General features: G+C 41.3%; 2 protein-coding genes and 1 long non-coding RNA gene across 13 annotated transcripts; 2 read left to right on the top strand and 1 right to left on the bottom strand.

The window, feature by feature from the left end:
• Positions 12,183-104,474, bottom strand: LIN28B (lin-28 homolog B). 10 transcript variants are annotated; one of them, XM_021391678.1, is made up of 7 exons: positions 104,347-104,474; positions 96,259-96,378; positions 96,055-96,103; positions 91,191-91,375; positions 50,749-50,933; positions 14,447-14,745; positions 12,183-14,107 (listed from the first exon to the last, which is right to left on the bottom strand). In XM_021391678.1, the coding sequence occupies exons 3-7, from the start codon at positions 96,086-96,088 to the stop codon at positions 13,968-13,970; spliced, it is 843 nt and encodes a 280-aa protein (XP_021247353.1). In that variant the 5' UTR covers positions 96,089-96,103; positions 96,259-96,378; positions 104,347-104,474; the 3' UTR covers positions 12,183-13,967. The 10 variants fall into 10 exon arrangements, with proteins under 10 accessions (XP_021247353.1, XP_021247349.1, XP_021247347.1 ...); XM_021391674.1 differs by having other exon boundaries at positions 91,191-91,378; XM_021391672.1 differs by lacking the exon at positions 96,259-96,378 and having other exon boundaries at positions 91,191-91,378.
• LOC110396208 lies at positions 14,753-18,869 on the top strand. Its single transcript, XR_002436838.1, has 3 exons — positions 14,753-16,082; positions 17,600-17,657; positions 17,758-18,869. It is a non-coding gene; the product is annotated as an uncharacterized LOC110396208 (long non-coding RNA).
• LOC110396207 (translation initiation factor IF-2-like) lies at positions 104,614-109,624 on the top strand. Of its 2 annotated transcripts, none has more exons than XM_021391683.1 (2): positions 104,614-105,172; positions 108,113-109,624. In XM_021391683.1, the coding sequence occupies exons 1-2, from the start codon at positions 104,614-104,616 to the stop codon at positions 108,142-108,144; spliced, it is 591 nt and encodes a 196-aa protein (XP_021247358.1). In that variant the 3' UTR covers positions 108,145-109,624. The 2 variants fall into 2 exon arrangements, with proteins under 2 accessions (XP_021247358.1, XP_021247359.1); XM_021391684.1 differs by having other exon boundaries at positions 104,614-105,070.

Here is a 135,419-nt window from a genome sequence, read left to right on the forward strand (position 1 = left end):
AAGGCGGCAGTTTCGCGAGCAGCGCTGGGCTCAGTACGGTTTGGTTTGGGCTTGATACAGATTGAGGGATCGCTTTGATGGAGTTTTGGGATGTGAAATCATAGTGACATGTTTTAGTGTTCCTGGAATAACAGCAACAGTTACTTTAGTTCTTGCTTCAGAAATGCGGTCACGGGAAGTACCTCCAAATAAAATGTTTTTCCATCTCTTGGTCCCAGCTGCTCTTGATTAAAGAGGAATGGGTTCTCAGTACTTAAGGGATTAATAAGAGAAGACCAACCATCTTAATTAATTAGTCCTGGCATTTAAACTTCCTGAGAGCATGATATGAGAGTCATTAGAGAGTACCGAGAGGAGATGTTATAGCAAAAGTTGCAGAATTGTTGGGCATCGATTGGCAAACTGTCTGCATGTTTCTTTTCAGCAGGAGAGCCATGCAGAGCCTTCTCGAAGGGGCAGAGGCAGATGGGCTCATGTTGGGCTGTTTAACGGCGCAAAATGCTTTTCAGTTGACAAAGTCATTATGACTACGGGTAAGATAAAGTATTTCCAGCAAGCTTAAACATTAGGTGAATTTTAGGTGCACAGGAACTTTCACTTAGCACTTAATGAACATAAAATATGTATGTTACAAATCTAAGTTACAGCCGTGCCATGACTGTGTTTGCTGAGAACACCTGTTTTGTTTTTCAGGAAGCTCTTTAAGGCTCATAAGCTGTAACTTGAGCAGAAATCAGAGCTTTGCAGAGGGGTGGATGTCAGTTGGGTTACGATCTCCCGTGCCTCCTTCAGCAATCGGGTGCCTCTGATGAATGCTGCCCGGCCGCTGCAATTTGCTGTGCTTGAATTCTTCCTTCGCTTTCTCCCTGGGGATTAATATCCGTTATGGCCACATCCTGCTTTCCTGTGCAAAGTGCTTTTGGGACAACAATTCCCCATTATCCTTTGTAGCAAAGAACAGATCAAAAGCAATACCTCTTGAAATACGTCCATGTGTGTGCTATTGCATCAATACTGCTTTGTTCACTGGTACTCAGTGCTGTGCTCTGTTCCAGAAAACGATGAAATTTAGTAATAGTATAGACACTGCATGAAAAAAATAGTGAGAAGTTTTATGAGTCTTTTACGCTCTTAAATGCTGAGGAAAGCACGCTCTCCTTCAATTTTTAATAAAATAATTTCCTAGATCACATCATCTGCTGGAATTTGGGTTTTTTTCATGGTTCAGTGTACATGGGCTTCTCTCCATATGATGTGCAGCAGACAAGCAGCAGGCAAAATGACAGCACTGAAAGGAAGAAGAAAAACTCACAGTATACAAGTGCTGTAACAGAATGAAAACCTGTTCCTGTTCTCATTCCGTTCATGTGGAGGTGACTTGAGATGACAGATGTGTCTGGATAGAAATAAAACACAGGCTGGTTGCATTTGCCCAGACTGGGAAGGTTCTTATAATGCAGAAGCTTGTGTAAAAGGGAAAGGGGTGAGAATCAGCTATAATTTGTGTCTCTAAACACAAAGCAATCCTCTTCCCTCCTCCTCCTCCCTCTCTATTAACTCGTTGCTACACACACAAGTTGGTATAGTTTGAGAGCATGGATTCCTTTTCCTAGAAGGCCGCTGGTTGCCAACCTGACCTGTGTACTTGGGGCTCAGATCCACCACATTGTGAAGAGACCACCAGGGCTGTCCAGCCCTTGAACTATTGTTACATTATGGTGCCCGGTGTGTATGAAATGTACCTTCATGGCTCTGGAGGCAAGTGCCCAGGAGGTTTCTTCCTTGATGCTGATGGTGAGGAGAAAGGTTCTGAGGAGAAATGGCTGGATCTAGCAGGTCAACGCCTCTGGTTGTGCGGCTGTCATCAAAAAGAAATTTGGCTTTTGCAACCATAGGACCCTCTTTGAGGTCCAAAGGCAGATGGGAGAAGATGGGAACCATCTAATCAAGCCAGTGAAAAGGATCTTTGCCAATGGGCTGGCCAGCCTTGGTGGCCCACAGTGAAGTGACAAAACGGTCACCCAGATGGCTGAGCAAAGGGTACTGGCTGATGTGCCCAGGAGAAACCTGCTCATCGGGCCAAGGGGGCTGATCCCCTTGTGTGTACACACACCAACAAAGACAGCGCCAGGAGAGCAGCGTGGTGGGGAAAGCCCTCCCACCTTTTTTGGGAAATCAGTGTGCCTGGATGCCTGTAACTAATACATGGTATTAGTACATAGCATCATGTACATGATGCTGCGGGGGATGGATGTAGGCCATTAAGAAGGACAGGACAGGACAGTGAGGAGAGGGTCTTGCCCTGTTGTGAGAGAGCATGTGGAGCTCTGGGTAGGGAGTGGCAATGAGCCAACTGAGGGCTCTAAGGGGATCTTGTTAAGCATGACTTAAGTGTCTGAAAAACACAGCACTATCATTCTATTCTCATTTTCCCTTCACATCTCCACCACCATTTTCCCTTCCTGGGGCACACAGCCATTGGGCCACACCAAGCACAGCTGGGAGCCAGATGAGAGCTGGACTAGGAGAGCAGGTTTTCTATCTCAGCATTAGGCCAGCAGCAGGGGCAAGCTCAAGTGGAGGTAGTTCACTTGTTAGGCTGGGTGTGAGGAGAGAGGGGTGAGCAGAGCTGGTAAGAGCAAGTCAGTGTGCGGATTTGCCTTCTTGGAGTTTTCTTCTTTGGCTTCCCTCTGTGCTTGGTAAATTCTCTGAAGTTGTGTTTGTGTGCAGCATGCCTATGGTGGTCTTGTCTGTGGGAGGTAGGTGTGCCTGAGTGTGGTGCACGTGGTCTGTGTAGCTTATATATCCGTGTAATCCTGTCCTTTTTAGATGTGTGGCTGGATTTACTACTGTATCCCAGCTGGTGTTCTACTTTTGCAAGTGCCAGGAGAAATTGTGACGATAAAATTTTGTCTAAAATTAAAAGCCTGGTTGCAAGGGGTGGAAAGTTGAGTTGCTCTTCTGGGAGCCCTACAAGGATCTGAAGCTCATACACAAACAGATGGGGTGTCTGGTGGGCTGTCTCTGTCCCACTCCCTTTCCTCTTTCCTTCTTTAACACAAATCTGGCAATAGGGACAGTTATCAAAGAAAGCTGTATCATGCTCATTTGATATGGTTTTGATATATCCATCCCTAGGCTGTATAATTAGCAACAGTAAGTCTGATCAGAGTCCCCGAAAAACTCACGCTGACATCAGCTAGTGTTATGCTGGAGGGATGGCTGTATAATGCATTACTGCTCCTTTTAACTTAGGGTGCATTGGACATAAAAACTTTCCCTTTTTTTTTCTTTTTTTTTTTCCATGCACAGAATATGTTGTACAATACCCTACAGAATGTGGAAGAAATAATACATATCTTTACCTGAATGCTGGAGGAAAAATGTACATTACTCAAACTCCTATTTGCTAAAAAGTGGAGTTTGCTAGGAATTGATTCCCCCCAGCGATGCACTTGTTTGTCTCAGACATCCTTTAATTGCAATGAACCTTTGCCTGCAGCAGTCTGAGAGCCCTGTTGTTTTGGCATGGTTGTTTTTTTATTTTATTTTTTTTCTCCTCTTTCTCTTCACAGAACAGACATATTTGGATAATGTCCTATAGGATTCATGGATATGTGGTTGGTTTTCTGGTTTTATTTTCTTATGTTCATCTAAAATGGTCAATAGGAGCTAATTACAGTTTGTCCATACATTTCTTATATCGTATTAATCTCAAATTGGTTTATTTTTCATATTAGAAGATGGGAATGCAGATGAACAGCAGTCACTGCTGAGGATAAAAGTTGACCAATTTTTGCAAATGCTGTCAATATTATGGAGGAAGCAAAAAAACCCCAAACAGTTAATTGGGAAAGCACTGATTTGGGAAAGGTTGTGGAAGTGTATGTAGACTTGAGGCGTGGTGATGAGCCAGGTGGGCACAGCGTGCCTGGTGGTGCCAGGCATGCTTCTCTCAATGAGGATGAGTAACTGCGGTGTAGTTATGATGGTGAACTTTATTGGGAAAGGGAGGAGCTACAAAAACAGAATCATGTCAATAATGGGTAGATCTGTACTTACCCCTGCAACAAGTTGGCTGTATGGCAGTTCCATAAAAGATGCACGTGGCTGCGGGTGTACCACAGGTGACAACACTGTTTAAGGCTGACATCTCTACTCATGATTCCAGTTCTCCTCTGAGAGATGCCTCCTCTGTCTCTGTGTTAGATGCAATTGAGCGCACTGAAGAAAGACGCAGGAAAATCAATGGTGCAGTCAGCGGCTGCATCGCACCCTGGCAGGAACGATGGCTGCGCTCTGGGCGTCTCGGAGCAGGCGGTCCGAGCATCGCTCTCCTCCTGCATCGCGTTCATCGCAGCGCTCAGTGCATTAGAAGTACTGAAAAGTGCTGACTGTGGCAGTAATGGAAATCCCCAACAGAGCTGAGCTGAAAAAGACGACGACGTAAACAGTACAGGAAATCTATGAAAGGCTTTTGAAGTGAGGGGGAAAATGATTTCTCTTTCCCAAAGAGGGAAATGTTTCTGGAGAATTTCCGCTGTCGTCTGGCACTCTCCAGCTCTAAACTAAACATCAGTTTTGAAAACCATCCCCCCTTAATTACTCCATTATACTCCTGTTTTCTTCACCAGCTCTGTTGACCCAGTACCATCTATATTAACACACTAATATTCAAGCCCAGCTGTGGCTTGTGCTATGGAGAGACAAAGACAGCATCTCCCAGGCTGTTACTAGAGGACCACTGGCATTGGCAGCAGCTGAGCACTGCCCTCTGGGACAGATGGAGGGGACCCCCTTTATCTTCACACCACCTACATTTTCTGAGGGCACCCCCGTTCTCACACTGGAGCTGAGCAGAGCAGGACTCGTGTTGGTGCTGCAGGTGCCCTCTTGGAGGAGAAATCACCAGTGCAATGGCTGCACGAGGCTCACCTCTTCCAGGCATCTCTGTTGCTGGACATGACCCCTGTCCTGAGCTTCCATGCAGGTGCACAAGTCCTCTCTGTTATGTTTCAAGAGAGAAGCTATCTGGAAGAGCAACACAAAAATATATGGGACCTGTAATATCAGGAGAATGTGAGAGGAAAATGCCATTTTTTTTTCTTTTATTTACTGCTGCTTTCCATCAGAAGTATGGCTGAGAGCACAGTAGGAAGAGGAAAAAGGTAGTACAGTGGTGTATAGGTATTGGTGTATAGGTAAATCATGGGAGTGACCACCGAGAGGTTACTCTGTGTGGATGGCAGCTGTGAATCTCACACGCTGCAGGAGCACAGCTCTGAGCAGCAGCCATGTCTGTGCTTTGGCACAGAGATAGGCAGTGTCATCTGGATAGCTGGGAGAGTTCCTAAGCCCTCTTCTTGGCATGGGTCTGTGCCATGGGGCATCTGAGCTTGTTTTGGACAGCAACAAGAATAGCGGCAGAGATGTTGCCCTGTGCAATGCCAGCTCCTCCTTCCTAGGGTGAATTCCCTGTGTAAGCAGCACGTGCCCGTGCAGGCTGCTGACCTGTGTTATGGGATGCTTGTAGCAGCAACCCTGCAGTTAGATTGCTGTTGGATGGGCTGTGCAGTGCGTGTGGGCATCCCTTGCTCAGAGGATCCTGCTGTCGCTGTGGGGAAGCTCACCTCTGAAAAAGGCACTTCTGCACTGGGTGGGAAGCAGATTTATGTAGAATAAATCCAACACAGCTTCATGGAATGCTGACTGAGATAAGTGCATGCCAAGGGCTGATGGTTTGACATTTTCTTCTTGCTTAGACCTTAAACAGTGAGTCAAGAAAATCTCCTTCAGGCAGATGGCTTCATGTTAGGTCTGTAGGCTGCCCCATCTCAGAAACAACCACGTCAGTGTTTTGCCTATTTAACCTTTTTTTATGAAGGGGGAAAAGAAAGATCCGAGTAAACTCCCATATAATATATGGTTATATATGACATATTATCACCCAGTATTTCTGAGCTCTTCAGTTATGTTCAAAATCATGCTTTTGTCCTCTGGGCTCATCTGTGCTATATGGTGACGCCTCCAGGAGCAGAAGTCTCCTGGAATTAATTAGAGAACTTGGGCACAGGTCTTAGAACTGGAGGACAACATATAACCCTACAGGCCCCAGATTCACAGATGCCATTTTCTTTTGGTCAGCCAATGTCTATTTGTGTATATGGGAAGTGTTTTTTTCTGATGGCTGCTGCAAGTTAACTTCAGTGGCACCAACTGACTCCGTTACCTTTCTGGAGGCATTGGAGATGTTTTGGGTTTTTCTAGGGTAGCAGCTTGGTGATCACGCTGACCCATGACCTGGTACGGGGCCTTGCTGAGAACCAGAGAATAGAGACAGGGATGGGATGGGATCATTACAGCAGGAGAACAAAGATGAACCTCTTTTGTCCTTTCATTTCAAACAGAGGAACTAATTCAGGCAACCCTTCTGACAAAAGCTCACAGTGACCCAAATCCTTTCCGCATTGACTTGATGGGGGCGAAACCAGGCTCAGACCAGTGCACTGGACCCATGTGGATAGGCCCAGAGGTGCTGGGCAAGGCAGGGTGCAGGCAGTGGGGCCCCAGTGACCTCAGGAGCCCCGCAGCCCTCAGGAGCTGCTGGCACCTCTGCAGCCACATGAAGCCAGCTGACAGAGGCTCCTGCGCTCCTCCTTCACTCTCCCCCAAGCCCTTCCTCTTCCACCCTGTCCCAATGCTCTCTAGCCTGTGCTCTGTGGTTGTTGCCTTCCAGGAAATGGGAGATTTTGGTTTTCTTTTGAATGAGCATGATATGTTCTCAGGTGACTCACTGGAGTGACAGGGTTTTCTGGTAACTGCACCTTGTGCTGCTCAGGATCTTTGTTGATCAGTGTGTTTTCTTCCATTCCCTCCCCTCTGTTCATTGTGTCTCCCTGCCTAGCTTTCTCAATGTAAAAAGAGGTAGGCAGGCTTTCTTCTATGAATTAGATTTAGGACCTAAATGAAGTACCAGAGATGACAGTGAGCTGCTCTCTTTAAACGAGTCTATACCAAGTGGCTGTAAGGCTCACAATATATAAGCCATACTGTTTTGTTTTCAGAGATGTCCTGAGCATAGCTAAGAGAGATGAAGGAGGCAGGTAGGCTGCAACCAGCGAACTGCTAGCAACAAGATTAAGTGCAGCTTCCAAGATCCTGGCATTGTGGAGACAGCTGGAAATCGGTCCTAACCCCTGCTCCTTGCAAAGTACCATTGCTACCTCTGATTTGAGGAATTTTGGGAGCTTGTGGATAAATCTGTCTGTCTAAGCCCCAGAGAAGTCAGGAGGAGATGCTGGTTGGCTACATTCTAAGGTGAGGGAGGCTCTTATGGGTACGATGCTCTGGTGACCATGGCAGAGCTTCATGCAGGAGATAATGGAACTGTTCTTCATGCCAGAGTGGGTTAGTCTGGTCTGAGTCCAGCTATGGGCACCCTCGTGTCCTTGTAGGCAGTGCATGGGGGGATGGCTGGGCCATGGTGGTCCCGGGGCTGGGTGCCACTCTCTCAAAGGTGTACAAATACAGCACAGAGGGGCCACGTGCCCTTCACTGAGACAGTGCATGTACTCATGGCATGGAACCAACACGTACACCAAAGGTGCAAAATAAAAACTGGCCATGTGAAATGCTCCTGGGAGCAGCTGCACTGTGTGCTCCAAGGAAGGAGTGATGTGAAAAGGAAACAGGCAGAATACATGCATGCGGAAAAGGAAAGCCTTTGAGCCATACTGTGACTAAGGGAAGGAGATTGTTCTTAAAGTCAGAGCTGGACATGCTATTGCAGCATCAAAGTTGAAGGACTCCAGAGGAAAAGAGTAGAAAGTTCTGAAAGTTATGGCAAAGATGGAGGCAACCTCTTATTAAAAAATGATACTGGATCTTAGCATTTAAGGGGAAAAAGTGTTTTGCATTTTCTCGGTGCACAAAGGGACTTTCTACTCTAAAGGGAAAAGACAACTAGCTGGAAGCTGAGGTTGGAGAAGTGGAAATTAGGTATTACCTGTTAACAGTAAAGTGATTGAAACAGGCGGTCAGACTGGGGCAGTGCTCTTCTCAAGAGTGTTCAGCCCTGATCTGAAGGCCCAACTGCCAGATATGCTTAAAACAGCCATGCAACCACAGCTCCAATTCAAGCTGAGTGCTGAAGTCCGGTGCAGGAGTAAGTGCCCTGAATTTAATGGTGTGACATGCAGCAGGGCAGACTACGCACATAGACTACTGATACTTCCTGGCCTTCAATTTTGGATCATCTAAGTAATTTAAAAAAGAAAAGAGGTTGTAAGCACCTAAAGCTGGATACAAAGGTCAGTACTTGTTATTTTTTTTTCATCCTGTCCAACTTATTTTGGTGAGTAAAATGGGAGTCATGCCACCAGTCCCCCATCACTGGTTTATGAACTGTGTGGCTGCTCCAGCCCCGCACATGGAGGCTAAGTGCTGTACAGCAAATAGTGCTTGGGGTGAAATACTCAACAGCCAGAAAGCAAAAGTTGACCAGCTGTGTGTTAGCTGAGCTTCAGCAACCTGAAAATCTGTGTGGGGCTCGACAGCAGCTACTGTGCAATTGTGCAATGGGTTGTTTTGTTTCAGGACTGAGGGTTGCAGAAAGCCTGGCAATGTCTCGGAAACAAATGTCCTAAGACCTACACAACAGGTAAGCAAGTGAAAAAGCTGCTTCTGTGTGTTTGGTGTTACTCTGTTGACTACTCAGGAAGCTTCAACCCAAGCGTTTCTTCTTGGTGGCATGAATTAAAAATGCTGCTAATGCCATCGGTCATTTCTCTGCAGGGCAGAGAATGGTGGGCCTGGCTTACAGCACTGCATTTAGGTACGTCTGATAATCTGTCTTTGCGTAAGGCACAAGACAAGATGGAACTATCAGGCTACAAGTTGAGGGGGAACATGTTCATAGCTTACTTGTCCAGATTTATGCAACTGGAAGAGTAGATGATGATAGAATGAGTAAATGGTAGTATTTGATACTAGTATGCTTGTACAAACAGGAAAAAAAACCAAAAACTTTTCTGCTTTGTATTTCATAGAGATTGTAATATTTTGCCGTCAATCACCTATATTGGCAGAGACTTGTACTGCTGCACAACAGCTACGCAGCCAGAGTTTTCAAGTCTTCCCATTTTTAATACAAAATGATGAGCTAATGCTATTGAATTCGCTAAGATGCTTTGTGTAATTTTGAGATGGCATTTCTAAGTAATGGCAGATGACAGCACTTCCATTTCTGAAAAAGAAACAACACGTAAAATTACTTCAATTAGCATAGAGTAGATATATGCGTGCATACAGATAACCAAAGAAGTAATAAAGATGGGATAAGACTTGAATACCAAAAGCTTTTCATCCTAGAGAATAACCCAGGCATCTGGTAACTTTTATGACCACTGTATTCTCACAGAGAGTAAGAACCCACAGCTATAATCTTGCGGTTTAATTTCAGTAGCTGAACGTGGTTTGGGGTGCAATTTCTGCAGTATTGCTACTGTGAGCCAGGTACGCAACAGTAATTTATTTCACCATTCCAGCACCCCTCCAAAAATCCCCCAAACAATACATATAGCAAATTATATTTCTGTAGGGTAATATCCTAAAATTAAGTGAATGTTGACTGCAGTGTTTTTTTAATCATGCTAATAAAGAAAGTCTCAAAGGCCTTGTGTAAATGCCAACGTTATATGTTTTATTTTTAACCAAGTAATTCTTTTAAACCTCACAATATCCATGACTGACAGGAAAAAAAAAAGACATTAGGCATGAAATGAGAATATAAAATACATGATATGTAGAAAGGCAATCAGTGCTTTAGTCCCTCAAGACAGTAAACAGGTGAAATGATCTTCAGAACTTCAACTCACTGTCTTTTTCTTAAAACATAGAACTCAAATGATTTTTCCTTTATTTCACCTTGTAAACAACATACAAGTCAAAATGGACAATGAGGTAATCTATACTACAGAAGATAATTTAAAAACACTAGATAACACACAGTATTAAAGACATATAGAAATCAGTGTTCACTTTGGTCTCTAGTATGGTTATTGTTATTATTACCACAAGCAACACATACTAGTTTAAGCCAGTCTGGTGATGGTTGTCAGCCAGTTGTTGCTTAACTTAGTAATCCAAGAGGTAGTCAAAACCATTATCCTTTGTAAAGCTGGTTGCTCTTACATTTGGTTCAGTGACAATGGTAGCAAATACCTTGGTACTCTTCAACATTCTTACAAAAACACTACCAAAGCTGCTAGTTTACAGCTCTGTTTTAGCATGAGAAAGAAGTGTGTGTTCATAGATCAACCTCTTGCTGTTAGTCGACGGTTGTAACGGGGTAACACACAACCAACGTATCTTAAAGAAGAGGCTGCTGATAAACTAAGCAAAATTAGATTGATGTACTTAACGAGGCTCTGCTTGTTTCTAAAACAATACTCAAATCTCATTAAGACTTCAAGAAAAAATCAGTGCACCTGCACATGTACACATCTTCCCAATTACTTTCATATCTAGCACAGGGGAATACATATATATTTTTATGATAAACATTTCTTACAGATAAATTAATTAAATTAAATTTAAGACTCAATGAGATTTCCCATGTTCTTTTATAATTCTTCTTACAAAGAACATTACAAGCTCTATAAACCCTTTTTATGGCGCTCTATTCACAGAATTACGTATGACTAAGCAGGAACTCCAGGATAACACTGGTGCAGAATAAAGCTGGGCTGAAAAAGGTGGCCTACAAAGGGAAAAAGTAGGAGTCAGATGTGTTCTTTGGCACTCCCTGAGAGCTAGCTAAAAGCAAAATACTGCAGATGGTACTATAATGCCAGACTTACCATCAGCTACAGCAAAAAGTTATTGACTCTTCCTCACAATGATATTCATGGCTTAATTTAGTAGTTTGTAAATAGATTCCATTAACTCTCCTCGAGGGAGAACATAAAGTATCTCACAATGTCCCTTATGGTTAAATCAAATTGAGTATTTTGGAGTGAGGGAGATTGGAGGGAAAGATTTCATTTCAGGTTTAATCTTATCTCCAGCATTGTTTGGAGAAATGTACATCTCTCTGAGCTGGTACCTGAGCTCTTTCTACTGAAATGAGTTTTATTGTGAGGCATTCTGGCAAGGACAGGCAGGTGAATAGGGGAAATCAAGGCTGAGCCAATGCTGCAGAATATTAATTACATCCTTAGATTTAAAGGAAGAATCCCAAATTCAAGTCTGTGCCTCTTCCTATGAAGTGTTTTTTGCTTACTTGGAGCAGCCTATGGAAGGAGCAAAATTAGATTTCTTTTTTTCCTACGGTAGCCCAGTGCTAAGTAGTTACCTGCCATAGCTTGCACTGCTACGTTTAACTCAAGCACGTATACTTTTGTCTGTTTGGGAGATATATTATTTTTTGTGAACAGTGTCCATCATCCTCTAGACAGAAAAATATAAATTTCTAAACAAATGTTTGGGAACTTCTCATTTCAAATGATTGCTTCATCTTCAACAAGTATTTGCTGTAATGTATTCAGTGGTGAATCATCAGTTACATATTCAGTACAGATAAAAAGTATGTACCATAGATCAACAGCCACCTTTAAGGCCAGAGCAGCACAAAGGTGTGTTTATGCAGTAAATATGAGGTAGCCTTTTGCTGTAAACAGAATAATAATTTTATTGTCACCTATGTAAACAAAGTGGGCTTAATGCTTTTGTGTTTTCTTCTTTCCTCTCCTCCCTCCACCCCCCCTATCCCGCCCCTTCTAGAAAAGCTGAGCACCATACCTAACTGCAACTCGAAGTCAGTGGGAGCTGTGGTTGCCCAGCTTCTCCGAAAATTCAGACCCTGTGAATGTAAAGACACGTATGCTCACATAAGCAACCAGTACAGAATGCCACTTTTTCATTTCACAGGAACTTATAATACAAAATGCTGAAATCTGATTATCAGAAATGTAGGTCTATGTCAACTCAGAGGTAGTTACTAACATCAGTACATAATACTTATAGAGAGATAAAAAGGGCTAAGTCTATTTGGTTTGTTCTGAGTAAGTAAGTCGGTAGACTATTCTGTAAAGTAAAAAAAAAACATTACATGGTATATTCCCTGAGCAAAGTTCTTTGTCCTGAGTATGTTAAGTAACAGTGCTAACTTTCTGCAATATTTTATCTTTGCAGCTCAGTCTGACTTTGGTACACACAGTGATTTCAAACAGCACCAATAAAAATCTGCACACTGAAAATATTTCCTCATCTCAGCTCTGAACTTCTTACATATAAACAGGGAATGACCAGTTCTCAAATCCACAATTGCCTATTTCTATAAGGAACTTTGGTTTAAACTTTCAAAGTGACCTAAGTTTTGCATCTTTGCTGTTTAACCTGGGTTTTTACACCGGCTAGAAGGTTAAGCAATGCCACTTTGATTTGTCTACATAATTTAAATAGGTTTACTATCCTCACGTAAGGCAAGGAAGTTCTCTATAGATATATCACATTCAATATCGTCAAAGGTAAGCTTTGCATTAGCATACTGAGAACTTCAGTATAACCCATTGATATTCTCCCAAACACGAGCAAGGAATTCACACAAAATAATTGTCTGGAAATGGTGCCCTTCGCCGAGGCTTTTGCTTACTGCCTTTTTACCGAAGCAGCAGCAGCAGCAACAGTACAAGTCTCACCCGGCAGGACAAATGGGAAGGGAACAGCCACGCAGTGAGCCTGCTGTAACCAGCGGCTGCGCCAGCTACCACATCTGGGACTTGGGCTCACTGCAGCCTCCCATGTGGGCTGTTTCTTCAGTTTGATTATCTTAGCTTAAACCTACCTGACTCTTGCAAGCTTTAACAGCCTGTGTTTATTGCCAATGCTAAGGATTATATACGTTTCTCTAATTAACTTACATCTGCAATGGGATTTGTCAAAGTATGTTATCGTACGTATGACGTGGTGATGCAGATGTTACAAATGGAAAGTGACTTGAAGTTCTGACAGGCTCCAACTCTATTAACCCCAGCAAGGGCTGCAGCCCAGGGAGTCTCACTCTGAGGCCACCAGTCTTCCTCCTCTGTAATGCAGAAGTGTGTGGTCCCAGCACACACAAGACCATGGCTGGTCAGCAGCAGTCTCCTGTTCACAAGAAGCAGGTGATGCCCACAGCTTCTGCCAGGTTGGCAGGTGCCTTCACTAAGGCTTGCATGCAGCAGGCACCTGTCCTTTAATGTACACGTGCCGTATCATCAGAAAGAGAGGCTGGCTGAGCAACTATGAGTACCTATCTACCTTTATTCTTAAGAAACTATTTATCCCAGGATCTTATCAGTTTTGCATTTTGTTTTCTTTAAAAACAAAAACAGACAACAACAACAAAAATCCCTACGCAATTCTCCCAACAGTAAATAAGGGGGAAGTCCCTTCAAATTGCGGGGCGCTACTTGGGACCAAGAGAAGTTGCTGCTGCTGCTGCTACTGCCACCAAGGTCCCCTAAATGTTCACAGAATACAAAAGGTTCTACAGGATGGTATCCCGATACCACTCAAAGAGGTTTGTTCTTCAACAACTTACATAGTCTCCCCTACACAACAGTCATCTAAATCACAGTTCCACCCATATTACTTTAGCAAAACATTCTGAGAAACCAGCACAGAAACTACACATTCATTGTCTTTTCCGGAGCATTAAACTCCTTACCAACAAAGGATGGTGGCAATGAGAGCCATGTTTAGTTGTGACACTGCCCTTCCAAGGCATGGGGGTGGAGGGGTGGGAAAGGGGAAAGTTATGCTTTGTGGAGATGACAAAGAAAGTAACTCAAATTGGTGGTTGGGGGATGTCTTAGTATCTTTAGTACCATATGGCAGCTTTAAAATATGAACATATCCTTTGGTTCACAAGAAAAGTAACAGTCTTTATCTTAGTTCTGCGTGCGGTTTTTCAGATTTGGTTTGTTTCATTTTGCGAGGTTTCTTGGGTTTTCTTGTTTGTTTTTTGAACGTGTTTGAAAACAGATTCTGGGAATGAGTTCAGGAACATTTATCGGTACTGCGTCTATTGCTTCACAGTAACATATTGTGGGAGCTGGAGAGTGTCCTGATGAAAAAAATACATACTCACAGATATGTACACAGACACGCACGTGCACACTCACACACACACATACAGAAGGTAAAATGCAATGCACCCTGCTCAAATGGATTCTGCTTGGAGTGATTTGTCTATTAAAGAAAAAAAAAATCACAGTTCCTCAACAGTAGTTAAAATTCCACATCAGCTACTGATTATGAAATTATTTCCCCTGTACTTGCATGAGGTAGACATCCCGAGAGGATAAAGAAAATGGAAAGTTATGGAAAATGCTTTAAGTTTTTTTCCTTTTCTGAACAGAAGGCCCCTTTCTGCTTGGTTCTTCGGGTGATGCAGACAACTTACTTGAAGAAGCTTCTTGTGGCGACCTGCCTGAACGCTCTGAGATCTCTGACCTTCCCTCCTGAGAATATGATGGAGATGAATAGCCATACGTTCCTCCCCCTTCTCTCAGGAAAGCAGAAGTGGAAGGCTGGGGTTCAGCTTCATGTCTTCCCTGAGAACTAGTGGGCTGTTGTGAAACAGTTTTGTGGGGGCAGTTAGCCACCATGTGCGTGATGCTCTGACAGTAATGGCACTTCTTTGGCTGTGGAGGTAGACTACATTCTTTCGCGTGGTGATCAAGTCCACCACAGTTGTAGCATCTAGAAATGAAAAGAGACATCTGGTTATAAAACGCAGCATCAAATTGTTAAGATTTTCTATGCATCATAAACTCAGGGTGCACCTTGCCTGCTAGTGAAGCAGCAGGAGCATCTGCACTGACATCCCACCACCACAGGCTGAGATATAATTGACTTTTGCTTTTTAAGTAACACACCTGGAATGCACCCCTTCGTCATGCTGGTAAAAAAAAAAACAACAAACCAAACACTTAGTGGGAAACAGATTCTGTTACCACTGTCATTATCGGTCAGTATCTTGCTATAAAAACCCTCGGTACTCCTTGAAAGTAAAGACCAGCCTTAAGTAGATCCTAACTTGTGGGACCTTTCTACTGGCTGACGGGGGCTAAATCTGTTGGCAAGTGCAAGCAGGGGCCTAATCACACTTTGATGAAAGCCTTTAGATGCCTTATTGCCCTTGGTGGTTAAGATGAGCCCCTGCAGCACGAGGACAACATTGCAAGGGTCCCGCTGTTGAAAGAGCCACTGCCACTGTACAACTACATTAGGAAACCCTTGCTGCACACTGAGGATTTCATGAATACAACGCCAAGACACTAAAATCCAGAATACGAAATCAAACAAACAAGCAAAAACCCCATGTCAGCCCATCCTGCTAGCTCTCCCCAAAAGAGAGATGCTGGGGTTCAGCCATAGCTCTGGCCCCACTAGAGGGCACCAAATATTCACGCATCCCAAGACGGCCGCTGCAGCAAACAGTTCGGCTTACCCAAGTATTTATAGCATTAAACTCCTGTGAGGTAGTACTTCACATGCCCAAGACAGACGTTTTGGAGTGGGGTAGAGAGAAGGGGCCAGAACCCAGCTCTTCACTCAGAGCAAGGTTTCAGTCCACGAGTTGCTGGGTCGTGGCCATAAAGAGAAACAAGCAGGGAGGAGACATTTGGCCTTCCCTAAGGAGCTGCCTTAGACTGTGCTGCGTCTCACAGGATGTGCAGCATTTTCTCTGATACTCTGTGCCCAAAAGCTTTTTGGACACATAAAAGACCATGTCCAAAACCTTGCCTCAGTTAAGGCACACCAAGGGGAGGGTGGGGGCCAAGCTTTTACGATGCTTATGTTTCAGAGGGTTGGTAATGGCTTTTATGGTTTCAATTCAAAGCAAAATAAATAGAACCCTAGCAAGAGTCATAAAACAGGGTTTGTTTGTTTTCTCTTGGAATTCCCAAACCACATTGCAAGTGGTGGTGACCTGGGGTGTCATCTTCAAAAGAACAGCTGCCAAAAGCGGACACACGGCAGAGCACCTCTTCCAAGCTGCAGGGGCAACACCAAGTCTTAAAAATGGCCCAAATGTAAACACTTCTATTAATCTTGTTATCAAAGGGAGTCATTGAGAAATCTCCAACAATTCCCTACTGAATACTCCTTCTTTATAACATGCACCAGGAATGTGAACCCTTGAGTTATATTAATATGACACTTGATACAGGGAAATAATTACCTGATGATCCTATGCTGGTCATGTTCACTACTGAACTTCTTTCTTTGGCTGTTTTTCTATGGCTTCCATTTCTTTGTATTACAAATACTTGCAACGAATGCACACGGACTAAATCTCTAAAAGGCTACAAAATGGCTGTTGAAGTTTGCAGATCCACTCTGAGAAAGAGTCCCAAGTGCCTCCCCCTTGATATTTCTTTTTCACTATCAGCAAGATGCTAACCATATCTTTATTTTAATAGACTAATGAAAAATTTTCGGTGAAATGGTTCCATTTCTTCACCTGCAGCGCACAGAATTATGTGATTTTCAGAGGAATTTGAAGGCTATGCCAGCACTAGTCTGCCTGTATATACTATGAAATAACCCATGAACAGATGAAGTATAAAGCTTCCTTTCAACCAAGAAGGAAACATGTACAAGCCTCACTGTCATTTAGTACAGATCTCCCTAGCAAAGGAATACTAAACATTGTAAAATAAGAACATCCTGGTTTAAAACAGAAACATCAAGCCTTTTTCTGCGTAATGTAAAAAGTTTTAAGTTAATAAATAATATTAATCTGAATGATTTTCTTCCAAATCATTGTAGGTATTTTTAAATTAATGGCCTCGCTTAACAGCAGCATTCAGTCTTAACAGGCATTCAACTATATTTCCCTGACAAGCTTACTAAACATCCCCTGGTTAAAATAATAAGACAGTAAAACTTGCAATTGGAAAAACACAAGAGCAGCAACAACAAAACCCCTTAAGTATTTTACTTTCTCTCCCTCCAGTAAGTGCACCTAGGGCTTCACAAACATGGTATTTATTATAATGCAGGTTATATTAAAGAATGGTGTTTATTAATATCTTGTGAATTTGTTTCTAGCACTGAACTAATTCCTAGATTTTTTATCTTAGTGTAATACAATATCATTTGGGAGTGTGCATTCAGGAAATGGTGCATTTTACCTTAATTAAGAAATATAGAATTTTATAGCTGCGAGTGCATTTGTGCTGGCTTCCTTCCCTAACATCACATTTACTTAGAATCATCAAAAAAAGTTTGAAAATAGGTTAAAGGGCTTCAGTAGCAGAGGAGGTGGTAGCCATGGACAAATCAATTTAATCAGTCACTATGGTATGCACTGTGTTATCCAATTCAGTGAACCATTTCACCTCCCCAATTGACCAAGAACTTGCTGTCAGGACCCCCGTTTCCACTCAAGAGGCCTCAGTCACCTTTTGCATATATTTTTTATCAGTACTACTTACTTGCAAAATATTGCATTTCTCTGCTTTTATTCAAATCTCTTGTAAAATGCCACTGTAAAATAAAATAATGTCAGCAGCCGCTGTAATTAAACTATGATTTGGCTTTTCAGGAATGCTTTTTGTGACTAACCAACCCAAGCATCTGGCTATACTGTCGCATTAGAATAGGTATGTGCCAGCCTGGGTGTGCCTGGACTTAAACAGGGGGGTGGTATTCATTCCCTTCTTTTAACTATGTATTCATTCCTTGTCAATCACTCCTACCAAGAGAAGAGATCACACCCCACGCTCAGAGCCTTCCCTCTCAAGGGATTTACACCCAAAGGAAATGCCCAGCCATCTCAGGAGCTCACAAATGACACCACATGGCAGCATCCACGCGCATTAAGGTATGGCATTAACCCTTTCGTCCAAAATGCTTCAGCTCTTTGCATGTCTCTGCTGTATAAACCAATGTTACAACATGATGAAAACTGGTAATGTTTGATATATGCACATAGATTTGTATATCCATAATGCTGTATCTGTAAATATATAGAGCAGCATGCAAGCTGGCTCCTGTTAAGAAAATCAGCACATTCTCTCTCACTCACTCAACTGTGTTTTCAGAAACTCTACATAAGCGCAACTCTAGTAAATACTTTTTCAGAAGCATAATGGAAATAATGTAAGTTAGACACTTACAACATAAAGCTTCCTGTGCTCATTACATCACGAGATGAATAAACCATAAAAAGCCCTTAGAAATGCCAGTATAGCAGGAGTTAATCCTTACGAAAATGCAACAGCGAGAAAGACTGCATCTTTCATCCTCTCTCATGATTTACTGCATAGCTTTCGGCTCAAAATAATGCCACAAAGTAAATAAAGAGATGGCAATTATACTGAAGGGGAATCCTTCCTTCACTACAGCACTGTCAGGAAGGGGGATCAGGTTTACGGTATAAAAAGGACGAACATTTTAATGGAGGAATACCTTGAGGAACTTAGCTAGCACTGAATTTCAGTATTCTCCAAAAATCAGTAGCATTACTTCCTACTAATGAAGAAAGAACACGTGGCAAGGTTAAAAATACTTCTAAATTCTCCTTCACTATGGACTTGTGATTACACAGAACTACAGATATTAGAAACAGATGAAACAAGAAGAAAGCGTACGGATTCCAACATAACCTACTGTGTTACCAAATTAATTACAAAAAGCTGATGTCCAAAAATTCATGACAAGTACTCCAAACCACAACCAAATGCAAGCACAAAATAAAATACTCCCTAGCTTTCAGCTATTTTGCCTTGTCCCAGTAGTCCCCTCAGAGTTAGGAAGCATTCTCTAAGCCCCTCACTTTTAGCATGACAACACAGCCCTCAAACAAGCACCTTTCTCACAACAACAGCTCAGCTGAGCTAAGCAATAAAGAGGGTAAAGCACAACCACTTTGTTCTTCATGCTCCTTCACAATATGATTTGGATGATAATCCAATACATACGACAAGAATAATTTGTGTGGCTCCACTCTATTATCTGTTGGGGGAAAAAGCGTTAGGGTTGCCCTAGTGACTATTTTTGGGGGTGGTGGTTTTCATATCTGACGGAACAAGCAGAGGGAAGAAAGGAGCAAGAGTGCAGGGTGTCTGAAATAATCCACCATGATATTTCTTACACCAGCTCCCCTTTCTGCTTTTCCTTTTGGAATGCTATAGGATAACAAAAATCTGCACTTTGGTGAACAATGCTTCATCCAGCAGTTCAGACGCTGAGAAAAACAGCTAGGCTGCATAACAACATATGCAAGCACGATGTTTTCACAGTGTGCTGAATGCCAGCAAAGCAGTTAAAGCAGATAGAATAATTACAAGGGAATGCTTAAAGCCATACCTAGCTAGATATGCTGTCTTTTTTCCACTGTTTTCACAACTACCTGAAGAAAGGACATTTCTTGCCAACAGCATCAACTGCAGATTGCTTTAAGCACCTCCATTTGCCATGAAGGGAGCTTCAGCTACAACTGATCTAACAGAAACACAAATCTCAGACAAAATGGAGGTGTTTTACTCCCCAACGGCTCCAGAGACTGGGTGGTGACAGGCAATGCAAGGGGACACTGCTGGGTCACAAACACCTCTGTGGGGCTGAGAGGGCTTCCCGAACAGCCTGGGAGCTGCTGATTGTGACTTTAATTCAAGATAAACACAGTCAGTGTGATGTACACAAGACGCCCTGGGCATCCATGCACTGCCTGCTCAGGCCCAGCGGGTAATTTCTGGAGCGCTTCTCCTCACATCCTTGTTTTTCAGTTCTTATGTTATTTTGTTCATTCAGTTGCAATTCTTAAGCTATTTTTGAATGCAGTGGGAATACAGGTAACTCTGAGAATGGTCTAATGAGGCATTAGTATTCAAAAACAGTATTCTGAATCACTCAAGGCCACATGAAATTATCTTGTCAAATGAAGTAGAGAATGGAGCATCTTGCTTCTCCATCAGAGTATTTATGGTGTGTCCAGCAAGCAGAGTGACGCTAAGGCAGAAAACTTCACCACCTCATTTTTTAATTCAAGAGAAAAGATTAACAATCATTTGAATCTCAAAAATGTAATTATTTTCTGTCAGGTGTACTGGAAAATTGTATGGTATCAATCCAGAACATGAAACACAGGGGCTACGTCTAGATTTGCCCTGATCCTGTGTCTACATGCTGTCCCATAAAAGGCTGTGCAGAGGTGACATGCTGGGAAGTTAACTGCAGGCTGCTGCTCTTCAGTACAATTCAGTCTGGAAATGCATTGTGCCTTTCTAGCTTTCTGAGATTAAAAGCCATCACCTTTTAAAACCAAGGTTATTCTTCAAAAGAAATAAAGATGAAATAAAATAAAAATGTTCATCTATTCCTCTGGCTAATCCTACAACACACGGTAATGTATCAGATAGAAGCCACTCAATTTCAATGAGGAAAACAAGATCCCTTTGTTATTTTTTTTAAGGTTGCCCTCTTTCATCTTGCAGCTAGCCCCAGTATGCTGACACAACCCCACCTTCTGCAAAGTTTCCAATAACATGGGGTAGAATATCGATGGTGCATACTCTCATTACAAATAAACAAAAATGCTCAATCGTAAACGCATCAGATCGAATAGTTTTCCATGGTTAGCTCTAAATCAATCTATTTCCCCCCCTGTATCCAGAAGCCATATCAATAGGTTGTGGTCTTTTGTCGTGTGGGCTTCCCATCCCCCTCACCCCCCTACAAAGACGCTCACAAAAACGCAGGGCATTTGTCTGAGAAACCAGGCCTTTTGGGGCACTGGTCAGCTTCACTGAGAGAGGAAAGAAATTTGTTTATAATCTGCTAATATAATTTTACTGGAAGACGTTTTTAATGCGTTTATTTTCCTTGAAAACCAAGAACAATGAAATGGAAGGTGTCTCACAAAGCACAAAGAACTACACAGACACCGGCTCTTAAAAAATAACCTCCACAATATCATTTCCTTTCTTTCTTGCTTTCCATGAAACCTTATCTGTGCTATCCACTCAGCCCTCTTCAGAGGCATGAAGGAAAACTATTTTTTGCATAAATCACATAAAAAATCCTTATGAAATGCATCCTCAAGGAAGAATGCTTTGGATGTTCTTTTCACTCCTTACAATAAAAAGATTTGCTTTACACTGAGAGTTCGGAACTCCAGAAATAACAACTTACAAAATGAGGTCTTTCTTTTTTCCTGCGTAACACCAGAGATGGTTTTGCTCCAAAAGTATCAATGTAGTGTGGAAAGAATGTGCGTATTTTAATGGCCCCAACCCATCCAGATAGAGCAGATATAAGATCAGCGACGGTTTAACGGTTTAAACAGTCATATATCATGCATGTTCAACATGAAATGCTATGCTGCGATTTCAAATAAGCCTACTGTTAATCTTTTTGCATTGTGAAACCACACACACAAATATTTAGAATATTCGAAAGCCTTCATTTTTGTGGGAATAAGAAAAAAAAAGGATTTAAAATCAAAACAGTTACCTATGCAGGACTTTAAAAAATAACAGATATTTTCCATAGTTGATGTTGGTGGAAAGGCTGCCATAAAGATTTACCACAGGTACCCTGCGGGGTGTGCCCACATTTGAGAAGTGTATTTGCCAGCATTACCCAGGGTGCAACACTGGGTAGACCCAGACTGGTTTGAAGCTGCTTCTCAGTGCCCCCAGTACAGAATCCTGGCTCAGTAACATAGGTAATGGTGCACAAAGCTGGCTCTGCTCTGCCTGGGTCAGCGAGGTGCTACTCCTGAGCTAAGCAGCATGCCTGCCCCGATCTGCCCCTGCACAGATCCAACCGCAGTGCATCCACACCCACACATCAGGTAAGTGCATAGATCTGATGAAAGGGCAGCACATTACTGGGAACTGATAGTAAAAAACCGCCATTTCTCTGTCATTCCTTATTCTGTCATTAAGATTAACAGCAAATACGAGTTTCCTAACCCATTCTCCTTTCAGTTTGAGGGTCATGTAACTTCAAGTATCCCTTATAAATCAGAATCATCAAATTTTCACAAATATCGGACAACAGGAGTAGGGACTGACTGAAATCCTAGCCTTGATGCAGATTCTCAAAAAAGCTGTCCTATCCTGAATCAGATGATTTGCATGAGCATAAGCTTCACAAGTGTAAAGGGCTGCAGAATATGACCAGCACCTCACATCTTCATTCTTCAGAAATAAAGGACAGTTCCTGTCACATTCGCTGTTATGAGGCCAATTCAGTTATCCCTATGGGGGTTCGTTCCAGACCTTGTGGAATTGATAGAATAAGTCATGTCACACAAAATACATGCAGGGCTTCCCTCTCCAGCTGTGTAACAAAAGGCCAACAAACACGGTGGCTGGTTTTCCTTGAAACTGTGCCTGCAAGTTCACATGTTCAATACCTGCAGGGAGAATTAGATTATTCAGATGCTTTGTAGACACATTTTAGTGGTAAGGGAAATCTGTATCACAATGATCTACTGACTAAGGAAGAAAGTAGTCAGTTCCCAAACTTTTCCAAACTTGCACCTTACATGCCTAAAACAGACAAGCTCCATATATTGACACTACTACAGACCAGTTGTGTTCAGCATTTACTGTAACATTTTAAAGATATTTACACCATCTTAAAAGATTTTAACTTGAAGCTTTTCACATCAAAATGCAGAAGCAACAGCAAGGCGTGAAAAGAGGATTTCAGCAGCAAACGGATTAAGCCTCAAATGTTAAAGCTTTTAATTCCCACCTGAGGCAGGTATTGAGAATGAAAAGTGAATTAATTCAGTGTTTTTCTATTCCAATCTATTTTACCACCATCTTGGTTGTTAATTCTCTCTACAATTATGTATATTAAAAAAAAATACATCACCAACAAAACACACATTTGTGCATGTAAAAACAACATTGTTAATTCAAAATGTTGAGTTTCGTTTTTCTTGAGATCCCTAGCCTCAGGATGGCAAATCTCATGCATGAGTTTGAGTTCAGTATTTCTTTCTCTGAAATCTGTTAATTCTGTGTACTGTTACAAATAATCAACCATAACTGAAAGCATTTTACAATACCTGGTAAACTATATCACTTTATCCCTTTTGGTCATGATTAGGCACGTTAAATGATATCACTTCAGTAAAATGTTAACAATGAGGTGAACAAACTTTTTAAAAAGACTGTGCCATCCAGAAACATCATCTTAATGGTCTTAATTCTGCTGTCAATCACACAAGTGTAAATGCAGAGCAATTTTGCTAACTTCAGTCAGCTTGTTCTTGGCTAACTTTAATAGTGTAACTGAGAAAAGAATTTCTCACTGTACATGAGTACTTAGAAGTCACACTGCAGCAGTGCAGGCTCTTCCTCTGCGTACTGCATGAGGAGGAAGCACCTGAGTTCCACCTGTGAATCTTTATTTGCTAGTTGATACAACACTTGAAAGTATAATGTAACAAAAAATTTAGAATAGCAAAGCCAAAGAACTATGGCCAAGGTAGAGAAGGGACCTGTTCGATTTGTACTCAGCCATTCCAGCTAAGAATGAACAAATTAACTGTTTCAAAAGAAAGGACATTTACAGGTCAAGCCTCAGTTTTCCTGCTACGACCAATGAAATCTGACTCGAGAGATTTATATAAAATAGAAACCCTAGACTTAAACAGAATGTTTGAAAATAAAGAACAATTCAGATAAGATCACCCTAGTTGTGATCAGTGCAAAGGGATGGCAGATTACTACTTGGACACCATGTGCACTGGCCAAAGAAAAACAGTAAGGAAGACAAGATGGATATGCTTGCCAAGCACAGCATAACCAGCTATCTGTAGTTCTGATCAGCAATTCATACCCGAGTCACAACTTCAGTTACAGAAGCCCTGAATTTACAATGTTGAAAGCAGTCACAAAGCAGAAGAGTGAGTAACGCCAGTACTGTGTCTGTGCCTTAACATTTCATCTATACCTTAAACCAAACAACTTTTTAGTTATCCAGCAGCATTCACTGTGCAAGGCAGGAAAAATGAAACGTTAAGGCTGGAAGCACGCAGAGGCAGAAAGGCCAACATATTTTTAATGCAAGCCCTGAAGTTGCTCGTGATCAATCTGACTTTTGGTTGCAGAACAATGAAGGCATATTAATATGTTTCTGAACTCATTTATGCAAAGTATGCACAGGCTGAGATATCAAATTTCTGTGGGGGGGATAGTTCACAGTTCTTCCATTTTGGAGTGCAAATCCTGACTTCTAGCAAAAGAGAGGATTACCCAGTTACGCTGTCAGCCTGTCTGCTCCCCCTCAATCCCGGGTTCTGAGGGCAAGTTAGAAGACATAGAAAGGTGACAAGGAACATACTGCAGTGGCTATGAATGGAATGTGCGACGTCAAATTTGTAAGAATCCACTGATTTTGTTAACCCTTATTGGAAACAGTGACTGAAACCCAGTTTCCTGTGGTTAAGTATCTTCCACAGGAAAAATTGTGAGTATCCTTTCACACGATCCAAATATACTGCAGCTGAACAGACCTATTTTTTGCCACTCTGGATAAATGTTTGTTGCTAGCTGGAGGAGGAGGCAAATCACCGGCAGACCAGGCTGGAGCAGGGCGGCGGCCCCCACTCAGCCTTCCCAGCTTCTGCCAGTCCTTCCTCAGCCACTCCTCAGCACACAGGTGCCACAACCCACCTCTCTGCAACAACTAATTAAATCAGGTGCCAATACTGGATATCTATATTTTTGGACCATCATAAAAATCCCAACAGCAGCCTTATGAGCTGCTGTATGCTCTACAACTGTACTCATCGGCCTGCATGGCCCAGGTTCTTCATCCCTGCCTGCCTCTCCTCAGTCCCAGTATCCCCGCATCTTGTGCTGGTGCTTCCTCCACACGGTACACTCCTCCTGGAGCTGGTACACAATCCCTGCTCTCCTGAGAGAGTGGAGAAGAGAAACCCTTGTCTCTTATCTCACAAGAAGGATCTATTAATCCTTCTTCAAAAAGCTCAAGAGCTACCATCTGCAGAGAACAACAGCCTCCTGGCAGAAAGGACCTTGCATGCAGACACACACAGTGTGAACACTTCTAGGTATGCGGTGATCCCCAGGGTGTCTTTTGTATAGGTTAAAATATGCCCACTAGTTTGGGTCATACAAACCAAGGCTCAGGAACCAACCTGATAATTTCGTGGAGTTCTGCTATCAGTTAGAGCACTGAGTTGCTGGTTGTCCTGTAGAAAGTCCATCTGATACAAGACACAGTATCTGGGCAGCACATAAATCAGTTTTTTGAGGCTCTAGACAGCACTCAAATGTTGCATCTAGGAACTCAATGCCTTCTGTGTGATCAAAAATTGTAAAACCTACACAGCTTTAGCCTTTTAAGACTAAGGGTCCAGATCTTTAAAAGTCTGATGTTTCCCACAATATTCCTGGATACTTCCAGGAACAATCCATTTAGTAAACCAGCCTCCCTCTTGAAAATCTGAAAGGTCAGAAAGCCATGCTCCTAAGTCATGATAGATGCCTTTGACTTTCCTCCTTACAAAACTTCTAAATATCCAACAAACCCAGAAATACTTGATTCCAACTAACTACAGACTGGAGGTAAACTGTGGCTCACACAGGGCTCTTGACCTCAAGCACAGTCCCCAAACTTCCTGCAGGGGAAGTCTTATCTTTCCTGGGCTTTGAAACTGGCGATGGAGACTTTAGTAAATGACGTCAGAGAGAGAAAATAAAGAAGGAACCTTTTGGGAACTAGACCTGAAAAAAAGATGCTGATAACAGACTTCCAAAGGATTAGGGGTCATGCATAATCAGATGTTTACAGGTATTCAAATGCCTAAAACTCACAGACCTCAGAGGCAATAAGGTTCCTCATAGCTTTGAGGATATGAGTGTGCCCCTCTGGATTACGCATGGTAAACTAAGAAAATAATTGTTGTACAACAGTGTAGCACCTTATGGTTGATCAGGTCACAAATCAATTGGAATTCACTGAACTAGAGCAAGAATCAAGCACATCCTGGATAATGCATGAAATACCTGATTTGGAAGTTGTCCTCCATGTTACAGCCCTTCTAGTGCTGTCTAACCACCAGGATGAAAAGCCATGAGCAAGCTGTGAAAAGCCAGTCCTCTTATGTCCACAACCCAAACGTTAAATGGAAAAGGGTTATTGAAATAAACTGAGCAAGTGCAGGAAAAACTCTTAACACATCTTTTTCAGTCTGTGTTGACAGGAAGCACTAGAGAAGAATCAGACGAGGAAGGCATACACTTCCTTCATGGTGTAAAAGCCTGAATCAGAATGCCTTCTACATACTACTTTGTGTAGCTTTCCTCCCAGTTCGTGCACAGCTTTACACAGTGCAGGTGCCACCACTGCTGTCTTGGCAGCAACAGCGACTGCTCCTGGGATGCCCTTCTGGTTTCACACTCTGTGCTGTGAAACAAGCCAGCAGCAGCAAGCCATGCCAGCAGGGTGCAGAGATCTTCCAGAGATCATGGTCGAGTTTGCAAGCCATCTAGCACTGTCAGCAGTTACCAGGAGTCCAACTCAACAGCTCTCCATTTCATTCATGGCTTTTCTTTGGTACTATGACATTAAATAGAAGACAAGCACAAAGTAAAGAGCCCTCTTCTCAAGAAGAATACTACCAAAGACAAATGATTTGCTTTCAGAAGTCCTTCAGGAGAATCTGTTGCAATAACTAAAACTGTTACCCCTTCTCCACAGCAAAAGTTTTCAGGTAATTCACCTACTTGTTTTTCAGTTTGTAGTATTTGTTTAGCTCGGTTCACCTCACACCTCCAGCTCCGAGGCAAAAAGCCATTGCACTGGCACAACCACGGGTGTGATAAACACAGGCAGGAGGTGGGAGGGAGCAGACCAGCAGTGAGATTCCCATCATCCCCTCGAGCACTGCTGCAAGAGAAACTGCAGCATGAAACTGCATCTGGCACCTGGGACTTCCTAGTGGTCACAGCACACACTCTGCAGAAATTGTCCAAAAATCAGCTACGATTATACTCTCCCAGCCATGTTCGTACTTCTTGATGTACCACCAGCTCTCTACAAAAATGTCATCTACTTCATGAATAAAGCTAACACAAAATAAAAGCCAAAATGTCACTATTATCTGATATCAACAGAAAAATACAAGGAACCACTCCAGGATATTAAATTATTTCAGATGTAATATCTTATAAATGGTCATTGTTTTTTCATTGGTCAACTATAGCATAACAGTATACACATATGAAGACAGTCTAAGGGTTCTATATTGTTTTAGGACAACTCAATGCAATTTGGATGAAAAAATGAATCAAGAATTAAATGTGAAGGGTACCTACCCACAGCAGTCATAACCTCTGTTTTTCCTACAGCACTAGGAAGATGCCTACCTTTGTATTCTCTTGTAAAGTACAAGACTGTGACTAAAATATATTTTCAGAACTGCAATACAAAAATGAGAGCAATGTATTCGTTTTTTCAACTGATAATTTATTAAATTTACCAGCGCTTGCAGTTACTATCAGCATTATTAAAACCTATTCAAGCGTAAAAAAATAAATTTTTTAAAAAGATCATTATTTGCCATATTTAATGCTACCAGCAAAGTATTTTGGTAGCTCTGAAAATTCAATGCTTTACAATAGAATACATTTCTATGTACCAATATCCCTTTTACCTTAAAAGTGGAATGTAACTTTCGGGTTGTTGTGCTAGAAATACGAGTTGCAACATTTCCTCTAATAATTTATGCAGCTAGCTAGTATTACGTTCTTAAAGTATCTTGATTAAATAAGACTCGACTGCAATTCCCATTTGTTGACTGAATACACATATTTATATATTTAGTGCCATAGTCAAAAGAACTGGCCTTCACTTTGAAAAGAGTACTTACAAATCATCTAAATAATATTGTTGTATCTTTCAAAGAGCATGAATGCCAAATACGTCTGCCAGACATGTGACAAGCCCCTTGCCATGTGCAGTCAGAACTGCACTCCCTCCAGTCCGGCTCCGAAGTTAAAGCATCTGAAGTGTAAATTGTGTGCGGCACAGACACAGCAGCCCACTTTACTTTAACCTTGTTAATGGCAAGCCAGATGGAACCTCTGAGGCCACCCATTGTTCAGGCTTGCATTTTTGTGTAATGCCATGGTGTAGGTCCATAGGGCCTCATGAATTCCCCTCCTCTGAATATATACTGTGCTGTTAAAGGCACTGAAAGGATCAAGCTCTGCTCCGAGAGCAGCTGGCTTTGTATTTTTTAATGGTTGTTAGCAGCAGCAGCAGGTCCATTCTACTCCCCCACTCTCCCCCTGCTCTCCTTAAAATCCTGATCTATCAGTCCTTGAGTAGAACCAAGTCCTCCGTCCTAATGAAGCATAACATGCATTACCTTGGGTTCACTTCCCTGTACACTCTTTGAAAATTCTCAGCTTCTTCCTTCCATGCAGCCTTAGATCCTGCTCAGCAGATCTTAATCACACCAGTAATCATCACTGACTTCATCAATAGTCATGATGTAATTTCTTTCCTACCCAATCCAGGCAAACTGCGCTTGCATAATTTTTGTTACTCATCATCCCCTTCTGAAAATTTGGTCAAATTTCCCTGTCTTGATCTCTTCGAGAGAAGAATGGAAATAAAGAGAGTTCTGAGTAAAGACAGCCCACAAAAGACTCCTCAGTCTGCGAAATAAGGGCAAAACTTGCAATTTTTACACGCAAAAATCTATTTGTACAGTGTCTGTGATGTAAAAGTCAACATTCTACAATGCCTGAGCCATGATTTAGGAACATATAGACATTTGCTAAGGAAAAATTGCAGTGTATGTAATGGCGGTAGTAAAAAAAAAAAAACCACAAGACTACACCTGGCCTTCTAGCAGGTTTCACTGGCACAGATGGAACCTGATCAGTGGAGGGGAGGGGGGAAGACTTTCTACCTGTTTACTGCAAGTATGGTACGTGCTGATGGGAATGGGATGAGAAAAGTGCAAAGTCCTTCCTCTCCAATGGGCTTGCCACCAAAAAAGCAAGCCGTACCACACAAACAGGAGACTGCAGCCAGGAGTGTCTGAATTAGAATCAAAGAATTACAGCACTAGAGTACCAGAGCTCAGGCAGTTTGTTTGCTTCTGGGAATGGACTTTGATATAGCAGCTCATGAAGACAATGCAGTCATGAGTGATATTAGAGGGATGCTGCAAACAATTATCTGTTGTCACAGAAACTGCACAGAGGCTTTTGCAGCATCAGAGTAGATCGAATTACTAAAAGGACTGAGAAGCCATGGTCAATACTATGGAGAAAATTCTATAACCTCTTTGAACTTACTTGCTTTTGCACTACGCTGGCAGTGTGAGGAAGGAAATCCCCTCACCAAATCCACAGGTCAGTACCTCATACGATGCAGCAGGCACATGACTCATGGATATCTGTTATACTCCTGCTGCTCCCAGCTGGTCTGTGTGCCTTTGGCGATAGCAGCCATGAGGCACCCGAAGCTCAGCAGTGCAAATGGAGCCTGCAGTAGCATTAACTGGAGCAGGCAATCTGTGACCTGATCATTTCTTTTCTTTTCTTTCCCCAGGCTGCTCTGGACATGGTCAGGAAGATCAGCTTCTCCTTTCCTACACGCACTTCCCCAAAAGCAGGAGAAATGCCAGCCAAATGCATTCTGGGGGTGCCTGTTATCTAACATAAAAGCTTTGGGGTAACCAAGGCTTGCAGCCAATGGAGGAGAAAATGAATTGGGGAACTCCAGGACAGACAAATCAGGGGGAAAGGCAAAATATAGTAACCCCTACCTTCTCCCCACAGGAAGAAGGCCAAACATAAATCCTGCCCCTTATCTCTTACATAACAGTGCAACTTAGGAAAGTAATTTTTGAATATTTCTTTACTAAGATTCTCCTTAAAGGCTGTGACATTTTGCCTAAATGTTACCAAGTGGCTCAGTGGGATGCAATGCACAAGGTACAGCAGTTTAATAATCATTATGTTGTTAAAAACACTTCTAATTCCAAATCGTAACTCACAGAGGAACAAGAGAGGTTCCAGGAGAAATAAAGCTGTTGGACTCAGCAAACTCATTTTTGCCCATTTCAGACTTCACATGGTAATAAAGCTTATCTTACCTGGTAATTTTCTGTTACATACTACAACAGATTATTTTTGAAGGCCAAACAGATTACCTTTAGCATACTTCCATTGACTGAGGAAAAAAAAAACCATCCAGCTGGCAAAATACAAGTGCTAGGTCAGGTAAAATAATAAAGCTAAGGTACAATTTGCAATCAGTAAACACTGCATTTCACCCACTTTTCCCAGTTTTTCTATTAATAGGATGCAAGGCTGCAGTACGTATTTTGAGATCGGACTGGCTAACTGTTGCTGCCTGCGGTTTTTATACCTTTCTTTCATGAGCTTTCTTGAGCCTTAAGTCAATATACCCAAGTGACTGCAGTTACAAACCCTGCGATGTTTGTCACCTCAGTATAGGAGGGAGATGGATACACCTCCCTTCCTTTCAGCATGTTAAGCTTCCTTGCTGCTTTGTTTCTTTCAGAGGCAGCAGTCTGTATTTCCATACTGCCTCTTACCCTCAGCTAGTATCACAAGTGTATAAGTTAGAAGAAATAGCTGCAATTTTTTTTTTCTTGTGAATTCTGGTAGCAAGAATAGTTGGTAATTCTGGTAGTATGAACAGCATAGTTCAGCTGGTATCTCTCTTCTGATAATGATGACAGCAAGAAAACCTTAAGATGTCTTGGATAAGGGGGACCATCAAAACTTCAGGACTTGAGACATCAATACTTGTTCCACTTTCCTGGTAACTGGGATAATTGAGAGATTAGCAATAAAACTGGTTTGCAATTTCAACTTAGCAAATTAACATTTAATGAAATACTTTCAGAGTTGTTCAGTAGTTATGAGTACATGTTGAAAATTCACTCGTTCCTAGTAAAGACTAGGAAAATAAGCATGTTTGGAAGCATTGGGGAATATTCACTATCCTTTTTTGGAAGCCTAGAAAACACAACATTTAGTGGGTTATACACCGGGCTTCACGAAGTATACGTTACTGATACTTCAGAACACTTTTCAGCATCACAGTACTACTAGCTTTAAGTCCTGATTCATATAATCCTACTGTTCCACTCAGTAAAAAATTTTCCTTTGAAGAAGGGTCACCAAGAAACCCGAAACATGAACTCCTCTCTGCATTACAAAGAAACACTCTATCATTGATGCTTAGAAAAAGTAGAGGATAAGAATACTGTTTCTGCTATGGTGTGTGAATTTAGTTTTAATCAGCTCTATCCTAAGACTGGTTACCATTTTATTGCGTTTAAACCTGAAACCATACCACACTGAAAACATTAGGATTGATGTGAAATACCAGAACACTACAACAGGAAATACTACTTTTAATATGCATCTCCTATTGTTTTCACATCATTCACAGCACTTCAAATTAATGCAACAGAGGCAGAAAAAAATAAACAGATTGCTTAGAGGAAGCTGGTGGGGAAGGAAGAGCTGAGATAACACGATACGCTGCACTCCTGAAAGCCTGCTGCTCGGATTTTGCAAGTTTTGAGGAGCAACAGCTGAAAGGAAGGAAGGGAGCTGAGAAGTAACCATCACACGTGCATCGCTCGTTCATATGCAACCTCCAAACTAGAAGTTAGCAGTGAATTTAACCTGGTCACTGCAGCACCGAAAGGCTCTCCTCCAGGCAGACAGGATGTCTGAAGCGCTCCTGGCCAGGTGCAGACTTCCCGGTAAATCTTATAAGCATAAACAATTTGCTTATGAGAGCCTCACTTCTCACCTCCCCACCTCATGCTGCAGTTTAATGGATAAGTTAACGGTGAGGTGGCATCAAAGCATCTAAAATAGGTAGGATTTGGGTTTCCCCACTCTATTTTCTTTCTCTGATCAGGAAAACCAAAAGGTGCAGCTCTGCTAACAACACAGCACTTTGTTCTTGCAGGGAACTGATGTGCAATGGGATGGATCTTTTATACATGTTTTGCTGGTGGTCATACACGGACACCCTGAACAGCACAAGCCTTGTCTGCAACAGCCCCCAGTGCCTGTTAGCACCTCCAGCCTTTCGGCTGGGCCAAACTCAGCTCCTTTTGGGGTTTTGCACTCCCAACACAATCCATCACCAGGATACCTGAGGGCACTTCTGTGCTGTGGGGAAGACTTCAAGCAGGAAGTACATGTTTCATGCCGAGCTGTTCACAGGTCTGCAGACAAATGAACCAGGTGCCGAGCTGCTGTTGCAAGGTGTCACCTGCTCCCTATCTCCCTGTTATTTGGGAGACCAGTGTTTCTTCAGCATATGCTGCACACTGGAGACAAATAAGTAGCAATAACTGATGAGTTTTGGGGAAATCTCTGGGGATAGCTTTGGCAAGCCTGGGTTCTACATTGTTTAAAATTAGCTTTGGATTCCCAGAGGATCTAAGCATGTGAAGAGGAAGAATCCCAAGACATGGCTGTGTAGTAATTGACACAGGCATGATATACAGAACTGGCTGGTGGAACGGTTATAATTTTGATCATAAAGCATAAATGATTTACAAGCACAGACAAAGGAAAAAGTAATCTCAGGATGCCCAAGGACTCCATTGACAATAACCTAAATGTACACTTTTAATGCACACTTTTAAGAGCTCCATCACGCATGAAGTTACTGACAAAAGAAATTTTAAGTAAATGTCCAATTCTGAAGTAATCTGTCTGACTTCCCCCTGAGAAAGGGCATGGCCTGGGGTCAGGGCCAGGGCTACCTCCACAGCTTGCCCATCTGCTGAGGGGCACACAGCCATCTAGCTGCAGGGGAATGTCAGCCTGGCCAGGCTGCAGGCCTGCAGCTCTTCCACGGAGGCTCTCTTTCACCGCAGACAGAGCCTGCAGCACAGGCAAAATTAAGTTATTGGCAGACTCTGCCAACAGGTCTCCAGGGCTGTATCTATTACAGCATCCTCAGGAGAGTCCTCCCAGCCATACTGCCAGGCAGTGCCAGCAGTCTCAGCCCTCACGTGCATTTGGCAGCGGCACCAGAGCAGCCCGCCTGGAAGGGCATAAAGGGAAAGTCACAGAGCGGTCCTTGGAGACACCCACATCCCACACAGCAGCAGCACACACACCACGCAGCCTCTGTCTTCCAACAGTCCATACACATCCGAGAGAACCAGCCCCTCACTCCCTGCATGCCAGCCTCGCCTCCACTACCTGCCACAAAGAGCAGATCACTGCCCACCCCTATTCTGCAAGCCTGTCAACCCCAACCCCACAAACAGCTTATCCAGTGATCTCATTTACTTCATTTCCAGTTCTTAACACCTCCCACTTTCACTTCTATCCTGATTCTGCTCCTCATCATCACACTGAGTTTTTATACTACTAATGTGTGTGACCCACTGCAGAGGTCACAGCTAGATTCTTCAAGGAAACAAGCATTTGTAAACAAACTCAAGCTATCCTTTAGTACAACACTGTTGTGGGGTTTTTTTTTGTTTTTTTTTTTGGAAACAGATTTAAATCTTTATACACAAATCAGTCCTTGTGGAATCTTTCTTAACTAAGTAAGAATCTGCTTTAAAAAAGAAAAACACAATTTCAAGTTAATTGAAAATGGATTTATATGCCACAAACTGCAGTCCTCTACAGTGTAACAAAATATGCAAGCTAAAGCAAATTTACCACCTGCTACCACTGAAAGGGAACATGGCGGTATCCCGTTCCCAACACGGCATCTCATTATAGCAGATGGATGTTTCCACTACAGTGATTACTGTGTGTACAGCATCATGAGTAATTCCAAGTACAAATAGCACCTTACGTTTCATAGACTTTTTCACGTACAGTATAAATTATAATCTGTAGTTCACAAAATGTTTGCAGGTTTGTGAAAACTCTCAATTGACCTTACACAGGCAAGATGCAATGTCATTACATCGCTACTTCTGCTGCTGCCTAGTATACGAGAGTAAGATAATACAGATACATTGGTATAGCTGCATTCTGCCTAACATCATATCACAGAATCATAGAATATCCTGCAATACAGAAATTATGCACAATAAAGCACTCTGGGATGCACCAACAGAGAGAATTGGGAGAACAGAGCACACCGTATGACACAGATTAGGGACTGCTGGCTGGTTAGAACATGTCCTACTAATGCAACACAAGCAGCACCTTTTGCAGCCAGCCATGCATGATCTTAGCTACAAGTGACTGCAATAAACTAAGCCAGGTTACGAAGCCGGGATTCACCATGTTCCACAGAATTGATTTATTACATGACTACCTGGTTCACCTGGTGAAAGTCTGGAGTAGAAGGGGAATATGGCTGTCAGCATAAGAAAAAAGCATTGATCTGTTGTGTCAGATTTACCTTGCAACTATAAAAACTACTTTTTTGAATTGATGAGGTCATCAGTGTGTACATCTCATACTGACCTGAACTGTTTAAGTAATCTTTCAGCTAGAGCAACCTTTTATAAATCTAATGTATGCGTGGATGCAAATACGAAAACAAGAGTATGCAACATATATATACAATATAAATGTACAAAATATTTTTTGTACATTTTTCATAATTGAAGCCAACCTTCTATAAAATGCATCTTAACTTTACATCAAAGACTATTATTATTCTGCCAAATTCAAATTTGATTAATTCATATTAATTCATATGTTACACAAGAATTAAGCAAGAAATGGGGATCACTAAGTAAAAAAGATGTAACAGTTTGTATATACCTGGATGTACTTGTAAAGATTTTATGGATAGCCATCATCTGAAGTATCTCACAGACATTCAAGTTCACCTGGTGGTTGGAGAACAATTACAACTACGCTCACAAAGAAAAGCAATATGACTCTTTGTTGGCTTTTCATTCAAATTAGAAGCTACAAAGAGAGGAGAAATACAAAAACCAACAGCCACTTCAACTAAGAAGACCACCGATAATTCAGATTTCTGAAACCCTCTGAACTTGACTGCATTATTACAAAAGGTATTTTCTGATGAGTTCTTATTTTGAAAAGAATGGGGGCAGTACAGGCTAAACCCTAGAAAGCAAAGCAGAAGAAACTGTCTCTTCATGGCAGTTCGTGGCAAGGAAATGACTCAGCTGAGGCAAATTATTTGGAGACATTGATTCCAAGAGCGCAGTGAGTCTGCAGGCAGAAATCTATTGGAGCAGCTGCACTGGCAGAAATTTCAACCTTCACAAGCACATAAGCCTGAAAATGTTATCTGCAGTAAGCTAGACAAAACTCGTCAGAATAAGCAGCAAATTTTTGTTGTGAAAAGAACATACAAGAAAACTGAGGAATGTTGTCTACCTATTTTTCACACAGAAAAAGCAAATGTGAAGCAAGGTTCCATCATGAAAAGTCAAATATAATTTCTAAGTCATACAAAAATTGTTTTGAATTCCCTTTCTCTCTAACTCAGCAAACTATCTACTCTGTCTTGCAAGCTACTGCCTACCAAACTTGGGGGGCAGCTCTTTGTACATGGAGGTAGAAATTAAGGGACGCAAAACCTCGGGCACCCCACTCTCCATTATAGGGATCTTAGTTATCTATAAATTACTTCTAAAGGGTGTCCAAAAGATAACTAAGAAAAGCAGGCTCATGGCCAGGATGTTTGAATCACTACTAGAGGATACACACTTCCAACAAAAATCCTTGAAAGTGGGTTTTCCAGATTAAAAAAAAATGTATATCTCACTGTACTTATTACACCTCACAAGTGAGTAACCAAAGTCATTCTCTATAACAGCGTTAGCTCAGCACCTGCCCATCCTGCCTACTTATTTAACCACAGAGAGGGCTGGCAAGTGTCACAAAATGGCTGATCGGAAGCAACCTCATTTTACCCTCAGAATTCAACCAGGGAGCAGACTCTGAGATTAAGCAGCCCTTAGGACTGTTCCTGCCCACCCAAACACTCCCTGTTTCCCCATGCCTCCCACATGCCATGCCTGTGGCTCTCCCAGGGCTGTGGGGCACAGTGGCTGTGGCAGCCTTCACAGCTGGTGCAGCTTCTCCAGCAGCCCAGTGAGATGGCAGGAAGGAAGCCAAAGGGTGGCAGCATCTGTGGGAATGGTCTGAGGTCTGCTGCAGCCCACTGCAGCTCCTCCTGCTTTCCCTTCTTTTTCCTCCGTGAAAGAGGGGAAAAAAATTAGGGTGATAATTTTTTCTCCATTCCCCTCAGGTGCGGTCAGAGCTAAAAAATGCGAAAGGAAGGTTTCAGCCTTCGTGTGAACTGTTTGGAAAGTTGTAAGCCTGAGAAGGTGTTTAAATCTCACGTATGTCCTATTATTTACCATCAAACGGACAATGACAATATGCGAAGATCAGAGACTGAGTTGCAGATTGAGGCTGTCTCCTCAGTTTAGCTGTATTTTATAGTGCTTTAATTTAATTAGCAGATGTAGCTATCGGAGTAGCGCCAGAATCCATACAGAATCTATTAGTCAGAACATAAGATCCATAGCCTTTTTTTCTGTTAGGTGGGACTGCAGAACAAAACACACAGCCCTTCTTTGCATGTGACACTGAAACCCCTTTCATATGCACTTCAAACAAGCAAGACAAAAATATGATTGTGTGTGTATATATATATACACATATAAGCCTGAACTCACCTAATTTTCACATGTGGAAAGTTGTCTTTTTCTAGATAATATCATCTTTGAAATCGATTGTACTAATGAAAGATTAAGTCCTCATTCTTTTAAAACAAACTAATGAATTTTGAACTATGACAGACAAGAACAAACAGACCATTTTCTTTCAAATCCATTTATAATCTGTGAAAGAACATTCCTTGGTGACAAGTTTGCATTGAAAAGGAATTCACATTTGAAAAGCTACAACAAAAAAGAGATGATAGCCAATGTTTTTATGCATCAGAGTCATAACTTTTTCTCATGTACAAACAGCACCTGTACTCTGCAATAAGCATGACGGGTCTTCAGCAGGCCACAAGGAAGATTCAGATTTCCAGCACTTACTACTGCTGCTTGTAAGAAATGCAGCTAATTAAGTACAGAGACTCTAGGAATCAGATCTTGAATTATTAAACCAAAAAAAGCTGGTCAAAGGCATTTACTATACAAAATACTTAGCACATTTATACTGAGCAGACATTACATTTCTCCAATAAAAAAATTCTTCAGTTAATCTCCTCAAATAATATAAATTGCTTGCGTCAACAAACATAGTACAATTAGCTTGTTACCCTTAAACTGAGTTTAAAATAAGCAAATTGTTTGATGACTTTGATGTTTTCCACCCAAAATGTGCTGGCTAATTTTTCCATTCCAGTTCCCATTCCAATCTTTTAACTGCCTTAATCTCCTGCCCTCAGATGTTGACCTTGTAAGAACAGAGGTCATAGGTTAGCACAGACAGACCTCAAAAGATCTGGACTATCAATTCATGCCTGAAAGATTTCTCTTCCACAAAAGAACCACTAAAAAAGCAAATTCCAAAATCCAGCTCCACAAACCATAAAAAATATAAACTTGTTGATATGTTACATTCACAACTATTCTAAAAAAACAAAAAAAAAAGAAAGACTAGATGTGATACAATATAAATTAATTTCTGTAGGATACAAAAATAAAAACAATGGCACCAACACAGAATAATGACCAAACTTCAAAGATAAAAACGAAAAGCTCTAGACAGGAGAGAATTGCGAGTCTGCATCTTTAAGCCATGGAAATCTACAAGGTATGTTGTAAATGTCTATAATCTTCACATTCTAAAGTAATATTTTTCCACAACAGGCATTTTAAAATATTTGTTTTCTTTTAAGAATGAAGGTAAAGTGTAACCAACTGAGAAAATTAAACAGCACCAGTTTATATAAATTTAATGATTATTGGCGAGACTGCTCCCTCATTTTCTTGTTGTAATCAGCTATACAACAGATTCCTTGCTGCTTGTTTGGACAATGGGAGTACAGCTCTCATTAAAAAAAAAACACCAAAAACATGCCAGACATTTCTTTTCTAAGCATAAATGAAATGTATAGATTGTAAGGGGAAACAATAACTTTGTAAGGTTCCAGTGAGTTAGAAATACGATAGCAAGAACAATTCATTTCTGAGCTCAAAGTAAAATCTGTAGTTTACACAATGTACACAAGACAAAAGTTCTAGAACTGAAGTGATTAATAATCTCAAATTTAATAAAATTCCACAGCACTATTTAACAAAAAGTAAATTAAAACATTTTGTGGATTCCTTCTTTACTTAGAAAAACGGAAGTGCTTAGCGCATTTTTAGCAATTATTAAGAGAAGAGGCAGGCACATATTCCCAGCAGCAATTACATGAGCTGATAACCGTGATTCTCCCAACATATACCAAAGTCCAAAATCAACAAGAAATCAAAGATTTTTGAAATACTCATTAGAAAGAAATAGTTTTTTCTACAAATAACTAAGGGGGAAAAAACGTAAATAAACCTTTCAAAAGGTAAATAAATAAGACTTTTCTTTATATATGAGTTATACACAATTTCTAACCCTATTGCCAACTACTACTGATGATTCCCTCCTATTAACAGAAGAAACAAAACCACCTCATTTTATGGAACAATTAATCTCATTGCACAGACGCACTGACACGCACACTATTCTCTTTGTTTTGTATTATTAGTTTAGCACAACAGAAAGGCAGAGGCATCGATTTTCAACACTAGCAAATCTGAAGCTGAATTTGAACCGTTCAGCTATTTCAATTTTCTATATTGATCAGAAGATATCCATTTATCATTGAGAAATCAAAGTGTTCTGGTTAAACTTTGATGCAAAAGCTGTTGCAACATTAATTGCAAACAAAGAAATAAGAGCAGTCTGTGGTTTGCTATTGTTTTCAGAGCTGTCTGAAGTAAATTAAATGTCCAGCATTTAAGCTGTCTAATGGCTAGAAGAGTAAAACTCCAAGTAACTTCTAGGCTAAAGAAAGCCATTCAGCACAAGACTGCTGCAATTTAAATGATTTTTATTTTACTTTCAACTATTCATTGTAAAAGATATAGTGCCAGGAGACTCAATACCTATAAGATTATAAATGAACGGAGATCAAAGACAAGAAATTGTTTAGCTCACTCCCATATTTCACAGTGACCCTTCACAATTCTTTCCTCCTTAACCATTCCCTGGGTCTGTTACTGAGCAAACCCAGCTCCATCTACTTCATCAATACTGCCAACCTTGGCTTGCTATTTCTTCAGCTCTGCTACAGCCACCTCTGTTCTTTTACGCACACGTGAAATCAGTCCCTTCATCCTTTTCCGACAGTGTCTCAGTAGGCTTTCAAAGATAAGCAACTAGCAACCTAGCTGTTAGTCAGAAGGGCACTCAGGCTAATTTCTACCCTTTACCTACAAATTCAGTGTTCAAAGAGCAAGAAATAATTTACATTGTAGTAACTGCCTGAACTATAGGACAGCGTGCTAGGTGTCCAGCATGGTCTTTTCTCACTTACTTCTTGGAAGTGAACATGGTAATTTTACACCACTTCTTTAGCCTATAAGCTTATTCAATGCCTGGACTCACACAGAAAATCACCTAAATTTTGAACACAATACAGCGGCATTGGTATTCTTTCAGTCTAATCACATGATGTTCAGCAACACTTAAGTGCCTGGTCCTGAATTTGGGTCATAACATCCTGATTCAGCAACACAAGCTCAGGAAACAGTGAAAAGTCTGCTGGAAAGCTGTTCAGCAGAAAAGGATCTGAGGTTCTGGTCAACAGTGGGCTGAAGACAAGTCAGCAGTGTGCCCAAGCGGCCAAGAAGGCCAACAGCATCCTGGATTGCATGTGAAACAGTGTCATCAGCGGGACTAGTGAAGCGACTGCCTCTCGAAAGCAGCACTGCTTAGACTGCACCTCAAATGCCAGGTCCAGTTTCAGGTCCTCCACTATGAGAAGGATATTGAGTTGCTCGAGCATGTGCAGAGAAGAGCAACAATGCCAGTGAAGGGACCAGAAAACAAGAGTTATAAACAGCAATGGAAGGAATTTTCTTCGGGGGTCTGTTTTGGGACCGGTGCTCTGTATCATCTGTAACAAGAACCTAGACAGTGGGATTGAGTGCACCCTTAGCAAGTTTGCAGATGACATCAATCTGAGTGACGCAGTTGATAGAAGGAAGGGATACTATCCAGAGAAACCTGGACAGGCTTGAAAAGTGGACCTACGTGACCATGAGGTTCAGTAAGGCCAAGTACAAGGTGCTGCACCTTGGTCACGGTTCTGACTTGAGTTCAGACTGGGAAAACTCACTGAAAGCAGCTCTGTGGAGAAGGACGTGGGGTTTCTGGTGGATGAAAAGGTGACACAAGCCAACAGCAAGCACCTGCAGTCCTGAAGGCCAACTGTATCCTGGGCTACATCAAAAGAAAGCTGGCCATTTTCATTTCAGATTGGCAAGAACAGATACGCTGGAATCACCTGAGTCATCAAAGGACTGTAAAGCAGGTGCTTCGCTCCCACCTCAGATTCAGCTCCTTAACATTAGCTGTTGACTTAGCACAGCAATCTTTCAAAAGGGAGGAAACTGATTCAGTTCTGATCTCTTTCCACTCCCTGAAAATTTCCCTATCAACTTTTCAGATGACAACTTGGAGGCTGGGAAAATCTGTTTCTCATATGACAGTCTTCAATGGTATCCTCCCCTCAGCCCAGAGTCTGAGTTTCTTCTCTCCTCCTCAAACTCTTCTCTTCCGTCTCATCCCTGACCTTCCTCAAGTCTGTCTTCATTTGCATGTCCCTATTCCTTCCTAATCTCTTCCCTATTCATTGACCTTGCAAAATCATCTTGTCCCAGTCACCCAGCTTGAAGGATCCTTCTGAGCTCCACTTTTTCTTCTCTGACAAGCTTCCTATAATCAGAAGAAGCAACTGCAAATTCACATTCTGTTCTGCTACTTCTGGATGGAGGACCTCACACTTTTTGCCTAAATAAAACTACCTTTCCTGGTGCAAACATGCCCTTAAAACTACGTGTTTTTTTCAGGACATAGCATATGTCTTATTGCCTGTTTGAGAAGAACTCCAGCACACTGTAGGCACACTCACAGAGCTGAGGGGGGCACAGAGGGAATAACTGCAATGTGACTGCACCACTCCAGGGATGACTACCTCTGTGACACATTCCTCTTACATAATGAACTGCTGAGCTTCTTGACAAAATAAGATATTGAAGTAAATGCACATTTATAAATGATTCATATTTAAGCAGGTTTGATCTTTAAGCGTCAAGGACAGAAACACGAAGCCACAGCTAATAAAAGAAACAGCTGCAGCAATTTGGAATTATATTACTGTATTATTGTATTAAAGGGTTCCAGAACTTTTATTTCTTTGGAAAAGCTTCAGATTCACCAACATAGGTAAATCAAAGGCAATGTTTTAGGAATGCTTCACTTAGCAGCTAGGCTGTAGTTATGTTTTGTCCAACTTTCAAGTTCCTGGCATTTTACTCACGATGGCATTTCTTTCTCCATCATCTGGAATCACTATTACAATCTTTGGTGTGGTTTATATATTTATTATGTGCCTTCAGTACATTTCCTAGGTGATGCTGGAGTGCAACACATCAAAAAAAGCACAGAAATGCAACTGTTTTTCTAAAATAAAATGGATTTGGGGCTCCATTTTTCTAGTGCAATACAGCAGATTGCATGCATCTTTTTTGAAGAACTGTTTGTCCTGCTGCAAGCAGTTCTGTTCTCAGTTGGCTGATAGTTACATACAGCAACACATGAGAAAAAAGCAGCATGATCTGTAGGTCAGGTCAACATCAGATTAGAAAGAAATCTCCACAACCAGGGAAATCTTTTAAAATAATGTCCTCTTCCCTATTCCTTTCAAAGCACAGGCTCAAGTACTTACTGAACTGGCCCCTGAAAATGTATACACACTTTTTCTTTATTCTTTTCTACTTGAAAGTAGTATATTAATATAGTAGTAAGGACCTAAACCGCAAGAAATTTGAATTAAGGAAGAAAACATCAGTTATATTAGCAAGATTTTTAGAAACTGAAATGATGCTTTGCACTTACTGAAACTAACATACAGTCCATAACGCAATCTCTGTTCGGTTACGCAAAATTCCCAAATGTACAACTCTTTGATTCTTTCTTGCTTCCAAATTCCTTGCGATATGGCGAATCATTACTACAGGACTAGAAAAGCAGTTGGTATCTGTTTTGTGAAGTCTTCATTTCTTTCCTCTTGAATTAATGGTATTATTCTCTGTGCAAAATGAGCTCTCATGAGATGACGAGGAAAAGAGCTTTTCAGTAGGGAAATCTTAACTGTCCTCTTATTGAAACAAACAGTAGTGCTTTTTTTTTTTTTAAAGTTGTTCAAAGTTTTGAAGTTGTTCAAAATATACACAGAATGTAAAACCAAAATATTTGTTTGTGCCATTAATTATATGAATTAACTCATCCTGCCTCAAAATCTCCTCAAAACAAAGAAACCTATCATCACTAAAGCACGTGCCTGTCCAACTAACATGAAAACAAGCAAGTGCTACCAGAAGAATTACACTCCTAAAAGGTGAACAGGGTATGGAATATCATCATAAGCTCCTCCAACTGCAACAGCATCTCAGCAGCTGATCATAATAGCAGCATATTAAATTGGAGCAGCTGAAAAGGTTACTCCCATTCTTCTGTAGGTTGCAGCTCCAGAGTTTCATTCACTAAGCAGCTTTTTGCAGCCTGGCATATTGAAAAAGCTTAGATGTCCACGATACTCTGAAGCAATTTGCTCCTCCAGACCCAAAGTGAATATTCCAGTTTGATCATCGGATTCAAGAGAACACCACAGCAAAGGCTTAAATGTATGCTGGTGTTTTACTGTAAATGGGAGACGGCTCATCCCTTGATGAAAGGTGGTGAAATACTCTGAAAACACAAGGCCCAAGAAGACATCCAATTAAAGAAAAACATTCTGCATTCTGAAAACAGTGTATATACTTAAGCAACCCATCTGCTGTGCAGGGATAGCTTTACTCTACACGAGGCTGTATAAAATTGACACCAACCTACTCGCTTCATCTGTTCCTTGTACTTCCTCGGAATTTTATCTACTTACTTTAGCAACAAATTTGTATTTATTACAAACATTACGGAAAATCTGGGGCCTATTTCTTCTCAACTGTGAACTCATACAGATATCACAGGCAACTTTATTCACACTCTACTCCGTTCTTACTGCAAGCTTCTAATGAAGAAAATTAGCCTTAGACACCACTTGGCAAAAAACGTTCAAACCTGCCACCAGGTTTCCAGCTCTTCCTTCAGCATAGAAATTTGCATTCACTTGAAACACATGAATAGCCCTACCAGAAGGAACGTATGACTGAAAGGAACTATATATTTTACTGTGTTTTGTTGATTCCTGTGCCTGACTGCAAAGCCCAATTCCTCCCTTCACCTGAGCAATTAGGCTGAAGCACAGCATGGCCATGGGAGTTTACGAGTAGCACGGGATCTGAAAAACAGCCCTTACTTTCAAGCTGCCTTCTGGTGAATTTGATAGTTAAAAACATGTGAAATAAAAAGCAGCCTTTTCAACGAATGAGGAAATGCCTGCATTGCCATGCAGCATTCTACAGCACTGTGCCTGGGTACCCCAAAATAACTAACTGGTCTTGGGTCTAGGGGCACTGCAGCTTGTTAGGGACCATACTAAGGTTGTGGGCACTTGGCTTTGTAAATTAAATAACGTTCTATAAACCTGAAATTTGGAATGTGATTTCCTAAGAGTCTTCTGAAAAACAGAAACATTTATTCTAATAATGCATGTATTATTCTGCACAACTATAACATTCCTTTGCCTAGCCCAACATTTCAATAATTGATCTTTCGGCTTTGTATCCTGGTTTGCAACTGCTAGAGTAACGGAAGTAGGCAGGAAGAGAAAGTCATCATCTTTTGAGGAAGCAACTCCCACTACTGCATACTAGACCTGGGGGTAGAAGCTATGTGAGCGAAGGCTTGTTTTCTTCTGAAAGGTAAGGGTTTCCTGCTTGTGCTCTTGCTCTGGGTCCTTGTTCTTCCATAGCTCCTACAGCTGGCACTTACAGAAGACTGAAGTTCATGTGTAACACACCAGTCTGAAGATAAAATCATGCCAAACAGCGTACTGTCCACAGATGCTGGGTGCTATACACTCTGGTTAGCGGCAGTTGTTTTGTATTCATGATCTTAAGCCATCTTCCTTTCACCTTTTGCTGAAGAAAATACCCAGTTTTGGAGATACGATTCTGTTCTCATCACATTGGACATGCTGCGTCCTGGAAGCATGCCTGTGTACTTGGTATGCAGCCAGTCTATGGCTGCTCAGCTCACTTAAACACAGATGGATGATTTAGAGATTTTAACAAGGGCTGTCTAATGAATATATGCAGTAACACTTCTCAGAGGCTTGTAACTTAGACTTGGATGGCTCTGCACAAAGACGAGGGAAGATTAACCCCCTGCCCTAGAGATCCATCTCCAAGCCAGCTTTCAAGCCTCCATTCCAAAACACCAAGTGACAGCTATTTTTAAGTTTCCTATTTTTAACTCTCTTAATTAAGCCCTCTGGTTTTACTCCACTCCTGTAAAAAAACAGGACTGCTGTTACATCTCCCAAAAAGTGGTTAGCCTACATACAGGAGAAAGCACAGAACTCCCCAAGTACATTTTTCCCTAATGATTATAGTCCAGCAAAGACTTAAGCATCTGAAAGTACGTGCAGTAGTGCAAAGTTCTCAGGTTTGGGGTTTTTTTTAATGTTTTTTGTTTGTTTGTTTTAAAGCTAGCAGCATCGTGCTGCTGAATTACTCTTGTAATTCGTATTCGTTCGGTGGCTTATTATGGCATAGCTAGAAAGTAAGAAAAATAAGATCATTTAGGAAAGGACATCTCACTTTGGTTTATCACCTAAGGTTTGGTTTATTACCTAAGGAAGTGCGAATTCTTAACTATCTAAGTTTCTGTACAAATAATCTCAAATTTTGCCTAAGGATCAAAAAATAAGTTGTGTACAGCTCTTCTCAGGTACCTAAGGCACCATCCAACCATCTTGTGCAGATTAGGTGTTGATAGTGAAGAGATGCCTGAACATCTAAATGTTAGAGATGGACAACCAAACTTTCTTATTTCCTACAGTCTCTTCCTAGGTACTTGCTCCTGTTGGAAACAGCGTACTAAGCCACAGGGACCTCACCTCACATGGCAGTTTTTATGTAAAAGAACAAAAACCACGGTGGTCTTCACAATCCCCACGTGCAACATAATCCCTGTGAAGCTCAGAAAAAGCAAACAGCTAACAAAACACACTACACTTGAAAAACAGCAAAAAGAAGAATGAAAACTGGAAAGAAAAATTCTTACTATTTAAAACTAATTGAAAGACAGTCAGGGAAAAGGAGGTGTTCACATTTTAAACTCTGACATGCCATCCTTGGGTACTGTCCTTTTGCAAGGCTGTATTTTGAAGAAATGTGCACGGAATTGCATGACTCCTCTGCCAGTTTCCTCTTTAGAAAAGGTCAGAAGTATACACACTGTCTACCTAGGACAGAAGCAGTAAAGTTCAGCCCTTTGACAGTTAGGTGCTGACACCATTTTGCGTTGAAGGGAAAAGCTGTGAGGTTTTCATCCATCCTCAGTGCAGCTGCTCTCTCTCACTTCCTTTGCCCTGTTTCACCCTGGTGCCCTTTGATGCTATGGCAGGGCCTGAAGTGGGTTCCCAGGGGACAGCTGCACGCTGGGGCTGGCAGAGGGGTGAGACCAGCAGGAGTGGAAGTGCCCCTTTCTGAAGGGCTCTACCCAGCCTCCTCGTCTCCACCATCTTTTAAGTATGGCTTTTACGAGTTTCTCCCATTTCCTACCAGCTCCATGTTCTCCTTCCTAGTTTGTACCATCCCAGTTATTCAACATCCATCACAAAAATCTGCTCAGCTTGAGCCATCAAAAGCTTGTCTACGAAAATTAAATTAGACACTTGAGGATGATTTAGCCAGTGAAGATGGAAATGGATATAATCTGAAATCTGAGATGACTGTATCTCATAACTTTTGTTTCCTACATCAGCACTCCTAGTTCTACTAACTTCAGCCCAGATGCTCTCAATAGTACACCCCAGGGCTGTCGTCTCCAAGAGCTGTTTGTGCAGAACGTAAGCTCTTAAAGATGCAGTATGTGATAAAGTCTTGTGATTTTCTTATTATAATCAAACTTTGGCTCATCTGCAGAATGCCTTCAGACTTCATTTTCTGACTCAGACACAAACTAATTTTAAGTGACAGTTCATCAGGGAAGTATTTTATTATTTGATACAGCCCCCTGCCTCAAGTGGCTGTATTTCAGCTGGCAATTTAGAAATATTCAGAAATTATGCTTTCTGTCATGCCTGAGAACTACTAAAGAATATAATTTAATACATCTTAACACAAAAAAAACACTTCTTTTTTAGTTCTCTCTCATCAGCAACTGTCCACATTGGAAAAGGTTTTTGAAGTGTTAAATCTGTGCAGCAGTGTTCATTACTACTTAACCAACTCAGTTACAGAAACATGGCTATCTCACTAGCCACAGCTCTAGAACAAAATTCAGTGTTACAGTCTTTTCAGAGGCAATACTTAATTCCCAGCAGACTTAACTCCCTTCTTCACGCTTTACTTGCAGGGTTGTTCTGTAAAACACGTCACTGGAATGTTTCACATCAAAATCAAAACCTCGCAACACACAATCTGCTACAGGTTTAAATCCAAACCACTTACTGATGCAGTTCATGTGGGCTAGAAGGCATCTCAGCCACAAGTATGGTGTTAGTGGAGGATAGCATAGGACTGAAATTTCATAAACTGCAATTAGGAAACGGAGCTATACCCTTACTTCTTCCTTGTCCTTTCCCTCTTGATTCACTGTTTCTGTTTTGGTGTAAATCTTCAAAACCAAACAATAAACAAAATTTGTTACCCTCCCCCTCTCCAAAATATTCCACTTGAACTAAGTGCCAATCCAATCAGATAGAACCCTACAAACTCTCTGCTGAAGGAGTATCAAACTTTGAGTTTCAATCAGAAATATTTATAGATACTGGATAATATTTTCAGGTCTTAAAGATAATCCTAGCTTCTAGTCCTGTGAGCATCACCCTTCTTCTCTGTTAATACTGTGCCAAAGACCCAGAGATAAAAATTATTTAAATATTTACCATACTAAAAAATATTTTTCCAGGTAAAAATATTAAAAAAAAAAGAAAAATAAAATTCAGAATGATAAAATGGTCCTTCACACAGTTTTGTTCTAGGTTACTTACAAACACTGAAGTGTTTTGGGGAAAAAAAGCCAAAACAAAACGTTAACTCTTCTTCCCCTGTTCCAAACCTTATCTTAAGATGGCTGGCTAAGTTTTGATTTCATTTGTTCTACTCTAAATCAAGATTTCATGGACTTGTCTACAAGTTATGGAGCAGATGATTAAGGCAGGAATTCAGAGTGCTTTATCTTTTTCACATCAGCTCCTGGTGGTCATTCTTGGAGAGCAGCACAAAGTACCTCCAAGTCAGACTGCTGTTGAAGCCAAGCAAAACACATGTTCAGCACGTGTACCTAGAAAGGATCTGCAGCCTGTTGTGCAGCCTGTTCAATCTCTGGGTGTCTTAGGTATTCAAGCCCCAAGAGCTGCCCCTTCACATTTACACTGTAGTAGGGCAGCTCTGAACCCAGCACCTGTCAGATGTAAATCCCAGCAGAGTATCATTCAGATGTCTCCGCCCTAGTCCAAATTACTCTTAATATTTTGAAAAAAAACCATATAAAACAAATGGATATTGCAAAACCTTAAAGTAAGGTCTGGGAACCTAAAGCCTGCCAGCTGCCTATGGCCACAGTTTCATTTCACACAGACCACAAAAGACTTTCCCTTCCCCATACTAGTACGTGTTAGCATGCAGGCTGAGAAACACGCCAAAGTGGCCTGTATAACTGTGAGCAATTACATACCTTTCCCTCACCTTGTTATCAACTTAATGTTATAAACTTCATGTGGCCAACAGTACTACTGAGAGGGAATTATAATCACAGCAATGTCCCCACAGCAACAACTCTGCAAATTATGGAGAGACCAAGTCTATTGGAGAAATACCACAAAATCAACAAACCAGCAACATCTGGTAACCTCAGCGTCACAGCTTTTTTTCCCCTCTCCCTTCACATTTTGCTTGCTTTTCCCTTTCTCTTTCCATCTTTGATATCTCTAACCATTTCTGCTTTTCTCTCCTTCTGCCCTGAATCCTGCCCACTAACCACTAACAGCTACTGGATCCACTTAAACAAGAGAAGTTCCAAAACATGCAGTGGGGCTGGCCCCTCATGCTATTACTCTGATAAGGTGGAAAAGAGACGAACACCAGAACATGGAATTAACTTTCATAAACGGAAGCAGTTTTCACAGCAGAACAGAAATCTTACAAGAAATTTTCCACTGTGCGTATTGGAGAAGCACTTTTTTTATTGGCTAGGTGTTTAAACAAAACTATCTTCCTTCAAGAAAGACACTGTTCATCATCAGAAGATAACATCAGTGCTACTTCAGAAAGTTCAAGTTTCTGGCTTTTTTGGAGTCTTACTCACTTGAAAGAAAGAATTTTGAAGGCACAGGTGGGTTTTTGCCTATGTTCACATACTCAATTCAATGTAAATCTGAACTTTTCCTTCTTTACAGTCAGGGGAACATCAACAATGTTTTCCAGGATATATCTGTCCAATTTTAACTATGCTTTAGATATGAAAACATGTCAGTGAAAGTACATTCTACAAGTATCACTTCCACTGACTATCCTGTGCACTAAAGATATTTACATTTGTTCAAATCCATCTCTCTTTAAATACATTATTTTTCCTGGTCTATTTATGACCTGTCAATTTAGATTTTGAGGTTTTTGAAGCAAGGATTGTCTTCCTTCACACACAGATGTGCAACAAACAGAACAACAGCATAATGACTGTGGCCTTTGTTGCCACATTACAAAACATCAACAACAATGATAACGCTATGAATATTGGAAGCCTACCTTAAAAAAAGTAAAGAAAAAAAAAGATTTGTCACAGCCACTGCATGCAACACAACACTGAGAGGTCAGGTACGGTGACCAATCAAATAGCAAGCTTTGTCCTGCTTACAAAGTCTCCCCTTGTTGTGGTTACTGACTCTGATCTGTTACAGCAGCAATAAATTTTGTTCATGGTCTTCAGATTTCACAAAGAAAGTGAAAAAGGAACAACTATCATGTTGACTCCAGTCCTTAATTAAAAAAAAAAAAAAGAGAACAAAAAAAAAGAAAGCGAGAACAAGATAATGAGAAAAAGAAGAAGAGAGCAAGAAAAAAAAAGAAAAGAGAAAAGGATAAGAAGTAAAAAGAGGAAGTCTTTTAAACAGAGGGTGAGGACAAACGGAGCTCATCTGTATCCACCAAAGGCTTCTGATCCCTATTTTCCAGAGGCTGGGCAATGCTTCCTTTCCAGATGACCATCTCTTTCCCAAGCTATTCTTAGTTCCAGAATTTGCAATGGAAGAGAGCCATTTCTCTGTCATGCTGTAAATCACATACTGCAGGGAAAACTTGACTGCTGGGATGCTCTGAACAGGCTATATGTTCACAAGCCATATTTTCCCCTTGATCTCAGTGATGACATACTGGGCTTGGCAACGTCATGAGGAAAAAGGAGATTCAGGTAAAGATGAGAGTCACATAAAATACAAGCTTGTTTGGGCAGAAAGGCTGTCCTTGGGAAATGAAGTGCAGGTAGCTTCATAGTGAAGAGGATTACAGAACTTTGTCAAGCCATCAGACGCAGAGAGTAAAGTAAAACAACAGAAGTCAAACTGCTGCAGTTGCACAGATGAGTGCATCTCTGGAGACTAAACATTAACTTATGTTAATGAATGTCAAGAATAATGAATTGAATAATTGAATATTGAATAATGTCAATAAACATTTAGATATAGCGTTGAGAGACATGGTTTAGTGGGGTTATTGGTGGTAGGTGGATGGTTGGACTAGGCGATCTTGTAGGTCTTTTCCAACGTAGTTAATTCTGTGATTCTATGATTCTATGATTATAAAATATTATTACAATACTACTTCAGACCATCAGCCATTATGACTTTCATAAACTTCAGATACCCTTTTCACTGAGTAGAAGTATAATCAACCAAATAACACACACCTCGCTAATATTACTTTCAACCCTTCTGTGTAAAACTACTGATGCACAATCTGAAATGTCACTGCACACAACAGTCTCTTTAGCACGGACAGTTCTCAACATGGCATTACTTCACCTGTATTCAGACCAACCTGTCTTCACTGTCCATCAGCAGTATTTTCAAAACAGTGTTACATTCCTTCGCAAACTTCCTCTAAAATTCAATAAAATCTTCTCAAGAAAAACCAATCAAGTGAGTGTTTTATGTAGTTGTACAGGTACAGCATAATAACCTTAATCAAATTACTATGCTACATATAAAAGCAAATTTACAGAGAAGAGCTTCCGTTCACAAATCAAGAAGTGCTGAAAACATAACTTCAAGAAAAACTTGCAAATCAAGAAAAAAAAAAAGGGTAAAATAACAAAGTAAGGTAGTTACCTATCTCCCTTTGGTTTTCTTTTTTGTACTGTCTTCCCTTTGGGTCGTCTTTCACTTCCTAAACAGGGGGTCCCACCAGGGCCTGTTACCCGTATTGATTCAAGGCCTTTGGAAGATTTCTTGTAAGTAAATTCCACTGGTTCTCCTTCTTTTAGGCTTCTAAATCCTTCCATGTAGAGCTTGCTCTGCAAATAGGAAAAACACTCTTGGTTACCACTGCCTTAAAAACAGTCTTTACGTTTATCATCAACAGGACAAATTATCCTGTCTACCATCCTAAAGTATATACAGGCTGAATAACAGCTTCCTCTGCTTGAGCTACCAGACAATACTACAAATTTTAGTCCTAGATGCACTGAAAACACTATTCAACACTGAACAAGTAATATTATTTTTTAGCACGAACAAAACTGAAATATTTTCCTCTTCAATGTTGAATGCTCTTGATCTAAGAAGGCAGAGAAGTGCTGCAACCTTAAAAGTTCTACGACAGCTGTAAATGAAAAATCTTTTAAAATGAAATGGAAAGCACAGATCTGTATTTTCATTCACAGAAATTATGAACACAAGAACAAGTGAAATAAATACTAGTATGTCTTCTGATATTACATAGTAGCAACAAAATCTCGGATGAACTGAAACCAACAGAAGCTCACCACCGATTTTAATGCAATGAAGATTTTAATCTCGATTCTTATAAATTACATACAATAGTTAATTTATAACCCAGGACCAAAGTGATGAATTTAACTCTTAAATAAAATGATTGTCAAGTTAAGTTAGACAATTTATTTTTGGGGGGAAAAAATACAACAGACATTGCTTGTACTAACCATTTATTTTAGAAGTTATACGTGAAATGAGTGAGATCAATTGGACTTAGAATATTTTACAAAATATCTGTCAATTTCCAAATGCATTCTTGTATTTTTTACACAAGAGTTACAAAACATGCTTTCTTCTTTCACTCATGAACGCTTCACAGCAAAGAAAGCAATTTATCAGTTGATTCTTATCAGCTCTCCAGCACTCACTTGGCTGTGTCATGCCATTAAAGAGCGAATCTTCACTGCAGGTACTGCCCCACTCAACTATACATCAGAAAGAGCCAAGCAACATTTGACTAAGTCACATCCACTGCCCCCAAGTCCAAATAGGGAATGCGCAGACATAATAGATTCACAGAATCATTAACGTTGGAAAAGACTTCTAAGATCATCTAGTCCAACTGTCTACCTACCACCAATATGTACTGGCTGCAGGATCGAGTCCAGAGAGTGGTGGTCAATGGCTCAATGCCTGTATAGAGATCAGTGCTGGGACCGACACTCTTTAGTATCTTCATCAGTGACATTGACAGTGGGGTTGAGCGCACCCTCAAGAAGTTTGCTGATGACACCAACCTCTGAGGTGCAGTCGATACACCAGAGGGACGGGATGCCATCCAGATGACCTGGATAGGTTTGAGCAGCGGGCCCAGGTGAACGTCATGAGATTCAACAAATCCAAATCCAAGATCTTACATCAGGGTTGAGGCAACCCTCACTACCAACACAAGCTGGGGGATGAAAGGATTGAGCGCAAACCTGTTGAAAAAGGCCTGGGGGTGCCAGTGGATGGGAAGCTCAACATGAGCCAGCAATGTGCCCTCGCAGCCCAGAAAACCAACCATATCCCGGGCTGCATCAAACAAAGCATGGCCAGCAGGTCAAGGGAGGTGATCCTGCCCCTCTACTTTGCACTGGTGTGGCCTCACCTGGAATACTGTGCCCAGGTGTGGAGTCCTCAGTACCTGTTGGAGTGCATCCAGACGCTGGCCACAAAAATGATCCAAGGGATGGAACACCTCTCTAACAAGGACAAGCTGAGAGAGCTGGGGCTGTTAAGCCTGGAGAAGAGAAGGCTCTGAAGTGACCTGATAGCGGCTTTTCAGTATCTAAAGGGACAGTACAGGGAAGAAGGGAACAGATTCCTTAGCAGGGTCTATGGAGATAGAAAGGGGAAATGGCTTCAAGCTTAAAGAATATACATTTAGGTTGGATATAAGGAAAAAGCCTTTTACAGTGAGGGTGGTGAGGCACTGCAACAGGTTGCCAAGTGATGCGGTTGCTGCCCTGTCCCTGGAGACTTACAAAGCAAGGCTAGATTCAGCCCTGGGCAACCTGACCTAGCTGAGCATATCCCTGTTCACTGCGGGGGAGTTGGACCAGATGACCTTTAAAGGTCCCTTCCAAATCTAAGGATTCTATGATTCTATGATAATAATGTCCACAGAACCATGTCCCTAAGAGCACATCTACATGTTTCTTGAACACCTCCAGGGATGGTAACTCCACTGTGCAGTCTGCTCCAGTGTTCCATCACTCTTTCTGAGAAGTTTTTCCCAATATCCAACTGGAAACTTCCCTGACACAACTGGAGACTGTTCTCTCTTGTCCTATTGCTGTTACGTGGGAGAAGAGGCTGACCCTCACCTCCCTGACATGCACTCCCTGTATCCACGTTACAGGTATAAAAGTCTGGAGCGCAATATTAAGACAGCTGAGATCAAGCTGTTTTACAAATGCTACCCTCTGGGGCCCACGTCACAAAGATTTGCTGGCAAAAGGTACTGAGAACAGAGGTCCAGGGCATGCACAGAAAGCTTAACCTCATGTCAGAGTTCCAGCTTTCTTTGTTGTGCCCCACGGCATTATCTATGGATTTGTGTCCGTGACAAGGGGACAGCAGGCCCACAAGCCCAGAGAAGAGAGAAAGGAGTAAAAGAAGTTTTGGTGGTTTAGGGGCTGGCCCGGCGCGGCAGCTAATGCGACAGGAGACCCGCAGATCCACGCCCTGAGGAAGACAAAGGGAAAAGGGAAAAGGCAGGGAACTCCTAGGCGGATCTAAAACAAAACAGCAGCACCAATCTGAGGAGGAACGTTAATTTACGAAATATTACATCGAAATTGAGGCCAACAAATCAAAACAGAGAGAGTTACAAGCTGAAATTCTTACTCCATAAGCTGCAGGAGGACCACGTGCTTCTCTGCCGCTTAGGAAGTGAGCTCCCTCTCCACCATGTGGCTTCTCCAGCCCCTCCAGAGGCAAAGACCCCTGTGCAGTGCAGCTCCTCCCCTCCCCCTCCGAGAACCAAGTACCCAAAAAAGGCAGTCTGCAGAAACCAGGAGATTAACTCTTTAACTGCCAGTGCTTAACGTGATGTTATGATGTGGAATACCGACAACAAAAAAATCACAAAACCATGACAGCCTCACTCCTCCATTAAGGCTTGTGTTCGAATTGTGCAAGCTGAACTTTATTTGGGGCTTGGAAGAAAGTTTGTGACTCAGAGCACTGCAAGAACATCCACTGAGGCACTAGAGACTGGTTTATCATCCTAAGAGACAGTATGGCAGCAAATCAGTCTGTTTGCACAAATACACAGTTGGTCTCTCAAGGAAATCACACTGAAAATCCTGTAACTCATAACAGGAGAGCGCAGCCCAAGAAACGTAGAATTGAAATGCATACATGACTGCATGTACACAGTGTCTGAATTTCTACTGCAATCAATGAAGATTGATTCAATATCTTTAGTGAATCTTAGAGCCGTCTTCCAGAGTGAGAATCAGCTGCGTAAGCACCAGCATTTGTGCCAGCTTAGGTACTGTGGGCTGTCTCAGAAGACAGTGGGTCACCTCTAATGGCTGTGTCACCACTGCCAGGCCCATGCAGTGGCTGGGACATTCTTACACACAAAATGGCACCATACACTCTTGTTTTGGCATCTAAATTCCATGTCTGGTGGCTGCTTTCCCCCTGTAGGTTGTACTGACAACGTATCTTCACAGACTTTTAACAGAGCACAAAAACAAAAGCTGAGTCCACACATAGGAGAAGAAAGAAGTGTTCTCTTCCCAAGGATAACTGAAGACAGGACAAGAAGCAACAGGCTTGAACTGTGCCAAGGGAAATTTAATCTGGATGTAAGGATAAGTCAATCAGTACAAGAAGAATTAAACAGAGAAGCCTGAGAAGTGGTCAAATTCCTTTTGCTGGAAACAGCTAAGACTCGGTTTTACAGGGCACTGAACAACTTAACCCAAGGTCCTGCTTTCTACAAAAGGCTGGACCAAACTACCGCAAGAGGTCCCTTCTAACCACACTCTTTGTGACTCAGACACACTGGAGCTCACTCATACACAGTAAAATGGAGAACAGCATTTCTGCAGCATTGCTAGACTGAATTAAAAATTAAAAGAAATATTCCCAATTATTTTGTAATGAAACCATGTCAAAGAACACACGCACCTTTGCTTCAAAGAGCTCAAGTACTGGACCAGCCAAGTCTACCCAGCAACAACCATTCATAATGCACCAAGAAATTTGTAACATTAGTCTGACAGAGGGATTCAGTTACTTCTATTTTTTCCAGCAGTGAAAAGTAAGCACCAACACAGCCCCACCGGTTAGAAAAAGGCTATTTTTGCTTACCCAGTTGCACAGCTCTAGTGCACGTGGCTCTTCCAAAAAATGTTTTAAGTGTCGTTAAGCATTAAGACAAATACTTGACAGGGAAGACAATAATTCTTATAAACCAATAAGCCATCCAGCGTTATTTCAGGCAAGCCCTCCATTCTGAAATGTCTGCACAGCGGTAAAGAAATCTGCCACAATGAAGAAATACCAAAATTCAGAACATTCAGAAGATGACACTACTGCTTGAAACAACTGATTTTGCCTGTGCCATTAATCCATCCGTAGGTTCACCCACACCTCTTTAACAGCCAGGAGGGAAATCTTGGTAAAAGGAAAGGGTAAGTATTTTGCTCCCAAATAACACCTATAGTTAAATGTTTCAAAATCAGACAATTATTAGAACACAGATGTGTACTTATCACTAAGGGAACCTCAGCAGATAAACATAAGCTTGGATTTTTCTCTAATACAGAATATGGCATGGATGTTACTGTCTTTTTGTTTAATTACAACTCAATGAAGATACAGTTAAGTCTACAGCAAGACTTTTTCCTTTGAAAGTCTCAGTTTATAAAATAAACACCAAGAGGCTGATATCTGATATGCACATAATGTTGTATCTTCTACCTTACTTCAAAAGAAAAAAGTACTTAAAACACAACCTAAGACAAGACATTATTAGTAGCCTAAAATGTTTCAATTTTTTCTCATTTCACTTCTAACAAGAGAATTTTCACTTCCAAATGAAGCATACTTAGAAGAGGGTTTTTCTAAGTATGTTTACCAGCTGAAGTTATGGTACAATTATCATGCTTTCATAAATCATGTATTAAGCAATTTTTGAATGCTTTTTTCCCAAGCAGTTCTTACAACAGGAAAGATTAAAAAAAAAAAAAAAAACACAGTCCAAATGACTTGCACAGCACCTTCCTTTAACACACCTCAACAGCTTATTGATGCTTATTGATGCTACAGATGGATTTGGTGTCTCTGACTTACTATGAACATGTGTACAACATTGTCAGCCTGCTCATAGTGAGATTCTCTGTGGATGCAGTAACAATTCAAAAAATGGCGTTTGGAAACCAGAAGAGAATAAATAAGTAAAAAATAAAAATAAAAGTCTAAAAGCCTTAGAGTCCTTCTCAACTCTGCCGAAGAGCTGGATAAAAAAATGTCTGTAAAGTTGATAATTTAACATGAGGAGTCCTAGCTCAGTATTTCCCTCTCATTACTTAAACAAATAAAACCCCCAGAATTAAAAGCAGCCAGAATTTCAAGTCAGTGAACCATTCCTAGAGCCCTGAATGGGGCGTATGGGCACACTGCCAACAAACAAAGGGAAACTTAGAAGTGCCATGCTTTTCCCTCTTTCTCTCTTTCAACTGTCACAGACTTTGCTGTTATTTTTACCAGAGTCAATACAGTGGTTTCAGGCAGTTTGGTGGTTTTTTTGACAGTGCCTTCTTTTTTTTTTTTTTTAAAAAGGGCATCCAATTATTTCTTGATATTTTAGCTCACAGTGTAACATCTTGCACATCTCCTTACTAGCAGCAGCTTGGCCCAGAAAGCTGTGAACTTCACAATAACTACAAAAAAAAAAAAAAAAAATTAGAATGAAAAATCCACAATCACAAGTTCTTGAAAAATATTACTTAGTGTGAAACAAATCTCAAAATAGAACACATATAAGTTGCAACACTCCCTCAGCTCTACAGAAGAAAGGAAGTTTGGAATTTAGGCTCATTACAGGGGTCTGATCTCCGATATTCAGCGTGCATTACTTTTATTAATACATCCAGGGGGTCAGGAGAACAGGTTCCCAGGATGTGCCTCCTCAGCACTTCTCTGCTGTTTCTGGCTGGGGCTGTAAACAACTGGGGCAAGCATTAAATTCTTGGGGGGAGGGAGTTATTCGGTGGCAATTCTGCTTAGATCATTTATTTTCCGTATCTCTCATTTCTGCCTCTTTTTATCTAGTGATTGATTGATTGCTCCGTACAATGACCAGATGCCACCAGTATGCTGGGTTTCACAAAGTAAGAAAATGGTTTTCCCTCTGAAATTACCTACAATTAAATCCAGATACGAGGAATAGCATCCTGAAGCCCAGCCAGGCTGAAGGACTGCTGCAAGAGTCCACCAAAGTTCATTTTAGGATGTTTGTAAAGATAATGTATTTTTGCAGACAGAATGCTAAAACAAACAAAAAATCCACTGTGTTAAACAATAGCCTCTCAAAGAGCAGCAAGTCGCTCTGCATTTACATGGAACCCAAAGGCCGGGCATCCATGCAACAATCTAACCTCCTGCCACTGTTCCCTCCCGCTCCCTGCTCCTGCTGACCTTAAAGGTCTTTTCCTGCTCCTAGAGGCTTATCTTGCACCAAATCTGGCACTTCTCAGTCCTCCCCATAAGCCAATTTAACCCACTAATCTGACAGGAAACAAACTCAGTTAAAAAAAAAAAAAGGGAAAAAAAAAGAAAAAGGTGAGGGGGAGGAGTAAGAGGAAGAGGAAATGGGGATAGATTTCTGTTTTTCCAGTGAGCTAAATCTGTTCACAGAATGGTTCAATGAGCTCCAGGGTGCACACAGTGGACACTGCAGCTACTGAAATTAGAACATACTACTCGGTATTGAATGTTAAAAAAAAAAAAAAAAACATCAACCAACAACAACAACAAAAAAAACACCACCTCAAAAAACTTCCATGTTACTAGTTACAGTACTTAATTTGCAGTTTGATTACAAAAATATTTCTAATTTTACTTTAAAAATAAAGCTATAAAGATCTTGCATTTCTCAAAGACTTGCACTTCAGGTGCGAGTCAGTGAAAAGCCACATATACAACACATAGACGACATTTACTAGGCAGGGTCTATGCAACTTTACAATAGAGAAAGAACTGGTACTGAGACAGGTACAGTGGTGCAGCTGGCACACCACAGTTTCACATCCTTATTTACTTGGAATTTGCTTCTGTCTTGCATTTCCACCTCAATTGCAGTCATTTTCATAACTTCATTCCCTTCATCATCCTACCACTGTGCCCATACTCTTCTTTACTGAGAAGTGTGCAAAAGTATTTATTTAGCTTTTGAACAAAAAGCTCTCACACTCAAAACCACTCCCTCTGTACAATGGATTAATTTCTTCTTTCTCCATTTACTTATACTTTACTAAATATACTTTTATTAGTTACATAATAACTTCATAAATACTAACTCAGCTTAACATTTTCGGTTCTTGTTCCACTGAGAAACGAACTTTCTTTGCTTATCTGTTCTTCCTTCCATTCACATTACCTTTTCACTACCAACAGCCATGCTAGGAGACAGTCCTCTGCTAGAAAGAGACAAGTGATTTCCCACAGTTCTCTTCATTTTTCATTACTTGGTATTCAAGTTGAACCTCTTCTCCATGTATGACACTTTGCTAATATTCTGCATAACTTTCAGTATTTGCGTTCAGGCCATGAATGCTATTTGACTGTATTTCTGCCGCCTCTGTATCTGGTTACACATTCAGCACCAGCTGTTCTAGTTTTGTATACTAATGAAAAGAATATGGATAATAAACATCTCATTTGCTTTTCCCTTATCTCACTTTGCTTTCTAGCCATAGTAAGTACAATTTTCTGTTACCATTTATCTATCCTTGGTCATGTAAGGCTTTTTGCTGTGCTTCATATGAATCAGGTCTCCACAGAGTCAAAAATCCACCAGCAAACCTCAACAGAAGCTGCTGTGTGAGAGTGCAGACACGGCAGGTAGGGAGAGAGCATTCCATGCTGCACGCTTTTTCTTTTGATTGCATCTCACCACTTTGTCACTTATATTGCCTCTGTGATATCTTGAAATCACACCAATAATCCTAGGAGGCTTTAATACCCTCCGAAGTCTACCATGGAGCAGCATCTTTTTTCCTGATGGTCTCCCAATGGTTGAACACATCCCACTGTCTTCACTGCTGCCTGGCCACACCACCTTAGGGAACCCTATGAACCTCCCCAGGTCAGGGCTGTTCCCCTCATTTCTTTGCCACTAACTCCACACCAACCTGAGCGTTGTCACTTCATGCAGCAGGAGCAGCCTTTTTTTCCCGTTACAGATACCCTGTAGGTACCCTGTAGATACCCTGCCATAGGGCAGTTTTGCAGAAACCCAGAGGGTTTTTCTACAACAGTCAGGAACAAATGAATATTATCACTCAGGCAGATTACCCTCTTAATTTTCATTAGAAGGAGGTTCTGGGCAGAGTATTTTTTAAGCCTCCTTTCTGTTAGAAACCCAAACCGCCCAGGCAGAGGTCTAGACAAGCAGTTATTGCAGCTCTTTTCTATTACCAGAAGAACAGATGTGCCACAAAAAGTCCTGGGCCTTTTCCTCCCGAGTAGGGGACTGCACCAAGACTCTTCAGAACAACAACAACAAAATCCAACATGTGGAACACCAGAAAATCCATGAGTGCCACTAAGTCTGGTTCTCTCATTTCTTCCACAGGGGATATAAATGGACTGAAATCTGCCTGGTGAATCTGATAGAGCTTTCTCCCTTTTGGCACCTCTCCATGAGCTTAATGGTGAGAGACAGCACACAATATGGCTATGATTCACTCATGTTAAAAATACACTAAATACAGTGTGAACACAGTTGTCCCCTAAAAGATCTAAAAAATCAGAAGATTTCAAAATGGAGTCCCATAAGTATAGTTGGAACTGCAAGAGCACAGGAAAGCACCATTTACAACCCACATACTTTGCTGCATTTTCCACGCACTGAGAATTTGCTCCAGTAGAAAGCACTAAGTCAATGGTATAGTTATTTCACCTAAAACTAAACCACAACTTCCTTCAGATTTACTGTACCTTTTTGGTGTCATTAACCATGTTTTCAGAAGCAACTGCAGCACCCTCATTTTCCATGCCTGCCCTACTCCTGTGCTTCTCTATTCATCTCCTAGCATCGCAGTGACAACCCCTATGCCATACGTAAAGCTATATAAAGCATTTCCTCGCCACCTCCTATCATCTCAAGAGACTACATATACTTAAAAAAATATTAGGCCCAGACTATGCTGCGCTAATTCAAGTGTAATGGGATCTCCCTACATGCACCTTTCCCTTTTCCTGCACAGAAGTGGCCTGGAAAAGAGCCATGTTTTCACACTGCAAACCCTTAACATCAATCTCTGGGAAGCTGTCCTTAACCTTTAAATTACATTTCAACCAGTGTTGAAAAATAATACTAGGAAAAAGCAAAGAGGTTTAAATGCCTTTTTGTGTCCTAGCTTTATGTGAGAAAATTGTGTTTCACAATTGGCAATTACAGTAGCCACAGGCTGAAATACAAAAACAAGCATTTTACACTAATGACTAAATACATTAGTACAGAGACAGTTCAACTCACTGTGTTCTCTTGGCAAAACATACCCCAGTTATACCATTTGTCTCTTTCTTTCTGAAGTGAGGTGTAACAGCTATCAACAACCAAGAAACAGCAGTTTGTGGGGAGATGGTAGAGGGGTCATGTAGGTAGGTTAAACTGGTTACAAGCCAAACATACCATGGACAGAATGGATCTTACTTGGGAACAGTAAGTTGGCTAGGACTGGAGAAGTGGGAAAGGATGGAGCTCAACAAGAGGAATGTGGCTGGATCCTGCTGGATGTCAGCAACTTGAAGTGATCAAGAAGCAGGGCACGAGGCAATGGAAGGACTGGGCCCTGTCAGAAGAGAAGGGTTGAAGCTTACAAGGAGTGAGCTGGGGCAACAGCCTGGCTGGAGATTCAAGCTCAAACATATCTGTGGATTGTCACTGGCCAACAGTTACAGAGGTTACTGGTTCTCAAAGCTGATGAACAAACTTGTCTCTCTTCCTACACTGTGAAAGCACAGGAGCAGCTCAGGCCCTAGAAGCAGAAGTCCATCTCTGCTACCACCTCCTTTTTTCCTTCTTCTTCCCCTATCCTGGCTGGTCCCAGCTATCTGTGGACTGGAGCCCAAAGAACCAACCTGTCACATCCTGTCTGTAAGAGAAGGGAAGGAGTGACCAAATTTGCAAAGATTCACTGGTCCTTTACATATCCTCACACCATTACTGCCAGGCCCTAACCTGAACAGTACAGCCTGAGAGTCTTGTGACACCAACCTTGTGGGTCCTCACCTCAGAAAACCCAGATCCTCACCAAGGAGGATGCTTTCTGAAAGCCTCCATCAGCTGCATTAGCGTAAAGCCCTTCCATGCTTCAACAACCTCTTCTAATTCTTCAGAAAGAAAAAAGCTGCCTAAAAGCAATTGCGAGAAGGGGAGCGAGGGCGTAAGTGAGCACAGATGATACTTCAGCCAACTGGGAGTAACTATGCCCTAAGCAATCCAGAGATAAAAATCCATTATCTTGTAAAAAGGAACCTCTCTCAAATTGTTCTCAAGTTTTGGGGCAAATATTGTTCTTCCTTTTATAGTACAGATGTCCTTGACACCTGCTGAGGACTCACACTGCACTGCACAAGGTCCTGCACAAATCACACAGCCATGGCTTATCAGCAGGAAATATGCAGATATTGTTAAATCATTCGGAGCTCAGAATCTACATTTGCTTTTTTAAAAATTCGATTAAGTTGTCAATATACAAGTGAAACAAGGGTAAAATACTGCTCAGAATATTTGTTCACTAAAAGTCAAACCCACCACCAAGACTTTATGCACACAGAAGTGACAAAACTGGCGGGGCTAGAATGTAAGTGCTCATAAAGCAGAGCGGTGATAAAAAGGTTGAATTGAACAAAACTGAAGTTTTGTTTAAAATTACTTTCACAACATAATCATGTACTATAACAGCACAATCAAACAGTGCTATTTACACTATATTATCAATTCCTGACTTAGGATTCAAGTTCTCTAGTACTTCTAAGGGTTTTTTTTTCCTTCAGTTGGTTTGTGTTATGGTTAGTCCTCCTTAGCCATTCTTGTATAGCAAACCATGCATTTACTGATTTTCAATTTTTTTAATTAAGTACTTACTACAGTATCCCATCTGTTTTGCCAGAACTATAAATACTTATCTGAAGGACCTAATTGATACCTGAATAAAACAGTTGTCTTAGAGGAATAATGAGCATCAGGTTATTTTATATTTCAAACCTTTATCACTTTCTTTAGCAAAGAGAGTGGAAGACTATCTAAATGCACCACAGTCAAGGTACTAGAGAGAAATGAAAACCAGCAATAAATGTCTAACAATCTGGACCTAACAGGAAATGAGGGGGTGATTTCAAGTTAAATTACTTTTAGAAACACATAGCAAAGGAAGGAGATAATATTGATGATCGGAAAATTAACTTGAACTTATTACTCTGGAGCATATTTATAACTTTACTGTGAAATAGTTCTCTAAATAGTTGCATTTTAAAAGCTGGTGGAAGTTGCTGGTTGCTGGAGGAAGACATTTTGTTACCAAAGCATAACCGGTTTGGTTTTTGTTTATTCTTAACAAAGAACACCTCTCAGGTTTCAATGAAGCACCTCTGAATTTGCTGTCATACAAATGGGAAAACTGCATTTAAGTTAAAACCTCTCCAAAGCAAATGAAAGACATTAAAGAGTGCTTTATTGAAGAAGACAAGATTTTAACTGTCAAGGATAGACTTTATTACCAGAGGTACTGTGGAAGTACTGAGAAACACCTAAAAATTTTGACTTTTAAAATAATATCACTATAGAGTTTTATTTTGTGAGGAAGTAATTGTGAAATTGGAACATCATGCGTATGCCGCATTAATCAACTAATAGTAACGCTGGCTTCTGCTCAGATTACATAATGCAAGACTGCTTAAATACTACTTAAGATTCCAATATTGAATCTGTCAATTTACACCCCAGCTGTATCATGCTAAGCCAACGAACATAAATGCTTCACAGAGCCTCCTGAAAGAGGGTCAGACCAGCAGCAACACAGTGATCCAGAGGAATTCCTTATGGACAACTCTTGCAATTTGTTAACACAACTCTCATAAATACTTATGGGGAAGAGGAGACCTAGAATCATTATCTTAACGTGGAATTTGTTTGCTTTTGTGAGTTTGTTATGCATCAAAGATGCATGGCCCTACGAAATGCAGACAGGTGTGATTAGTTCTGATGTAATTATATGGCAAATATTCCACAACAGAAATCTTTCCAAACACAAATTTATGGTCTACCTCCATCATTTGGTAGTATCTTTTCAATGTCATTACCTGAGCCACAGACCCTCCTCATTCTTCTTTACTGAAAGCCTGGTGTTTTGTGGGGTCCCAACTCCATGTGCAGCATACCCAGTTTTCTACTATCATCAGTGCAGATTCTGCTCCACTAACCATGTGCAAGCATCCTCTGTCCTAATCATCCCTTTTCAGGCCAAGGTATCACAAGACCAGGGATACTGCCTTTGCAGTAGTTACATTTTCTTAACTTCTAGTAAGTTTATTTCTACTGTACCTGTACACAACAACATTAAAAACAGATCTCTATTTAATGATACTATTCTTCTCAGTTCTGGCTGGAGACTTTTCCTTCTAAGAGTAACAGATTTTGCATGGGAAACAAAACATAACTATAAAAACTGAAGTCTTTTCACTATTTTCGACTTGTTCTTTTGCTGCATTAATGCAGTCTGATCTCACAGACTGCTCAGTGTCTGAATGCTGCCAAACCTCCCCCCTACCAACAACTCAGAACCCCCCAAAAAACTAACTTATGATAAAGGGAGAAAGAAATAATAGTACAGCTTCTACCATCTGTATTACTCCTTTATGGGTGCAATAAAAGTTGCCTGCTCCCTGAACTGTTTGCTTTTAATACTAGAAGTAAACAAATTCCAAGCTCCTTTTTTTTTTATTGGACTGTTTGAAAAAGAAAGCTCCACGGGCTAAAACCAGAGAGACATCCCATAGTAACCAAGACACAAGAAGCACAGCTGAACTGTAGGGTAAAACAAAAAATTCCATGTATTATTTCTTTATTTGGACTCTCAGTGACGGCTATGTAAGATCACAGAACAATTTGGACTGGAAGGGACCTTAAAGATCATTAAGTTCCAACCTCCTGCCATGGGCAGGGCTACAATCCACCAGATCAGGCTGCTCAGGACCCCATGCAATCTGGCCTTGAACACCTCTAGGGATGGGGCATACACAGCTTTCTCTGGGCAGCCTGCGCCAGTGCACATGAGTAAAGAATTTCCTCTTAACATCCAACTTAAATCTTCCCTCTTTCAGTTTAAAACCACTCCCCTTTTTACTATCACTATCAGACCATGAAGACAAAATCATACGTGGTTCAAAGCACAATGAGCAATGTTGGCAGATGATCATATAATTAGATACATATGAATTAAATTGTGATAAAGAAAAAGGGTTGGAGTCGCAACTGCAAATGCAACTTCAATTTCAGAGCCCTCTACAGTTATTCTTCTTGACTATACAAACTCAGCTTTTCCTTATCACAGTTTATATATACGTGTATGCGCATGTGCATGCACATGTAAATGCATACAATTTAAAGCTAGCTCCATAACCTGTCTCGATCAAATAGATTAATCAAACAGAGGCCAAATTAAATACCAGGCCACACAAGGTGCACATTAGGAAGTATAATAAAAGGTTAGCTAAAGATCTTGCTGACAGGAAAAATTACTTGCCAGTAACTGGAGTTCTGTGAACGTCTCTTGTACACGTTACGCTATCAGAGAACAGGTACACTGCAGTATTAAACCACTTTTAATAAACCACAAGGCTTTTTTCAATCCAAGTGCTACCTACGCTGGGTGCGTGTGCCCAGCACCTTCAACGTTTCCAGGGCCAGAGGCCTCTCTGTTGTAGGTTAGCGTCTTAGGACAGATGTGCAGCATGCCCAGGGACAGGGAGAGAAAGGCAGAGCATGCAGCTGTGCACGTGGTCTTGTGCTCATAGACCTGCTGTTATGGACACCACCAGCTCCAAACACTTGCCCACTCTCCTGTGCAGAGTCCTAGGGCAGCTTTCACCCCATCAAAAGAACTTTGGTTAAAAAAAAAAAGAAAATAAATGGTTAAAGGCTTAAAATGCACTCTCACCAGCAGTTTCCACAGACAGCCTACCTGGAGAGGAAGCTAACAGAAGCAGAAGAGGCACGGGAGAAAGAAGGCTGTTCAGCAATTACTTAAACTGCGGTTACGTGAACTCTAGCAATACGTTCATCTGGACAGGTCAGCATCCATTTATGCAGTTTCTGACTTTCAGTTCTAGCAACAAACGGCTGTGTAGATGCAGTGAAGTAAAACTTATCCGGAAAAAATGAAAAAAGCTATGCATGGGAATGACTCAGCTTTCACTAAGCGGGGTTTTGGAAGATAGTAGATGAAACTGTTACATGAAGCAACCTGAAAACCTCCAGTAGGAATATGGTAAATGCTCAGAGTCAACACACAGGGACGATCTGTTACCACTGTCATATGCACAACCAAAAATACCACGACACTTCCCAAAATTATTTTTAACAGCCGAGTAGTACCAAGTAGACTGTTATGCACTCAAGTGACAGTCCCACCTGCAAAGCTGTTCATGTTGCCCTTTAATTAGACCTCTGAAAGCACTGCAACACAGAGAAAATAGATGTAAGTACTTATGATGAGAACAGAGTAGACACAGTTTTTTATTTCCGCATTCACTTTTTAAACTGAGATTTTGCTTGCTCAGTCAAGGATTGTCTCCACACGACTCAGAACTGACTGTCACGGATGTGAAAGGGGATGAGTGGCATCTACCAGTTGCTATCTAGGCTCCAAACAATAAAACGGAGGAAATACAGACTTGGATTGCACATCCTCCTCTTGCCAAGAGAGGAGGCCTGAGAGCCCTGCTTGCACAATGATGCATGCGGATAAGCTGGGGAGCAGATCTGCTTCAGACAGGAGGGAACACAAACAATAGAGAATCTTGCTTTCTCTCAGAATACGCATCCAGGATTAAAGGCATAAACAGATGAGCACTTCACTGACCAAAGGACAAAGAAGGTATTGATACCAAGCTAGCTTAAGATCTCCTCTGGAAAAAAAAAGTTCCATCCATTCTGGGTAGCATGAAAAATACGTCTCTAATTAGACAGACATAGTCTAAGAAAATGTTCTGTGGTGGAGTCCTTGCATTTCTGTTCACAAATGTAACCCAATAAATCTATCTGATATTCTGAACGATTGAAAAATACACTAGTAATGGCTGTATCCATGAAGAAGTGCACTAATTCCAGAAACCAATCACAGTAATGCAGCATGGAGAAGATAACCACACTTTCACACCTCCCCTTTCAGTGTTGGAGAACACCATGATTATGGAGGTGCAGATATGAGACTACATGAGCTGCTCATCATTCACGAACAGCTGGCTGGTCGTGCAGCAGCACTACAGCTGGACCATGGCCACACCACGGCTCTTAAGAAAAAATTAACAAAACAGCTTTTCTCTTTATAGCTGCATAGTACTGCATCTCCCAGACCACTTAGAAACGACCATTAAGTCATGTGGACAGTTGTTAAGAAAAGAAGGAAAACATAAGCCCACATTCACGGCTAGTCACTTGTGAAGTTTCTGCAGCTTGTATACCATGTGGGACTTCTTATGGCTGGCTTTGTTTTGTGGACACAGGAATATTTCATCTAAGAAATACCTTCAGATTCATCAGGTGCATAGATGTCTATTGCATAGACTGGTGAGATATTTTTGAGATAACAAATTTTAAGAAAAGTTAGTATGAAAATAGAAAGTTAGGATTTTTAAAGTTAATGCAAATTAGCTTGATTAACGACTCTGATTTTTCCATACAATCGAGTCCCTGAAGCTAACAATGAGAAACTTATAAGAGTTTTCAGAGAAGAGCTCCTGACAGACAGTTAGGACAGCAGAATGCACAGAGAAGAGACACCATGGCCACAGACACAGGGCTGCAGGATGCATGACTCTCCACACACTCCAGACCCCATGCTTCCCTCTCCTTTAAGTCACTGAAACTAGAACAGCTGAATAGGCAAGAATGAGAATGACTAAAGCATTCATGTTTTCAGTTCAAGTGTGGATTCAGAAGAGTTAAACAATAAATTACCAAACAGATACCCATGCATTGCCAAGTGGTGTTATTTTCAGCCTTAATTAATGTAATCTAAACTGACTGAAAAGCTTGCTTAGACAGTAAAAACGAGGACTGATTTGTGTTGTTAGAACTGTACTGTAGTATTTGTTAAAGTCTATCCTTAGTCAAAAATCTCCAGACACCTGGTTTTAACCAGAACTGGAAGATGCAGCTCCGTGAACATTGCCTGTGCTGGCAAAGCTACTTCAGAGTTCACAGCTTCCCCTCCGATTTGCTACCTCCTTCTTCCATGTATTTATGCTGATTTAGATTTGTGGGATGCTGCTGTTCCTTAGTAGTTTTTAAAAACTAACAACCCCTCTGCACTATTTCTGAGAGGGTAGAGGTGGAAAACGAGTGTCTGAAAACATTCCTTGATTTTGCTATCAATGAAAACATGTACTGCAAATGAACTCACACTTACATCACAGATCTCTCTCTTTTTCTCTCTCTCTCTCACTTATCCAATATTTGGGGTTCTACTGCTGCTCCTTGACTGATGCCACAGGGAATGAAGGTCTATCACACTCAGAGTCAAATCCAGGAGCAGTCATTTGCTCACTAGTGAAAGGGGCATGGCACCAACTACGCTCTCCAGTACTTCTCCAAACCTCTGCTGAGCCAAAAGGAGATTCATTCACCATGTCTCAGAGTTGATAATATTCCTACTAGAGAGATGGCCATCAGTGATGATCCTCTGAGATCTGAAAAACTCCTACTTACCGCAATATTAAAAACCTGGCACATATATGAACATTTGCTACATCTGTTTCATTTACTTCTTCTGCCTCAAATGGTAATACTGCACAGTTCTTGATATAGCGTGCCCCCAAGTCTTGAAAACCTTTTGACCCAATTGTATTCTAATTATCAGGTATATTTTTAGCTTCCTTAACGTGCTTCAACTTCAGAGCTTGACTAAAATTTCTAATAAAGAAATTGAAATATGATTAATAATGCGCTTATAGCATATACTAGTTACCTTTTATACTGTAACAAGTTCTATTCACAATTGCTTGTAATACTTAGTTGCTATTGGCTTTTGCTCCATTGTGAGAAGGTTCCCACAGAAGTTCTTGGGTTAAATACGACATTTCAGTTTTTAAAAATAGAAGAAAAATATTAAAAAACTAACTGTTCATGAATCAAGAACACTTGGCTTTTATACAGTAGCTTGAATCTATAATATCTTACTAAATTTCTAGTATTACATATGGACAATGACAGGGATATGGATATCTCTTTGCAGATATATACAGGGAACCTAGGTTCAGAAACTATTTCTACACTGACAATAAAAGTAAAATATCAGAATTATTCACATGAACTCATTAGAGTCATTTTTAATTTAAATAATTATGTTTTCAGGAAAAGGGAGTCACTCCATTTTGCTCCTCCCAGCTCCAGATGCAATTCCTTCCTCCACCTTGTGTACCCAACTCTGGCATTCATCTGAGTCATCATCAGTTTAAGTAGCTACACCACACAAAACTAATTCTATGGACAATTCTTTTAAACAGGTTTAGCTTGCCTGCCTGACTCATGAGAGAGCCTGGGACAGTGCAAAAAGAGCAGACTGCTTCTTTGGCTGCAGCTTGCCTGAATAGGCTGAACTCTAATGTCACATCATAACTTGATAGTACCAGTCACCTGAACCTTTAAAGAACAGACGAAGTTTAATAAATAATGATAATTTTGAGATGTTCTTCTTTGCGGGCTGTTTCACTAAAACAGGCATACACTATATTAAGAATTCAAAGGGAAAGAGTTGTACAGTTCACAGAAAATCTGGAATTTCTAAAAATCTTTCTGTTGGTAACTCTGAAGTATAGACTTCTCTAAACAAGAGATTTTCAAAGTGAAAAATACACTTCACTGGAGAATAAATGTTTGTATTAATATACCAAATCTATATAATTCATATCTGATACAGTGCCCTAACTTCATCACTCATTAGCAGATGAATCAATGAAGGTGCTCATTCTTCTCTGCCCCTTTCTCCTATCGCCTTCACATTGCCCTAGATGTACCCACTGCCTTAACTTAACATCATGGATTAGCAAATGCTAGCGTATTGAATTAGAGATGGTAACTACCATTAGGATAAGTCTGGGTAAAGAGCTGAACTTCTTAGTAACTGGAAACAAATATAAAGCAGGAATGAAAAATATTTCTGAGAAAAACAACAAGATTACTGAGCACTGAACCACAGGTCTTAAAAATTATTGCCATGAGATTTCACCCTCCCCCCCCTCCACACAACAATTAAGTGAGAAGGTAATCTCTAATCAGTATCCAGACTCAGCCTACAGGCAGAGCAGTGCTGCACACACAGTGTACTGACTTCTCCCACTCTGCAAAATGTGTATTATCTACAGCTCACCCAGGATTTTGAGAACAAACACAAAGAAATGAAAAATCACCATCCTGGGTAAGTTCCACTTGGACCGTGGGTATGGCTCAAGTTAAGCATGTTTTTCACTCACTATATTATAAAGGAAATCTCCAACCTCCTGCAGGTATCAGAAAACTTGAGGATCAAATATGAACTCACATTTTAGACTGTAACTGTGGGCTCATCTTCACTACTGTTAAATCAATTGTACTTAACTCAATTACAAAGAGGTAATTACATTAACATGAGTCAGTGCATCCACACATGGTATTTGCATGTGTACTTAGCGAACTGCTGTTACCTCCCACATTGCGTAAGTACTTCACTCAATCATACCAAGCAATATGCAACTCAGGACAGTTTCACCTGCGGTTCAAGCCAACACAAAACGACACGGCTGACAAAAAATAGCACGGCACTACCTTCCCAAGTGCCTCAATCCCGCTTGCATAGAGTAAATCTATTGCAAAGCTGTCCTTAAACAAGTACAAACTAAACCCTGCATGGGTTTACCTACCCACTCTAGGGCTCCATATCGTTTATAATTTACTACTGCCTAATCCTTTTGGAAGGGAAACAAGAATATCCACAGGCTATCTTTGCAATCTTCTATTCTTAAACAGAAAGGTAAGGAATAAATGAATTAAATAAAAATACCCTTATTCTGAGCTCCTGACTATATCAGCTGACAGTCACATAAGCACCCAGCGAGGGTCATTCCCTGGCTCTGAAGCAAAGTGGCACAGCATCATCCAGCATCTGTCTGGTGACATTCCATCCTTCCCTATCTCTCCCCACCAGGCAGCTTGGCTGTGCTCAGTCACCCGCTATTCTGCCAGATGTGCCTGATATAGTAGATAGGAAAACCTGGTAAGGAATACCATGCTGCTTTTCACACAGCACGCTGCTGTGTGCTCCTGCTTTCTTTATGCAAGATCAGTTTTAATGCCTGCAGAGTACCACTGGTTTGGTAAATAAGGGAGACCTTCTGCTAGAGCTCAGCCAGCTTCTTGCAGCAGCTATGTTCAGATCATCCATGCCTTAATTTAAGCAAGAACTTGTGCCCAGTTGTGCCCCAGTGTCTGTGAGCTCAGCTTATCAACTGTCTTGCCCCTGGATCTTAACAGAAATATATGCATAACTGTTTTAATATAATCCACAAGCAGTTACCAAGAAACTGAATCCACAGTCAGACTCATAAAAAGCAGACCCACAGATACAGAAAATAGCAAACTAATGCAATACATTTATTTCCTATTAAAAGCTTATTTATAAGTCATTGCAACACAGTCTTCAAGAGATTGATTCTAGGAACAGATACCATGCCTGCTTCACAAAACTTGCGAATGCATCCCCGCATTGTACCAGAAAACTCATGACTGATAAAGATGGAAATTCAATGCTAACTTCACAATACATTCCCTGGCATTCAGGTAGCTGACATGGTTAACAAATGGTGGTTCTAAAACCCTATCAAAGGGAAGATGAAAGTCAGACAAAAGATGAATATTACTTCAGAGACTCAAGGACAAGAGGAATGCACATTTCTCCTGTTTGGCTGAAGAATCTCTCTCAAAAACACCTTGAAACAGCTTGCTCATCTTCTCAGATGGCAAGGTGTAAATACACTTTGTCACAAAAAGAATGAGTAGAAGATACTTTAAGTGAATGCACTCCTCTACAGAATACTGAGCCCAGATTACTAATGCCAAGAAATAGGTTAAGTATGACTGTAGAAGATTTTTAAATGCCATTATTACAAAAAGCTAAATTAACTTCTAATTGTGGATGAAAAAGTGAGTTTAGGTACAGGTCAGAAAGGGACAAGTAAGACACTTGTCCTCAGGAACAAATAAAATAAAAGGCATTTATTTGGAAGGACTGATTAATATCTAAATTTGTGTCATGTTTTTCAAGAGTTTACCTTAGTTGTTGGAAAGCTGTAGGAAACTCAGGAAATTGGAAATGAAATAATCATTCAATTTAGAGCCTGGTTAACTTTTCAGACAGATTGCTTTTAATCATTATTTTATTCTGGATTGCGATAACAAACCACAACAGATGTTAAAAAAAAAAAAAAACCAAAAACTACTTAGTGACCTTTTACAAACAGCCTTGCTATCGTTCAGAACTAAAACTTTGACAATCCGCACAAAACCTCAAGCCCTAGCTTAAAAGTACCGTTTCATTTTAAGGATAAGTACGAGACCCTCACTTTCCTGCTACCTTGGCAGCCTCTCTCCTGACTGTGCACTTGCTCTTTAATTCAACGGTGGTGTTCTCTGATCTTTCCAGTGTCCTATGTGGCTGCAAGCTCACACAGTGGGGTCAAGAGAGAGCACAACCAGAAAACTCGTGAAAAACAAAAACAAAATGGAGGAGGGGCACCTTCAGAAGATGAAGGAAAGCCTGCAGAAATGCCTACAGCACAGCATGCATTTTGCTCAGCTCTGAGGTAGGGTTTCCTTATCACTCTGGAGAATTTTAAAAAAGGCGCTGAGGAAAAAAAGCCTTCCTTGATAAACCTCACAGTTTCCAGGGGTGATTATGAAATAAGCATAATGAAATTGGGAATTTATTGGAAAATGCTGACCCACAATTGCTAAGCTGATGGAGACAAAACAGTTTACGAAGTTTCTTTGTAAAATTAGAGATTTACATATTTTTTGCTGAGAAAAGGTAGATATTGAATTGCTTGGAACAATAAGGCAATGTCTGTGCTATACAAATACCTTTCAAATGGCAATTAAATTTACATTTTATAGTCAGTATTATTTGTAGCGTTGCTTTCACAACTACTACTTCTATTAAAAATGTATTAAAAATTTCTATTAAAAACTTAAAAACAGCTGTTCTTTCTTTCATTATTTTTTCAATTGTTTGCATCGCATCCTCCCCCAGCAAATGAAAACAGGAAAAACAGCATCCAAATACAAAATACAATACAAACAACATACAAATAAAGATAAATGGTATTTTGCTCACTTAACTCAGTCTTTGCTTGAATAATGTGCCAAGTAATTCAATTTGCTATAACAGACTCAACACTGACATCCCCCTCCCTCTTATCTGTGTACTAGAAACAGTCATACCTCTCTTGGTTAGTCCAACGTTAAGGTGACTGTTTACAATTGTGATCCACTTAGAGTGGGTACTTAACATCAGCGCACAATACACACAAATTATTGTTTGCAAGAGAAAATTCCAAGTGACTTAATCAACCAATATCCTATGCCATAACCAAATGTTACTGAAAAGTTTAACAATTTCTTCTTAATTATATGCTGTAGCTGAATATATTTTCTTTTTTAATGGCTTATGCCAATTTTTCCTTCTAAAATAAATACCGAGATCCACCCACAGGAAGAGCAGCTACACTCTCAACCCATATATAATTTTATACATGAAAGGCCATTTTATGAGGAAGGCTCCGATTAAATGCTATTAACACAGAGTTTCACTACAGGATCCACTCAGCAGCAGCGATCCATCTGTGCATGACAAGCATTTCCCAACATTGCAGGCAATCCTTTTTCTCAATTAAAACCAGCCACACTTTGCAGTTTCCCCAGTGGTGTAAGCAGTGGAGCTGCCGAATTTCTTATTTCCTCCACTGCCAGAGGCTGCACATTCCCTGCCAGGCTCAGAAGGTGCTTTGCTGCCAGAGAGGCAGTGGCTGCCCCTGCTGACTGAGTGGCATGGCACATACAACACTCAGAAATAACAGCTCCTTTAACATACATATATTGCTTTTTATTAACTACAATAACCTTCTGACTTCGTTTTAAATAAGCAGCAACTGGATCTACAAATTTTAAGTGCATCTGCTACACCTGACCACATTATACATATGCAGCCCCCATCAATAATTCACCAGTATCTCATGGGCAGAAGCCAGTCCTACTTGCTCTCACAGTTTAAGAGTCCACCCTGCAACTTGCTGCACAAGGTACTCCTGCACACAACTCAATTCAGCACCCTGACCATCAGCTAAGTGCAGTGCAGTGAAAGTGACATAACTTTGTAGGTATGGCACAGAGAAACAGTGCTCTGCAGCACTGCACAAATACCATTACTGACAAAGATGTACCTGTGCCTAAAAAGTATTACTTTAAAAGCACTTCAGTTCATACAGGTCATTTCAGAGCTTGGACATTAGGAAGGAAGCTGATGATAGCTTGTTTGACATGGTGCTAGTTGTTTAAAAGGACAATTTAAAGTATGTGGACTATTTAAGGGAATTTACCTTGAGCTTGGCTCTAATATTATGCAAACAACGTAAGCTGTCAAAGGAGACAGTTCAGTTGTATCTGCTAGTTATATGAGAGCAGGCATTCGCAAGTTAGATGCTGCCAACAGCAAAAGGAAACTCAATCAGAAATACTTCTATTAGAAAAAAATTATAGAAATAGACATTCCAACTGTTTGCAGGACTCGACTGCGAGCGCCCCTAAGGAACCACCAGAAGGCAGAGGTTCTGCAAGATTCCTCCACGGGCAGCCTTGCTTAGCCCCTGGTCTTCTCCCAGGACTTTAATTCCTCCAACTCTTCCAGTAGGTCGCTAAGGGAACTCTTTTGACCAAAACATGATTCAGAAAAATTGGAATTTTTACCTAGTTTAGTGACTTTAACCACTCAGACAAAACCAAGTTCAGCTAAACAAGACCTCCTGTATAATTCTGGCTTGAAAGCGGCACTCTGCCACTGCCCTGAAAACAAGTGGAACAGTAGTATTTAGCATTTTTTCAAGCTGCATGCATCCTCAAGTTAGCTCAAGTCTTTGTATAACAAAAGGAAAATCCTCAGAGCTTGCTGATACAAATTAAATTTAAACATGCAGAATGAATGACTCTTTTTCAGGTCAAACAGCAATGGGTTGTGATTCCTCCTGCAGCTGAATAGGGCACTGGAATTGACACAAGAGTGTGAACATGTGGAAGAGGAAGGGGTGGGATTGCTTCTTCTGCCGTTAAGTCTATAGTGAGGTGGCTTAAGGCAATAATGAAACTGCATGATTAAAAACGCACATGGGTTTTGTCCAGAGGGAGAAATAAATGCATAAATAATCAAACAAAACAAAAATCAAACCAAAACCTAAACAACCAATCAAAAACCAGAAACTCCCCAAAACCACAACAAACCAATCCCAAATGAAACAAAAACAAACAAAGCAATCAAACAAAATAACCGTAAAACAATATTATATCTTCAGCCAATATTTTTTTCCTCAAAATTAATAGAGAGGCTTAATTTATTTACAAATAGTCTTGCAGAATAATTCTGGGGCTCACAAAAGTGGGAATGAACAAAAAATATCTGATGTGCATCAACCAAAACGTCATGAAGGCACAAGCAAATTTTGTAAAATTTGTATTTTGTAAAACAAGCCTACATTTAACTGAAAACCTACACCATATGCGAATTAATCAAAACTACAGAAAACCTGAGGTAAAGTTATCTGTATCTAAAACATGAAATACCTGTGCTTGATAAACTTACACGAAGCATGTCACCTATCTGAATCCAACAATACAAGTAAAGCAGCCTTTAATCCCTCCACTAGTGTATTTGGAAACAACCAAAAGGAGCCTAGAGATCTGTCAGCACAAACCCCCTTGGTAAAATGTGTATCTAAAAAAACTGTTTGCAAGTAAAAATGTTATCAGAAGGAACAGATGAGATTACAGAGAGCTGACCGGGGAGGAAGCAGCAAATGACACAATTTTATTCTAATCAATGAAATCACATCAAAATCATTCCACAGGAGACTCTATCCAAGAGCAGTGAATCATTGCACACTACTCAAAGCCTGAAAGTACATTTTTAAAATTTTCAAACTTAAAATAAAAACAATTTTTCTATTATACTAATGTACGATAAACTACAATTGGAGGAATTGAAAAACAGTTTTACACAACTCATGAACACAGATGGAAAAAACTGCACCCTGAGACCCACACTAATGAAGACTGCTTCATTATAGTTTCTTTGCAGAACTGTTGATGGTGAATGTACTCATTTTAAATGTGGTACGTGAAATCTAGATATGTATACATGCACTTTACTTTTAAAAATAAAAAAAATACTAGATTAACAATTCCTCAATAAAAAAAAAAATTGAGCAGTCAAATTACAGTCCTTGTACAGGTCAAAAAAAAATCCCATTGAGTCCACGTGAAATTTTGCCCAAGGCCAGACTGAAGCAGACCATTTTTTAAGGGGTTAAGTTATAAAAGTTGCATTTAAGGCTCTAATCTTGAAGCCTTTATTTACACGAACAGTTCTTCTTTCAAAGAACAAGCGTTTGCAAGATTGGAATCCTACAATCATTAATCTTTCTGAATGACTTTGTAGCATGAGGGACTGTGTTCTCCTTCAAAACAAACAAAAGCAGATAATTCTGCTGGATATTTTGCAAAGCCCTCCTTTGTGCTGTCATGTTACAACATTCTGGAGCTAAATTAAAGAGAAATTTTAAGCCGTGAGGTGAAAGAGCTTAAAAGTTATAACAAAATAAACTGGTTCTTGGTAAAAATCTATGTTTTAAAATTGAGTATTTGTCTAAGAATATCTGTAATTCCAACACAAGTTGTTTGCTACCACATTCGGTTCGACCATGAAGAGGGGAAAATCCACCTATTTGCTGCAAAAATCACTAAAATTTCAAACTGTTTTCGTTACCCACATTTAACTCTGTGTGGAGCATGCTCCTTTTCCCCTGAACATCCACAGAGCAGCCAACGAATGTAGCCCTTCTCTGGTTTCATACGCTCGTGAAAAGGAGCTTGTGCTGGCGTCTTCAAAGTACGTTTCAATATGAATGGGGAAGGGAGGGGGGGTGAAAAAAAAAGAGGAAAAAAAAGGACGGCACCATCCCCCCGCCCGTAACCGCGCTTATCACTGCTCGCCGGCGGGGCTAGGTGGGTGGCTTGGCCTCCCCGGCACTAGGCAGCGACTAGGCGGCAGGGGAAGCCGGGTTTCTTTCTGCCTTTTTATCTTTTTCCCCCCAAAGCCCGGCACAGCCCCGCGGTGCCGCCTGGGGAGGACGCGGGGCTCAGCGACGCGGAGCCGCGGGAACGCAGCGACGCGAGAACGCGCCTCGAGCCGAGCGGCCGCCACGGCGAGCACGCGACCCGGCGAGCGCGGAGCCGCGGGAACGCAGCATCGCCTCTCCCCCGCCCGCCCCACTTCGGTTCACCTTCGCCCCCCACCCCCCGTGACTGACGAAGGGAAATCACGTGACGATAGCTGTGAAAGAAAAAGAAGTGTTTTCTTCCCCTTCTGCCGGGGAAGGGGGCAGGGAGAACAAAACTTCGCATTAGGTGCCCAAGACCCGCATGCCAAAAAGCGGCCCCGGGCCGGGGTTAGGCCTAACGAGGGCCCGTGTCAGAGCCAGAGTCGCAAGGCGCTCCTGCCGCCGCCATCTTGGTGGGCAGCCCCCGGGCCTGGGCACGGGCACGGCCCCAGCTGCGGGGAGAAGGGACGGGACCCCTGCTGGGACTGCCCCAACCCCAGCTCATGCCTTCCACAGACTCTACCGTGGTGGCAAGCGCCAGCACGAGCAGCAGCAACCCTCAGGAAGTAAGTGGAGGTAGTCATGAAGGCGCTGCTATTTATTGGCCATGTCTTCAGGTGGCATTGTCAGTAGATGAATTTGCTCAGCGGCTGGCTGTAAGCTGGCCTTGCAGAAGGGAAAAGGTGCTTCTCCCCCGTGGCAGCAGGCAGACAGCACAGGTTTTAGGGCGAAGATAAGAATGAGCAGCATTAAATCCATTAATTCCAGCGGTATGGCCCCGTGGACACATCAGGCTGTAGCTGCTGTACCTGACACCTCGCCATTTAGATTCTCAAAGATATTAAACCGCACTTCCAGTTCTGCGCTATGTGCTAATTTACTTTTAAGAAACAATTTAGGCTGTGTTAAGAGGCCAATAAAAAGAAAATCTTGCAATCTTTTCCATCAATCAGCAGCGCCATTAGCTGCAGGCAGAGGAGCAGTTACAAATGGCCCGAGGAGCGCACGGCAGTGAGCAGCCTGACCCCGGCTGGAGCAGGAGGGCTGCAACCTGAGCCAGGAGGGCGCGAATTCCTGCCCCGTGCCCCCCCCCCTCCCCCCCCCGTGCCGCTCGGGGCGGTCGTTAAGGAGGCTCTGGCCCGCGGCCCTGAGAGGAACCAATATGCGGGGTGCCGGGCCACAGAGCCGGAATGTGCCTCGCTTCTAGTGCCCGTTTGGTTATTCTAGCTGAATTCCTTCAGCTGGACGTTAACATCGGTAATGGAGTCGTATTGCTCGTTAAAAGCAAGAACACAGCAGTCTTCCTGCCTGTTTTAGCCACTGGCATGAAAAAGAGCAGATTTGGATCACCTCTGTCTTCCCATCAACTGATGGATTAATCTACATTTTATAAAGGTGCAGTTGACAACAACAGAATTTTCAGTCGTTTTTCTCCTTGTGTTTGGTAGCGGTCTTCAGGTCACAGCGATGATCTCAGGCCGAAAAAAGAAAAAAAAAACACACATTTTTGCAGCGCCTCCATTCATGCGTATTTTAAACAAACAGAGGTGCTAACAGCCTTTATCCTGCAGCCCCTTCGCTACAGAGCAGCCCCACACAAACCACTTCCATGCTGTCAGAGGCAACCTGCACTACTTGGATATTACCAACTGAGCCCATGACAAATAAAACATCGATAACAGGAAAAATACAGAATTCCTTGCAGGACCAAAGGCTTTCTTTCATCCATCTACACCAACAGCAGCGCAGCAGTCAATAGCCGACTGGCAAATCTTGACAGCAAGCAGAAATACTGAGACTCAGAATCTGTATTTTTGGCCCCTTCTGGATCCTCATTATGCGGATTTGGAATGCACTGATCCAGAAGGGGACTGACAAATCTAAAGACCGCTGTGACAATAAGCATTGGTCTCTGCCACTCCTTTATGCAGCACAACCCAAACTGACCTACATTGTTAAAAATACTTCTTGAAATAGCCACTAATGCTGTAAAAGACAAATGTATTCATAGAAGCCTTGTTTTTAAGGAGTCTTGTATTAATTCATAATGAGTATCTTTATTTTGCACATCCATTCATTTTTCTAATTTCTTAAAGGTTGAATGTAGCTCTGTGACAGTAATGTTTTAATAACACTGTTACCATAAAGCTCTTTATAAAATTGTTCAAATGATGGAAACTGAACATTTCAAAATCTGACTAGCTCTTTTTCCACAAAATATTTTGTCTAATGAATGTTTTTTTACAATAACATAAGCTGTATTTTCCAACTTTTTTTTAAAGGAAGCGAAGATTACTATATTTCATATACATTTAGCATGTATATTTGTTTGAAAACTGAATTCCATGCAGATTAAATAAAAGAAAATAATTTGCTTTTTCTTTACTTCATCTTACGCTGTGTGACAATTATATGCAAGTGTGCACACAGGAACAATGTGTGAGTAAGACATAGGTAAAAATTCAAATAAATCAGATTAATTGCAAATTAAATACCAACCCATTTAACAGTTTAAAAAAAAAAAGGTGGAACAATGACAAACTTTCTACAAGTTAACTTCTGTGGAAAAAGATACAGATCTGTATAGTTTTTCATTCTCTTACATATTATTAGTTAAATAAATATCTTCAAGTTAATCCTGTTTCAGACCTGAAATGCCAGGAATTTCAACTTGTCCACAAAATTGCGAAGTTACACTTAAAATAACCAAGACCGTGGTGAAAATGAAGAAAGGAAGCCAGTGGAATATTTTCAGTCATGTAAGGTGTAAATAAAAGTCGTCACATTTCTCTTAATTTGCATTACAGCTTAATGTGCTCCGTGCAATTTAGATGAGTATTCATTAACATGCTAAGTTCATAAAAATCTAGTTACTGCAAATGACTGTATTATTCAAATATACTGTATTATATATGCTGTTATAAAACTACCTTTGAGATAATTTTAAAGGTTGTGAAGCACTAGCAAACATAGTAAAAACAACTATCTTGAATGACGGTATACACAGAAAACAACCACAACCAACTTCACTAACTGTCAGGAAAGAAAAAAATCCTTGACAAAAACTGCTCTTATGGTAACTTCTTGACCATTTTGTCACTGATTTCACCAGGCTCAACACTTAATATTAGTAACAACTGGACCTTGAAATATTGCAAAAGTATCCTGTACTTTTAAAATGCAAGTCAAGTAGGAGATGGGAGGACAAAGCAGAAACTAAGCAAAGGTTTACTAGTTCTTAACAATTTACCATGTTGATTATATTCATCGCCCTAAAATCAGAAATATTACAACACAACTAAACTATTTCATGCAAATTGCCTCAATACTTCTCAAGGGACTATAATACACCATAGGTGCATTTCATGACACCTACTGTAGTCAAAGCTGTTTCAACTCCCTTGTTTTCTAACAAGGTTCATACTATTAATAAAGGATCAATATTAAATTACAGATAAATTGAAAACAAATTATAACTAAGCAAAGTATCACTTTACAGACAGCAATACTGATAGAAACAATTACTGACTCATGTATAAAAACTATTAATACATAGATCACAGAAAATTTTGAATATTGAGTACACTATCAGTGAACACTAAAAATATTTTTTGAAGGACAGTGCTTCAACTGTAGCCATTTTAACAGTCGAACCTTGGTCCATTTACAATTGTCCCAAGTTAAATAATAATTCTACCTCAGATGACCATTTTTCTGTGTGAAGAAAGCTAACAATAAATCCACGTAAGCATGGAGTGGGCTATCAGTTTCCAATAAGACTTCAATAGTTTTCAGTTAAAAAGAAACTACTATAACAAAAGAATAAGATGATTAACATAAAAAATAGAACAAAAACCAAAAAACAAGTAATTGCTTAATAAAGATTAATGTAAAAATTCTTTGAGGAAAAAGAATCCACTAGCTACATTATTATATTGCTCAAAGTATGCTGCTGTCTTGCAAAAATGTTATAGTCGTTGAATGCAAGACATCAAATAGAAAACACATTTTTATTTTGTACAAAGTTCTTTGCTAAATTCTAATGAAAATAAATAGGAATAGATCAAATTTAATGAAACCTTTTCAACCTGAGTGCTTTTAAATAAATTAAAACATTTTCAAATTTGATAGATCATCATATTTAGATTTAGCTTTTTTTTTTTTTTTTAATAAACTTCTTGAGAAAAGGTGGCATTGCCACCAGGGGAATCCGATAGTCTTCTTTCTTGATGCAGATAGTGGTCTACAGCCCAGGAGAATTACTTGCTTATGCAAATACAAGGGAAGGTGTAGTATTTACCTCTGAATTAAATGTTAGCAGAAACAGAAATTAACACAAGATAAAAAAAAATCTCCAAAATTGGATGACAGATTTTTATCTTCTTAAGTATCTTAAGTACTATATTTGTCTGAAAATCTTGTATTCAAGTTTCAACTTGACAGCGTACCTTTTAAAATCTTTTGCTCTTTACCACCTACAGTCCAATCCCACAGTTATTTCTGCATGCATAGTGCTGATAAAGTAAACAGTGACATGCAGAGTTCAAAAATAAGCAAACTCTTAATTTCTGTTTTTTTTTTCCCCACCTATTTGCCTTTAACCCAGATCACCTTACAATTAATGTTTGCCTTTTTCTTAAATCACTAATTCCTCAAGCCAGTTAAAAACAAGCAAACAAATTATTTTACTTTTTGTTTCTAGGTTGCATTAGTTTCTTAACCAGAAGCACATACAATGAGCAGGTTGCCCTACTCAGAGTCCTGTTAGTTAAAATTAACGTGCATGCTACAGGCACTGAATTTCTCGTATATAAGAAGTATATAAGAAACCATGAGTTCACAGTCCCCACCTTGTAGGGTTAACTTCCACCCTACATTTCCTATCCATTAAACAGTTCTGTAACAAAACACCCTAAGTGAAATCATTAAGCAAAAATGATTCTGAATCACGTAAAACATCTATTAAAAATGTGACATGTTTTCTTTAAATAACACAGAAGCAACAAGGCAGACAAACAAAATACATTTGGCATAGCCAAATGAGAATTTAATTACTGCAGCGAAGAGCTATTAAACACTGTGGTGAAATGGAAACTTTTTGACTAAATGCATTTACAAATATTTGAGAGCTACACTATGCTCCCAAATCTGTAAACTGCCCACTCTCACCTCTTAGAGAGGGGGATTCAGCTACTTCCCTGTCAGTCAGTGCCCACCCTTATGCCTAGGCAGGAGCTCTGCATGTTTGAAGTGGGGCTGGAGAAATGCATTGAGGGTTCCCATCCTTCTTGTGAACAGGTGCTGTAGTTACAAAGTTTTTCAGAAGTTTTTCCAGCACCTCCTGCATCCTATTAGCCCTGCAAGAAATCGTAAGACCAGAGCGTCTGATTTCTGGGTGGCCTCAAATTTCTCTGTTTTACTGAATAGTTGTTCAAGATTCCAAGGTGCTTTTGCTGAATGAGTGAACTTAATTCCCCTTCAACAGAACTTGTGAGTACACATAGTAAGGGCTCTTTTTAAAACTGGAGCATTTCACATATTTCTTCAACCACACTTTCCTCCTGTGATGGAAAGGCTTGGGACGGAGCAATTTTTCAATAAATTTTTTAAAAAGATGATCAGCCCAAGAACTTTGCATTGAAATAGCCTGACAGAGCTGTGGTCAATTTAGCTATGCAAGACATTAAATATTATACACTCACATTACCAAAAATAGCTAATTGTGAAAATTATGTACAAGTTACATAACTGTCAAGTTCATGTACATGCATCACATTAAGCTGTATAATTTAACTTTTAATTAAGCAGAACTGAACCAGGCCCTACTTTGCATTTTAGGCACTGCAATGGGAACAAATCAGATCACAATATGGCCCTCAAGTTTTGGAGCATAAAAAGCATACTTATGCACATTTAACAAAACAAAACAAAACCAACCACCAAAGGACGTGAATGAAATACTCCCAGTAAGAACATTCATATAATATACTTAAAATCCACTCCTAATGCTGCACAGTTTATTGAACAAGTCTCACAGGTCAGTGGGACCATTTCACGTGAGACGACTGAGTAGAATTTGGCCCATCAGCACTACAATTTCCCCAAGAAAAGAAGGGATGTAAAAATTCAGTTATATTAAGGATGAGTTTCTGTCTACTGTTTAAATCATTCTTGAACTTGCATTCACCTGATGTATTAACTACAATATATGTACGTATATTTTATATCTGAGACAGCCAGTAGTGAGCAGGAATGTGAGTGATTCTTTGATCTTACTCCACTTCAGTTAACAAATGGCTAATTCTCAGAATGTGCAATCTGTGTGTCTTAGATCAGGTAATTTAACAGTGCAAAGCAGCAATCTCTCAAATACTGGGAGTAGTCAGTGGTCTATTCAAAGCCTAAGGAAGTCAGGTTGGGTCTTTCAGGTACATTCTAGATTAAGAAAATTATCTATTTATTCTAATAAAACGAATCTAATATTGAGAAACTACTACACATGGTCAGCAGAAGCTTTTTCAAATCTCCTATTTCTACCAAGATAGCATTATTACAAAAAGCTCATAAAAAACAACTGAGATTTTGGTTACTAACTTGAAAAACGCAGTTATAAAATGAAATAAAGTATCTTTAAAAATTATAGCACAGGTGCACTATAAAGGGATTTTGAAGACGGCTGTACTTTTAAAACAACCATGTTCACGTTTATTATAGTCTACCTACAGAACACAAGGACTATCCTTTTTACCCTCAGTTTCAACTCAGCATTTATTTTGGTAAGTGACTTTATCACTTTCTTTCATTATGGTTCTATAACACAAATATCAAAATAGCCTCAAGTGGCACTATAATAAAAACAATCTAGGAAAAAAAAAATCCCTCAACACTGCATACCTGTAAATTACTATGACTAATTGGATGAGAACAGATGATTTTTGAGAGGAAAGCTGCTACTGGCTATATGCGTAAGAAGCGCACACTTATGAGTGTAATTATTACAACAGTGTTTTCACTATTACAGAATGTACAATGCTGTATTTGATGGAAAATTACTCATGAATTCGTCTACAAAACCTTGCACTTCAAATATTGGCTACACATGTAGTCACTCAGATATAACAGGTGAAAATACTTGCCTATGATGCTAGCCAGCCCAAAACACACCTCCCACCGCCCCTCCTTCCTGAAATGTAATTCTAGTACTAATCTTTGGAGTAAGAAGTGTGATTTTCTTGAATACTGTACTGATATTAGAGCAAAGCTATACTTCACACTCTCAGAGATATAACTTTTCAAACTACTGATATCTTTAATTTTCAAAGTTACACACAGGATAACTAATTAGGAAGCTATGAATTCCTTGACAGTCTGAAAAACATAACAAATTTCACTACAGCTCTTTTCTGCTAAAAAGATATACACAAATTATTATGAACATGCCCTATATTCTTACTTCTGTTTCATAGAAGAAACGCACGTTATTGTCATGATCTGAAAACTCCCCACTTTTTAAAAATAATGCTGTTTAAAACCACATTCAATACATCTCAATGTCAAAGCTTTAAGTGTAAATAGTAAAAAACAAAAGCAAACAAAAATCTGCAAAAAATGCAACTGATCTGAAGTACAACCCAAAGATGATTCTTGAAATATTCCACTTCCAAAGACAGCTCAGAAACTCGTACCCATTCCAGTACCCACAAGTGCCCATTTTCTTGAGAAGTCACAAAGACTTTTATTGTCACTCCATCCAGTGCTGAAGGTCATACCAATTCTGCTATTTTGTACCAGAGGACATTGCAGTTTCATTCACTTTTCTGCAACAGTAGCTTCAAACTCTTTAATTCTATATTTTCACCTTAACTTCATAACTGCTTGTTTGCATCCTGGCCGCCCATCCGCAGTGCCAGCACTGCCTACACTTAACTATGGGAATCATGGGGTTTCTCGGATATGAAAACTGATGAAAATCAGATGTGAAAAACATTTCCCCAACCAGTTCACCGTACAGCTTCACAAACACTTATGCTAGCCCAACAGGGAGAGTGCTATAAAAGCTCCTGAAGCTTATTTAAGCAGCAGCGCCGCCAAATGTAAAACCGTGGCTGTAGGACCCCTGCCAAGAAGGGTGGCTGTAGGAGTTTCAACCTCCACCTGTTCACCACACTGCTACTGCAAAGACAATTCAGCTGCTTGCAGAGCAGCTGCTGACCTGCTGCATGTTACAGCTTTGCATGTTGAGAAAAATCAAAATCAGTGCCAGTTTCCCTTAATACAGCAGACTGTAAAACTTGCAGCAGTTTCCACAGCTGCTCTGCAAGCAGCTGAGCCATCTCTGGGGTGGGGATCTGGAATTCACTCTAGCCATCTCCCAAGAAGTTAACCCTCACTTTAAGTCAGGACCATCCGGAATAATCAGAAAAATTCTGGACACAGATTTCTCCAACGAAATACACTCAAGCAATCAGAAGCACTTCCCAGGCCACCATGGAGAGGCGATGACTGATACAAAAGCAATTTAAGGATTCATTATTTTTTACCAGTGATAACCAGCAAGTAAAAGCTTCTTGTCCACAGGAGATAACTGTCCCTTGATAAGAGCTGATCATAATAACTTTATATCAGCCATGATAGCTTTCAGCTGATTTAAAAAGAAGTAGAAACACCCTTAAATATAGGGAATGAAAAACTTCAATAGTATATCCTTTTTTAAGAAACATCGTAAATGGTCTTTATTCCCCAGTTCCTAGGTTCCTAACGTCTTACTTAAACTAAATCTTTATATTCACTTTTATACACCTCTGGGAAACTTCACAGGCCTAATTTTGCTTCCACAGATGTAACCAAGGAAAGATTACAGCCTTTACTGGAATGGGTTACCTAAGGACAACAAGGTAAACACCATTTAGATGGAAGCATATATTGTAAAGCGTGCAAAACAAAGATCAGAATGGGTCTAGATGTACTTAATACCTCAGTAATCCAGTTGCAAACTAGGACAAGCAAAAATAACATTCTTCCCAATTTGACAACTCCATTTCCTTTTAGCTTAGGTTCATGTATCTGCTTTGGTATCTTCTGTTTGTCCCTGAGACAAAATATCCTCTTCCTCCCAGCACCACAACCCCTGTGCACAATTTCCTCAGTCTTGAAGAAAAGGATTGCATGGTCTGGAAGGGTTTGTTTGTCAAAAAGGGAAATTTCTCTTAAGACAAAATAGTTCCACTGCAGGCCGCTGTCTTTAGAGCATTTGTGATTTTTCCTTGTGAACACATAATGTTTAAACTTGTTCAGCAAAATCTGATCTGGCCGCAAACCATTTAGATTTAATGGGACTTTTCACTTAAGTACTATATATGTCTCTAGATAGAAATGCACCGTAACGTTGGTTTTAGATGTAAATAGATGAAATCTGGAAGGTATTTTCACAGATGGCAATTCCATAACTTCAGTACCGAAAGTTTCCTCAGTCAACTGTCTTAAATCTTCAAGCTCTTAGTGAAGTATTTTGCCATCTGTCCATGCATCCATAGACAGGACTTGAAACATAGGACTTGGACTAATTAGCAGTCAAATTTTAAAATAAATAAATCCCCAAAAATGCTGCACTGCAGCGCACCACGAATACACAGTCCCCATAAATTAACTTTCTCTGTATGCTTCACCACAGTCGCTGAGGTGCCAAAGCCTGGCTCTAGCTCCCAGCATTGTAGCTTCTACGTGCGGTGGGTCTGCTGAACACACACGTCTTCAGCGCGGGTCTCATCTCTGCCAGATCCCTGATACACATGCTCACTGCAGACACTTTACTCCGCATTCACTTCCTTCCTCAGCTTCCCTCTCTAAATCCTGCTAGTCACTTTTGTTTTGATTAGAACTGGGCTTGCCTGGACCCTAGTAGAAGTCAAGGGAGACAAGTTTGGAACAAAAGACTCTGCATGGAGACCTCCGTACTTCAAAGAGGGCACTGCTGTGTCAAATTTAACAACAAGCAGCGAGGTAATATTGATCCCTTTTGCTTGCCCAGAACTTCCAGATATCCTGAACAATTAAGTAGCTTTTGCAGGCTCCTACCACGATAATGCAGTAATGGAAAATATATGCTGGATAAATGAAATCATTCTTGTGAAAGCACAAAATCATGTGTCATTGGATTAGAAAAAGTCAGCGTTAAACATATTATGCCATGTTCAACCTTATCTTAGAAAAAATAGTTAAACTGTGGCTAAAACATTAGGACTTTAAAGACAAGGCATCTGATTCATCATCAGAAAGAATGTTTGGCCAAATTAAAGGAAAAGAGTTTTAAGGTGCTGCTTGTGTGTCTGATTTCCCATTTAATCTTAGTTGAACAGGCTCAGTAATTCTCCCTCTTTCGTTACAGGTATTTGCAGGAGTAACAAACAAGAACAAAACTTATATTGTACAAACTATAGTGCAGTTCAGAATACTGTAAGACGCACTGCAAGGAAAAAAAGGCTGGCTCCTATTGTTATCAGATCGTACTGGGCCAAACGCCCGTAAACCGCTGACATCTTGTAATAACAGTAACTTGCAGCAACCATAAGAAAGTTCAGATGAAAGTGAGAAATTTCAAACCAGCCACGTTTCTTTTAATGAGAAAACAAAATACACTGACTCTCACACACTGCTCCTCCCTTCCTTCCTCTCCCCATCTCATAAAAGAGGATCCCAAAGAAGGATCACGTTTAAGGTCCCAGTTGAGAACTCCTAGATCAAATTCTGAACGCGGAAAGAATTCGGACTATACAGTCAGGTCCAAGGAAACATGTTCTAAACTCATCAACCCACCCCATCCTGAAAAAAACATATTTCTCAGAACATGAAATTATAACCCTTGAAATTCACAAACATATTTAATTCCATCTATTTACATTCAGCACCTTACTCTTTAGTATCATCTTTAACATACGTGCTTCATGCTTGAAGAAAAATACACTTTTCTAACATAATCCATACAGAATGTGCACAAAAAACATCCACGCCATTTACACTCTGCTGCCAGAATCCAAGTAAGTTATATTTACTGAAGTTGCTTGTACAATTTTGAGCATGCAATTAAACATGTTTCTTCTATCAAAGCTCAAACCCTTCTCAGTTCTTAGGAAGACTTTTTCCACGTGCATTACAAAAGGTTTTCACTCACTTCTCCTGTCCAGTCTGTTTCACCCCTTGACAAAGAGATCTTCTAAAATTTAGCAAGAGCTGTTCACACATGACTATGTGCAGAATCCCCATCATAAAAGAGAAGTGAGCTACATTATTCATTCCATGCTAACCTATTAAAAGTCCAAAATGACAATACTGAACAAAAGTCAGTGAGGTGAACATTCTTCGTTTTTTTTAAAGAAACAGTGGAGTAGGCACATTGCTGCACTTGATGTGGCTTGTCTCAAAAATTAACTACTTGTAATTTTTATATGATATCGAAGGACCTTAATGCATGACAAAGCTATAAACCATCAGAATATAGCTATTTAAAAAAAGAGAGGGAGGAGGGGGGAGCAGGAGAGTAAATGTTTGTAGACATGCCTTATATACATTGCACAAACGCACAGACGCCCATATATAATCACTGACATGTTTCTGCCCGAAATAATGCATCTAACTCCAGGTACCTCATTACCAGAAGGGTAACAACCACCTAAAGGTAGTTTGGAGAAAATCAATCACAATGATTAGTGCTGTAGGAAGGACTTAAAAGGTAGAGTTAAATACTCAGTACTGCAGCTGTTCTATGAACAGAATTTTCACTGAGTGAAAAAGAAGAGGGGGTTTCAACACAAGCCTTGTCTGCTAAAAATAGTTATCAATATAATTGTGTAATTAGTGAAGCACTGACGCTACAAAAACATGACTGCAATCTGCACACAACTCCAAGAAGAAAGAAAAATCATTCACTGCAAGCTCACGAAAACTGGGTATAATGAGCTTAAACTATTACAAGAATTTTGACTCAACATCCAAGTAGCTTTTGCTCACAGCAAGATCTCATAAACTATACGTAACCTTACCAAGAAAAGGTAAAGATAAAGCAATGAAAACATTGCTGCAGGTTTCAAGCTAGCTTTAACCTGACTTGTAGCAAGGTAAAGGCTTCTTTCCTCTGATTCTGTACAATTATTTTAGTAGCTAAAAGCATTGCAGAATGGGTGAACGCACACAGAACAATGTGCATGCTTAAATGATGAACTGTTTTCAAAGCAGTTTCTAACAGCAATATTTTGTTTCGACAGATTAATAAACTCATGTCTTTGCCCTGAAAGGAACAGTTCACATGAGCAAATTTTTCAAATGAATGAAGCTAATAAGAATAGGGTCCAATCAAGCAGCCCAGTTTGTTGTAAAAGCTGCACTGTAAAATAACTTCACTGATTTTTCAGAGACATTTTTATGCTCTGGCTGCTACTGGCACCATTGGTCAGGCAGCAGCTGACACAGAGCAGTCTGTACACCAATACCAATTATCTAAAACGTATTCTGCATTGAAGTATATGCTGCTTCTCTGCATCTCTTTAACTACAAAGAAAGCTACTTCTAACTGATGCAAGGAAGATAACGTAAATGTGAAGTTTATGCACATTGCAGGTTTTCACAGAAAGAAAAAAAGTGAGGGACATATCTTTGTTCAGAGAGCGATCCCTTGCAGAATATTAATAAATTCCCTAAGGCATATCTCTAAGGAACACTCAAAAGGACTGAGGCACACAGCCTATGTGCAGTGAAAGAAGCCATTTTTCATTGCATTTTGCACTACAGCCTAAGAATATCGATAAACTGCAGGTTACTGAAGTGTCAACAAATACTTTTAATATATCTTGCCAGTAGAAAACTGCATCCTTTCAGGGAGAGGACACAATAGAACGGAGAACTCCACATTTACCACACTTTTTTTTTTTTTTTTAATTTTCCATGGCTACTGTACATTATAAGACAGCACACCATGCCTAGCATTACTTGAATGCATCATGTTATCATGCAGTTCAACTCTTCCGTATTCCCACAGTTATAAGAATATCACTGTTTCCAAGTGTATCTTGTTATTAATATTGCTGCTGTTCAATAACATACAGTAAGACAAAATTAAATGAAAGTTTTTTTTAATTATTTTTTATCAGTGAAGTAAATTTACAGAATTGTAAAGACCGATGTTGTGACTTAGAAATGTAGAAAGAAGGGAAGATGGTGGGGCGAAGCAGGAAGAAGAATGCTCTTATTTAAGTATATTGTTAATTCAGTTTAAACAACAACAATAAAGAAAGCAGTAGCAAAGCCAGAGGGCACCTATGTACCAGTACAAAGTCAAAAGTGTGATAATGTAATAAATTCACTATTTAATTCCACACTTGGCCCATAATTCCAAGTGCAAACAGCTGATACTGGTGTCCAAGCCCGTAAGCACGGGGTATGCATAACACAGTGAGATCAGAAATCACCCCAACACCACGAGGAACACAACAACACGCCACAGCAGCGCTGCCTGCAAATTCGAGTCACCCTTAAACATATTCCTTGAGAAAGCCTGATGAAAGTCAGCACAAACGGCCACCAAACGGAATAGACAAATGGAATCGCTGTGCCCTCATGAACCAACCCTCCCTCCTTCAATGCAAACGTCATAGAAAATGGACAACCATGCCAAGAGTTAAGGTGTCCTTCTGCATCCCCGGCATGGCCCAAGCTAACCCTGAATGGCTCCCGTGCCCATCAGATGCGGGTTCCAAGCAGTGGATGCTAACACAAGGCCCAGAGAGGTCTGCAGGCACCTTCTCCACAAACCACTGAACCTGGGAAAAGCTCCCCTGGGGTCACAGCTTTGTGGACAGCCTCCATCTGAAGGCACCCTGCCACAAGTGCCCACGCTCACACCGGTGTGCTGAGAAACAAACCAGTAGGAACAGGCCTCTTCCCCACAGCCCTACAGAGAGCTTTTGACCTCGCTTTGTCACCACTGCAGTCTTTTTTTGTTCTGGGAGGGAATATTTAAAACTCAGCCAAAGCAACTGCACGTTCCAGTGTACCACCACTGGGACACTCTCAGGCCTGAATTACTGCAAAGCAACACTGTAACGACATCTTAATTTCACTGACTGATCTCAACAGTGCTTTTAAAAAGCAATTGGAGGTTTACAATAAAAGTGTTTCAAAACGCATTCAAATGTTACCTAAACGAAAAGAGTATTTACTTCTCCTTTTTGGAGCTTGCTCTTAAGCATTTCCAAGGAAAAGCATCTCCAGCTGCAGAGCACAAGCCAACAATCGCATTTATCCCAGCAGCATGCTTGTCCATCGAACTGCTAACTGCAGATGCTCCTAAATACCGAGGGAGCCACGTTACTTCCCTCCGTGTGAGCTCACAGCCCTGCTGCGCCCAACCGAAGAAGGGGAAGGACAGAATAGGGTCTTACTTGGTGCACAAAGACATCAACCGGGGACTCCAAGGGGCTTCCCTCTCGGCTGCTCATGGAGATGAACCCGAAGCCCATCCTCACATTGAACCATTTGCAGTGGCCGGCTCCGTGCCAAAGCGGGGATTCCTCCTCCTCCTCGTGCTCCGGCAGCCGCCCGGGCTCCTCGCCGCCTTTACTCGCCCCTGCTGAGGGAGAGGGGGCAGGGGAGGAGAGAAGGAGGAAGATGTAAAGAGGAGTTAAATTCTGGGAACATCCTTAGGCCACCATGTAAAGAAGTTACTACGGAAGAAAAAAGGAAAAAAGAAATAAAGGCGAACGAAACGCAATGAGGGCGAACTGCGGCAGGAGCCCGTTGGCTGCTAAGGAAGCAGGCAGCCTGCTCCCGAAACGCGTCCAGAACTCCACCGAAGGCCTCGGCTCGGCCCCTCTCCCACCACCGCTCCATCTGCGGCCCCATCCCGGCCCGCGGACGTTACTTGGGTATTGCTGCTTTAAGACCGATCCCATTTCCCGAGCGCGGCTCTCGGCCCAATCAGTCCCTCCTGGCGCGGCGCGGGCGGACGGGGGGGGCTGTACCGCCGGCTACGGCACGTGCGGCGCGGCCACCGCTGCTCCCCAGCGTGCGCCCATCGCTCCTCCGAACGCGCTCCGGGCGGCGGCCGGGACAGGTGTAGGGGCGCGCTCTCATCCCGCCGCCGGGACGGGGCCCGGGCGGACGAAGCCGGCGGACAATGGCCCCCGGGAGCCGCTCGGGGCTGAATGGGAGGGGGCGGTCCGCGGCGGTCCGGAACAATGAGACCGCGGCAGCCCCCGTGCGCGGGCCGCTAAGAGGGGAATGCGGGGCGGGGGGGTAGGGAGGGCGCGGGGAGCGAGCGAGCGAACGAAACCGGCGTAAAACAATAGAAAAAGAAAATTAACCTTCGGCCATGTTGCCCCACGGGCCCTCTGCTCCAAACTCGTGAGATGAAAACTTTCCCTTTGGATCGAAGTGCTCTTCTGCTTTAACCCAACATCCTGCGTCTGCACGAGCCCCAATTTCGCTCGCATGGTCCAACGTGCTTTCCCCCTTTTGCCTTTTCCCTTTCTCTGGCGCTCGGTCTCTGGCCCCCCGCGCACACGTGACTTTGCCAATTACATGCTTTCTCGCTACTAATTTCGCATCGGGTCCTGAAGGGGTTGGGAGAAGCGGCGGCAGCCAATCGCCTTCGCTACAAGCCTGACACACCGAAATAATTTATGAATGAACACGGCGTTTCCAACGCGGCTTTTTTTTCATTCTTTTTTTTTCGGCAGCTCACCCGCGCGGCGCCGTGCGGGAACCCGCGGTGACACACGCGCACGCGGACGGAGCGCACACACGCGGGGGCGGCGGGGCGGGCGGCACCTGAGGAGCGCCGGGCTCGGCCCTTCGGAGCGCTCCTCGAGGGGGATGGGGGAGGCACTGGGCTTCACAGGTTTCTCCGCCATCTCTTTCCGGGGGAGGGGATGTGATTAATGACTTCCTAAATAGGAGCCCGGTTTTCAGGGCTGGTGGGAGAGTGAACCTCGGGCGGCGGCGATTGTTCCCCAGGAGCGCTGTGGGGAGGGGGAGAAAGAGAAGGAGGGGGAACGGCAAAGGATCTGCCGGAGAGGAAGGCGGAAAAAAAAAAAAAAAAAAAAAAAAGCCCGAGAAGGAAGACAAAGAGACAACAGACAGCGCGGACCGGGCGCTGCTGTGCTAAATTCCCGCTGCCGGCGGGTACGCGCGGCCCCGTGCCCCGCGCAGGTGGGCGCGCACCGTGCGCTGCCCGCGGCCGGGCGGCATCTGCAGCGCCCCGAGAGAACGCGCTGCGCCGCGCCGGGCCGTTCCCCATCGCTCTCCTCCGTAGTGAAGGTACAAATGGAGGTACGAACTGAGATTTTGCCTTCTCTCACCGCCTACCCGCGTGTCACCACGTCACGCGCCCTTGCCCCGCCGCCCACCCCTTGGGCTCCGTTCCTCTGCCGTTACCCTCCCGCACCCCGAGGTGCCCCCGCCGGGCCGGGAGCGGTGCGCGGGCTCCAGCCCTGGAATTCCTCCGCAGTCCCCGGCCAGACATTTCCCATAGGTTATTTCGGCGGTCGGCTTCCTGCGCCGAGCTGCTCCCCTCTGCTCGCAGCCTCCTCCCTCCGCGCAACAGCGATTATTTTACCATATTAAATCACGGTAATCTTATACGGTTGGATCTTATGGCCGTAACAATTTCTTATATATAATAAATACAGGAGATGTTAATGCGCGTGAAACCCCAGACATGGAGGAGAAATTCAGGTCACCTGCGGGAAAAAAGCTTACAACGCTGGCTGTTAGTGTCCGAGAGCGCTCTCAGAGCAGTGGAATGACCCGGAATACGAGCTCCCTCTGCCCCTCCTTCGAAAAACACTCCGTACGCGTGGCAATAAAGATCCCTCGGAGGGGAGCGCGTGGGATGAACAGGCACAAACGCTGCCCAAGCCCAACAAATGGCTCCCAAAGTCCCTGGTCGGTACCTTTCATTTAAAATAAAATTAATTGTGCGACGTTTTTCGATTAATAAATTAAAAAACGAGGGATCGGTAACTGCAAATATATTTGATGTGATGTATTTATGCTGCAAAATAAATGCCGGTTTGTGAAATCGGGCGGTGTGTGCGCAAGAGCCTTTCCTGCGATTTTCAGGCCTCCAGTATTAGTGGAATTAAGGTCGGGGTCACCGGACCGGGCGGCGGTGTCAGATGTTATCGGCTCACTCATTTCCTGCGGGGACATCGGCCTTTCAAGTACTGAGGGAGAGAGCTGTGGCAGCCGGAGGCGGCGGGGGAGAGAGGGAGAAAACAGAAAGAGGAGGAAAAAAAGGAAAGAATGAAGAAAGAACAACGGAGCACAGCCCAGTGACGCCCTTACAGAACCCATTCGCTGAGAATCAGCCGTCATTTTTCCCGCTGGAGGGGGCGGGCAGCCCAGGGAATAAACGGGAACAAGCCTACAGAACGGGTCAGGGAGAAGTGAGCTGGCTGGCAGTAGCCCGCAGGCAGAGAGGTGTTTCTGTCCTTACGTTTCGCTACAAAGATGCTAATTTGCGTAAAGACAGCTACAGGAAGCGGATCGTTGTCTGTACAAATGCACTGAGAGCCCACTTGAAACTACATAACCACCGGCGATAGTTTGTCTTATCACATTCCTAAAACTTTTAAAGTCCTAACTACGATTTCTTCTCTCCCTTTAAAAAAAAAGACACCTCCCCACCCCCTCAAAAAAAAACAAACGACGTCGACAAAGACGGCAACAACGACACAAACCCGGCAGCACTCCGGGTGCCTCTGAACCAACCCCGGTGTTACACGTGAAGCGGAGCCACGGCCACAGCCGCCGCGCCGGCCCTCCCCGAGCGGGGGAAGCCCCTCCCCGCGGGGGTCGGCGGGGGCCGCCCTCCTGCCCCGCGCCGGGGTGCGCCCCCTGCCCAGCCGAGCCGGGGAAGGGCGGCCGGGCGGCAACGCCTCGAGGACAGAGCCTCAGAGGGCGAGGACCCCGGGCCCGGAAGATCCATTAAAGGCGATCAAAGGCGGCGAGCTGCCCGCCGGGCCGGCTCCAGGTAGCCCCGCGGACCGGCTCCCTCCCCGCCCGCCCTCAGGAACCCTGCTGGCGGGGCCGCGGGACCCGAGGCGATGGCGGGGGAGCTCCCGAGGCAGCGGCTCTTCCCGCCAAAACCGCCTCACCTACGCGCCCGAAGCCGCCCCCTTCTTTCCGCCGCGCGACAGACGCCGCGCAGCGCTCGGCCCGAGGGCAGGCTCTGTGCTGCTCGCCGCGCCCCGCCGTCGGCAGCGGCCCTGCGCCTCTGGGGCCCGCTTCCCGGCGCCCGCCGCCCCCGGAGGACGCCTGAGGTGCCGGCTGTGCCCCGCCGCCCCCCCCTCACGCGCCGCTTTCCATCCTCCATTCGACGCCCCCAGAAAACGCGGCTCCCTTGAGAGGCGGGAAGGTGGTGGCGTGCTGCCCTGCCCAAAAGCGGGGCTCTGCCCTGCTCCCCGCCCACCCAAGGCAACGCGTTTAACGAACGGCGCCCGAAAAACTTTTCTAACCACGAAACGAATTAAATGAGCTCCGCTGCGCTCCGGCTGCGGCTGTCCCGAGGCGCGGGGCGCGGAGGCAGCGCTCACAAGCGCCATGCAAGCAGCGGTGTGCTAACCGTGCCGCCGCACCAACGCCCTCCGGGAGCTGCCCCGGAGGGGGCGTCCGGGGCGTCCGCCGACGCCGAGCACACAGCCCTCAACGCCGGAGCGCCGTTCCTGCGCGGTCCCCGCCTGCCTCGGCGCGCACACAGGTGGGAGCAGATCCCCGCCGGCCCAAAGGAACTCAGCCGTGCTGCGAGCGCACAGCCACCACCCTTCAGCGGTGCTGCTCGTCTCCGCGGGAACTCCGCACCTCCCGCTCCGCGCATGCTCCGCCGCGGGCGGGCGCCCGGGGGAGGGCCCGTGGGGGCGGGCGGAGGCAGGGTCCCAACGCCACGGCACTTCGAAGGCGCCATGGAAATAGCTTGCCGAGTTGGGATCTTAGCGACTGAGGTGTGTGGGGCCTCTAGGAAACGCACCTTCGTGGTAGCTCAAGAGCATCTGGGCTCCTAGAGTTTACAGTAGATACCCAAAGGTGTGTTACTGCAAATTAACTTTCTCTATAGAATGGTGTTTACTTTTCTTATTCAAAGTACATTGAGCAAGAACTCTGAAGCTTGTGGATGAAAGCAATGATTCTTCCAGAAAAGTAAACAAATTGGGATGCAGTCACTGGGGCAGTGGGAAAGAAGCACTATAGCACTGTTGTTTCACAGATACAAAGTGAGCCACGTAAGATGCTATAGAAAGGACTGACCTGAGCCTGAGGAGACCTTCTTGAATGACCTCATCGTCTTCTGAGGAACCTAGAATCAGAGAGCTGGAGTCAGTGTTGTGTACATTGTACCGAGTTCCATATTTAATTACCTCTTCTCCAGTTTAACGGCTCATTAAAAGGCCATAAAATGCCGGTACTTGGCTCTGTGAAGTGACCTGTAACCATCCAGACTGTGAGACTTACCTAGCTCATCAGAAACACCAGGAGATAACCAAGACATAGCATGAACACCAGCCGAGTCTCTCTTTTTTAAGCATCCTTAAAAGCATCCTCCCTTTTACTGCGCTCAAGAAAGCTGTGCATCTGATGGCAACAAAGGGAAGAGACACAGATTTGCAGGACAGAGGAAGCTGTTCTTTTCCTTTATCAATATTTAAAGGCAGTAGGTAACTTAAGAGCTCGTGACTCTTGTCTTCCCTATGTGTAAATTGTACGAATTAAGCGCTCAGTCACACATGATACATGATATTAAAAAGTGATAAAGAAGATATCGTTTGGTATCTTTCCTTGTCAAAATTGTAACTCAGTGCCAATTTACGAGAAAAATATTTTCCATTAAATCAGTTAGAGAATTACACTGTAACGTGTAACAAAGCTACATTCTACATCTCAAACAGAATAAACTCAATTATTCATAAAAATACAGATGTTTAGCTTTGCCAAAACTCTATGGAAAGTGCACTTTTGACCCAGCTGAGCAAGGCCTGGCTAAGTTTGTACAATAAAATACCACGCAGAAACCAAGTATCACAGACAGTGGGAAGTACGGAGGAAAAGACCTCAGTTTTGGGTAATCTCCCGAGTCAGGCTATCCAGTTTGTACAATACAAGAAAGATGAATAGGCAGGAGCATGCACAAACTCACCTGCTACAAGCCTGTCCACTTGTCACCCTCTCCTACCTTTTGGTTAATCTACTTTAACTAAAAAGCGACCAAAGCACGTATCTTCCTATTTACATGTAGGACTGATTCTCTTCTCTTCTAGAGAAATCTAAGATTTGTCTTTTTCCCCACAGAAGAGAGTGGCCTGACTGTTCCCTGTTTTCCCTGGGGGAGGGGAGGGGGGGCTGAGAATATTCCACTAGGAGTGAGCAAAGCCAGAAGATGAATTATCAAAGACAAATGAGAGTCAAATTTCTCTAGCTTCCTCTTCCCCTATGGCCAGTTATTCTGTGTCCCTTACAATGCTGGGAACTGGAAAATGGTGTGGCACTGTCTTTCCTTTCTGTGCAATAACAGTAGAAAACAAATTCAGCTCCTCCCCCTTTGTAATAACTGAGTTTTCCACAAGAATTGTGTGGACTTGTGCTTTGCATTGAGCCTAACCCTGCTTTTACACCTTCAAGTATTGAAGTCCAATCTCTGTGTTTGCTCCTTTGTTCTGCCAACCTGTGGCTACGTGGCTTTTGTGTCTTTCGGATTTACTTGCATTATTTATGCGACATAATGAAATATGCAAGCATAGAGTAAAGGATCTGTTCTTGGCTTTGACATAAAGTCTGCCTCAGTTTATGACGGGATTAAAAATAAAGCACAGTTCTTAAAAATTGTGGCAGAAAACAGCAGAAACACAAGTTATTCTTGTTTCCAGTATCACCATTCCAAAGCTTTTGTAAGCACTGCATATTTTAAAATACTACATAAACATACCACATTATTAAGTAGAAGGAAGGGGATGCAATTTTATATACTTATATATAAAGTAGCTGTTTTAACTAACTTTCCAATACGATGCACAGAACTTGCCACCAGGGATGTAAATGTAGAAAAGCCTGAGCATTCTAGGAACTCATTTAATCCAGACAGCCTAAGTGAAAAACTGACCAGCATGTATTTCGGTACATCCCACTGCAATCTACAAGCAGTCAGTCACTGACTTAAATGGAAGCAGGCTGGGCTCTGAAATGAGTGATGACCAACTCTCCTACACCTCCTTATGCTGTACAAAAGAAGAAAATACTTAGGCTTGTTAGTTCTGAAATTATTTTGGCAACTTTGAAAGCAATCCTAGCTATGCACTCACAGGGTGCAGGATACAGGGGCAATAGGCACAACAAACAGTGCAGTGCACATCATGTGGAATGACTGCAGGATAGGAAATACAATAAAAAGAGTTAAAGATGTACTAATAGACAACAACAGCAATCCACCTCTCTTTACAACTAGCACATTTTATAATTCAACTTACTTAGCAGCTTATATAGTTTATTTTTTGACAACTTATTGATCAGTGGGAGATAACACTAAGTTTATATATTATTTTGTTTAAAAAAGTCTCTTTGCTAAGCAGTGTTTTGATTTTCACATCATAAACCCATTAGCTTGGAGAAGTTTTCTGCCTAAGAGATTCAGAAATGTGATTTCCTCAGATGGAAGTAAAGTTGACATATATAGTTAACCCATTAAATAAGCTACATAGTTTTCTCCAAAAATAAGTCAAAAATAAAATTTCAGAGGCTAACCCTGCTTCTTTCACAGGCAGTGGTAGTGAGGGGACCGATTTCTTCCACGGAGTAAAGCCACAAGTATTTTTTTCCCAGGAATGGCTACTGTTAGTACTACCTAGAGTGTAGGAAGAGGAGAAAACTCACCAAAGCTTCATGCTTTAACAAATGAGGAACAGGGGAAAACAAGCCAGTGTTAAAGGAGCTCTTTAGTAGTACTAAAGAGTAGTAGTAGTACTACTCTTCATCAGTAGTGAAGGCTTAAATGGATGAATGCTACAAAATACATCCAAAATTTAAAACCTCTATATTCAGAACCCAAAGACAGGAGGAGCATACAACACCTGTTTTTATTTTTTATTGTTTTAAATTTTTATTTTGGTCAAATTCTATTAAGTTAGAAAACACATTTCATAATCCATAAACGTTGTTGTCTATGTTTTTAACCAATCGAAAAATAACTGACTGTTAACTTTTGCTTACAGTTGTTGACTGCTGGCTGAAGCACTATGCAGACAGTACTTCGGTTTCAGAAATCATCAGTGAGTATTGCCTTCCACTCTGAATTAACTTCTTTTAAGAATATTCACAAGTATTCTTTAATGCACAAGTCTAAATGATGGATATGTTCCTGAGGTGTTCTCATTGTTTTAACTCTTCTTCTGTTTTCGTTTCGTTATGTAAAATGGTTAGAATTAAATGCGTAACAAAATACTCCTGAAGATGGACACTCAGGTGTCGATATCCATAAGCAATTACAGGAGTAAAAAAATTGTGTAAGTTCTCACAATTTAATTGAGTGTAGGCAAAAATGTATTTTCTTCCACACTTCTTAAAATATTAGCAAGAGAGTATACATTGAGCGCATGTGAGAATTTCCAGCATTGATGCCGAAACACTTCAAAACTGCTGATTCAAAAAGATTAATTACACAATAGCAAATAAAAACCCCGTTTTTATTCATTGGGTCCTCTTTTGTAACTGATCCTATGTAGGATAGTAACAGTTTGAATAGGATGCAAGTTTCCCTTTAAAATGAAATACTATTGTTACATTAATATGGACAGTATTTTTGCATTAAAATATTTAGGATTCGTTTAAATTAGAGCTTTAATAATATCTACTAAAGAAACATGATGAACAATAATATTTTTGATTTAAAAATAGGAATTAGATAACCACAGTTCTTTAGAGTATTTCGTTTATACGATCCGTAATTTTATACAATCTGCATTTGGCTATACAAAGGTTAAGCAACCAAACAGTAATTACTGAATAAAAAACAATGTAAAACAAGTATGTTACAACTCATGTTTTATAAGATTCAAGGACAACATTTTCAAAATAGACAATTAAAAAAAAAATGCAATCAACACCTCTCCTACTGCTGCTTTTCCTGCTTCGCTTTTGTTTGCAGCGTTTTGTTCCCCACTTACAGTTACCACAGGTATTTCGAAATGGCCACAAATTGATTTGCTACAGGTTCTGTGTGTTCCTAAGCAAATAAAATCAAGAGAAAGAAGCTTCCTTCTGATGGTATTCATTTGCTTTCAGATTGATTTTTTAATTATTATTATTTTTAAACTAATTCCTCTCACAGAAAAAAAAATCCAACAACTTTAAAAGACACGATTCTAAAACCATTGGTAGATCAGCATATTTTTCAGATTTTGTAGTTATTTCTGTGTGTGAGAAACTACATTAATTTGTAAGTTCACAAGCGGAGAATAAAATTTCTCTGCAAACAAAACAATATAAATAAAGCCCTGAAGAGAGACATTTCAAAGGCCAAAGTAAGAAAGATGTGTACACCTACTAAGGTAACAAGGCAAATTAAATACTTGAGTTTTTAGTTAAAGGAAAACTTTTTTTCCCCATTCTCCAAGGTTACACCAAATTGAATGCGTATCATTCCTGTTTGGTGTAAAAACATCATAGTTTTAATACAGAATACACTTTTTCTCCATGCAAAACCATTTTTTAACCAGGTTTAGAAGTGTTCTCTAAATAAACTGCATAATTTACAATTTTCATTTAGGTTACAAAAGTACTCTCACCAATTAAGACTAACAACGTCCCATTGAAAGCAATTGCACTAGAACAAGTTTTATTAAAAAAAAGATTCTACAGACTTTTGTTTGGTTTTGTATAATAACTTTACATAGTTTGCTCAAACCTCCTCTCTGAGCTTCTTTACATTATGCTAATAATTGTTTTTTATGGAATTTACACTTAATCTATGGCATATCCTTTCCCTTGCACATATTTCTATTTTTACATGCCGTTACTCTACAAAACAGGGTTTTTTTTCTTGGATCGCTGAGTTAATACTTGAGAAGGTTTACAGTTTTAAATAGAGACTATTTTTTTTCTGTCATTTGTACTTTAAAAGACAATGAGCAAATACTGCTCTGAATACTGAGATTCAGCAAGGAATGAAACAGTCAAACCAAAGGTTATAACAGTAAACCAGTAGCTCACTATTTTAAGCACCAATATTAATTTTTCACAGAAGCTTGGACTGCAGAGGGGGTATACTGCCTTCTTCTGATTTTAATGGGAAGGAACACCAGCTCTACACATCAGGTGACTCACCCTTTAACACCACGCAAATACAGAAACGCAGTGGTCGTTATTTATAAACTGTAGTGCAGCTAGCTCATTAATTCAAACCAGAAAAAAACTACACAGGGATGTTAGTGGCATATAACTAAAAAGTCATGATCTCTTCAAAAATCAGTGCACACATCTAAGTAGGTGCAGGAGACACAGCCTCAAGAAGAAAATAAAAAGGGTATGATGGGATACAAAAATAGCAGGGAAGATACAAACTTTAATTTGTGGGCTGCTGTTGCAATACTGCATGTGGTGTAAACACATATAAAATGTTACCCACACGATATTTATTAAATATGTTCAGAATATTTTAGGAAATATGATTTAAAGTATATGTGGTGTTATTAATAAAAATATTGAAACAATACCTTCAAATAGAACTCAGTCTTAATTAGTGAAAGAATACAATGTGGCACGTAGCAAAATGACAAGCACATACATACACACTAGTTAAATGAACAGTTTCCAGGTCTACGTAATTATTGCCCACTGACATGGAAAATGCTGCAGAGTGCGAGCTGGACTTCTGGGAGGTGCTTTGCTAGAAATCATTAGGAGAGGCACCAATGCCAAAATGCAAGTACCTGCAGTTTAACTGCATTGAAATCATAGCACATATCACCGAGATAAACTTTTTTTCACTAAGATTATTGGAAGTGGCTACTTCCTGTTCTCAGTTTTCATGTATAAATTGTAAATACAGACAATTAAATGTTAAACATTTAAAGCCATTTATTAATGTGGTCAAACCTGTATCTGCATCATTAGCAGTAGCACATATGCAATATTAAACCACATTAAGGAAAGGAGGGAATTGTGCAAAACCACCTCGAGTTCTCTGTTAAAATTGACTAGTTAATATCACAGTCCCAGCTTTTCTGTATAATTAAGCTTTTGTTCAACCATGAAAAAACCAGAAACTGATTGCTTGAAAATGAGCTGCATGACCTTTGTCCTGGTTTGTCACCTTTGACCTTTAATTCGAAGACCCTGCATATCAATTGGATCTATTTTTAGAAACCGAATGCTAAGAAAGTGGCATACTTTTTAAATTTCTGTCCTCCCATATGCAATCTCTCGAGTTGTTTTCCTTTTTTTTTTTTTTTTTTAAAACACCTATGCATCAAGCCAGAGTGGCGTATTTGTTTTTTTATCACACAGCTGCATTGGAAACACCCAGCATGCAATGACAGCGAATGAACACTTGTCTGTGTGCTGAAAAAAAAAACAACGGAAAACCTTCCTTTTTTTTTTTTGTTAATGCCTTAGACATGCCTAAGCACATTAAAGGGAACTAAAAAAAAACAAATACTGTGGGTTGCACACCTTTCTAAATGTGATGTGCCTTTTTACACCAAGAAAGGGAAGCCCCTCATGTTTGTGTGCACTGCTGCTGACCGACACCTATCTGCCCGAGCCCTCCCTGCGCTGCCAGCAGCTATTTCGCTCCCATCACTACGTGCTGGTTTGCTATCAGCTTTCAGAACACCCTCTCATAAACCAAACGGGTGGTTATAGATAGCGAACAGCAAGCTCCTGCCTGGTGGCCAGCTTCAGCTCCACTTCCATTTTGTGTAGGTAACGTTACACTTTGCAAGTTGTCCACAGAAAAATCTCTCCTGCCGGAAGGAATCCTTTTCTGAACGAGAAAGCGCTGCACTGGCTCCGCGATCGATCTCACCGCCAGCTCTCCACGCCGCAGCGACACGGCGCGCTCCATCAGGGCTGCCGGCGGAGCGCTCCGTGCCGCGGCCCTGGCGCGGGGCGCACAGCCGCCCTCCCGCAGCGCACGGCTCCCACGGCGCCGCGGGCCGGGCCGGGCCGGGCGGCGTTCAGCACTGCGGCCAGCGACAGCCGGCAGCTCGCAGCGCGGGCACCGAGCGCCGCCCGCCCGCCCGCCGCGCCGGGGCCGTGCGAGACGCCGCGGTGCTAACAAAACGCAGCTCTCGTAGCAGCGGCTGGGGCTCGGCGGCTCGCGTGCCCGGTGACCGGCTGCATCCGCGCGGGGGCTGGACAGTGAGAGCTTGGGCCTAGGACGGAGGGGGCCCGGGTTCTTTCTTCATGCATTTACCACTATTTCGCCTTTTCTTAAGGCATAACAGAAAACACGTTTTCAAATTTAAAAGGAAAAAAAAAAAGCGCAGCTCTGCTGAAACCGGGATGGAGGCACGTGCCCTTTGCATTATGTGCTATCAATAGGACCGCTCTCTGCCATAGTGACACAGGCACAATCTCTACTGCAGCTGCATCTCTGGTGCGGCATCAACACCAGCCCCAGCCACTGCTCTTGCCGCTACCAGCAGCATTTGTTTCACTACAGCAAAGGCAACCGGGCTTCCTGCTTTATTAATTATTAAGGCAATAATTTAATTCACTATTGATTATTACTGCTTTGTACCGAGGGGACAGCCCACTGTCACTCCTGGAAGTGCCGTGGCTTAGCTGCACATCTTATCAATTGTTTTCCAAACAAGCTTCGCAGCTCTGCCTGCTCCCAAGTTTTGAAGTATGTTTTAAAAATAAGTGACCACTGTAGCTCTGTAAAGCAGCGCTTACAGGTGTGAATCCAACATCCAATACTGCACTTTTATTTGGTATTACATCTGAATGCTGCTGAAATTATACACAATACCATTTAAATTATCTACAACCAAACTTAACTATAATTATTTTCCTAACAACCAACGCTATGCTCACGACAGGATGCCTTTCTGTTCTTGTGAGCATTCATAGTGCTTGCATGCAAGAGGTGAAATGCCAAAGCAGGCTACGGGGTGGGGAAACCCAACCCCAACATATGGCCTATAGGGAAAGGGAAGCGGAGTGTGTGTGCGAGGGAGCAGCGTGCGATCTGTACAGAGATGGGCACAGAGCGCTGCCGTGCCCTCCCCACTGCTGAAAGAGCATTGGACGCCATGTGCTCACACCTACTCACAAGCTAAGGAAGGGACGTCATGAATGTACCAAGTCTCTGGGCAATACGTTCACCAGATTACAATGGGTAATTCCCTCACGTTGGAGCAGAAAGAGATTTAACACGCACCTGGAGTTCTCAGATTCGTTCTGAACATGCCCGTGTCATAACTCCTAATACCTTGGACAAAACACCTACACGTGCTGCTGCTGAGATGGGCGCTTATTTTTTCAACTAGCCCACTAACCTACTGTTTACCCGACGCTGCGTCATTTATCACAGCCCAAGCGCTGTACCTGAACACGGCTGCACGCCGAAACGCGAACAGACGCGGCAAGTTAACGCCGACCCACCCCGGGGCCGGGCTGGGCACCAACGTGCCTTCCCAGCTGCAGCCGCCCCGCCCCGCCCCCGCCCCTGCCCTGAAAGAACCAGGCGGCCCGGCACCACTCCGTGCTTTATTTGCTCACAGCGGGACCGTTACCCGCCGAGCCCGCCCTTCCCGCGGCTCCCCCCGCATCCCCGACCCCGTGCCGCCCGCGGAGCCGTGGGAGCCATTCAAGATGGCGGCCCCTCCGCCGCCCGCACTCACAGCCCCGCACCGCGCGCACGCCGCTCCCCTCCCGGCCTCCCCCCGCATCCCGCGGCAGGGCCGCCCCCTGGCGTCGTGCAGCCGCAGCGCCCCGCCGGGCCCGGCCGCCCCCCACGCGAGGCGCCGTCCATCAGCGCTCGCCGTTCCCAATTCGCGGCGGGCGGCGCCGCCACACCCCGCCCCGCCCGGGACGGAGCCGCCGCGCAGGTGCCGGCTCCTCTCCGGGCTGCAGCGGCCCGAGGGTGAAGGGAAAAAAAGGTGTGAACCCGGAAGTACACCCGCCCCGCCGGCGGCCGCACGGCACCGCGCGCTCCGAGGCGCAACTTTTCCTCCGGCCGCGGCGGAGTCGCCCACCGCCCTCTCCCCGCGCGGGTGCCGCGGCTGCGGGAGGACGAGAGCCGGCGGACACGCAGCTCCGCGAAGGAGAGGTGAAGGAGCTCGCTTACCTCCCGCGCGCCATGGTGGCCGGGCTGAGCGGGGCTGTCGTACCGCGGAGGGGAGGCGAGCGCCAGGCACGGACACACCGACGGGTACCGGGGGGCTTCTCTTTCTCGACCGCCGGGAGGACGCGGCGGAGGACGAGAGGCGCGCCGCGGGGGTGGCAGGGAGCGGCTGGCAGGGCGGGCAGGCGGCGGGCAGACGCGGCGCCAACGCTGCCTCACGCCGCAGCCGCCGCCGCACACCTGCCCGCTGCCCGCCGCCCTCCTCCGGGCGGGCGCCCGGCGGCTGCGCGCGGGGGCGCTCGAGGGCAGTGCGAGCCGCGGGCGGGGCGGGGCGGCCTCTTCCGCGCCTCTCAGAGCCGCCTGAGGCTGCGGCCCGGCCCTGAGGCAGGGAGTGCTCTGGGTCTCCTTTCCCTAGGGTTCTGTTCTTAGGCGCTGGGCTGCCTTCATTGGCCGTAATTTCCCATTGTTGGATTTTCCTTTGTAGGTTTCATTTTTGAGGCTCCAGGAGGACTTTTTCAGCACAATTAAGGGTCCCATCGTAGCCCAGTCAACATGCACAGCTTTTAATTTCCTTTTCACAAAGAAAGCATCGCACAGTGTGCAGTCTTAGCTGGTGTAAAAGACACCATGGACCCTCTCAATATTCTGCCCTACTTGGCTGAAAAATGTCATGGGCATAGGAATGTTTTGAAGACTTGAGAGAGGATCTTGTATAGGAGCTACTGTGTGCCACAGCTCTGGTTATATTTGTTTAGGTTGGATATTAGGAACCATTTCTTCTCAGAAAGAGTGGTGAGGCACTGGAACAGGCTGCCCAGGGAGGTGGGGGAGTCACCGTTCCTGGAGGTGTTCAAGAAATGTGTGGATGAGGCACTGGGGATGTGGTTATTGGACATGGTGGGGGTGGGTTGGTGGTTGGACTAGGTGATCTTAGAAGTCTTTTCCAACCTGAATTATTCCATGATTCTGTGGTTTAGACGTAGCCTCTACAAAACTATTTTTATTCATGTTTCATAGGTGAGATTGAAGTAGCCATGTTTTGCTAGTGCTCTTAAAACTTGACTATATTACCTCAAATGTAGTGTGCACTCACTGTATTTGTGACTGTATGTGTACAGAAATGTATAAAGAAATCAAGCCTAACACAGAGCTGTTTTACTCTAATGCAGCTCTAACAATATTTTGCTAGTGTTTTGAGGATGCATGATCTTTTCAGGAAGAAAAAATAAGACCAAACAAACAACAAAAAACAAAAAGCCACTAAGCAACCAAAAAAAAAAAAAAAAAAGGAAAAAAGCCCACCAAAAAACTCTGTGGTCAGAGCTTAAATTTCTTTTTATTTTTTTCCTTTATCTCTTACAAACGATAAAAAGTGCATTCCTGGCCTCTGTATTTTAGCTGAGACATTTTTTCAGTTAAAGAAGCTTGCCTACCTCCTTCACTACTATGCCTTCAGCAAGGTTGAATCTTACAGCACGTTTGTATCAAACAAGTTACAGATGTAAACAGCACTGAACTCTTTCAAGAAATAACTGAGCTGCAAACAGTTTGAAAGACTGTGAAAATGAATGCTTCCCTACTACAGTCAGCTTCTCAACTTATGGTCAGTGTGCTTGCTCATAGGTTTTCCCCTGAGAAGTGAGTGAAAAATTTGCTTCTTCCAATGCAGATTAAACAGATGTATCAATTGTCATGAAGTACAAGTTTTTTTTTTTTTTTTAAGACTTTCTGTCAATGGCCAGCCACCACTGAGGAAAAAAAAGCACTGAAGGTATTTTGGAAAAAAAAAAAAGTAGTGCTTGAAAAAGCACTTTTAATTTTTCATAGTATGTATTCCACTCAAAGCACCTCAAATTATGTAGGCTATTTGTGTTGGGCTGCTATACAAAATATTTTCTGGAATAGTCCATGGAAATGTACATTGAATGTGTCATTTTCCTGGTGAGATTTACTAAAGCCTTTTGACTTCAGTAAATAATAATAATAAAAAGCCCCAACACTCAATAAATTGTGCAGTTTTCCATTTTTTAATTGTCTCCCTCTGTGGGAATTGTTGAACGTTTCAAAAGAAGGAACTGATATGGGGAGGAAGTTTCTGAGGTTCCAAGTAACACCTTTCTTGGCACCTTCTGGAAACTGGTCCAAACCCAGAGATGTTAGACAGAGAAGGGCTGCTCCTGTTCCATTCGCAATGCTGCTCAGAGCAGAGTGTGTGTGTACTCACATTATCCGGAAGAGAGTATTTAGCTTTCTCAGCTTTGCGTCCAGTTTCCCAGCTTTCCACATTTATCCATCTTTGTGTTGTTTTGGTCAAACTGTATTTTCTGTTCTGACAATATCATCTCCAAATTTCCAGCCCCTCCCTTAGTCGTGCTTTTTGCCGGCTTAGTCGGAGTCTGAGACTGTTCATAGTTTAACCTACAATATTTTATGAAATGTTATTTCTTATAGATGGGAGTGTCTTTGTCAGGTAATACTCAAATTGCCCCAAACTTTCCAATTATAAGACAGTTTTTCTATTGCAAAACTGTTATCTTCAACAAAATAGCTCTTTTGTATGAGATTTTCCATGCCTTCCATTGTAGGCTCTTTACATTGATCCCCAGTCATTTACAGGAGGAAGGTAAGTTTTGTCCAGCTAAGAAACTGCTTTCTTCAATCTAGTAGTCCCATCTTTCTGAGCAGGCACTCTGGTACAGAGGCAGGAAAATGCCTTCTGCTCTCTGTATGGCTGCTCTGTCCCAAGCTGGCTGAGCTGTACCTAACCGCAGTATGTACATGCTGAAGGACTTTCTGAACAGCTACAATCTACAAGGATTTGGCTGTAACATAGAATACCCAAATCACTTTCAGCGCTCAGTTCTGAAGTGAATGTGCCCAGTTCTCATGCTCCCCCTCCTCATGCTCCAGTCGGAGCTACAGAATCTCAGAGAAAGCTTTTCATGAGTGTTTTTAGCTGCCACTTTTCCCAGGCATGTTCCTGTGCTGAAACTGCGAACGAGAAATTTCTCTGCTTTGTCTTTTTAGTGACCCTTGCTGCTAACACCCTGGAAGCATGAAGGAAGAAGCTGTCTGAGTCAAATGGACAAAAAGACAAATGCCAGGCCAGGATGAGGAAAAAAGTATATAAAGAGAAAGGGTCTTGCGAGATCAGGACTGTACAAGGGACAAAAAACCAAGTCTAGAAATCAGAGACTTGCTGACCAAGAACATTTTGCCTCATATCTGCATGGTTTATTTGCCAGCATAGTGTAACACAGTCACAGTACACAGAGTATGAGTTAAAGAAGTTATTGTTGGCTGGAAGAGCTGTTATCTGTGTCTGTGGCAAGCAGCAGCACTGCTTCTGTTAGGTTGTGAGGGACTGGGGAAGTGCATGGGGGACATAGACTACAAAACCATGAGCGAAGCATGGGAAATTAGTGGGAGATCAGGATACACGGAAGGAAGAGGAAAAGAAGAGCCATGCTGCACTCTCTGCCATAGCTAGCAATGACTATATGCAATTACAGAGCTCTCTTTTTTTTTTTTTTTTCTGGTTTTAGTCATTAGTCTCCTTCTTTGGCCTTTGGGACTGTTCTAATTTTTTAATGACCCAATGAAAATGTTAGTAACAGAGAAGTTTTCTATTTTTCCTCTGTCTTCCTCCTGCTTTATTTGCTTTTCCCAATGGGGCTAAAAAAAAGAAAGTTATTCTTTTAAAAATTAGTTTGGAAAAGCTGTGCCAAAATATGCTGTTCTGCTTTATTTTATAGCCTAATGAAAGTCAAGTAGCATTTTATAAAGCTTTAAATTTTAATATAATATCCTCAAGAGCATTCCATTTGCAAATCTGGGGAGATATCTGAGCACATGAACATTCAACACGATAATCAGAGAAAAGCATTTTATCACAAATGCCTTTTTGTGCATTTACTTAGCCAACTCAATTGCATTTCAGTCAAGCCTTCATTACCAGCCCACTGAGAGTAATCTGCCAAATCTCTACTGTTGACTTCTTTAGACTTTTCTAACCCTTTTCTAAACCTCTAATGTTTACCACCTTAACAAGACTATATTTAATTCCAAACCAGAAGCTATTTTGACTTTTTTGAATGTGTGATCATTTCTGTCCTTGCTCAGTGGCTCAGCTGTGCCAGTTGGAATGAAGGCTGAGATTATGCTCAGTATTTAGGTTGGTGCAGAAACTGAGTTGTGGAAACTGACTATCCAAGGTATCAAATGATGATTAGGAAGATCAGTATTTAGCTTTTCATCTAACTCATCAAAAGCAGTAACAATAGAGAAAAGCCCCTCCTGGCACAGGATGAGGATTTTGCAGGAAAGCTGAACTGGCACGTAAGATGTTCAGACTTAAAGAATTATTTCAAAAGGGCCACAGTCATGCTGAAATAGTTTTTTTTTAGGAATTCACTGATATATAGTTGGCAAATCATTAACATTTTAATGCTTTTTAAATCAGTATGCATAGCCTTTAAAAATAACAGTTATAAGAAAATGTTAATGTTAGCAATAAATTTTATTTTATTATGATCAAAACTGGTCTGTGAGTTCTATTGCTTTACACTGTGTGCAGTTTTCATCAACTCAAACTGTCTGGCTCCTTATAGCAACTTGATTTAAGGAAGTTGAACTAGTTTCCTTGGGGAACTGAAGGCTCAAAAAATTGAATTGTTAGCTGATAGGAAAAAAAATTACAGAATGTTTTTCAAAGTGGTGAAGAAAGGAAATGATTACTTGGAGTTGGGGGCGTAGAGTGAGAAAGTGCCTGCTTCGTGAGTCTGTGGGTGGTAAGCCACAGTTAATTTATACATATACTTTGTTTTTTCATCTACCATTACTCCAGTCCCAGGAGCTAATTACAGTCGTTCAGGTCAGCATGTCTTCATTCTATTGAATATTGAAAAAATAGGTAGAGAAATTAACAAGACTTAGAAGGAGCTTCTCTGCATCTACGCTATACCAGAATAATATGCAACTAGAACAATAATTTTCAAGCACTCATTTTCTGTGTCACTTTTATTGTTAAACATGAATTTAAGAGTGAAACCTTAATTGATAAGCAAGTCCTAACGTGCTCAAAAACACAGTCTCAAAAATAAGATTCTTTTCACACCTGGCTTACCATTGCCACTTCAATGTAAGTAAATCAGAATTTACTTGCGGACTAATTGCAGAAGCATGCTGTGGTGCTAAAGGTTGAATTGATTGAAACCTAAGCTCATTGAAATAGGGAATGTCTTCAAGCAGGAGAGTATCTCTTCATATTTTCCATACCCTTGTAATTGAAAACAACAAAGGAAATAGAAGCAAAGTGTTTTAGTAGATTTTGAAGGATCTTTTCTGACTTTCTTCACAAGTCATTGTAATCTAAGTTCCATTGGTACTTGCTATCAGAACTAAGGTGGAAAACAGTGCAGAGTTCAAGTGAAAATGTGAGGGGGGAAGGAGGCATGACATGGAACTCTTAGCAACTCCTCCTTACCTGATTTTTTAGATATGCGAAAACCTTACAGGTAACAGCCAGAGATAAAAATCATGGAATGAAAAAAGAGGTGCTTCTTGGCCACAGCTGAGCTAGGAGGCAGAGGATCGGCTTGTTGTGGGAACAGGAAGATTTCGAGATTTTTTCCAACATACATAAAAAAAGCATGTCTGAGTCTCAAAATAAGTGAGCAAATCAGGTAGTTAAAGAATGGTGAGAGCAACAAAGATTCTCTGTGCAATCAGGGATGAAGTGTTGCTGATGAAAAGGATGGCAGGGAAACTGGAGCATCCAAAATCTGACAATTTCAGAACGACCAAGTGTGAGTACTGGCCATGCTTGGCTGCTTAATGAGGCAATTGAAGAGGAGACTTCATGCCAGAGCCAGGTGGAGATAGGGGAAGAAAATACATAGGGCTGATGCTCAGCAGCTGGAAAGCTGGGCGATGAACTGTGAATATATAAAACATCCAACCGTCTGGCATTTTATCTCTCAGGAACAGAGCAGTGGCATCATGTGACGGATAATCCAAAGTTATTAGGCTTCATCATATAGGCTACTAAAGTGCAAAGCTAAATCCATAGCTAGAAAAAACTCCACTGCGGCAATGGAAGTATCAAAGAAATTATTCTAGACCTCAGTACTGTGTTTAAGTAGTCAAGCATGTAATCTTCTAGCTTTAAGCACAGTCCTTTTCCCCAAAGTGGTTTACTTGTACCGTACATCATACATTTAAGGAGTTGAAAGCTACTCTTTTTTTGTTTTTCTTCAACTCTTGTGCTCCAGTTTTCATGTGATAGAGTATCTTTTCCCTAATCCTAGCCCTATTTTAATTTATCAAAACACATGGACCTGAGTTTCCCATTTCTGTTTTATTATCAAGAGATAAAAAATTGTAGTGATACAGATCAGTGGAGAGAAGACTTTTCCGTCCTTGCACACGTGATTGAGTGTTCATACTGGAAAATACCACCCAATAAATAAGTGTGAAAGAATCTAATTGCATCTGAATTATTTTGGTAAGAGCATATTCTTAGCTCCACTCATATATCATTTTCATGTTATTTATTAGTAGTGCCCACTTGTGACTATAATTATAGTTGTAGGTGACCCAGTATTAACAGAAGAACGATAATTTCCTGTGACCTAGATTTCTGCATTGGGAACAATAACATACCAGCACCGCCTAATGGAATCAGCCTCAATTACCATGACCTTTGGTTTACTCAACCTTTTGCTTCCATTGTTAATTATACATGCATTATGGTTAGTGTAGAGGAGATCATTTGTTCATTATTAAAAATCAAGCTTGCTTTCTTTTGAAGAAAGGTGAAAATACAGAGAAACCATAAAACAAAAATCCTAAAATGAAGAGTTGAAACATTAATGAGAGAGATTAAAACTGCAATCTGTACAGCTTGAAATGGTAAAGAGATATAATGCAAGTATGATTAAGACAATTAATTCTTAGACAAAGGAGAAGATATTTGCTGTTATACATAGTGTTTGTACTTGCTTCAAGGTGGTGTTTTTGTTTTTGTTTTTTTTTGCATAATCAAGTGTAACATCAATAAAAGATTACAAATTGGCAATCCTTTGAAAGATAAACAAGTTTACAGTACTGCAACATGGAAAGTTGCTGCAAGACATCATCATCTTTTGTTCCTGACCTGGAGGATCTGTTTTCAGAAATAAGAGTTCAGTTTGGAAGAGGCTGTGTTCTAGATGACATTACACTGGTCTCAGGGAGATCTTGGTTGGTTTGAACAGGGAGATCTTGCAGGTGTGAACTCCTTTCGTATGGACAACATCTCATGCCATGGTTTGAGCCATTCATTGAGCTGGAGGGGCCACTGGAAAAGCATTCTGCATCAAGCTGATTCTGGTGCAAATATTTGCCAGAAATAATAAAATTTTATGTAAGTGAATTTTTCTGTATTTCAGTCTGTGCTCATTGCTTCTTCTCCTGTTATAGAATCCTGTTATAGAATCATGGAACCATTTATTTTGGGAATGATCCTCATTATCATCAAGTTCAGCCATCACCCTAACACTACCAAGTCCACCAGTGAACCCTAGACCATGTCCCTAAGCAGCACATCCACTCATCTCTTAAATACCTCGAGGGATGGTGACTCCATCACTTCCTTGGGCAGCCCATTTCAACACCTGACCACCCTTTCCACGAGTAAATTCTTTCCAGTATCCAATCTAAACCTTCCCTGGCACAACATGAGGCCATTTCTTTATGCTTTGTCACTGGATATCAACAAGAAGTGCCTTCTCCAATCTAAATGGCTCTGGCTGTCTCAGCCTCTTCCTATATGACAGATGCTGCAATCCGTTAATGATCTTAGTGGCTCTTTGCTGGACCAGCTCAACTTATTATATAGATATACAGGACATCAAACATATGACTTTACAGTCATATGACAGTCACCTGGTATAAGTGCATACTTCAAATATTTGAGATTGCTGAGCACCTTGCAGTATCCTTCAGTCCTTCTTATCCTTACAAATATATTGCTGACCCACACTGCTTTTTAACCTGCTGTTTGTAGGGGTAACCAGGGTACTGTTTTTCCATCTTCTCTTCAAACATTCACTGTTTCTAGAATGATCTAAAAATTAATGCCAATATTTCTTTTTCCTGGTCTCTACCAAGTTCATTGGAACCTGCAGGATTTTATCAAAGATTCAGTTTTACTTTTGAAACAAGAATTACCAGGAAAAAAACTGTATTTCCTGGAATCAATTATATGAGATAGAACACGATTAGCTCCCCTGTGCAGAAAAAGACCCTATAAAACATATTTATAGCTTGTAAAAATCTAAAAGATGTGCTAGCTTTGCTATAGGTTCCTCAAGGAGTGACCTGGGTTTCTGTATTCTTTCTATAAGACAAACACCCAAAAGAGCCTGCAGAAAGACTAAAAACTATCTTAGAGAAACGAGAGTCATCATAAAGATGAATTTCAGTTATTAAAGTGTTATAAGAGCATTTTCTATGCTCTTATACAAAACAAGGAGGAGTGGCTGATAGACAGATGTGTACTGCCATTCAGAGGGACCTGGACAGGCAGGATGAAAAATGAGCTGAGAGGGATCCCATAAGTTCCACTGAGGGAAGTGTTAAGGCCTGCACCCGGGGAGGAATAGCACAGTGGACCAGCACGTGCTGTTGGAAGTACTGTTCTGGGCTTTCCAGTGCAAGAGAGATGCTGGACTGTGTCTGGCAGAGGGCCACAGAGATGATTAAGGAATTGGAGCCTCTGCCATGTGTGGAGAGGCTGAGACAGCTGTGGCAGTTCAGCCTGGGGAAGAGAAGGCTCAGGGATCTCATGCAGTAGAGAAGGCAGAGCCAGCTCTTCTCAGTGGTGCTTGGTGAAAAGACAAGAAGCAATAGATATGAATTGAAATACAGGAAATTCCATTTAAACATACTTTTAAGATGATTATATAAAAGCTTGAGCAGAGGGGTTGTGATACCTCCACTCTTGGAGACCATCAAAATTTGACTGACGTAGCCCTAAACACTGTACTGTAAGTGACCTTGTTTTGAGCAGAGGAGTTGGGCTAGGTAATCTCCAGAGATCCCTTCCCACCTCAAGGATTCTGTGATTCTATGATCTATGAAATAAGGCGAGCCACGTACAAGATCACAGTAGTTATGGTAATAATGCTAACCTAAAAGAAAGAGAAGATGTTGAAAGATATTTCTTTGACTCTGAAAAGATCCATGGATTTAACATCAATTTGGAAAAACCTAGTAAGGCAGTGTAGTAGAAGTAAGACTGTTCTGTAATAAACGTGGAGTGTAACAAACAGTAAATGTAGGGGTCCTGCAGAGGATGGACAGCAGAAGAATATATGTTGCAAAAGCAGAAATATATGATTTTCACTGCAAGGTAATACTTTAATAATAACAAAATAATAATGTAAACGCTTAACTCATATGGTGCCTGTATTCCGTAAGTCTCCAGGCACTTTCACAGCATAAAAAAAGAAACAAACATAAATACACAACTGGGCGAGAAGAGGCTTGATGCAGATTGCAGACCAAGAAAAGAAGAAATTGTCTGCTAAATTCAGACCATGGCTTTAAACTGGATACTCAGATTAGTTTTCTGGGAGCTGAGTTCTCCGTCTTTCAATTAAAGGATTAGAAGAAAACAGTAAACTTTTTTTATTTTCGAAACAGTGCAGAGCAGACAGCAGACTCAAAAATGTCATAAAATTTGAGCAAATCTGCTTACATACAACAGTAACATATCATATACTGCAGTATGTAGATCTAATTATATCACCAGGAATTGTTCATGGTGTGATACTAAGAAAACGTTATCTCAGGACTAACAGGCTACTTGTCTTCTCATGGCTGAGAACCTTCCTCAGCGCCTTGGCCAGCTGGAACAGGGTAGCCAGTTCTATATTGTTGTCTACGACAACGTACTAAGGCTTCCCTTCCGTCCGCACCTCCGCGTGCAGGGGCATACGGGACACATACACGGTATGTAGCGCCGAAATGCCCATTTTAATGCTGCGCAACAAGGCTACTTATACCCGTACATGCGACCGCCCCATATACCCGTGACCTCCCCCGCTCCTCCCAGGTGCTCGCAGGCACCACCCACCGTGACTCCCCGATTCCTTCCTTGGTGCTCGCAGGCACCACCCACCGTGACTCCCCGATTCCTTCCTTGGTGCTTGCAGGCACCACCCATCCCATTTAATCCCGCATATATTATTGACACAACTGGAAATAATCCTCATGCACTAACTCCTGAGCTGTACCCTAGAACTGCTGAGAAAGAGCTAATTGCTGCAGTGTTCATGTAGATGAGCGAAATCCTGTCTTCAGACCCATTTTCTGGCACCATCCAGTTTACTGCTATACATGTATCCATATGCTCCTCATCACACTATCTATTGTTGTTGCTGATGGTTATATGACTGAGCTGACCGAATGGATGACCATCAAATGCCTTATTTTTAGTCATTAGACTATTTTTTCTTATAAAGCAAAGCCTTAGAAAGTTAAGGAAATTAAATTTGATTACACTGTTTTAGGGATTATTTAGGATGCTAGCAAAGCTGAAATAACTGAACAGATAAAGATTTGTCAGAGACCGCGGAGATGTGAATAAATCTGAATAAAATATCAGCTGAAAATACTGCTGTAAGAAAACATCTGAGCACTTCATGTATAGATTTTTACTTTTAAGAAAATGTTCTGTTTTGCATTTAAGCAAGGGGAACTGCAGATCTGACCTGATAAAATAAGCACAAGTTACTGCAGCTTTCATCACCTTTTAGACAAAAAAGAAAAAAGTTGTGTATTTATGTTTATACATTTTCCTTTTGTTGTAACTTCTACATCACTGATTTACTAAGTCATCGTATGCTAACTCTTTGGGTTCTCTATAGAGATATTGTAATATTAGATAATAACGGATTTGAGGTAAAACCTCCAACAACATGACACACATTTAGAAAAAGTTGTAAATCCTACAATCCATTAAACACAAATTTACCAAACATGAGATCTCCTATGTGAACAGGAGTAAACACTGTGTAAATCAGACAGTGTGTGTCTACTCCAGCAAAAAAAAAAATTTAGCATTAAAAGCTGACCACTTTTGAAGGAAAATATCCATTTTAAAACAGGAAAATATTCCAAAATTATAGATTATTGTAATGTAATAAAAATACTAAATTAAGTAAACAAATTCAGTACACTAAGCAAATGTTCATTTGGAGTGCTTCTTGAGAGTAGTTCAAGAGTCCTTGAATGACTGTATAACCTTTTGATGGCTCAAGAAGTTCTTTTTTATTTATTGATTACTGCTTTAGGATGATAATCAGATAAGATCAGTGTTCTCCTAATTGTACATACTCTACTATGTAGCATTGCTACTTGTCATTCAGCATCCTTCCAGTGAGTTACTTTTGGTACTTACAGAAATATTACCCTTACTCTAGAGATGCAGAGATGATGACATAAAGAATAAATTGTTCGGCATCACTAAGTGAATCAGTGACAATATTACATTTAGAGCAAGGAGTTTTGGGAATCTCTTTTGCCTATTAAAATTTCTCTCTCCCTGGAGAGTCTGACTCCCTCTCCATTGTATTTTTATAGCACAAGAATAAAAACATCCATTAATGAAAGATTTTTTCACAAAGTTTGCTAGCCTCAACTCCCACTGCCCCTCTGAACAAATAACTGCCAGTCCCAGGAAGAGTCAAGAAAGCCCAGAGAATAGTCTCCCTCAGCATGCAGCTTTCTAAACATAGTTGACAAACACTGGGATTCATATACTCTCATTTGAGGACCAGCTGTGTATTCCATTTAACAGCTAATAGTGGAATCATGAGAGGAAAATTAAACGGAAACCAAAGCACAACGAGGAGTTTTCTGTAACTCCTTAACAGATATAGATACAGAACACTTCCTACCCTTCATTATAGCCCTTCCTATGTCTGTATATCCAGCTCTTCTTATAAATTCCTCCACCATTCAACTATAAACTGAAACTTAATAAGGGGAGACAAGTCTCATACAGCTCTGCAGAGCCATCCTATTGTGCTGTGCCAGACCTGGGAACATCTAAATAGCAGATATGCCAACACAGCTGGAAGTCTGTAGGGAAAAAAAGGACTCTTCCCCCCTCCACCCCCCCTTCTCTTTGTTTAACTAATCAGTCTGTAACTATGAAGGGAGAAATAGCAAAAACAGGGAAAGGAGAAGATAAAGAGTTGATCCCTTCATTATCTCTAGGGTCAAAAAAAAAAAAAAAAGGAGTCTCTTTAAAGCAGAAGAAATTTTCAACTGAACCTGCCCTCTTGCACATGGAGTCATCCTTCAAGATTTCTTCATGAAATCTGGACTGTAGATATGCAAGTTTTCTGCAAGTTTTGTTTACTTAAGGGGACCTAGAACTTAAAATGTGAGTGGAGGAGGCAAGGAATAGCTGCATTAGATTATGTGTAAACGTACTGCTTTTTTTTTCTTATTTGCTTGCTTTCTCCCTGACATCAGTATCACAACCTTTTGTGTAATGGTTCATACAAATATAGAAGAAAAAGACTTATTAAAGAGTTTACAATCTTAATATAAAAAAGAAGATTGCCAGGAAGATATCAAGAGACAATGAGACAAAAGATACCAGAGCACACCAGTAATCTACTGGTTAGATTGTCGTATTTTCTTCAGGCATTCTGCAAGAACCATAAGGGACCTATCTGAAAAAAGGTAATGAAATGGCTTTGCAGCAGCAAAGGCAGTTGCAGAGAGCTCCTACTAAGTGTCAGGAGCAACATGAGAATAATCACAAAGGGCTGAATGTTTTTCTAAATTAAACAAATGGCCAGTGTAGAGACTGATCTGAGAGAGGAGCTTACATCTTAATAACATTTGGGTTCATCATCACAAACTGGGTTCAGGGGGAGCACTGTGTGGAATGGCACTGGAGATCTGAGAGCGCTGCCCTTTCCAGAGCCAGCAGTCCTGTCACCTGTGCTGTCCTGCATGAGTGCTTCTGCTCAATCTGTGTTGATGCAGAAGAAAGCAGACTGGGCGCAGATCAGACTTTTTGAAATTAAGCTGCTCTTCCATTCTTCTCTCCCACTCCACAGCACTCCTGACATCCTCCAAAATGGGTGTAAAGCTAATTGTCTCTTCCCTCTGGGGGCTTCATCCAACAGAGCTACTGTTGTCTCAGCCTTACAGTATGTTTGCCCCAAGACTCGGCAAGGGAACTGAAGAACCTTTCTTCTACTTTGAAGAAACCAATCTTCTATCCCTTTTCTACTTGTGTTTTTTGTTAAATGAAATTTAACACTTTTTCTACTGATTTCCACCTTATCACCAAATGAGCCCATTCTTTGAAATACTGGCAGGTCACCATACATGAATTCTGAACCAGTTCATCTATCAAATGTGCCTTACATTACAAATTATGTCCTAACCCTTAAACACCACAGCTCATCTTGGATAATTCAGAGCTCTGGTGGAAGTAAGGGAGAACTAGAGACAAAACCTCTCAAAGAGATACAAAGATAGAACAAGCCTCCAGAGAAGAGGATAGTCTGTAATAGGAAATGTTCCCAACCCTTCTCTTTTAAAGAAATCTTTTCATTATTTTTGACACTGATCATTGCTAACTTCAACTTTTTTTTTTTCTCCAAAGAGAGCACTGAAGAATTTTTTGTACTACTGTTGCCTGATAACTTTTTTATCTATCATTAAAATACTATAGGAATTAAGTTTTCTGCCAAATTCTTCACTTCAACAGGAGAGGAATTGGTGAGCAAAAATATGTTTCATAGCTGCCAGATTACTTTCTTGCCCCTTCTAATTGGTCAAGATGACCTTTAAAGGTCCCTTCCAATTCAAACGGTTTTATGATTCTATGATTCTGTAGTCTCAGATTTTTGCATACTCTAGAAGCTGATCATCAGCTCTCATCAACAAACAAAAAACCTCTCCTCAGGATTTCCTGAATTTACGTGGAGGTTGGAGATTTGGTGAATCTGACTGACATATATATATATTTAATTTGATGTGGAAAGTCACTTTCAAGATCACATCAGCAAAACTCAGTTTTCTACTGACATCTTTCCCTGCATTATACCAGGGTCTATGCTTGAGAAGGTGCCCAGTAAGACTTCATTAATGGACCCAGCTGAAAAGTAACCCATAGAAATAAAATGGAAAACAAAAAAAATATATTAACCTGTATTATTGTGTCAGCATTATAACCTGTCAGTTATCTAAACTTACTTGGGAAATTGTTGAGAAATATATAACTTAAATATCAAGTTTAGGATGAGTTTTCTTAAATTGCATTGCTCACAGTACTTGCGGACAGGTAATTTGGGACATAAATATTTTTCTATTATTCTCATTTAAAATATTGAGATAAAAGTGAGCTCAAAAAATGGATAAATGCAGTACTCATTTCCAGTGTGATTTTCTAGAAACCTGTTATATTTAGAAAGCAGAATTTCATAGGTCTACATTTACGATGCTTTTTTTTTTCCCTTTAGCCTGGAGATTACTTCTTCTGTTAAGGTATTTTCCACTAATGTACTAATACTCATTATAACAACTCTAGCATACATCCCAGGCTATGTAACTCTGTAACAACACAGATTTGTTCAAAAGTAAGTTGATGAAATGAAGCCTAGCTGATTGACTAGCTAGTATAGACCTTTACATTACCACAAGGTCTTATTATCTAGAGCTTCAAAAACCTAAAAATTATAATGTACTGAAGGGAAAATATTTAAAAATACTGATCTGAACAAGCTCATTGACCAAGCTGTTAGGTGGTTACAGAGGAAAAAAACCCAAACCCCTACTCTGTACTTCTTCAGTTTTAGGTAGTGTAGTGCTTTTCTTGTCAGACTCAGTAACATACACTCTGCCAGGGTTTGAAGGAAGAAAGAAAAAATATGAAAAAACAAAAATATATGTATGATGAGCAGATGGAAAAAAAATAGGATAAACCTGTTCTTATTGCTCAACTTATAAGTCTGTTATGAAGGTATATATGGATAGTTATTAAATTAAACAGTTTGTGCAACTCTGCCTAGAACTTCCTGTGTTGGTGTTCATTTTTCTGTAACTCACTGTCTCTAATTTCACAGTCTAATTTAGCAGAAATAAGGTCCAGAGCTACATAAAGTCAAGCCTTTTCAGTGTTGTTACTGAAGTGATTCATCAGTTTATTTGGTTTGACTTTAGAACTATTAATTCCTAAAACGCAGCTGTAAGTAGGGACTTTCTTAGAATATCCTTTCTTCCTGTGAAACACTAATCTCCAAAGTCAAAACTCACCTTACACAGCTGCTGAAGCTATTTTTGTATATCCAAAGTTAATCCAGCTCTGAGCTACCGTAATGATGATACATCCCTTTAACAGGTATGGAAGCTTTACTCCCTTCTTTTATAACAGTCTCTAGCATGTATGCATATGTTGCATACCTTGGATAAGTGGCAGAGCAATATCTGATGGGATGCTACCATTCTTGCTCAAAGTTATCTAGTAGTTTAAAAAAAAAAGCTCTGGTTTTCTTTTAGATAAGGCCAATGTGAATTTTCATTCATGTTTAAGCTCTAGTTAATGAACATTAATTAACCAAGATGATTATATTATAGACTGGAAAGATGCATTTTTGATTAACCATGCCTAAGGAACAAATGTTTGAGTCATGGGACAAGTATGTAAATAGTGCTTACACTGTAATTTGTAATTGCATTAATTAAAACAAATTAAAATGTACTGAAAGATTATGAAACAGCAAGTGGAAAGTCATTATATAATAAACAATGCAAGTAATGGGGTGGCAGTAATTAACAACGTTATCTCTGTTGGAAAATAGAAAATAAGAATGATCTTACCGATAGAATGTAAAGTCTATCCAGCTGAATAACCTGATCTCAAGCAATAGCCAGGATGACTCATGACAGCATATAAAAGCATATAGTGATGTTGTCCCCAGTATCTTCTCCTGGTCTTCTTGTCCACTGGCATTTTAGAGCAAGACTTGTATTCATGACTTTATGTTTAACTGTCTTGGATGAATTTTTTTCCAGGAACTTCTCTAGCTGCTTTTTGAACCCAGATATACTCTGGACTACCACAATGTTCTATGACATTTAGTTCCTATTTCCTATCTTCTGTATGAAATAATCCTTCCTTTTGTTCCTATTCAGCTTGCTGCCTGGAAATTTCACTTGGTGCCCATCACTGCCTTGTGTACACCTTTCCTCTGCTCTTCCTGACTTTACAGAACTCTGCCTTCCTCCTCACCTCCGGCTTCGTCTTTGACTAGCTAGAAAGTCCTCATATGGTAGCAAGTAAAATAAAACACATTGCCCTCAGATTTCACCAGTAGTGAGTGGGTAAGGAGCTGATGTGCCATAGGCACAGCCCTTTTCCCTGGAGTGTGAGGCATGGCTGGAGCAAACAAGAATCCCGCTGCATGAGCAGAGCCTAAGTGTGGGCTCTGGGTCCCATGAAACAAGCCTGTGGATTCTTGCGAAACCCACTAAAGCACCTCTCCACGCACGCAGAGGTGTCCTGCAGCTCCTGTGCCCTGCTTGCCAACCTCATGCAGATGCCTAAGGTGAGTGCAGCTACATGAGGTGGTGGTCCATAGGCACCTACTAGCTCCTGCTGTGCTAAGCTGTTAATTATCAAACCAGTAATTGCCTTGTGTTGACAAAACAGCTGGTGTTGGTCCTTGCTTCCGAACGAGGATGGCTGCATGCAAGCTCCCTGCTGGGAGTGGCCCCTGGCCTTGGCTAATTCCTGAGCTGAGACTGAGAGTTGCACAGGAGGAGCCTCCCGAGAACTGCTTTGGTGACACAACCATGCAGGCCCTGTGGTTCCAGTGCCCAGCCCCAGTTGGTCTTATTTACTGGTGTGGACAACCTCACAGGCATGCCAGCATGCTGAGAGGGCACAGCCCCCTGGGGCTTGTCCTGCTCTGCTCTGCGCTGGTGTGGCCTCACATCAAATGCTGTTTGTAGCTTTGAGTGCCACAAGAGAAGGCCTCATGGCGGCTGCAGCTCCTCACAGGGACCAGAGGGGCAGCTCTGAGCTCTGCTCTCTGGTGACAGCGATAGGGCCCAAGGGAACGGCCTGGAGCTGTGTCAGGAGAGGGGCAAGTGGGGGTTAGGAAGAGGTTCTTTGCCAGAGGGTGGTGGGCATGGAACAGGCTGCCCAGGGCAGTGGGCACGGCCCCGAGCTGCTGGAGTTCAAGCAGTGTTTGAACAACGCACTCAGACATAGGGCTTGATTTTGAGTGGTGCTGTGTGGAGCCAGGAGTTGGGCTTGGTGATTCCTGTGGGTCCCTTCCAGATTGGGATATTCTGTGATGCTTTGGTTCTCTGCTTTGCTTCCTCATGGATGTGCTCTGTGTTTCAAGCAGGAGAAAATTATTCAGAATTTAGATGGTTCCAGGTGTTTTTTTCTAGAGCTTACCTAGAGAAATAACAGCATGGGAATAATGCTTAGGACTGATGTAATGAAAGATAGGCTCTATTTATATAGAGTATGTATTTAAAGAAGATGATTAATGTTCATGAACAATTAGGTATTTATAAGGTAATCCAGGAATCAAGATCAGGTGATGGCAGAGGGGAGGAGAGGATTTTCTCTGATTTAAGATTAGGAATAATCAGGATTAGATACGTCCAACCATTGCAGTACATGAGTCCTGCAGAATTAGCATATCCAGAAATATTTAACATAGACATCCATATAGAAAACTGGCCTGGTATAGGGAACAGATATCTCCTAATTCTCTTTTCACATAAAGGCATAGTTTGTATGTAAATAGACAGACATTAATCTGTGGCCGGGTGCCCTTACAGTGAAGAATATTCTGCTCATTCATTATGACAATCTTGCTATACATAGAAAACTGACAAAAAATATTATTCAACTTCTGTTCCAGTTACATTAAGGGAACTTTTTTTATGGACAGAAACAATAGCGTAACATCTTTCTTTTGTGTCTATATGACTGCACGTACCTTTGTAAATGAATATCTTTTCGGAATAATTTTATTGCTTTATTAATTATTTAGGTGTGGTACAAAAATCAAAGTTTTAGAATAAAATAACTTTTGTCTGCTTTTATAAACAGTCAGAAATCAGGTCATTGCAGGAACCGAAAAAGTCTCAGTGATGTGTCACAGATCTGTCATATTCCCTATTTTTCTGTGTCAATACACAGTGGACTGTGAGTGTGTGATCTGGTGTGCCATGTTTTGGCTGTGACAGCTGTGAAACTTGCATGGGGGAACATGGGAGGAGAGCCGAAGCCAGGCACAGCCTGTGGGTCCCGGGGGTGCTGGGCTGCCACAGCATATTTCCCATGGCAGTTCAGCAGGTTCCTGACCTCCAGATAGCACATTACATACACTTCACTCCTGTGCAGCATGCATGTCCCTGCAATGGCTGCTGCTGACTGCTGCGTTCCTGCCCTACATCTAGGATGAGCTTCTCTTATTGTAGCTTCATGTTCTGTGAGTTAATTTTTTTTATACATCCTTTGTCTTCAGTAGATCTGGCCTATAAGTATGTTTCCACCCCCCCCCCCCCCAAGTATAGACCATTCATCTCAATGGGATTTTTCCTAGGTAGCCCCAAAGATCCCAGGGAAAAGGGTAACAGCCTAAAATAATAGCTCAGAGTGATGCAAAACATTCTGCTTCTTGTCCTACACACTCCTTCCTCCCTTCCCACGACCCACAGCCCCTCCTTGCTTTGAGGAAGTTCATGAGGTGGTGATATAAGCACGAGTGACAAGACTGGGTAGTCCATACAGCTGTTTTTCCCAACCATACATTTTTTTTTTCTGGATGATTAACTCCTAATTTACAAGGTTGTTTTTGATCATAAAGTTAAATTCTGTGGCGTATTCCTCATAACAAACCTCTCCGAATAACAATAGATGTTATAAGAAATAAAAGCATCATAATAAGAAATAATAAAGCTGTCATTTATTATTATTATTGCTTATGTTGTACTGCTCAGGGTTTATTAGATATTTAGAAAGTAACAGAGAATAAGTGAACTTTCCTCTCCATCCTAGGTGTGTCAAATCATCCTTTAAACATGACATTCACCTGACCTACCCTTTCCCATGGTCCCACACCATAGGACCACACGTGTTCAGGACATCCCCAAGCTGATTCACACCCTTCTTCTGGCTCGAGGATTCCATGCACTGGATGCAAGGCCCCTTGGCCTGCTGCACATGACCAGGAGGATGAGGAGGCCCTGAGCTGAGGAGTATTGCATCCTGCAGGACGTGCTGGGAGATCCCTGGCTGCAGCCCTGTGTCTCTGCATGGCCCCCGTCCCACAGTCTGCTGCTTCAAGGAGGGAGTAAGCCACAGGAATGTGTCCAGATTCAGGAACAGAACAGCAGGTGACAAAGATGGCAAGGAGTCTGAAAATTTCAGAAGCTGAATATGGACTACATGAAGTACAGGAGAACAACACCAAAAAAAAGAATTCTGGAAAGAAAGCATTTCACAACTGTTGGAAGGCTGAAGTCAGGATCATTCCAGGAATCCTCTCCTTCTATGGTCTCATCATGAGATGTTAAAAAGTGCACATACCTTCAAGTATATATCCTCCTGGGTCCCTGGCTAGCTCTTTAGAGCACACTAATGAGCCACATCCTGACCTCTGGGAAGTACACTAGTGTATTGAGGAAAACAAGTCTGCAACAGAAAACTATAAGTGCACATGTCTTACTGGCCTTGGATTTCCTTTCTTTCTGCCTGTAAGTGCATGTTCTGAAGGCCTGAGGTGATACAGGAAGCGACACAGAGGAGAAGGATGAGGGCAGTGGTTGCGGGAAGGCAAGTTTTAAAGGAAAAATAAAGTGGTTGAGTAGGAAGGTAAAGAATGTGATGGGTGAGCTGAGGAATGCAGGGCAGGAAATGGGCTGGGAATTAGTGTCCTAACAATGGGGGAAGGTATACCCTATCCATCATCATCACTGTCAATGGTTAAAACTGATGTTGTGAGAAACATCGATCTATAACTTTGTCTTAAAATGTTGAAGATAAAAAATCACATACTGAGAACAGGGGGACAAGTGAATACCACAGAAGCTGACTAAGCATCAGGCAAAGAAAGAAAATGCTTCTTAGTGGAACACAGTAACTCTATTAGCTGTCTTCAGTGAAACTTGAGCTGGGATTGTACTGACTGATGTAAAGGTACCCATGAAACCAAGGGCTCAAGGAGTTTATGGTATGAGAACTGGGTTAGCTATAGCAATCAATTTTGCGATGTGAACATGCTCCTTAAAGGGCAAATTCTAATAGAATACAATTAAAAATGTAGAAAAATATAAATACGATGAGCTGACTGGTCTGATAATTTGATTTTTGTACATTGGAAGCATTGGGTTTTCTGCAGAGTGTATCTATGTCAGATCTATTTTTAGATAGGTTCTGCTATTTCATTGTCTTGCTGACATTTTGTATTTCTTCACTGGTACCAATTACAAAATAATTGATGAGTACAAAATCGATGTGTGCTAACTCCTGAGTCTATGGTTGTATATCCCTGGTGACAGCAGCAGCAGTCAATACGTCTAGCTGCTTCTCAGAGAAAAAGCAGACAGAAAGGAAGTGATTTTGTAACAGAAAGGAGACAGTTTCCAGACAAACTACAAGATAGAAGCTGAGAGAAATGAGAAACAGTATCTTTTCATCCTTTACCTTTATGATTTTGCTATTTGCAAGGAATTAGTATAAGGAAAGGATATTATTATAGAAAGTGATGTATCAGAACATTTTCCAGTAAGTGGTGGGTGGATCAGGAAGAGGCATGAATACCCCCAGAACATTTTCCGTGTTTGTCTGTCCCCAGTGTGTGGGCAGTATCAGGAAGTTGCAGGGTGCCGGATCTGCTCTCCACCACCTCTTTACCCTCGGAAAGCCTGGAACCAAGGCCACCTTGTCTAACTGTGTTTTACAGTGCTTGCTCTTCTAGGTGAGTATAAGCAAATAATAAGAATATAAGAATAATAAGAATATAAAGGGAGACTGACAGCCATCAAACAAAGTGTCATGAAACTCTAAGACATGGCAGGGGAATTAAATTTTAAGGCCAAACTAACTCTAGTAAAAGAGTCAGCAATGGAGGTAAGGAAGGGACAGGGCTTAAATTCCTGGTAAGCCTTGGGGTGCCTTAGGGTGTTTCAGCTGAGCTCTCAAGTTGATGTGTAATGGTTTTAATTGTGTCCCGGGCAACCTACCTATGGTGGCTGAGGGGCGGTGCTGCAGCTGGGCTCTGTATCTCGCAGCGAAGGAACCAAAAGCAGACCTGGATCAAAGCATTTTGTGGTATTTTTTCTCTTTTTTTTTTCAAAGTATGGGTGAGATCGCGCTGGGAAATTTGCCCACTGCAGACCCTGGGTATCACTTGAACTTTTTACGCACAATTGAAAGACTGCATGGGCTGCAGAAAGGAGGAGCTGGGCAGAGGCACAGAAGCAGCCAGCAGCTCTGCTGTCAGGAAAGAGCCAAGTGAAGCAGCACAGCATAGACCAGCAGGAACAACAGCAGGAGGCTGTGACCGATGGCAGTGGCTAATGATAAATCTGGCTAATGTGTACCTCTGGTGCCAAACACAAGAGCACGGCTTGTGTGAGTGGCTAGAAGTAAGAAGAGCATCCATTTAAAAATGCCAGGGAAAGCAGAACTACTCGGTCAGCATAAGAGGTGAGCTGAGGGGAGCAGATCGCAGAGCATTCCAGGAAAAATGATCAATGGAGCTGTCGTTTGAACGTCTCCAGAGCTGTACTGGAAACTGGGACTTCCTCATTATCTCACAAGCATTCAGAACTGCAGGACAGGATTGTGGCCAAGAATATTGAGAGAGTAACAATAACTGTATAAGAAGAAGGCAGAAGTCCATCTGGTTTGATACCTCTGGCAGCTCTGACAGCTTGCTGCGGGGTGACAAATTCCTTCTCTGTCCTCCCTGTGAGCCTCCAGCAGGAGCAGTGCTTTTCTGGTAGAAACAAACGTGCAGAGGGACTTGTTTGGAGTTGATCAGTCTTTTCTTGAATGTGTGTACGACTAGGAATATTATTCTTAGATCATTTTCTCCACAAATCCCCCAACACGATAAATGCAGTTGTTTCCTATCTAGTTACTTACCAGTACGAAGCAGATCAGGATAACCTGCTGTAACTCATTAAGGCTGACATCTTGTGGTTGCTTCTTGTATGCAGCCTTCTGCTTACTCTTATTACAAAAGACTGAATTTCTCCTGTGACTTAAATAGCTGTTGTACGTGTTCTCTCTGTCACCGATTGCGCACTAGCTACATGACTCTGAGAATTATTCAGTATCCCCAGTAGGCAGCTGAGAAAAGAAGTAGCACTACTATCAAACTTATTTCCGTTTGCCTTCCGAGCTTTATGTACTTGAATTGCCAATGTAGCAAAGCCTTTCTACTCCTGGAGTCACAGCCCACCTTGATGTGTCTCTTTTATCATGTGGATATTTAACAGCTTAAATATCTTAAAATTTTTAGCAATCTTGCTCTGGTACACCAAACAAACTTAAAGGCATTGGTTAGGGTAATCATAGAATCATAGGATTGTTTGAGTTGGAAGGCACCTTTAAAAGTCATCTAGTCCGACTCCCCTGCAATGAACAAGGACAAAAGAGGTAGTAGCCTTTAGTCTGGAAATCTCTTCAATGATGCCCTCCATCTTTAGGGAATTAAAAGCTACCAGAGTCCAGCTGGAGCATCAGAACTAGCCCTGTTTTTGCCATACATTCAGTCAAGAAAGTTACTGTGAACACAGAAGAGTTCCCTTAGGTTTCACCATGTCTTTTGTTGTGGTGCAAGAGTAAAAGATGGACTGCCAATGTCCGTTGCAGAATAGAATCCACCTCAGAGCATGAAATGCTATTACTTCCAGTCCAAACAGTATAGCAGTCTCTACAATTTTTTTGAGCGTTGCTGAAAGGATTACTTAGTATTATAAGGCTACATCTTCATACTCTACTGAATTTAATATTAGAATTTTCTTTCTTGGACAGCCATGTGAAACGTGCAATATGTTGACACAAAGCTGGAAAGTAATTTGGACATTTATCTAAAACTTCTTGATCTTCCATTGGTACTTTATTAGCTTATTCATAGGCATCATCAGCTTCTGCAGCAACACCTTTGAGTCATTAAGGGAGTCCACTGGTATAGCTCAAACAGCAAGTAGCAGAGACAAAGCGGATGGGTTCTCTGCAGTTATTTCTGTGTTAAGTAAGGATAAAAACAGTATTTTCTGATGATAATATGTATTATTCATTTATTAATTTGCTTGTGAAAAGAATGGATATTGCCTTCCTTTGAACTTCTCTGAATGACAGAACTGAATGACAGTAACTAAAATCAGACCAGTTTTAATTTATTTCTGGGAAGGAAATCAGTTGATCAGGAAAATGAATAGATTTTGCCTGTCCTTCCAAATGAAATAAATTCTAGACTGTTGGGAAATAGTACTAACCTGAAGGCAATTTTTGTAGTTACTGAGGGCCTGAAACAGAGATAGATAATGAAAATCTCAGTATATTAGAAGCTCTACATTTGTAGCATATTCAACCATTTCATTTCAGATTCATTTCAAATACTTAAGTTATTGTTCAGGATGTAATATAGCATTTCAACATTGTTCACCTTGCAGTTTTCCTTATTGTGACCTCTGCTGAGTATAGAGATAATTCGTTATCATTGAAGAGCTGCAAATACATATGATCTTGAAAAAATAAGAGTATAAAGAAATTGCTATAATTATCTGAAGGAAGAAAATGTGGTCACATCTGTAGACAGCTGCAGCTGCACAGAATAAAGACGGGAACGGAACTACTGAAGAAGGGGCAGGGAAAACAGGTCATTTGGCACAGCAGACAGCAAGATTGCATCACGTGGATGGTATGACTGAAGTCTGACAGACAAATACAGAAAAATTATACACCTGTATTGCCCAGGAAGATGTTTAAATGGGCTCTCAACTGATTCCACACAGTCTGATACAGAGAGGAGCACAAGGATTAACAGAGCAAAGGGTTGTACCTATGTCTTAAGTACCTTGGTATTTTCTGCTCAGAAATGCTCTGTGCTTTACCCAAAGAAGTGTGATTCTGTTTCTTAATATGAGACATAGTGGTAGGCTTGTAAAACCCCACTGAAGATCTTGCGAATTTAAGGAGTATGACATGATAAAAATAGTTCAAAGTACGTTCACTCTAATCCTTGAGCACTGCTGATTTTTGTAAAGGTGCAGTAAAACTTCCTTTGGAAAAATTAACAAAGTGAAATACGACAGAGCTGACAGAGTTGTTTCAGACCAGGAGCATGGATGTATTAGACAGAGAGAATTAAAAACAAGTCACTGAGTCTGAGCTCTTCATTACTGAGAAACTTCAGCAACTCAGCCTTAAGGAAATGTAGGTAAGAGTCAAGTAGAAGTAACTGCTCCACAGAGAGCAGAAATGGATGCTGACCAAATTGTAATTGATGGTCCTTTTGTTTAGAAATGTTGTTAAGAGTCACCATAAATCACGTGGGTCATGAAAATACAAAACATTTTTAACCACATGTAATTAGACAAATTGTTTGAGTTAGAATTAAAACAAATCAAGAAAGATCTGTATGTATTTTGAAGCACTGCTGTAAGTCTCAGAAAAAAAAACACAAGAAAGTTTGCATAGCACAGCAGAAAAAAAAAAAAAAAAACAGAAAGAAAAAATTCAACAGTTCAACAGTGCAACTAGTTAAAATAAAAACAGAAAAGTGAGCAGGGTTCTGTTTGATGTCCTGGCTCTGCTGCTTGGCAGAACCAAAGCAGCTGCAGTGCTTTCCGAACCTTCTTGGAGCAAGTTTGCACTCCTGGATGAAATCCTTTCACAGTAACACGAAAAGAATCCTAATCAATATATGTAAGATTTGTAATGTTCTAGGATATGGCTTTCAGTATTATTTGAGGATCTTAGTTCATCCACTGAAAGAGAGTATTAAAAGGGGTTTAAGAAATCTCATTACGTGAAATATTAAAACTTTTTTTTTTTTTTTACATAGGACATTATTCCCCAAAAATAAGAGAAGTTATACAAACAATGTGTCTTATTTTGTGAGATATGTAACATATTGTTATTATTGTTATTATTATTATTATTACAGGCTTGGTTAATACTGCTTTGATGCCTATAACAGAAACAGTGAGGCTCAGAACTCACATCTGAATGCAGCCAAGTTCATGTTTCATGTGGCAGCAGCCATAAATGTGCACAAAATACTTATTATTATTACTTTCTTATAAATCCCACTGACAACAAAATAAGGTTGCATTGATTGTTTTTAAGGTGTATATGCAAATGAAACAATTGATTGCCAGTCAGGGTAACAGACAAAAGTGAAACAGCTCGATGTTGCATTTTCTTATCCTCGATAATATTGACAACAAAGCTAAATAAAGATTTTTTTGTGATAGAAGAGCATCTGGAAAAACAATGGTCCATGTATATATGCATGAAGCCTCTATATTCCATGATGAACAGCTGTTAGACTCTGCGAAGTCTACTTGCAGCCATGTTTTAAATGGTCACATACACTAAAATACATCAGTAAGAACTTGTGTACAGTACAGGCACAGAGCTGCTTTAGCAGTGAGATTTGCAGAGGTCCATATGTTTGCCACCGTTTTCACTGGGGTTAGGCATGGGTCTGCATCTGAAGTGGATTGAACTCATTTCCTCAGCCCTGACAACTTCTCTCTAGCAACAAAGAGTGGTCCTCTGGGGAGCACAGAGAAAGTGGCTATGGACTTGCTTCCCACAGTGTCTTATGGCAGCACTATAGGAATGAGGAAGGTAGCTGGTGTGGGTCTTTGGGAGTGAAGCCAGCTTTTTCTGTCACTCTGTGAACTCTCTGCTATGTACTCTTGTCTTTAACAGAAGACATGGGTGGTTTCCACGTCTGCAGTGAGTGGCTGCTGGGACAAATGGCTCCACACCATGCATGCAAGATGTGCTGGCTGCCATCATGGCAATGCATGAGGGAGGGGAATCACTGCTGGCAGAGCTGGAAGCAAGTAAAGGCCAATGCAGCTGCAGTTAGAGAGCACACCCAATTGTGCTTCTCTATTTGGAGCATCCCATAGAAATATCATACTCTTTTAGTTTATTCCTTGATGAAAAATGAGCAACAACATTCTCCACTCCTTCAGAATGAGTAGTGGACAAATAGTAAATCGAACTCTTTTAACTATTTTTACATATTTAATGATATTTTTCTCTCTAAAGAGATCTGAGATTTCTCTCAAGTAGTCCTGCGTCATAGTTTGGCAAAACTTGAATGGCATAAAATGAAGAATCTCCCCCTCCCCCCCCCTTTTTTTTCTGTAAAAGAAGACAACAGAATATAGCTGAAACACATTTTCCCACACATTAAATTTGCTCTAATACTTTGACATCCAGTGATGCCCAAAGGGTCTAATTTAGGCCTAGGTGCTTGAGCTTAGCGTGGTATGGAGAGGCCTCTTTGCGAGGACCTGAGAACCCAGTGACAAACCAGATGCAATAAAAAGGAGATGCAGAGTTCACATCAAAGTCACTGTGCCACATTCATTTGGGGCTTTTAAACAAGAAGCATCAATAGCAATTACTCTCTTTCTTCTTATTCTGTAGGCTAACCAGCTTAAAGGTTTCATAATTTTGGTACGGCTGTGCAAAGAATGCACAGAGGAAGTACAGATCAAAAGAGCTGAAGGTTTTTATATTGACTTAGTTCTGCATTTCCTTTCTGACAACAATCCCCCCCCAAAAAGAGAACCAAATCTCTGAAGATTTGGCACGATAAATGCCATAAGTTCCACAGTTTTATTTGTTTTGATGCTATTATCTTTTGGGAAAGAAACATAATCCAGCTCTGCTCTCCCCAGGGAATGCTAAAGGCCGTTGGCAATCAGCTTCCTGTAAAACACAGAGACACTCCTTCTCTCACAGGAGGAATAATTGAATTGATTTAATTAGCCGTGAAAGACAAATTTCAGCACTGCTTTTATGCCCAAACGTGGCTTCTTTAGATATGTGAATGCAGTGGGCTGATAGGTTCGTGCCTGCTTATCTGGGTATTGATGGGAACTCTGCCAATTGTGTTCAGGGAGCAAGTGACTCAAAGGCTTTCTGCAAGCTGGGAATCTTAGTCTTTCCTTGGGAAGGCATAATTTCCTTGACAACAAGGAAGTTAATAAAACTGAGAAGAATTATAAATTATACTTGTCACAATGTAACAAATTTTAGCTATTTTTTTCACTACTTTTAGCTAATTTAATCAGTTAAATGTTTTCAGTTTGAGACCTAGGCATACTCTAGAAATACACTCAGGTAGCCCAAGAAGGTGCTTCCTCCCTATGTAATACCAATTTCTAAAGCAGATGGAATCAATTACCACCTGGAGATGCCTAATTCACCTTTCCAGGACAGTCAATAAAGGCTGGATAGTAGGAAAAAGCACACGGTTCAAGTACCTATATCCCAGGATACACTAGCAACTCATAGGGTTAAGCTGGGTTTCTTTTAAGTGATTAAGTCTACTAAAGCAGTTGATTAAAAAAAAAAAAAAAAGGCCTCACCTGAGGCCATTTATGCACCCTTCAAGCTACCTGGATGGATCTAGAATTTAAGACAGACTCTGAAAGTGATACTGACACTTGTGATCACTGATGCTGAACACTGAGATCATGTTACCACTATCTGGTTTGCTCTGGATTTTCCTTCCTTGAGTTTTCATACAGTTCATAGCCAAAGGAGATGTTAAAATTCAGGGGATGCTTTTTCTTTTAGACTTCATTCTATTGTGGTGAAAAGAATAAGGCTTCAAAGCTGCAAGTGCCCATTGACATGTCCTCTATCAGTCTGGTAATGTCCTGGTAAGTAGAATGAGTTTCTGCAAGAAAACCTGAAAGAGGGACAAAAAATGCAAGAGCAAAATTAAAGTCACGGGGACTTGGCTGGTCAGGGAAAGAGGATTGTTTTTCCTACCCTGATGAGGTCCAAGTTGTCTGGCTTGATAGCAGGTCTCATTGGATAGGTAGTGGAAAACCCTGTATTTAGGTTGAGCAAGATCTTGTATTTAGGGTTGGGAGGCCGTGGAACTTATTGCTATGGAAATAAGTCAGGGAGTGAGTATCCTCCCTTCTTTCTTGAGCAGTTTGTGACAATATGGAAGGTAAAAATAATAAATTCTAACTAATCTGTGTCTCAAGAAGAACTGAGAAATATCTTCAAATACTATGTTGCTAGCTCTTTGTTGCCTGCCTGCCCTCTAGTACTCTTTCTGCCCTATTGGCTATAGATCACAGTGCATCTAGTGGGTGACTGTAAAACATTTTCCATTTAAAATAAAATTCACTAGTGGTTTTACATCCCTGCTGTAACAATCCTTTAATTTTGGAGACTTTGCATTTAGCACTGCACTAAAAGCTAGGAATTTCTAGCATAAACTTCTAACAATACTGATTGCATATCCTTAATGCTTTGGTTTTGTTTTGCCCCTTTATTTTGATGCCCTTAAAATATGCTTCTAAATGCGTTCTGTGGTGGTGGTGCACCCTTGAAATGTCATTGTATCCAATGAGGCTCTCAAAAGACACTTATTTAGAAAGAACGTATATTTTCAAGTTTCCTTGCTAGTCTTCTCTTCTCTTTCCAGAAGAGCAATGGGTGTTCACACATGCTGTGGTTCTGCAATTTAGGTGTATCCAGAATCACATAAATGCACAAGGAAGCCTTGCGTTTTCACAGTCTTGAGTACTGGAGTTTTACTGTATCTCATATAATAAAGCATTACAATCTTACTTTGTAAATGTAGATAAAGGCAAAAACATTGGGTCAAATTGAACTAGGAGGTCTTGCAGAGGAAGGAATCAGCCTCAGGTTAGTACCTACAGCACTGATGCAGTTTTCATCTCCAGAGTTTCAACTTACAAGAGTTCTGTGAAAATTGGTAGTATTAATTCAGGAAGAAACTGGCACTTGGTATGAACAACCATGCTGAAAGCACACAAGCATCTTTTCTGATGTAAAATGAAACATCAAATAAGCAACTGCCACCTAAAACCACAAGCAACTAAAATATATCAGTATTCATATTATATGGAAATACCAATTTTACATATTACAGAGCTGTAAAACCAATAGATTTAAGCATTGTTATTCCAAATTAAAACTAAAATATACAATTTCATCAACAATAAAACAAAGTCTTGATAAGCAGATAGGCTTTTGCAAGATTCTTGAAAGCGGATACTCAGACTATCGGACCAATGTAGACAAAGCATGCTAAAGCTGAATATCTTTCCCTTTATATGCCTTCAAGTATCTGTCATTTGGGTAGCTAGATTTTTTTTTTTTTTTTTTTTTTAGATCAGCCAGTGTCAGTAGGTGTTGCTGGTTTATTCATTTATTTATTTTTCCCTTAAGATATTTTGGCACGTTAGCAATCCATTTTCTTCCTGTTCTTTTTTTCCCCTCTTGTTGAAGGCTTTCTTCAGAATTTAAACTACCACATTTTTATCTGCTATCTGTAAATGAAGGCTGATCTTAGGAATTACAGACTTTTCCATTCATTGTTAGGCTGTGTTAAATTCAGAAGTCTTGAAGTCTTGTCTGCACAAAATTGAGTAGATTTTTTTTGACATTTTGACAGCATTCCATTATCCTTTGCTACAACATTAAAACTCATTAGATAATTTCATTCCTCCTCGACAATTTTGCTTTTTCACTTAAAATTATCCTCTTCACGTGGTTTGGATTTTTTTTTGTATTATTTAAATTGATTATTTTTGTGACGTGATTTTGGGATTCTTGTTCAAAATGCATTAGTTTTACTGTGATAAAGTAAATGGACCTTCAGTATTTATTGCCTTTAGATCATCAATAACAAAAAAAGTACATTATGACGATGTGCCAGACTACAAAGACAGGTTGAGTATCTCAGAAAGCTATATATTATCCATCAAGAATGCAAGAATCAGTGATGAAAAGAGATTTGTAAGCCTGCTAGTAACAGGTGCTTCCAAGGAGCCAACAATAGTCAAAGTCTTCAGTAAGTAATCTCGTTGTTACTACTGTTAACATTCCTCTGTATCTGAATCTCTCCTTGCATTTAGTTGTCATTAACGATGTGTGGGGTACGATTTTACCACCTTTTTTACAAGACGTAGATTAGTTCACAGCATTTCCATGTAACCCATACTTTTGTTGCTTGGCAAGATGACATTAAATAGCATT

The sequence above is a fragment of the Numida meleagris genome, chromosome 3 (assembly GCF_002078875.1).
Source record: "Numida meleagris isolate 19003 breed g44 Domestic line chromosome 3, NumMel1.0, whole genome shotgun sequence".
NCBI lineage: Eukaryota > Metazoa > Chordata > Aves > Galliformes > Numididae > Numida > Numida meleagris.

Excerpts from the sequence above, each read along its gene's own strand:
- LIN28B (XM_021391672.1), bottom strand. The coding sequence starts at position 96,088 with ATGAGGTCATTCAAGAAGGTCTCCTCAGGCTCAG. Across the intron at positions 50,934-91,190 it reads TTGATGTCTTTGTGCACCAA|AGCAAGCTCTACATGGAAGG; the intron begins GTAAGACCCTAT and ends TCCTATTTGCAG. Across the intron at positions 14,746-50,748 it reads AGAAAACCAAAGGGAGATAG|ATGCTACAACTGTGGTGGAC; the intron begins GTAACTACCTTA and ends TTTCATTTCTAG.
- LOC110396207 (XM_021391683.1), top strand. The coding sequence starts at position 104,614 with ATGGCGGCCCCTCCGCCGCCCGCACTCACAGCCCCGCACCGCGCGCAC. Across the intron at positions 105,173-108,112 it reads AGGCACGGACACACCGACGG|TGACCCTTGCTGCTAACACC; the intron begins GTACCGGGGGGC and ends TTGTCTTTTTAG.